A 144,179-nucleotide genomic window follows, 5' to 3' on the forward strand; every position below is an offset into this window, starting at 1 on the left:
TGATCGAATGGGTGAAAAATTTATTCCTGAGGTTATCATCTGGGATGAGATATGTACTGTTTCGTTAGATGTTTTACAAATGTTTCTTGATTGGTTGCTGCGCGCGAATACAGCGGTGATCATGTGTGGCGACCATGGCCAACCACCACCATTTGTCGGCGAGGGTCCACATGATTGGTTGAGCGGGTTCGTGGACTATTATGAAGAAACCGATACTGATTACCGGGCACTTGATGAACAACTGCGCGAGGTTAAAAAATTAATCAGATTACAGCCTGATAGAGTTCAATGTGAAATAATCCGCGAGGTGATTCCGGAAACGCCGTTAAATGAATTCTGGGAAACATGGAGACCAAATGATTTGATTGTAGCGAGTAGAAAGATAGTCAGGGACACACTTCAGCGGAAGTTGTTTACGTTGCATAAGGAAAAGTTTCCAACGCGTCCAGTGCCGTTATGCTATAGACCCGCGGATACACGGCGGCAGAACACTGAAGTTGAAATCCCGGCCCCGACAGCGTCAGGGACAAAAAAACAAATTCTCGTGCTGAATGATATCGTGCTCGTTGATATCAGCGTCGTCGAGGACGCGCTACGTGCTGATAAATCCCCGTGGACGCTAGGATACGCAACGACAATACATTCCTCGCAGGGACTAACCATCACCGACACAATTGTTTGGATGGTTGATAATCGCATCGAATGGTCAAATCTAGTCTATCTTGCGGTGTCCCGAGTACGGAGGATAAATCAGCTTCGAAGAATTGTTATTGACGGAGTCAGTGACGGAGTCACCAACGACAACGACATCATCGATGCAAGCGTCATTGATAGAAAACTCTCGGGTTACCGCCAACAGGATAAAAAAAAAACAGCGGCGTTTTGATATTGATGCCAAATTAATAATTGCGTTACGACAACAACAACAGAATAATCACTGCGCGAGTTGTAATTGTGCAATGCGCTGGCGTTATTCGGATAAAGACGCTCGCCAATTTACCGTGGACAGGATCGATAACAGTCTCGGTCATGTTAAAAACAATGTGAGGTTGACCTGTCTTGAGTGCAATAGACGCAACGGCGCTAGTTAAGACCACGCGGGGGCAATTGAGTATCGTCAGGTATCACTTGTAGTTGCTCGCGTGTAAACCCCCGCTGCGGGGCAGTTGAATCCAGTCTATAGATCGGTGGTCTATTAGTTGATCGTGTTATCGTTGATATGTTATGTGTGGTAACACTCCAGATAGGATCAGTAGCTCTTTTTTTACCGCCTTCAAGCTCTCCTGGTTCATACAGATATCTAACAGTGACATCGCCGAGAATCGGCTTGGAAACGCTATCTATTTTTGATCTTCCGGGTATATACTCGTATTTAATCGCGTCGCTGGGCTTCATGTTGATTGCTCGGGTAATCTGGTTATTTAACGCGGCAATTACGCCTGGCAACCTTTTGACCCATTCACGAGATCGTTTTTCTTGGATGAATTCCTTCGCGTATTGATACCCAAATAACCGTTCAGCAAGAGTCCGATTGAATCGTTCAACAATTGCCTGATCACGATGTAGCGCAGTATGACCTCGTCGTACCGCGACGCTATGATGTTTCAGCGTTGATAAAACAGCGCCGCGAAATTCACTACCAGGATCAACTTGTAATAGATTTGGCCAGCGCAGAGGACCTCTTCGATAAATTCGCCCAAACGCATCGGCTACTTCAGTTGCTGACTTTGTTTTTAACGGCTCAGCTTGTTTGTATCGACTCGCAACATCAACTACGGTTAGCGCGTATTTGTAACCGTTGTCATGCGGCAAAAATAGTATATCAGCCTGATGAACTTCATTAGGTACGCTGACATCAAAGCGCGAGAAGTTGATTTGTTTAGGCGGTGGTAGATAGATTTGCCATATAGCCTGTTTGGATAACCAATTAGCCGCAGTGGCCTTTGTTACCTTTGCAGCGCTTGCAAGCTTACCAATTGCGGCCTTCCTCTTCCAGTATCCTCTCGGAGAATAATAGATGGATTCCATATTGTTATTAATTACCAGCGCCCATCATTAATTTACCTTTCATAGCCGATTTTACCAACCATGAGGCCAATTTTTCTTTGACGGATTTATCAGGAATAGCATTTAACGCGTGAATTAATTTTACGTCCGCGATATGACGCTGTTGCAGATCGCTACTTTTGTAAGCAACATCATGAGCATGACACGCCTTATCGATAGCGTTTATTGGATACTCACCGGGTTTGGGCTGATTTTGATCATCGAGTCTGATATCTAATCGTGTTCCGGGGCCACAGTAGCTATATCCTGGGAGGTGCTTTTCTCCTGGATACTTTGCCCACGGTGTTCCGGAGAGTTTTGATAACCTGGCTGCAATATCACCTCCTCGCTTTTTTTTAAAACATCTCCGGGTCTAATAGAAATAAATCTAAATTTCTTTGTACCGCATTGTGCACACTTACCAGTAAGGGCCGATCTGTTATTTCTTGTTGTAGCGGTTGTCATATCATTTGTGCCAGTACGTACTCTACACTTCACACAATATAGATCCATAATTTATGTATAGAGATATGAATATAATTGATTTTTCGGCGACTAAAACAAGAGAACCAGTTAAGCATGTTGCAGCGTTACCAAACTCGATCCGGATGATTATCATCGGACCATCTGGATCCGGCAAGACGCAATTGTTACTCAGTTTAATAATGAGATGGATGAAGTGGGATAAGTTGTATTTGGTTGCTCCTAGCGTAGATGATCAACGATGCTACGAGGTGTTGAAAGATTTCAACGAGAATGCATCAGCGATCGCTAAAAAAAATGTTATTGAGTTTATTACAGATATCAATGATGCACCAGGTATTGATGATATTGATGGCGACGTTAACAATCTAGTCGTGTACGATGATGTTATGTTAGACAATCAAAAAAAACCAGCTAGGATATTTTCCAGAGGCAGGCATAAAAACACTGACGTGATATATGTCACTCAACGATACACTCAGATTCCAAAAGTAATCAGAGACAACTGCAATATTCTTGCTGTATTCAACGGCGTTGATACACACACGCTACGAAATATTTGGCAGACATGGTGCGGCGGTGACATGGACTTTAATGTTTTTCGAAACTTTTTTAGTCATGCTCAGTCGACCCCACATGGATTTATAACGATAAATTTACATGATCCTCGGACACGATATCGTATCGGACTTTACCAAATATTCGGTTAAATTGTAAGCAGCAGAGGGGGCGATGACATCGACGCGGTCGTCGATGTGTTTACCGGACGCTGACGACGCTGGGGATCGGCGCGCAGAAGGTATTAATTAAACCAAATGACGATTGGACGATCCCCCAACGACGACGTCGTTTTTTTTTTACCAGGCGCTGACGACACTAGATCGTTGAGTTGCAGAAAGTATTAATTAAGCCAAATGACGATTGGACAAAATGTCGGATTCGCCCCCTCTGCTGCTCATGAAACCAAAATTACTCCTGTATCCATCATCGTCTTCCCCTTTGGATTTTGTCCCCTGAGTAATATTTTGTTTGAATATACTGATAGACTTCATTCTTGGAGACTGAAGACACAGACAAATAAAAACTTGTGCTCAGCATCTGTTGACTGGTAAAGAAGATGTGTTGGAATGAAATAGAAAGGAACAAATTTATGGCAAAACCAGCAAAAATTACTTAAAAGTAATTATTTTTTTCATGGCTTGAGTTTTTGTAATTTGTCCTTTCTTAATAATTTGGTGTTCTAAAGCATTCTCACTTCTGACAATATCAAATCATCCTGAAAATGATATCTCACTGCCACGAGATCTCAAGGAGGGTTGATGGCTACAACACCATGGGAATTGTGTATCAAGTTTATACTTACTATCACTAATATCTGTTAATTTAGTTTCATTATTGTATGTAGTAGCTTGATTTAATATGAGTGCTACTGCTGCTGCAAGCCCAGACAGATTAATTAACTGGAACTGACATGCAAACAAGAATTCTGACTCTAAAATCTAAAATGTATCTTGCTCACATATTCCATACATGCAGATTTGCCAAGATTGTTCCTTCTGTTTATTGTTTTTTCTTAGCTGAGTATATTTTGTTGTGTGCTGTCCATCTGTTTGTCACCATTTTCAACATAGTAACTTTAGTAGTCCACCATTCACAAATTCCAATATTATGGATGAAATGCAACTGGGGTAAGGATACTTTCTGTATTGGTTTTTGGCTCAGAAAGCTAAAAGTTCAAGGTCAACAGTAATGAACCTAAGTCAATAGCTTCTGCATCATAACTATTGTTCTCCACCATCTAGTTACCAAACATTATGGTTGACTTGCACACAAGTTAAGAAAGAACCCTATATAATTTTGGCTCCAAAGGTGAATGGTCAAGGTCACTCAGACCGAAAGGAGAACATTTTTCCAGAAGATTCTCTATCATCTATGTCTACATAACTTAGTGGATGGCTTGCATTTGGTGCAAAGAAGAACCATATTGATTTTGAGTCAAAAAGTTGCAGTTCAAGGTAAATAAATTTATTATCTGAGAAGAATTCCTTGCAATTTCAGGATAAGACCATTTCTTCTTTTTCAAGATGGCTGCTTTTGTTGCCATACTGTATGTCTAAGCAGCACCATTTTAATTTAGGAACAACTGTAAAGTTTCATGACATTCCTCTAAGAACTTTCTTTGAGTAGAGATAACAAAGTTATGCAAATGGAATGATGGATGTCAGATAACAAATAGCAGACAACCGATAATGAACAACTGGCCAGCACATGATTTTTTCTGGCCAAAACAATCACATTAGTTCTAAATGATTCACCTCAACCAAACTTGTGGATGGCTTGCACATAGGGTAAGGAATAAAGCTATTGATATTGGGATCAAAAGGACTAATGTCAAGGTCATAGAATGAAAGAAGAAAAATGGTTTATGCACAATAACATTAGTTCTGTATCAAAGACCTAGCTGAAATTCTGTGGATAGCATGCTGTTGGATAAAGAATTGTATCAGTTTGGGGTCAACAGGTCAAAGGTCAAGGTCACTCAGAAAATAAAAATAATTTTCTGAACACAAATATTGTAGTTATCTACCTGGAGGACTATTAAACATGGGCCAGTGCACAATGTGCTGGTCATGATACTCTTGTTATTTCATAGCATTAGACAATTTTTAGGGCATAACCGACTTTTGATCCGGAAATCGGATTCCACCGGATAGTATGAACTTCCGATTAATCGGAGTCGGACAAGGCAGGAACGACCGATTCGGATAATAAAATTTCTATAGCACCGTGTCTAACACTGCGTGTCATTCGATAGTGCGTTAATAAAGTTAAATAAGAAGTCAGAAAAGTCCAATATGGTCAACACAACGGGGTGAAACGATAATACTTGAGTTAGACCGAAAGATTTAAATTTATTAAAATATATAATACAGTCCTACCCGTTTATGTCAACATCCTCAATAATGAAGGCATAATATTGAATACATTGACACATGCTAATGAGGTATTAAAAGAAAATGATTCCGCAAGAGGCCAACTTTATAGGACCAAACAAAAGCCTGTTTTATTTTTATTTGACCGCGACATTAAAGCATGGCGGCAAGATCAACTAATTGTTGAATAAAGTACAGGATGGAACTGGCCGCTTGCCGACATAAATGATTAAGGCGGGAAAATAAAAGCCTGGCGGCAAAATCAACTAATTGTTGAACAAAGAATGGGTCGGAACTGGCAAAAAAAATAAAAAATTTCATGGATTCTTTGTGGCTTTGAACTTCGTTGCATTTTGCTATAGTCCTGCCATATCCTTCCCCTTGTGACATCGGTGTGATATGCAAAACGTGTGTAACACGGTTTAAAAAGTTAATTTGAAAAACCTTTTAATTTAGCATTTCCGATTAATTGAATCGTATCCGGAATCGGAAAAATTTCATGCCCAAAATCCGGAATCGGAAATCAGTAGAAAAATGCTAATCGGTTATGCCCTAACAATTTTAAATGTAAAAATTATAAAATCTTTAAGAAACAATTTCATGTGAAAAGAATTTGCTAACTTGTTTGTTCTAAGAATCAAAGCTGACAAAATTTATTGCTATCATACATTTTTTAAGTACCCTGTGACCTACCCATTTAATATATCCTATTACAAAAAAATAACTTTCTCTAACTATGAGACTAAATAAAGGTAGATAACAAGTTATTATGAATATTTTTATTAAAAAAGGTGCAACTTTGCTTTAGTGGACCATGACATAACAAAAAAACCAGTAAGCCTGAGATCATAAAAATGTCTTCCAATGCTATTGATTGCATATGTTACAAAAACATTTTCTATTTTTAGGTTTCCCTAGGTTTATACCTTCATCAATATATGATAGCTCATCATGGGCATTTGCTGTATACTGAAAGGGTTCTGTGCTAAGAAACTGTCAGAACTGGTTATATTCAGTTAAGTGGTTATAAAGTTGTATAAATATGTGTCTATATTTAGTACATCGGCATAATTCTTCTAAGTTTTGAAATGCTTTCAAGTTGGGATACTGTCAAATTTGGTCCCATTATCATAAGTCACTTTTTAAATTGTTTTAAATACTTTTTATATTTTAGGATGTTACATATATCTTTATTTTTTGTTTTTGTTCATGACTGTAAATTGTAGTGATTATCTATATCTAGGAAGATATTACATAGCCAAATTTTATACACAAGTATAGATTCTATTTTAAGATATTAAGAGTGCTTGTAGATTGCAAAGGATATATAGACTTTGATTTTGTAACTTTGATAATTAAATTATTTGTTAATTTTTACAAAACATTTTATTTTTGCTTCAGTCTGTTACTTAGTTTGTGATCATACAGTCATAACAGAAATTGGGGGGGCTCATCCTGGAAACGAATTTCAGAAATATTTCAGAGAAATTAACATTGTTTTGAAATTTAAATTCATTTTGTTTCAGAATTTTTAGTCCTTAGGCATTTTGATTTCACATATGAAAACCATCAAGCTTTCATAATGTCATCTAAGGTGGAGAGGTTTGTTTCCAATTCAACACAGGAAGGGTTGGAATGTTTAAAGAAAGATGAGTTGATAGAGCTTGCCAGCTACTATTCTCCATTGGACATAAAATCATATTGGTTAAAACAGGAAATTAAAAATTCTTTGATTTTGATAAAGTATGTAGTAGAAAATTATAATGTTTTGATTCAAGTGCTTTGAATTTAATTAGTAAACCTGCATCTGGTTCTGAAATGAAACAAACAGAATTAAACGTAACCCCCTACCAATATAAATAGAATTAACAAAACTTCAACTTCAAAAAGAAATGATGGAAATCCAATATCAGAAACAGGTAAATGAGAGACAAATTCAAAAAGAGAAGAGAAAAAGAAATGCAAATGCGAATTCCGAAAGAGGAAAGAGAAAGAGAAATTCAAATTAATAAAGAAGAAAAGAAAGAGAAGAAATGAAAATGCAAATGCAGAAAGAAGAAACAAATAAAAATTATGAAAAAAGAAAGAGAAAGTGAAGAGCGAGAAATGCAGAAAGAAGACAGGTGCAAATGAAATTGCAAATATAAAAAGAAGAGAGATTGAAATACAGAGAGAAAGAGAAAGCAAGAAAGGGAAATGCAATTTTGATTAAGAGTTAGAACTGGCAAGCAGAAAGTACTCCCCTCACGATTTTTTTAGAAAGGATAAAGAGATGCAAATGAAATTACAAATACAAACAGAAATGAGATTCAAATGAAATTGCAAATAAAAGAAGAAGAGAGATAGAAATGTAATTAAAATTAAAGAATTAAAACTGGCAAGTAGAAAGTACTCCATTCATGAAAGTTCAGTTTTTGAAATTACAAAAAATATTAGATTAGTACCTCCTTTAAAATAAAAAGCAGATCAATATTGTCTGCCATTTTAAAAAAATCTGAAAATTGTATACAGCCAAGACTGCACTGGACTTTGTTACTACAGAGTGTACTTGTGGACAAAGCTCATGAAAGTTGCATTTCACTGTCAGTAGAAGCAAGTGCTGACTATAATGTGTTTACGGAAAGTATCTTGAAGGGTTATGAAGTGGTATATAAGGCATATCAACGGATGTTTAAGAATTGTGATAAAATGGCAAGTTAACTAGGAAAAAGAAAAAACATTTGTTAGGTTGTCTGCATCTAATAGAAAATAGGGCACATTATTTCTGATTGCCATTAAGTTAAAAATATGAAGCAGAGAAAAAGCAGAGCTATTCCAAATGCTCTTGTTTCTAAGTGGTCAAAGTCATTGTTATGCAGTGGAAAATACAATTGTTGGGTCAAACAAACCCCAGTCTGATTTTATTATGGAGAATTATGAGGCATTCTATATCACTTATTGGTGATTCTGCCATGCCTATCCATATTAAGATATTCAGGGACACTGAAACTTCTCAATGGTTTTTATTGTATTATCGGGTACTTTCCCTTTATCTAATAAGTTTTCTTCTAGTAGAAAGTGTTCTTATTCTGGGAGTAGAGTGCGGCTTTGTTAATTCTCCTCTTCATTACATCAATTTACCAGTAGATTTAGTTTCAGGACCTGCGAATGTAAGTGCACAATACTTGTTTGCCCATTGAGGATGTTCATTTATTGCTAGGCAATGACTAGACAAGCTAGAGATAAGGTTGTGGTTAATCCACTGGTAACTAACAAGCCTTGTTAGGATCAAAATGAAATCCCTAATTTATCCCTTGCTTGTTAACTGAGCTATAGCAAAAAAAAAAAAAAACTCTTGACAATGAAGTTAATCTTTTAGCTGACACATTTATTGGTCAGTCTTTTGATGGGGTCACCTTTGCTCCTAGTATTGAACAATACAAGGGTATTGATCTTTGTGATCCTCTTTTTACTACCCATTTTTTCAATTCTAATCAGGGTGATAAACAACAATCACCTGTCACTGAAACAAGAACAAGATCCTGAGATCTCCTTTATGTTTGGCTTTAGTCTGGGGTTTATAATGCTTTGAAGTGTATATGAATTCAGCTCCTTCTCCAATTATTGTCTTCAGTTATCACAAACCCCTCACTTTCATCAACAAAATGAAAAATAAATATCACAGACTGCTCAGGTGGAGTTTAATTTTGCAAGAATACAGCATCAACATTAAGCACATCTAACGAAAAGAAAATCAGATTGTAGATACACATTTATGTGTGCAGAGGTACTATTTTTGATTTTGTATATATTTTTGTGTCATTTTCATAAGACATATTCCTGTGTAATTTTATTATTGCTATCATATATGGGTTAGATTCATATGCAAAAGAAAGCTTTATTTCATAAATATTTCTTTTTCTTATGAGGGGAGGGGTGATGTATATCTATATGTTTTGTAAGTTTAATTCATTACTGTAAATTGCAATGCTTATCTACAATGATAATGCATAGCTAACTTTTCTACACAAGTATAGATTCTATTTTAAGATATTAAGAGTGTCTGTAGATTGCACAGGATCTAGAAATAGTTGTTTGTCAAATTTCTATTAATGAAACCTGTTTACAAGTTGGGGGTTATTTCCCACTGGATCGGTTGGTCATGTGGTTCTTCTATGATGTTGAGTATTTGCTAAATGTCATGTAGTGAGTACAATAAAACTGCTTTTTAGGACTCTATACCTGTATATAAGGTGGTAAAGCTAGATAATCATTTCATTCTTATTTCCTATGTTCTTGTGTTTAGATAATTTGAGAGGAGATATTTGTTAGGCTTATTCATTGGAATTACAAAGTGCCCATTGGACTAAAATCTTATTCTGGGGACTATTTTTCATTATTCAAAGAAGTTCTGGACAATGTCATTGTGATACATGAGGTCTGTTGGCAGACCAGTACATTCGATGATCTTAAATTCATTTGGAAGATTCAATTCTTTTTGATGTGTGTTATTGTGGGGGTGTAGTGGTTGTCTAGGGGTGGGGTTCTTCTTATAGACTTTAACGAATTATGAGAAGTTCCCCTGGTCCTTATTCAGAAGGTTAATTCTGGACACTATATTATTTATTGACTAAATATATTTATGGCTACGAGCCCCCAGTCAGCAATGCCGACAGTTAAATTAAAAGAAATACAAAGATGAAATTTAAACAATAACAATTTAATAAATGAAATTTAAAAGAATTTAAAGTAATCAATGTCTCTCTTTCACCCAATGATCCCTTTGATCATCATTTGAGTTCACAGTGTGAGGAGATTTTTCCCTTCTTGAGTGCTACTCATCTAAATCTCTTCGTTCCCTTGTCTTTCTCTCCTTTCGTGATCTCCACTTCCGCTTCCTCTTCTATAATCCTTGTTCCTTGCCGTTATCTCGACTTCCGGTTCCTCTTCTAGTATCCGGAACCCTTGACGATATCCCTTGAGGTCACCCGAAATTCACTCGGTATCTCTCACCGTCACCCGAAATTCTCTGAACTTCTCTCGTCCCCCGAAATTCTCTGAAATTCTTTCGTCCCCCGAAAGCTTCCTGATCGAAGCTATTTCATGAATTTCCTAAATTCCGCCAATTTTTACGAATGGCTAACGGAGTGTGTGTCACTGCGACTCTTAAACACCAACTGACGAATTTCAGGCTTGTACCAGTCTTACGCCAGTTTCTCGAATCAAGTCCCACCTACAACGCATCCCGATTGGATGGCGACGGACTCTGGTCATTTGATCGAACTGTCAATCATAAAAATGTCAGTCTGTGTGTCCCCATGTACTGTCCAGCCTACCATTGTCGGCTTCCGGCTCTTTGAAGTTGTCTACGTCACGTGTTCCCATGTACAAAGATTCCCGCCAGATTTCCACTCAAGAGCTCAAACAAAGACTGGGTTACGTAAGAGGATTAGCCAACTTAGGCACTTGGAAAAACAAAGCTTACCTGGCTCCACTTACAGACTTATAAATACATGTATAATACAAGGGGTTGGGGTAAAACATCACATCCCCCCACGCTTGAGAATAAAATCAGGATTTTATTCACTCAAACTAAAAAAGCAAAAGTGTTACACGATATAAGGAACAAAATCAGCAAAATGAACTAAATGCTAAACTGAGTATGAACACGAAAATATAACAAATGATCTATATCATTTCGGCGCTTCTACTCATGAAATCTGCGCCTACGTTTTCAGATCCTTTCACGTATCTGATCTGCATCTGGTACTGCTGTAAAAACAGCGACCATCGCATCAATCGACCATTGGACAACTTTGCCTGCGCCAGATAGGCGAGTGGTTGGTGGTCGGTCTCCAATATGAACTTACGTCCATATAGGTATCGCTCGAACCGTGATATGCCGAACACGATTCCGAGACATTCCCTCTCCGATACTGAGTAATTCTTCTCGGCAGCAGACAACTTCCGGCTGCCGTATGCGACAGGAAAAAGCGTCTTGTCATGCTCCTGGAGCAGTACTGCTCCCAGTCCCGTGTCGCATGCATCGGTGCGCAGAACGAATTCTTTATCCAAGTCCGGTAGACGAACAACTGCGTCGGATGTAAGTCTATCCTTTAGCGTTTGGAATGCGTGCTCACACGCATCTGTCCAAACGAACTTACTCGGGGTCCGTTTCTTGGTTAGGTCAGACAACGGGCCCGCAATCGCGCTGAAATTAGCGACATACCTCCGGTAATATCCGGCCAGTCCCAGGAATGATCTCACTTCCGTTTTCGTGGTGGGGCGTGCGGCGTTTCTCAACTGCTCCACCTTCGACTTCTCTGGAGACAGCGTGCCTTGGCTCAGGGTATGTCCTAAATAGTCTAATGTCCTGAAACCAAGGTGACATTTGGAAGGGCGGGCTGTCAAGCCCTCCTGACGTAGCCGCTCCAAAACGTCAGCTAACAGAGCGAGGTGTTCACCCCATGTCTCTGTAGCTAACAAGAGGTCATCCATGAAGTTGTGGACACCCCTATCGCGCAAGGGCTCCAACAACTTCCGCATCATTCTGGTAAAGACGCTGGGCGCGTTTTGTACCCCGAACGGCATCACCAACCATTGGTATGTCCCGTCGGGAGTAGCAAAAGCAAGCTTCGGTCGGTCTTCTTTCCTTACCGGAATTTGCCAATACCCCTTGGACAAATCCAGTTTGGAAAAATATTTCGCTTTCGAGACCGAAGCGAAGATATGTTCGGGGTCAGGTAGCATTTCAACTTGAAATTCTGTCACCTGATTCAGCTTCCGGTAGTCGACGCAGAACCGATGGGTGCCGTCCTTCTTCTGCACTAAGACTACTGGTGAGCTGTACGGAGAGTCGGCAGGTTCGATTACTCCCAGAGCAATCATCTGCTCGATTTCTTCCCTTACAACTTGTCGTTTCGCGTGGGGCAAGGGGTAGGGTTTACGCTGAACTGGTCGGTCGTCCACCATCTTTAACCCGAACTCGACAAGCGTCGTCCTCCCGGGTTTTTCTGTTAGCACGTCGGAATATCCGGCCAGCAAGGTCTCTATCTCGTTCCGCTGCCCTTCAGTTAACATGGGGTCACACTCCACGTCCGACGGAGTCTCGGCCCTCGTTAATGGACAGCTCGGTACAGTGTTAGCACCTTCCGTATCGCCTTCGATATCCTCGGTGACTATCGCTGCGACAACAAAATCGCTGGCGGTCTCCCTTTCCCGGTACCTCTTGAGCAAATTGGCATGGTACAATTTCTCTTTCGTCGGTAGCTGTATCCGGTAGGTTTGACCTCCGACCTTCTTGGTGACGACGTATGGACCCCTCCAGGAAACTTGCAACTTGTTGTGTTCCTGGGGCAACAACAACAACACTTTGTCCCCTACTTCAAACTGACGTGGTTTTGCGCGCTTATTGTAATTTTTCGCCTGTTGCGCCTTAGCTCGTTTGAGGTTTTCTTGCGCGAGAGAACAAACCTCTTCCAGTTTGTTGCGCAAGTCCGCGACGTATTGGTAGGTAGTGCGTACTTCCTCTACAGCGTGGTCGTCTGTCCACAGCTGTCTCAGTACGGCGATTGGGCCGCGTACGGTTCTCCCGTACAAGAGTTCAAAGGGAGAGAACCCCAAACTCGCTTGCGGTACTTCCCGGTATGCAAAAAGCATGGCCGGAATATACCGGTCCCAATCCTTGGGGCGGCCTTCGCACAATTTCTTGAGCGTGTTTTTCAAGGTCCCATTAAACCGTTCGACCAATCCGTTACATTGGGGGTGATACGGTGTAGTCGTGAGGTGTTTAATCGACATGAGGCGATTCACCTCCGCCATCACACGACTCATAAATTGTGTTCCTTGATCGGTCAAGATCTCGTCGGGCACTCCGACTCTTGACCAGATCGCAAACAGAGCTTCCGCGACGGTTTCCGTGTCAATGTTACGCAACGCAACGGCCTCCGGATAGCGTGTAGCATAATCGACAACCGTTAAAATATATCGATTTCCGTGCGCAGACGCGGGTTTTATCGGTCCGATTAAATCCATGGCAACACGTCTAAATGGTTCATCGATAAGGGGCGTACTCCCCAAAGGGATGGGTCGCTGATCCGTTTTCGGTGCCATTCTCTGGCATTTGTCACAGGAGAGACAGAACCGTTTTACGTCTCCCTGGACCCCTGGCCAGTAAAACTCTTTTACAAGACGGTCACGCGTCTTAGCAATTCCCATGTGTCCACCCATGAGACTCTCGTGTGCAAGTTTCAGTACTTCGCAACGCTTTTCCTTTGGCACGACGACTTGCTTGAAGTGTTCGTTGTGTTTCCTGGCGTGGCGATACAAGATTCCCTTCTTGTAGACAAACTTCACCGCGCCGTTCGGAGTTTCCCTTTCTGTTCCCGCTTCTGCGTGTTTGTGCAACTGCGCCAGAGTTGCGTCCTCCTGTTGCAGCTTCCTTAACTCCGCTGGAATAACATTACTAACCGGTGTCGATGTAACTTGGATTGGCTTTTGTTTCGGCTGTCGACTCATGGCCCTGGTTTCAACAGCACTCACTGGCATAGGTGTGCAGGTTTCGGGGTTCGGCTGGGGTAACACATAACGGCAACCCAATATGACGTCATGTGATAGCCCCTCCAAGCAAGCAGCTTCAATTTTCCCCTTCACGTATGGTGAATCGAGGTCAATGACAGCTACTGGTAATGAGTCACGCGCGCAGTTCGCGTACTGAACTTCTATTACCTCCCCTGTATAGTCCTCCGGCTTGACATATTTCTTGTCGGCAAGCGCGGGGACGCTGCACCCAGTGTCATACAAGATGGTGGCGCCTTCACCATTGACAGTTGCGGCCGCAAGGTTGGCTGGGTTGCGACTCGCTTCCGGCACACCTTCCTTCTTAGCTACGACATTCACCTGGGTCTGCCTGCCCTTGGGACAGTCCCTGGCAAAATGCCCCAGGCGCTTGCAATTAAAACATGTCGGCGGCCCTCGCCGACTTGCAAGTCCTGGTTTCGTGGGTGAGGCCTGTCCAGGTCGATAGGCGGCAGCCCTACCTGTAGGTGCCCCTCCGACCTTCCCGTCGCCCTGACGGTTACGGACAGCCGGCTCAACCTCCCCCATACGACGCGACTCAGAGGGTCGGGGTCGGTCAGCAACCCCGGAACCTCCACTCTTCGAGTGCGCCTGCTCGTATCGCTCCGCCATGTTAGCGATCTCTTCGAGCGTCCGGTGTTCTCTTTCTGCTAAGAAAACTGTCAACTCGCGACGGTAAGTACCCAGGACATGTTCCTTGAGTATTACCTCGCGTAGCCCTTCGTACGTGCGTTCGACTTCGGCCATTTTCATCCACTTCTCAAATAAACCTCGAACACGGTTGTGGAATTGAGAGTGGGTCTCTGTTACCTTTTTCACCGAGTCCCGGAAAAGTTTCCGGTAAGTCTCGGCGGTCAGCCGATAATGGCAGAGAAGCGCCTTCTTGAGGGCAGTGTAGTCATCAGCCTCTTCTGCAGTTAAGCCGTGGTAGACTTCCCGAGCTGCACCTTGCAAAAAGGCTGAGACATTAATGGCCCAGTGCTGTTCAGGGACCTGATGAGCGCGTGCGAGTTTCTCAAACTGGACGAGAAAATCGTCAATAGCCTCCTCCCTATCATTGAAGCGTGACATGTTGATCTGGACTATCCGGTGGTCGTTGGAAGGTCGGCCGGTTGTTCCAGAGCTTGTACTGGCGTCGTCCCGTCCGTTGGTCCTAGCTTCAACTCTGACCTTTTCCATCTCCAGAGTGTGAGCGAGTCTGGCTAGCTCCAGCTCTTTCTGGGCGTCTCGGTCCGCTGCTATCTTGGCTAACTCTTGGTCCGCTGCTATCTTGGCTAGTTCTCTCTGGGCTTCTCTTTCCGCTGCTTTTTCGGCCTTCCATTCCTTGATCCTTTCTTCTATAAAGGTTGCCAGGCGATCTCCCTCGTATCCAAGATCTTCCGACCCCATGGCGCGGTATTCCTTTATCATTTGTCGTTCGGTAGCCATTATACTAATGTAAAGTGATACCTTGTCTCAAAATTCAAACAATATACAGATATTTGTAATACCAGTTTAAATACTTACCTGTCGACAACAACTAGTTTCGTTCAGGTAAGATATTTGTTCGATATCTGCTTCACACGTACTGCTATGAATGGAAGATCTACAAAGCCTGCACATATGACAATAAAAATACAAGATGAGAAAATCACAAAATTTCAAATACAAAGAATGGAAAATATCTCACACTGTTCACTAATACTTCTACCAATAACTTTAAGTCCCAAAATAATATATATGTCTAATTCATATCCCGGACGAAGCGCCCACTGTGGGGGTGTAGTGGTTGTCTAGGGGTGGGGTTCTTCTTATAGACTTTAACGAATTATGAGAAGTTCCCCTGGTCCTTATTCAGAAGGTTAATTCTGGACACTATATTATTTATTGACTAAATATATTTATGGCTACGAGCCCCCAGTCAGCAATGCCGACAGTTAAATTAAAAGAAATACAAAGATGAAATTTAAACAATAACAATTTAATAAATGAAATTTAAAAGAATTTAAAGTAATCAATGTCTCTCTTTCACCCAATGATCCCTTTGATCATCATTTGAGTTCACAGTGTGAGGAGATTTTTCCCTTCTTGAGTGCTACTCATCTAAATCTCTTCGTTCCCTTGTCTTTCTCTCCTTTCGTGATCTCCACTTCCGCTTCCTCTTCTATAATCCTTGTTCCTTGCCGTTATCTCGACTTCCGGTTCCTCTTCTAGTATCCGGAACCCTTGACGATATCCCTTGAGGTCACCCGAAATTCACTCGGTATCTCTCACCGTCACCCGAAATTCTCTGAACTTCTCTCGTCCCCCGAAATTCTCTGAAATTCTTTCGTCCCCCGAAAGCTTCCTGATCGAAGCTATTTCATGAATTTCCTAAATTCCGCCAATTTTTACGAATGGCTAACGGAGTGTGTGTCACTGCGACTCTTAAACACCAACTGACGAATTTCAGGCTTGTACCAGTCTTACGCCAGTTTCTCGAATCAAGTCCCACCTACAACGCATCCCGATTGGATGGCGACGGACTCTGGTCATTTGATCGAACTGTCAATCATAAAAATGTCAGTCTGTGTGTCCCCATGTACTGTCCAGCCTACCATTGTCGGCTTCCGGCTCTTTGAAGTTGTCTACGTCACGTGTTCCCATGTACAAAGATTCCCGCCAGATTTCCACTCAAGAGCTCAAACAAAGACTGGGTTACGTAAGAGGATTAGCCAACTTAGGCACTTGGAAAAACAAAGCTTACCTGGCTCCACTTACAGACTTATAAATACATGTATAATACAAGGGGTTGGGGTAAAACATCACAGTTATTCAATTTTTAAATAGCAGCAGATATATTGATGGCTCATTGGTATATTTGGTACAAACTTAAAAGTCTTTTAATCTATAATGCTTTCCGTCACATTTGGTCAAATTCTGTTGAGTGGTTTTTGGAGGTCATTAAAAGAACTTCATATATGTAGTAACAATGGGTTTATTTAATGGAGATTTTGGCACAGCATATGTATTTGAAGGCGCTTAACATCATGCTTTCTGTCAAATGTGATCAAATTAGTTGATTCTGCTGAGTGATTTCTGAAAAGATTATTTTGTAGATTTCAAGCTAGATACAGATGTTTCATAAGTTCCCAATACATGGCAGCCAGTATATTTGGTGTAGAAAGACCCCTGCAAGACCCTAGGAGGAACAACTGACCCATGGGAAGCTCTGAAAAGTATCTTGCCCAGGTATTGGAATCCCACTCAGTCACCTGCCTAGTATATCAATATTGTAGCTGATATCACATTACAAATTGATTTTCCATAGGCCTTAAGGCTAGTGTTTGGTGAAGTAAATATACACATACTTGCTATCCCACTTCAGAATGCACATTATGTACTTTCATCTACAGCAATGCTATATTGTCCATTTGACAAGGTATTCCACTGCAGTTAAGAGAGAGAGATAACTCTGCTGGGACTAAACAGGGGTAGGAGTTATCTAGTCACAACAGATGCATTTTAAATAATGTGTATCACATTTTTAAAACGGCACAAAAATGCAAAATATGATCTAGATATGAATTAACATCATCTGACATGTTAGCAAGAGACTCAAATTTTCTTAAGCCTGACAGGAAACATCTCGAACATAATGCACCAATCACAACTGGTTTTGTTGTTTATTCCTGAATACAGTACAATGATACTTACACATTAAGCTTGGACTGCCCCCCAGGATGTTCAACCACACCAGTTAGAAAATTATAGGCTTCATTAACACTTCCTGTTTTTATCAACAGGCTCTCAAATGTAAACACGATGTCTTTCACAGCATCACATATAGTATAAGCTAAATCATCCCACTTTAGTTAGAGCAATTAGATTACAGCTTAAAGAAGAACTAACATACATATAGCAAATTAATGTAAAATAAGGTACTGGCCATTTAATTTTTCTTGGGTTGGGTGGCTGTGTAATAGTTTCTTTTCTTTTATCTCAAGATAATTAATATTTTTTCCCAAATAATAACATGGATATAATAAGGTGTTATTCTGCTATAAATTAGAGCAACATATTGTTTCTGCTGTTGACAGACAGTAATTAAAGTATCAGTTAAGCCCCTGATAAAGAATTTTGAATTGCTGGTCCTTGCATTTTGCAGTACATTCAGAAATATCATCGTAGACCACATTATCTCTTTGTGATACCCAGCTCTAGCCAGGATGTTTGCTGTCAAATTTGATGAAGCATTCTGTTAAATTTCTTTAAATTCTGTTGAGCAGTTTTTTTTATATAGAAATTATTCAAAGATTTTTATTGTTGTAATGGCTGCTATATCTGACAGTGGATTTGAATCATTTTAATAAATCTGAAAGATCTTCATGCCATAGAGTCATAACAGTATCTGTACAGGGTTTCAAAATATTCTCTTTTAAAGCGCAATTAATTTCATTCATGCAAATTATATGATCGGTTTTAAAATATAAGTACTATATGAGGATCTGCAACACTTGAGTCTCATTTTCACTGTTATAGTCTGACTATACATACCCGTTTGTTTGTACCTCCCATCGATTTCAATAATGGAAACATTTAATGTGATAAAAAGTGCAAGGAACTTAGTCAATTCATTCACTGATTTAGAATTTCTAACCTGACTGTGAGTAGAGTGTCCATAACACCATGATTGTCTGCATGTTTCACGCTTAATGGAAGTTTTCAATATAATAGACAGACATGCCTGAGATCCATTTCCAGCAAAGGGGTGTGTGCGCGATCACAGATGGACATTCTTATGTCGTCTGCTTCCAATATGGACAGTGTCAAATCAAGCAATGGAAAAGAATGACAACAACAAATTTGCCTTTCACGCGGATTTAACAAGCGGTTTAATTTCCATATTCATGTGTGCAAAGGCATATAATTTCAAACCCTTAACATTACGGTAATTTACAGAATTATCTGGCAGTTACCGAATAGGATGAACTATGTCATTATGTTGTCTGATGGAAATAAACTAGCCCATAGTGTACGCAATATGGCACCATATTAGTATGGAAAGTCAGTTAAGCATGAAAGGTGCAGGGGATGCCAATATTAGTGCCATTCTGGTCACAGTCAGGTTAGAAATTATAAATCAATGATTCAATTGACTTAGTTCTGTGCACTTTGTATCATATTAAATGTTTTCGTTATTGAAATCGGTAGGGGGGTACAAACAAACGAGGATGTATAGTCAGACTATACTAAATGATAAAACAATTTACTGAACTTCAACATGTCCCAGAATTCTTTAATATTCACAAACACCATTTGTAATTATTATTTAGTGGCATTTTGACAAAGACTAAATCACATAATTGCCAAATCAATGAACACCAATTTCCTTTCTGGATCTTGATACATTGATTGCATTGCAGTGAAATGACTTAGATGACCTTGTTCTGTGAGATAAATGTGGCCTCCTGATAAATGCTGCCTCACAGCTGCTCACTCTTTAATTGTCAGAAAACAATATAACAGCAATGAGATAAGTAATCGTTACAGAACTTTCGGACTGGTTTCCTGCTAAAGCCAAACAGTTGCTGAACAGGCCTCTAAAAGGTCAATCTCAGTAAACATTGTCAGTACATACAAAATTCCTTTAAATAGGCCACAAAACACTTGTTCTTATATGTGTGTGTTGTTGTTGTTGTAGGGTTTAACGCCATTTTTCAGCACACGATAGGCTATACATGGCAGCCAGTATTAATGGTGGAGGAAGAACCCGGGAAAACCCAGAAAGAACCACCAACCCACGAGAAGCTACTGGCAAGCTTTCTCACATACCCACATTAGCCGAATCTGAGACTCGAACCCACGCAGACAGAGGTGAGATGGCAGTGATCCGTTACGGAGAGTGCTTTAGACCACTCGGCCACTCGGGGCCCCGTGTGTGTGTGTGAGTGGGGGAGGTAGTTTAAATAGTGGCAATTAAAACACAAAAAGGTCATGTATAAACAACCACCATTTCACATATTACTTAACTGGCTGACAACAGCTAGTGTGACGTGTTACATAGTTTGAAAACTGCAGTGAGTGAGTGTGTGTATATTTTGATTTTTAACGTACAAGAATTTAAAAAATTTCCACTGGGTGAGCCCATTGTACTAATTTGCATAGGTAAAGTTCATGAAATGGAACAACCTTATCCATCTTAAGTTAGAGGTAAATCAAAGAGATGCTAGATGTTGAAGAACAAAATTTATTACATACCATAGTATGTGCAAAGAAATTATATCAAATGCCCCACCCCCTTTCCTTGCTGTTGTGCTTCACAAAGTAAAACTCTGTCAGCCAGGAATTCTGTAAAAAACAATTTGCTGGGCTTCACATGCTGTGCTGATAGCTTATTAATAAATTCCTTCCCTAATCACCTTCAAAAATGAAATCACTTGAACACTATTCAGACAACTGAAAAACTTCATGCTTTGCATTTTATAACTGGAGTAAAATCTAACTTTAAAGAAACATTGCTGCTGTTCACAAACTTACCAATAATCTTAAAATCAAATGGGTTAAACATCCTCATTTGAGGTAATTTGTTCATCAACATGCAATCTCTTTGATATGCATATAACTTAAAACAAATTGGGTTATTCAACTTAGTGAAATTAACATACATTGCTAGTTAGCTCAATGGGCTACCCGCCCCACAGCAGTCTTCAACGGACCTGAACATCACCCTAACTATTGTCAGCTAATAAAGTAAAGCATGAAATGGTGCTTGTCTATACCTGACTTCTTTGCCTTTTATTCCCTCTCTGATAGTTTGCTGCATAAAGAACCTCAAAAAATAGCTTTACATGAGGTCTAAACAGGTCTGTTTGCCATTTATACATTCTACCCAGTACATGTTACAGGCATATAATGAAGTGGTGGATGTTTTTTAATCTCTTTCTTTTTTCTCTCTAAGATAACTGCAAATTTTGCTTTTTTGAAATATGACCATGGAGATTGCTTCATTTCTGCAAATTTGAAAGCCCTTAGAACCAGGATGCTTTCTGTCAAATTTTGTCAGAGTGATGTTTGAAAAAACACTGCTTAAAGTTTTTCCACTTTTTACAATGACAATAATATCTAATAGTGCATTCATATCATTTTGTATAAATCTGTATGCACTTCATACCAAAATAATTTCTCTTAAATTAAATTTTGGCCAAATTCTAGTTGGCAATTTTTTTTAAAGTTATAAAGATATTGTTATTTTTATTTGACAGTTCTTGCTATCCTGTGAAGTTCTGGGTTATGATCTCTAGAGTGAAATTCTTACAACCACAACCTTCATGATGTAGCCTATCAAAATGCAGTGTTTGGAAATGGCTTTAAATAAAATGTATAATTTATGGAAGATAATTTATTCTTTATGTCTTACCTCAATTCTCCTGATAAGAAACTGAATGTAGAAATGGATATGTTGCACCTGCACATCACTCGGAAAGAGATCAAGAAGCAGAACACTGGGCGATCCAACCTCTAGCTTGCCATCATGTAGTGAACCATCTGGCCAGAAGTAACTATCATTCAAATAGCTCAGCAAAGAATCAGTTGGCGCTGCTTCTCGATGAAGTAGGCATTTATATACAAATCTTTTCTCTGCTTTCAGCACCACTTCTGCCCTCATGACACTTTTACCAAGGAATCCATCAATAAAGTTCAATGATGAACCCTGAAGATGAACTCTGTATTCATCTTCCAATGAATCAATAATTCCATCGGCATTAAGTTCTTCTAATAATTCATTGACATGAACAATATGACATAACTCAATTGCACTTTCTGGGGATGGAAGCACTTGTCTTGGAAATGGTCGTGTTAGAAGACTGTTCCATTTATCCAAAAACTGAACCAGTGACATCTCTGGCTTCCCACCTGTTCGTCTCAGCAATGATATGATAACACCAAGGTGAGCTAAGAAGTCAGCTATAAGCTTAGGATCCTTATCCTTCTTGCTCTTAATTCCTGCCTCAATATCAGATGTAAGCTCTTTTTGTGGAATTACTTCTTTCAGCTCTTCAATCATGAGGATGTATCTTTTATACAGTTCATCAGTAAAGATCATTTTCGGGAATGACTCTTTCAAAAGCAAATAGCATTTTCCTAACAGAAGTAAATTTGCCAATTCCATTTCTATGGTTCTAAAGTCATACTTTATTTCTCTACCTTGTCCGCACCTAATGTTGCACTGGGATGATTTAAGATAACGTTCAGACCACTCAAATATTACTATTTCATCCCTTTTTGCATCAGTGACTGGGACACATGGTACACATGCACAAACTGTGTTCTTCTGTAAGAACTGAAGGGCTGGGAAATACTTTTCTGATGACAAGGCTAGTGTTGCATCAAGGAAGTTGTTCTGCATGGAAATAAGGATTTCAATAACATTGTACATTGGCGATGTTTCGTCCAAAATCAGGCAGCTCTCCACTGTACTCATGTCATGTATTCTATCCATGACAGGCAATACTTTTAACAATGTTGCCTTTTCTCTTATTGCTTCCCAAGCTATTTTACATGACTCAAACTTTCTTTTCAAATACTCTCGTCGGTTCTGATCATCTTCCTCATGAATGAAACTAGATACAGTGTAATCATACTTTCTGAAGTCTGCCTTCGTCTTTCGATAACTGGCATGGATTACACATGCTTTATGCCAACTTATCAATGGCTTGATATGCTGAATCAGTTCAAGTTGTGGTAAAGTCTTTAGAACAAGAGCTAAGAATGGGAAGGAATCAGCATTGTTTCCTTCATACAGTTCAAGGGAAAGGTTTTCTAGTGATGGCTCCCTAGTTAGTCTGAAGAGACATGGACACCATCCAACTTCATCTATCTCTTCTACTTGTCGCTCGACAGCTCTTTCATCAAACCCAAGTAATACCAAAACCTGCTTTTTTCCTTCTTGCACTGCAATAAATCTTTCTTTTATAAGGCTGTTTATCACATTATTAATTGTTTTCTCCCAAGAATCTCTTTCTGATTCTTCACTGAAACTTGAAACATTTTCCCACATCAGATTTCTTGTTCTAACTAGGAGAACATGGAGAAAGTAGTCTAAATCAGTTTGCTTCAAACCCATCAAACTTTCAAGATATCTGAAAGTACTCTGAATATTCTGGTAAAGGTATTTTGCAACATCTTCCTCTTTCTCTGGCCTTTTCATAATTGTGCACAAATCATTTGACTTACTATACCCTAATGCTAGTGATGCTGTAAACAATCCATGTATAATCATTTGAAGTAGACGTTGTGAAATGGCTGTCAAATTTCTTCCATGAATAGTTCCATCACATTCAGGATTTGAATAATAAAGTGACAGTGGTCTGTTTATCTCAATAGTTTCGCCTGTGCATACTGGACACTGCAAACATTTCACTTTACAGTTTGAAACTGCAAATCTGTGGTGGTTGATGCATCTACCGACAAATGTCTCTTCAGTTGTGACAGCTGTCTGATCTGGTTCATATTTTGCATCTTTTACATCCAACCCAGGTAAGAAAACATTGCGAAGTTCTCCTGGTTGATTAACACATTTTACAAAAGCATTGTTACAGCCAGTACTATATGAAGATGCAAGTGAGGCTAATTCAACAATAAATGATGAAATCTGCATGTTTAATTCTGTGCTGCCCTCATGAAGGTTCAAGTTGAGCTCATCGATCATTTCATATTCTCTAATTCCCAAATGACACTGTATCAGCCTAAAATTAAACTCATCCAATTCACATTCACCACAGACAGCCTGAATATCTTTTGCTTTGGTTCTCTCACTGTCTGTGACTTCTGATACTGTTCTTTTCAAATAGAAATGTTGCATAAGAATGGAATGCAGTGACAGCATTTGGTCACATTTACCCACTGCCTTCTTGATAAAATGTTGGAGTTCACCTTTGCTAACATCAAAATCCATCAATGCATTTGTTGCAATTTGGTGAAGATCTATATTGTACAATGCTAGGGGTGCAGAATCGACTGATTTCCAGGGAGACCCACATTTCCACAGTGATGATATAAAGGTTAATTTGCTGGATAAAACTTGACATAACTTTTGAAATTTAGGAGATCTCAATCTTGATTTTAGGAGCTTCAGCAGAAATATCTGTGTAGACAGTTTTTTACTCTCATCATCTATCCTGCTACATTTCAAACAAGCATCAAGGTACTGAAGGAGGTCTGGCTGAATGCTAGATTCCTCCTTCTGGAGCACCAATGCTATGCTCTTTATACACTGACGATAGAATGCAATTCCCAGCAGATGTTTGACAGAAAAGTTATCTTCAAAGATCATCCGTTCAACTTTATCAAGTCGTTTGATTGCAAGGGCCAATTTTTTTGTTTCATCAATATCAAGCTGAGACTCAAATATTTTGTTTTCAAAGATATCAACCATAAGAGCAGCTAGAGGATGGTCTTGCCAACATGGTTCCCATGGAGTCCCAATGCTGCTGTCCAACTTGAAAAGAATTTCATTTTTGTTCTCTTGCAAAAGTTCAAAACAATCTTCATGACCTGCATCAATAATCTGGAAAAGTGTGCTTTGAGGTATATCTAATGTAGCATAATGTAGAGAACTTTTCAGGTGCGATAACTGGGAATCAGGGACTCTATTCTCTTTCACCATCTGGAATAACCAATCTAATATCTCACGGCTATCAGAGGACTGTAGACTTCGTAAGATAAACTGACTGAATATTTTCTGTTGATCATCTCTTGCAACACCAGTAGAGTGAAGAAACCTAAGCAGTGCTGTGACTTTCTCAAGGAATTCTTCTGAATGCATGGGAATGTCTCTCTGAAGCATGTTCCCAAACTGGACAAGCCAGAAGCTGTCCATCTTGTAAGGAATGAGAATATGTGCAGTCAGATCAGTACAAAATCGAAGTGCAAATACAACACTGCACTCCTTAGAAACACGCACTGCTAATGACAAGATGCTCTGCACCCTTTTATTCCACTGTTCAAGGTCTTCATTGGATTGAAGAATCTTTTCTCTTGGAAATATCTTTTTACACAATTTTTCAAGAAGAATACTTTGTAATGTTGGTGCATTATCCAGTTCTTCTTGTATCTCTATTTGATCATTATCTGCTATCACATCTTTTGCTTTTTCTTCACTTTCTATCTCTGATATTATTTCATCACAAACCTCCCCATCATCCAAAAGACCTTTGGGGTCATATGCAATACTTCTAACATCTGCAGTGACATTATTTTCTTCATTTGAAGATTCCTCCCCTGTTGTTTCTGTGTCAAGACCTTCTTGAATTTGGTCTTGCTTACATGGAGATCCTGTAAACTGCTTACTGGCTGATTGACTTTGTCTCAACTTTTCTTCCACTTCATTACGTCCTTCTTGATATTCATCTGAATCATCTACTGCACAGGTAGAAGAACTGTCTGTCATGTCAGTTTCCTGAGTGTTACTTTCTGTACAATATTCCAATTGATTACAGAGTTGGTAATTTCTCTCATGAGGATTTTCATACATAATTTCAGGCAATGCTTTAATATCTTCTGCCAAGGACAGATTGGTATCTTCTATACTCTTTTCAAATGTTATAATTTGCTCAACAACAAACATCTGATCCACATTAGCTGCTTCCTTTTCATATTTGTCTGGTTCATAATTTACTGAACTCTGTCTTGGTAAATCACTTCTGTTTTGCAATAAATTAAATGATACTTCAGTATCAATACCATCTTCTGCACATTCCAAATTGTTTGAGGCAAAATCAAAAGAAATTCCATCTTCTTTGTTCTTTGCAAGATTGATGTTTGGAGTGCAAATTTCTTGGAGAATATCTTCAATATCCACAAGTTCCCTGCAGGTTTCAATAAGCATGAATTCAGCCATTATCATATGAGGGCTTGTCCAGTAGGTTGCATGAACCATTGCACAGTCATCAACTATATTACCTCTTAACTCTGATCCCCGAGTCAGTAGCCAATACATGACATTTATCCTTTCACTGCTGATATTTTCTGGTGAATATTTTGCAATAACTAAAGTGCAGAAATCATGCATATAGTCCATCTGGCAATTCTTGTACTGAAAAAGCAGAACTTCACTAAATTTGGGGGATATGAGGTCAATGAAACTATCAAACAATCTTTGTAATATTCTGATGTCAAGATCTTCTATTTCATCTGCTTCATTCTGCTGGAGAACATTTCTCAGCAATTCATAGAAACAGTCTCTTTCAGCATCTACCCTTTCAAACAACAGTTTACTAAATGGCATGTGAAGCTTCAAAACTGGAGCTCTGAGTTCATAGCATTCAGGGCCTGTTGGAAGAGAGCAACCTATTGTAAACATTTTCTTGTCACTGAAAAATTCATTCCACATGAGCCGTCTTTCCTGCACTGAGGGATCAGAAACAAAGAAGCAATCAAGAAGATTCTGTTTTTCTAGTTCATAAATGAGCATTGCCAGTGGTTTATAGATAACAGATAATATGTGTCCCTCTAATGCCTCAATTAAGCTTGACGCTGTATACAAAGCATTTACATCACAGGACACTTGTACCTGCCACTTATCTACATCTGCTGAATGTGAATACTCTGCATTAATCCATTTTAAGATTGAAATTTCTAAGTATGACAGAAACTCTGGACAGGATCCTATCTTGGTTATTATTTCAGAGATACTTTCAATGCTTCTTCCAGATGTGCCATATCTGATGCAAGCAAATGCAGTAAAAAGTTGCTCTTTGATATATTCATCTAATGGTCTCTTCAGCTCAATTGTTTCCATCAGGTTCAACTTGCTGAGTTGTGGTAATCTTGTTCTCGGTCTGTCTAGACTGTCAAGCATTACCAGTTTCCACTTGGTTAGGAAGTCAATCTGAGGCACGGTCTTTGATTCATCTGCATTTCTACCTAAATGAACAATTAGACAAACATGCTTTTGAATCTTGAAGTCTTTTCTACTATATTCACTCTGAAGCTTCTCAATAATTGACTTTGACAGCAAAATGTGTGCTCCATCTGAATCGGCTTTACACTGCAAAAACAATAACTCTTTCTCAAAACTTTGCCAGAATTGCTCCATCTGCATCATTAACTGCTTCTCTGATTTGAATGCACCTAGTTTTTCAATCTGACTTTTTAAATTTGGCATTAATTTCTTCAGATCAGTATGTATGTTGCTGTTTGTAAATACAACCAGCAATTTCCCAATCGAAGGACTGCATCCTCTGATCTCAGACTCTATAAAGTGCTCTAATCCATCATGAAGTGGTAGAGAAAAATATGATTGCTTTAATTTCACCACATCCTCTTCTGAATGATTCTGTCCATACTCTGAAATTTCTAGACGAAGGATTACCTCTGGTTTCATTACCTCCAACAGTGTCATTTTGCATGCTTCAGCTTTGATTATAAGAGAAAGATCATGCACAGGTAACTTTGATGAGACTTGCAATACCAGAGAAGAGGCCATGTCTTTGCTATAAATTGGAAAAATGTCTTCATATGAAAAATGCTTTCTTGGGATTGAGCTGACAGAAGAGATCCAATCCTCTACCTCTGATACTACACTTTCATTTTCAGCACCCAAGATTTCAGAGTACTGAAGCCTTTGTTTCTCAAACCTATTTAGAAATGGAGGATCTGAGTAATCCAGTTTACTTTCCTCCACCAGTACAATGCACTTGAAGTCATCATGGACACTGCACATTGGGTTGCTATATGGACCAAGAGCAATCCGACAGTTCTTTCTGTTTCCAACCACAGTATAGTTCTGATTAAGCAGGTCATACAAACTACCATATATATTTTCCAGGTCTTTTAGTATCAAGACAATCCCTTGTTCCATACACAGGATTATTCGGCTCAAGATCTGATAACTGTAGTCATCTGTGAGATCCTCTTCAAACTTGCTTCCAAATATTGTCATGTGTTCTCTACCTAGATCTCTCAGCTGCTTTTCTATGATTCCAAGCGCTGAATCTCCTGATGTAACGAGTAAAAGATGTCTGGCAAATTTATCTTCAATGTTTTCCTTAATCAAATCCAAAACAGGGACATTTGATTGGATATTCAAGCCTTTCAGGACTTTTATATGTGTTCCGAAACATTTCCTAACTGATCCCATTTCTAAAGGTAGTCCACCAAAATTCCTCTGTATTCCCTTGAGTATTATTTTACCTTTTGTATCTGGCCTTATCTCATCATCTGTCAGATTATACAGTTCTTTGGCAAAGTACTTCACTAAAGAATAGTAGTCCCTGAGGCCAAAGAAATTCTTGAAGCGCTGCTTGTTCACAAAAGCCAAATATCCTCTAGCAATACCTTGCAATTCCTCATGTATGTCAAGCTCTCTTTCAGGTCCTGAAATTATTCTTGAATAATTGGCATCTGAAGACTCTGCTAATGAGTCACTTATAGATTTACCAGTTTCATAAAGCTCCTCTTCATCCATCTCTGGTCTGGATAAATGTATTGCCCGATTCATTTTAGAGGCATCCAATGCCCAGTTGGAAATTCCTACGACTGCTATATCTGGCCGTAGTTTTCCTATTGGCTCCAACAAACTATGAAGAACCTTAAGGGGGTTAAACCGTGATACTTCAGCTAAACCAATTTCATCAAGAATAACTACAGAAAGAACGTCTTCCTGGGCATTGGACTCCTGATACTTCTGTGCCTTTTTGAAAACTTCGATAATGCCATCAGAGGTTGACGACTCTGATCCTTGAAATGAAACACAGTACAGCTGTGGAAGAGACTGAAATAATTCATCCCTGGAATCTGGACCTCTAAGATTACTCCTGATAACTTGCATTGAGAGAGATTTGCTACAGCCAGGCTTTCCAACAACAAAAATTGGAATTCTGTTGAGAATGCATACTAGGATAACAAAGACATTTTCCTGAAGAGCTGTATTCTTTGCAATTCCAACAGGCAATTCCATCCTATCAAGTATGTCTTTTTGTTCTTCACGAATGACATGTATTATCTTCTTCTCTTTGTACTCATTTTCATGGTGGTCTTTGAATGCCTGATAAAGAGCCTCTCTGTATTCTTTTCTTTTCTCTGTGTCAATTAACCTGCAGTGGTAGCAATGTGCAAGTGCAAGTATGATGGCTCGTACTTCAACTTCACTGTTGCTGTAGAATAGCTGATGTGAAGGTTGTTTTAATTTCTTCTTCCTATTCAGGATTTCTTTAAACCATATTGTAAGGTCTGCACATCTGCGTACATCTCTAAGACTGACACAGCAACTGGTTCCTTCTACTGTCCTGATGAACTCCTGAGAAATTACAAGTGCATCTGCAAACAGTTGTTCCTTTCCACTTGACAAGCCCAATTTTCCACATACCATTTGAAAGATGTACATTTTTTCATCTGCCTTGCTGAGACTGCCAAAATCCCAGACATAATCAACCATGGTCTCTGGAAGTGGATGAACTCTGTATAAAAGTCTGGACATTTCATCTGTTCTTGTCCTCCCCTCCAATCCAGCTGTGTGAATGGCTGACTCAGATCTCAGTCTATATGGGTTGCATGCTGCCATCAAAACTAAATTTGGTGCAAGCTTCCTGCCAAGACAAGAATGGTGACATATGATGTCACTGATTAACCATAAGTAATCATTTGTATTAATTTCATCAAGAAAAAGCCAAATTTGTTGCTTTTTCTCAATCATGTCAAATGCTTCTTTGTTTATATCTTCTACTGTATTGATTATATCTTCCTCCTCTATTCCAGAATGAATGCTCTTCACTCTTAAATCAACATCACAAATTTTTGAAATGTAATGAATAAGAGATGTTTTACCACAGCCAGTTTCCCCCATTACAATGATTGGGATATGAGCTCTGACCCTCATTACAATCAGCACCATTTTCAGCAAGTTGTCTGGAGTCAAAGCATAGTATTTTGCCATTTCTTGTAACTCTTTCTGTTGCAAGGAATTTGAATTCAATCTTGTAATTTTTTGTAAAGTATTTTGTAATGCTTCTTGACTCATCCTCTTAAAGTCTGGAAGTTTCTTTTTCATTTGACTTTCAAACAGCATTTTAATATGATCTGGTATGATTTCAATGTCCCTATACAAAGCAGACAATGTTTGAACATCTTGGCTGTGGAATAAAAAGAGTAGATGGTTGCTATCTTCCCATCTAATCATTCCATCAACTCTCTCTGCCAGATATGTTGTCAGGTTTGCATTTTGTTCAGATGATGCTACTGATGACACCTGAGATTCTCTGCAACTCTTAATTGACCTGGAAGCAAAGTTTATGGATACATCAACCATTTCTGTGACCAAGGCTGTTTTTACAAAATATCTATCTTTTCTACCTAGCATTACTGAAAGATTGGATATCCTAAAATAAGTACTACAAGACAGTTTCTTTAACTGATCAGCAAGAACTCGAACAAAGGTATTGATTAGGTTGTAAGACAAGTCATTCTCATACACTTTTAAAGTCTTCTGAAGAAGCTCTCTGCATTTTTCTTGAGGAAGTGGTTTCAATGCTTTTGTCCCTTTGAAAACAATATCTTTCTTGTCCAGTGTTCCATTTTCTAAAGCATCTAAATAAAGACAAACAACTTGCACTGAGCTATGCAATTCACTGTTGATTTGCAAATTATCGAATCCTTCCCACTTCAGGTGTATTCTCTTGAATGAGGTAACTATGTGCAATGAATCACACAAAATATTGTTCATTGTATTGGCAATTTCTACATAAACTGTATCTGAAGTGAGGAAAACTGATCCAGTGTAAGCAGAAACATAGCGCAGAACTAATAGCTCAAATAAAAATGTATCCAATTCTTCTGGATTTGGGACATTTCCAATATCTATATGAAGAACATAATTTTTCTGGACTTTCAAGTTTGATAATCTTTCCACCAATGTTTGTTTGCTTTGGGGTCCGCTGATATGCAAGGTAACACATTTCTTCTTTATATGATGTGCATATCTTTTGATACTTTCTGTTTTTCCTAACCCTGGAACATCTGATGTAACAGTAAAGGTCTCAGAGCACTCTTTCTGAAGACACCTTTGAAAAGCAACTTCTGTCAAAGGATTAACATGAGTGACACAGTTTGAGAATTCATGCAGGAAAGGGTGATGTTCAGCTCCTCTGAAAACAATGGCTAAAAAGAACATGTCATCTTTTGGCAATTTTCGTAGTGCATCCACAAGCTGAAACTGCTTCTCACTGGGCAGCATCTCAACATTTGCGAGACAAAACAAACTATCATCTCTTCCAAATCTGTGTGCCCCCAAACATCTTTTAAGCAGTAAATCCACTTCATCCCATGATGTCTCATGATGACAAAATAATAGCTGATGTGCCTCTGGCATTGCTTTTGAATTGTTCTTATATAGACCAAGAACTGTCTTAATCACTAACTTACTGTCCTCATGCAGGAAAGCAATCAAAAGTTTCCCCTTCTGAACAGACTCCATTATTCGAACCCCTGAATCAGATGATTCCATCAGTCGCCTAATTGGTGTCAGATGTTTACATATATGCTCAAGAGCTATTCCCATGTTCATCAAAATTGACAAATTGAACTTGTCTGATTGTAAGCTCATGTAAAAGTTTTGAATTCCTACAATGCTAGCATTTGGATGGATGAATTTGAGAAAACTGTCAATAACCCGAGTATCTTTAATACTACCTGTTTCAAGGTAACTATACAATATTTGTATTTGAAATCCATGCAAGAAGTTCATATAGTAGTGCATCTCTCTGCAATGCATGATATCTGTTTGCCACTCTGTTAACTTCTTTTCTAATTGTAATCTGAAGTCATTTAGGCAAACTGGTTCAACCTGTTCGCTAAACTCCATGTACTTGAAATGTCCCGATACATGCAAGCTTGTGCATAGTTCAGTAATCTCCAGACCATTGTTGATGAATTGTACAAACTGCTTCAGATATTCATTTGTTTCTTCCAATTGATCCACTGAATCCTCCTTTCTGGCAGTATTCATAAGTAGAAGAGCTCTACTTCTCAAATTAACCAAGTTTGCAGTTGAATATGTTGATTCATTTTCATTCTGCAAATAAAAAACATTAAGTACACATACATGTTTTCTGAGACAAAAGTTAAATTTCCCATGCTGGACAATGTTTTGGATAATTTCTCTGATTCTCCCACTTCTATTGGCCAAACTGTTGTAAAGTGCTTTTAGATTATGCAGATTATCCATGCAATCAGTCGTCTTACCAACTGCATCCTTAAATACAGACTCCTTAAATTTCTTGGAAAATTCTGTGAAAAAAACTGTTCGGCTTTGTCTTAATTTGCTGTCTTTTGTAAGAAATGGATGAAGAAATCGTTTGACTTCAATCAACCCTGAAACTGTTGACTCCTTCACGTACTTCTCAGAAACTTCTTCATCAGCATCTATCAAATATCTTATATCTTCATCCATAATTTCATTGAGGAAACTGATCAAAGTCGATGACTTGCCAAAAGCATTTAACAAAGGAACTGCTTCATTATTAAGCATACTTGCAGCTTTTTCAACTGCTACCAAAGCATAATGAACTTCAAACAAAGTGATGCTATTTGCTTGACCATTGGTCAGATTTTCAAATGCTTGAGCAGCCCTCTTGAATTCATCATCATCTTCAATATTTATATTAAAAGCTGAAATTGATGTGACCATTGCATTCACAGTATTTTTATATTTGCTAAAGTTGAAGTAACTCATCAGTGCAGATTTACTCATCTCATTCATCTGAGTTCCAAAGAAATTCTCAACTAATTCAATCTCTTGTTCAACATCATTTACATACTTGAATACTTCCTGAATAGTTGACAAGGGTAAATCATTACCCCAGAAAAAATCATTCCATAAATTTCTATACATTTCACATCCTCTTCTTGATAATGATTCAAGGAAAGTTAAACCTTCATGTGATCCAGCTGCATTTTCCATGTCACAGACATCAATCATCATTTTAGCATCATCTTGTCCTTCCAATTCATCACCATGCATCATCTGTTCCTCATCTGAATAATCCATGGCCGATTGTTTAGTTTCATCTTTTGTCCCATTCCCTTCCACTTTCTTTCCTTCCTTCCATTTCTTCCAAAACACTTTGGACCTAACAGGAATCACCAGATCCCTGCATATATCAGGCAAAGTTTCACAGGGATGCCACAATGTTTTCAATTCCAAGACTGAAATCTTTCCTTTCATCAGTCGTTCCCCAATGGTATCTGAAATGTTCTGTATAGCCCAAACTCCTGAATCTTTTGCTTCCGGACAGTACTTAAGTACACTCTGTAATATACTTCTCACAATCTCTTTCTTTTGTTCCTCTTTTGAAAGTTCTGTTTTATATTCTTCCAATACAGACACAAACTTTTCTTTTGTAAATTCATCAGTAAGTATCAGTGCTTCAACCTTGTTCTCCATTTTGTTTAAGACAATATCTTTTAGGAATTCTAAGCTAACAGTTAGGTTCATAAACATGGTTCGGACAAAAGCAACTGATTTTTCTGCTAGTTGAAAGACACTCAGGGATCTCACCTTGTGTCTATACGTCCCTTGTATTTCCATTACGGCCTTCCAAAAGCCATGAACTGACATCATTGACATAAACATATCTTGCTCAGACTGTCCTTTGGGTTCATACTGTTCTAATAGGAACTGGACAATATCAACCTGCCACCTGCAACATATAAAAAATAATGACAGAAAAGAATGGTTGTCATGTTTACCCCGACCCAGAGTAGCCCAGTTTGAAACATGTATAATCAAGGTAATTCTGACAGGTCATTATTTGATGTCGAACATTGCCGAAGGCTAGCACTAATCCGTTACGTAAGATTGTTGTGGCTAGGATAGAAGAACCGGACATCGGAGTTGCGAAGTCACAGACAGCCAATTATCACCTAGGTGTCAAAATGTTTCCAAGATCAAAAGAAATTGCCTGAAGAAGTGGGAGTGTCCTAACTTCTTTCCCCTGCAAACAGACAGACAGGTTGAACTGGCCGCTAAGACGATTGGACAGGGGCACAGCGCCACCCAATCAGAATCGAGATGGGGGGGAGACCTTGATTTGGGTAGAATGATATCCCTGCATTTTCCGGCAAAAGTTAGTTTGCTGAGAGAAATTACCCAGAGAAGAGGTTAGCGTAACTCCGAATAGCCATTCGTTATTGGCAGGAAAATCTTAGAGCGGGAAGGTCTAAGTACAGAAAACTTCAAACGGAAGCTTTGAGGGACAGACCAGTTTCAGTTTGGTCCCGTAGTCTCAGATAGAGAGACGGAGGAAAAGAGAAGAAAGGAGAGAACTCAGGACAAGTTGAAGTCTAGGAGCGAATTGGAGGAGGAGATAGTAGAGACGGAGGAAAGGAGAAGAAAGGAGAGAAGTCAGGAGAAGGAAGTCTGGGAGCGAAGTTGGAGGAGGAGATAGTAGAGAGGGAAACAGAGACAAAGGAGGAGTTAGAGGAACGGAAAGAAGGAAGAATCAGCGGGAATAGATGAGTAGATGCAAGGACAGGGGGAAAATCGAACTCACACTGTAAATCACGGGATGAATTAGGCTGTCACTTGGTCGAGGGAAAGACGAGTGATTGGAAGTTATCGTTTTTAAATTATCACATTTATTAAATTGTTATTGATTGAATTTCATCTTCGTGTTCTCTATAATTTAACTGTCGGCATTGCTGACTGGGGGCTCAGAGCTGTAAATCTACATCATCACTAATTTAACTTTCTAACCTAACGAGCCAGGGTGGAACTTTCAATTTAATTTAATTAAATTATATTGGGAGAACCCCACCCCAATACGACAGAACGCCACAATGGTAAGACATTATACATACTTATGGTAATGAAAGAATTCTTAGACTGTGTACAGCTGAGAATCTTACAATCATTTACCGCAATAAAATATGATAATTAAAAGAACTGGACGCGAGAAGGTCACCTGTACGAATGTAAAATTCTCAGGGATATAGACCTGAATGAGAATTTTAAACATATTGTTTGTGGCATGAAGCACAGATCCTACAGAAGAAATGAATTACAAAATACTACAAGATTTTAGAGAATTTAGTGAGTAGACTGTTCTAGTAATATTTGCTAAACTTTTATTCCAAGTAACATCATGCTATTCAAATATCTATTAGATATAAAAAAAAGACCAATGAATACCTGGCCAAATGATTACGAAATCAAAGGAGTAAATATTATTAACCAATGTACAAACAATATCAAAATAAGAAGTGGAAGATGAACCAGTGTATTTTTATTAAAGTAAACACTGATTAATGTTTTGTCTATTATTTTGTTTGAACATCCCTCAATGTCAGAAAAGAACTTTAATTGTCCTTTAATAATCTCCTGTAATTAAATGACCACACCTAATTTTCTCTCTATCAACATGCCATCATATAATTTGCGTTTAAATATAGTATGAAACACAAAAAATTATACTTCTGCCCACTGATAGTTTGTTAAAATTTTATGTCACTAATATGAATTAAATTGAAATTCACTCAAACTTAATGAAATTACAAAATTACAATTAACAATGATACACCTAGAACATAAACAAATGCTACTATGGCTGCATATCATATCTATTGATGCAGAGAAGCCAAAATGAGCTTATCATAGGTAGCTCTCATGATTAATGACCACAGAATCTCAATGATCTTGACCTTGAGTTAATGTATGCAGACTTGAACTAAACTTGTTTTAGAAACTATTTTCTTCTTATCAGACTTACCTTTTGACCTCAAAATCAGCGTTTTCTTATTATTTTTAGTGCAAGCCATCCATAATGTTTGGTCAATGAACTTGCTCTTGAATAATAGTTTATTATATAAAACCCATTTTTCAATCACAATTTCCTTGACCTTTGACTTTTGACCCCCAAATCAATAGGCCCCTTTTATAAATTAAGTACAACCCACCACAAACATGGTCTAGGTATGTGGTCCATAACCAAAAGTTAATGTGCAAATAGCATTTATCATCTTTCAAGCAAAGTGACCTTGACCTATGATGTCCAAAAATCAGTAAGCTTCCTTCTTACCCAAAGTGTAAGTTATCCACAAAATTTAATAAGGGCACATGGTTGAGATTTTTGTGCAGAAACCATTTGTCAGTTTTTATGCAGAAACAATTTTTTCTGTCAGCCACAGTAACCTTGACTTTTGACCTTTTTATGCCAAACTTGAGTGACTTCTCCCATACCCTAGGCAAGAAGGCATCCTGAAAGTTTGGTACAGGTCTTTCCTCAGAACTAATGCTGTTATGCACAAATTCGTTTGCTTCATTCACAGTGACAATGACCTTTCTACCCAATATTTACTTCTTCCTTATCAGAAAAATTCAAACTATTTAAAAATTTTCATTTGCAGAAATAAAAAAGGATCTGATCATTGGATGTATGTCAAAATACGACACATTCTGCCTTGTGGCTGGTCTAAAAAAAACACCTTCACAATCTTGGGCCAATTTTCAGAGAATATAAGGTTTTAAACTGTATACAAAATCAGAAACTAGATATGGGTTCATAGAACATGAGTACCCTGTCACCACAACCCTTTCTGTATGACCATGCAGTTAAATGTGCATTACAAATTGACTTAAATAGAAAACTAAAGTAACATCTCTTCAGCATGAAATATAGGTCACATGAACCTAATTTTAGTATAATATTATTGTACTTCTCAAGACTGGTCCACACACAACATTGTGTGCCTCTGTGAAAAATACCTGAGAAAATAATGTTTATAGAAGGTTTGTTAAATTATTTTTATATGTTACAGTAACCTATATTTTGGTGAGATGGTACAGTACTCAACAAGACACTTCTATGAAGTTACATAACTCTGTGTCCAAGAATTCAGGAGAATCTGACCTTCTTTTGTTAAGATGATGTTGAACTTGCCAACTTGCATCTGCATTGAAAAGTTATATGACTCTGTGACTAAGAATGCCTGAGAAATGGGCCTAAACACAAAACTTAACAAGGTGTAATGGAATTTGTTTTGACGAGTATAATACTTTAAGCTTTGTTCACATTTCAAAACAAATAAGCAGAATGATACAAATAAACAAAAATTCAAAAACTGATCATGTATGATGACCTTAAAATTGTGTAAAGATGTTTTAGTCTTCAAATATGGTAAAGACTGAATGAATAAGGCCACTTTGGTGATATAGAATTACAAATCCAAATGATTTTCATTATATGTTAAACCAATCCTCAACCCCATCCCTAAGACAGTGAACTAGGGTTGTAATACAGAATCAGTTTGGCTCATCCTGCTAAGAATGCACATTCCATACTGACGAAAATTTCTAGCTTCTTATTTTTGTCTTGAATTTTGTAATGCTTGAAGTTTTATTCAATTTTACGTTAATTTTTTCCATTTGTTTCCAGATTTTACAAATTGCAACTTAGTATATGTTGATATAACAGGTATGCCACGACTGCAGAACAAAAAAAAAATCAAGGTCTTGAAAGTCTGAAAGTCTGTGAATTTAAACAAAGTCCTAATCAGGTTATCTCTATATATACATAAGGAAATGTTGTAAACTTAAATAGCCCAGGCTTGTTTGTTTTTTCTTAATCAGCCTCACAAGGTTTCATCAAATGAATTATATCTGAACAACTTCCTTTTTTGAAAAACAAAACAAAATTCATACCAGTTTGAAATGTATTGATGTCAACTTTATATTGATATATCAAAACCATTCAAGCAGTGAAAACTTGATGTCATTCACATATAAATATGCATACAAAATTTAACATGATTAAGTTATGTGCTATTTTTGGGACAATTATTCAAATAAAGATCATAATGGAAAAGTGCAAGTCCAACAAATAACAAGCAGGCCAGGTGGGCCTGATATTTCTCACCTGGGTTACACAACTTTAGTACTTGACCATTTTACTAAATAGATCTTACTGTAAGAACAAAACTGTAAGTAAACTGTCGCCTACCCTTTATATTATAAACATTTAACTGTCTTAGTTAAATATTCTCAGCCTCATACAAGATATCGATGATATAAACATATTTATCTAGTTTTATCAATGTTGGATGAGATATGTAATCTCTAGAGGGGAAATAAACTCAGCCAAACTGAGAAAGACCACCTCAATAACATGTGAAGATCCCATACATTATAGAATCTAAGTCCATAATGATATAAGTTTATTTATCAAGTATGAAGAAAAGTCAGACTTGAAGAGGTCAGAATCAATGCCAATAAAAAACTGGATCAGAGATATGACATCATGCTCAGGCAATCAGATGCAAGATTGCTTAATTTAATAGCATGGATCTTGCATATTATGAGGCTTGTCTGAGATCTTAGAGATACATTTCAAGTCTGATCAAAATTGAAATATGGCCTCAAGAATAGTAGGAATTCATTTTTGAAGGCAGACACATGCAGGGTGATACCATAAGCTCACTTATATGGTTTTGCAGACAGGTGAATCAAAATATATTTTGTATTAACAAAATCAAAAGTTAACAGATATAGTATACAAATCTAATCAAATCATTTTCATACAGACATAAAAGTCCAGAAAATACTTCATTTGCCATGGTAAAGTGATAACTGTACCATTGTGTCAGCATGGTCTACAATGAAAAATACAAGTCCAAAAGAGGAAAATAATTTTTTTTAAATAATCATTCAAATATCAAACAAATCTGGGCAGGTCACATACATACATAATTTTACTGCAGTCAATTCTGTTGAGCAGTTGCTGATGTCAAGTTTGTTTAAAGCATACCTGCCAACTTTCTGAGACTGGTGGAGGTTTTTTTCACATTCCTAGGGAAGTGGGGTTGTTTTCAAAGACAATGCCCAAAATGTAGTAAATAAAACATTTCCTACCATAATATTTTCATATTTTTTCTGTTATGTTCTTTTTCTGGGTCAGTTTTCCAAACTGCTTTTTACCAAAATCTCCAAGTTACTTTTCCTGCATTCATCTTTCCTAATTTTACCAAGAAGATGTCATTTCAGACTCTCAAGTCATTGCGCATCAATGAAACATGGAACAGATGGATGGCCATTATATGCTGTGCCTTTTAGCAGATGCATAAAAAGCAAACATAATACTTACGTGTCCCATACATGATGGTTCTGACACACATCATAAATAATGTCTTCTGGATTTTCTGATCCATGCTTTTCCTTTAGCAGGCTCTTCACATGATGGTTCAAAATTTCTGAAACAAGTCCTGGATTTCTTGATGCTTTTATAATTTGATCCCTTCTTTTCAACAGGTCTGATGGCTTAATCCTGAATTTAATTTTTTTTTTGAAAAGGCTATTTTTTAATTCCTCTTCTTCTTTTGGAGTTCTTGATGGAAGAAGCATTAGTGTGTCACATAAGTAGCAATATAATTGTACCAAATTATCTTCAGGTTTATTATGCCTTTTCTCACCAACATGCTTATCAACAGCAGTGTGAAACCAAAGCTGCATGAGATCAAAATTTAATGCTTTCTCAAATTTCTTCATATCTGCCAGTTTAATCAAATAGTTATGCATTTCTTTATGACCAGACCTGGAAATGGTCTGTAGCAGGGTTTTCTGATTTTCACCACTAGCAAACAATACTTCATCTTCACAGAGTGTACACCAGTCTTGATTTAGGGTCTTTTCAGAATAGCGGAACAGAACTGCTTTGTGAACCAGGTTAAGCACATACTTTTCAAATGTCAATCTGAATTCACTGTCAAACTTTACCTTTCTGATATTACTCCACATATCCTTAAGCTCGCAGATTTCATTCCTACTGAAAAATTGTGATGCCTTTTCATAAGTTCTTGATGACAAGGTCTCTTTCAGCTTCTTTTCAAATTCAGACAAATCTATACCATCAAAAACATGATGATATACCTTTAGACCAATGAACAGAGGCACTTGATTAAATATGGCAAGAAGGAGATCTTCACCTTTTTGTGATTTCTTTGTAAGAATCCTCTCCCTAATTTGATCACAAAGTCGGATTAAGAGATCTATTGATGCTTCATCATTATGACATATTGGAAGAGTTTTGAGTCTGGACAGAAAATAGTCTTCACAATTAAGAGGAAACATATGCTTCATCCACATTACAAGACAGAATTTCTCCCTGTAAAACCTTTTGATCACCCAGTATGACAACCATCTTAGACATTCAATGCTTGTTGATGGGACATCAGCCATTCCTGCAGTTGAGCATACAGCATTGAACAACTTTTCAAAAGTAGCTTCGTTCAATTTATATAGGAAGTTTTCAATGTTAGTGTCAGTTGAGAATTTGGCTATCATAACTGCAAATATTAGCAGCCTATGGGTGTCAGACAGTTCCTCTTGTATATCTTGAAAGATTTTTTCCTTGTCTTTGATATTTTTTTGTACAACATCTGCAAGTTCTTCCACCTGCATGAAACTATCTTTAACATCCTGGGAATAGGTTTGCAATATGTGCTTCATATGAGTTAAAAACCCATGATATGTTGTTTTCTCCCACATTAACCTCTGAACACTTGAACCAGAAATGATAAATTTTCTGTCCAAGTTTTCTTTTCCTGGTGAAGTTTTGGCTTTTCCTTTTGTTAGGAAACCAAACTGGCATGTAATTTTATTATCCAGGACACTTGGGTGAAATGAATAATTGAGTTCCCAAAGATGGTCAAATTTCAACACAGGATGAAGATGCATTCTGTGTAATTCTTTCAAGGTTTGGATGGTCAGGAATACTTCCTGTATATCTTTAGCGTCGTCTGGCAAGAACAGGTAGAATTTCTTATTAACACACTGAAATAAAAAAAAATGCAATCAGGCACATGAGGCTATTCAAATTTTTCTCTGAAACACTTTCACTAATCTGACTTGGACTGAACTCTTTATCTTCAACAAGAGGGCCAACTGCATTTTCTTTACAATTTTATTTTACTTTTGAACTGACTGTGCATTTTACTGTTAAGTTTCATTCTGATATTTTCAGTGCTGGCTTTTCAAATTTTCTTATTGAATGTAATAATAGAGTAGATTATCTCAGAAGGAGATTATCCATAATAACCTCATCTATTTTGTATTTTATGTTAACTTTATGAGTTGTAAAGCACATTTGTCATGTTCATGTACAAGCTACAATACGTCTGTATATATATCCCTAGAGAGATATTTGGTAGTTCAGGTGGTAGAGCATCAGACTTGAAATCCAAGAGTAGTGGGTTCAATACCCACCCAGGATAGCCACTGTTAGCTGCCTTGGTGTGTGCTTTCCTCTGCATGCAAGATGTTAAAATTACTATTAAAACAAAAACACTTTTTTTCCTACCATAACTCTCAAACAGTTCAGGCTAGGTATACATATTGGACTAGTGGAGTGTGCCATTATTACTCAATAATTTTCAGTTTAAATATAATTTATTTGCATCCATTATTTATTAATTGAACAATCCATAATCATCATTTCCAGGGTAAAACTCCAGTTTCAATACTACACCACTCCCTCGATAACTCGCGCCCGGATAACTCACGATCCCGCTTATAACGTGGTGTCTGGCATGGCTCCCGATTTTTTCCAAAGAAAATATATTTTAAATATCTTTAAAACATGCTGAATGTGAAAAAATTATGATAAGAATTGGTAAATTAAACCTTGATACATCGCTCATTTTATCATCGAAAATGGTGATTGATGCCCATAAAGACAGAATCCATATTGTGAAATTTGCAAGTTCTAAATAAGATATCATATATTATGTAAGTTTTTTTTATGATAAATAGTTGTTAATACACTGTAAATAAACAGTCTAGTGAAACAGCAATCAGTGAAAACTTCTGGTAAATGCTAACAGGTGGCAACAAAGAATGAAATAAACACCAATTAAAAATCTTGCTATGTGAAAGTCACGTTCTAATCCTTTAATTCCATTTCGGTGTAAACATTATAACCGCAACATATTCTGTTCAATGAAAACATGAAAAGAGTCAATTGACCATCACATCGAAACCTGTGAGTACTTCTGTGAGAACCTAATTACATGCCGTCTTTGTTTTGATCAACAACTTGGGGAAGTGTTTGTTGCATTAAAAAATCAATTAAAAGAGACCTGTGTTGTTTTATCACTTTGAATATGTCTTTTGTATCAAATCAAGCAAGGGAGGTACAAAGAAAAAATTCAAAGGCATGCAAATATGAGCGTAAGTTCTTGTGGTCACAGTATTGTGAGTGATGCAGACACAAATGTTGCACCACCTCCCCCTCTGCACAGGAAGCAATCAAGTCTTTTAATATTGCCATACGGTGGTTGGAGAGCCAAAATGTTGATTATGTAAAGATCATACAGTTGAGAAATTTGCAGGACTTTGCTCGGCGGCAGAGAAATCAGTGAGTAACAAAAGAAAAATTAACTGATTTTTTCAAAATGTGAAGTTATATTTGTCAAGCGTGTCGCAAACGGCAAACGATTAATAAATATTACATCTTTTCAACGCTGTGTGCAGAATAAGCCAACATATCCCAAGTCTTGAAAACACAGGGGTGGTATCCACCCTGTCCAAAATTAATATTATTTTGAACAGAATATTCTGGTGACAATTGCCTCTCTTCAAATGGGAAGCATTGCTGTATTTTATTTTCATCAATCGGTCAAATTTGGTATGCGTTTTGCTTCAATACTGGAGACGGGAACCTTAAGTGCGCAGAAATGCCCGACAGCATTGTATTTATTCATTGGACAATAGAAATGAAATGCATTACTTTGGACTGTTTCTGTCAGCATTTCAGTCAAGTAATTAGGTCAGGTTTATAACTAGCTTTACAAAAGTCAACGTAATAAGGCCAATAAATGGCAAGATATATTAAGCAACAAAAAAAAACAATCTTGTAAAATTGTTAGTAAAGTTCAACATTTTATAAAAAAATATTCTATTATGTGGAAGAGAAACAACAATGAATAGGATGTAATGTGTTTACAAAGTCTTGCTGATGGGGAAAAATTACTGAAGAATTTAGAAACAGACTATACGCCGGTGAATTTCTTGAGAATTTATATTCTAGCGGCAAGTTGACACATTGGGTAGCAGACGATTTTGTAAGTCTGGGAGAACTTCTTGCGAAAATGGAAATTTGGATTAAAATGCAGTATTGTTTTAAGGTATACATTTCCATCTTTTATATAATTTATTTATTTGTATGATTCTAAAAGATACACAGTAAATCGGATTTTCTGGGTTACCGGTTCAAGGTCATGGAGTGGGTTTTAATGTTGACATTTAGAATCACATTTTCATATGCATTTCGAATTGAAATGCCAGATATTTCTGTACACTTTATGAATATCACTTTTCTTAGTTAAATTGTGATCGTTCTTTTTTGATACAAAATGGATTTTTGACCCAAAATAACACATGATCTAATGTTTACAGAAATGATGCATCGTTGCACAGAATTGGCCTTACATGGTGGTATTATCGTGTTCAAATTTACATTGTTTTAAATTTGTAGACCCATTAAATTCATGTTGGTAATGATTAACACTTGTGATTTTCTTTCATTTTGCTTCTACCACAACTAAATCTATCAATCAAGCTATCTATCTATCGTTCATTCGATCGACAATGTTTCTTGAAAAGAGTGTTGATCTTTTGTATTTAAAAACCCCCATCTAATTTGGATCAAACAATAAATCAAGAATGTATCCAATCCAACAAATTAGCAATGTAGTACACAATGTGTTAAGTGGTACATGTGTTAAGTGAACAGAAATAATGTTTTTGATGATCTCCTCAATATACTGTAATTTATCCTGAAATTAATGTTGCTCTATGAGGAAAAAATAAACAAAGTACACCGTTATGAAGAGATATTTATTCAGTTAATCTCAGCACGATTATAAGCTAAGATCTTCAACACTATAACCTGCCAACCCACCCACCCCCCTTTGCATTTACGTTGATCCCTTTATTGGTAAAGGCTTTTTTTTATATGTCGCTCGATAACTCGTGCCTCACTTATAGTGCAGTCGATATTTTTGGACCCTGTTGCACGCGAGTTATCGAGGGATAGGTGTATTTAACATTTTCATTCAATTGTTTATTTATCCATTCATCAATCCTTCTTTTGCATTTTCATTTCTGGAGCATTAGTTAAAATATATTAATGACATCCCTATGAAATCTGGCACACATATTAGACTACTGATGTAGATGTGTATCTTGTGATTCACAATTCTTCAAGAAGTTTTAATCTTTTTAAATGTTTTCATTTGTTTGTTTCCCCACCTGTTAATAATTCACATTGTAGTTTCTAGAACAAAACTCCCAAACTATTTTAAGTTTAACATTTAATGACTGAGTGGCATAAATATGATCATGCTACTCTCAGTAATAAAAGTAAGAGTGCATGCTGGGCCCTGGGGTACTTTCAGTAGAGCTCCTAACACATGCTGGTCCCTGGGGTACTTTCAGGAGAGCTCCTAACACATGCTGGAGACCTAGGGGACAAGTCATGTCAATACCACCTGTTATATGTGAGCAAAAAGATTCATCAAAGTTGAATATCACCTTGTTTCTTTGGAAAGAGACCTTTCTAGATTTTTGTAGAAAAATATTTTAATCCAGTAAAAGTCAGGGTTAGAGTTAGATCTCCACTACTTAAAAAATGTACCGGGGGAGGGGGGGATAAAATTTATTTTAATGATGCAATACCAATTGCATATCTTTACCTTTCTGGGTTGTAATTACTCTTGTCCATAGGATGAGATTTCATGCCATAGGGTGACTTCCAGAGGAGATTCCAGAAGCCTGTCCTAAGACAAAGTACATTCATAACTGTTATTATCTTCTTTTAAGGGCAATCACCACTGTTAGCATCAGTAATATGGTTATCTATTAATTTTGAGTAGCTGAATTTGCCAGTTCAGTGGGAAGCTGATGTCACCCTTTAAACTGGAAATTATAACATGCTAATACCTATCCGTATGGTAGAAGTGTTGACTACTACATTCACTTGGCCACTTATTGAGCCACAACAAATGGACCCAAGGAAAAACAAAAGTTTTATTTTTGGTACACTAAGGAATGAAAATAAAAGGAGAAGGTAATGTGAGAAGGATAGAATGCAGCATTCATCACATTCTTCAATGACAAATGAGTTAGCCATGCACATGAGGTAGCAATGGCACAAACCTCATGGGCTTCAACTTTCATGAATGAAAGTTGATGCACGTGTTTGTGTGATCTAGATTTTTAACACAGCTTTAACAATTTTAGTCAAATGCTGTGACGTTTGCAGTGTGGCAGTTTATAATGATGTCTAGCAGAGGCATCATGCCATGGACATGTAGCATCATATCCCACCCAGCCACATTATCCTGACACCTAGCTGACCATGTCCTAATGTTAACCTCTTAATGCTGAGTGCCAAGTGGGGCAACTGCTAGTACCATTTTTGTAAGTCTTTGGTATGGCAGGGTTCAAACCTGCATCCTTCTGCATCTAAAGTGGATGTTCTAACCACTTAGTCCACCAGAGTGGTGAAAGTTGATGCAATCCACCCTGAAATAATGGAAGTTTAAATATCAGCTTAACCCATAATAGGGAGGAAAAGATACTAAACTACTGTTTCTTCTCTCTTTAGTGGCTGACAAAAAGAAGCATAAGCACTAATGGGGCATACAAACTGATCTTGATCTGGATACTGATAGAAGCTGTTTTCTTTGCTAAATAGCCTGGTTGGCAAAGAAGAGAATCAGACCTGTAGTTACCAAAAGCCTAATTCTATGGATAGGAAATGAAGCTTGCTCTTATGAGATAAGCTTGACACCACAATTTCAATTGACTCGTCGTCACCATACAGTTGGGATACAGAATTTGAGCGGCAACCATTAGCAGCATTTGAACCTGTCTCTATGGATTTTGTACGTACAATCCTGATGAAGAGTGCACCAAAGTCATGTGAACTTGATCCAATTCCAGCATCACTGCTGCTCGAGTGCTTAGACCCAGTATTGCCTTCACTAACTGATGTTATTAATACCTCTCTCTCATCTGAGGAATTCCCATCATTTTTCAAAACTGCCATTGTAAACCTCTGCTGAAGAAACCAACACCAGACCATAAAGATTTAAAGAAATACCACCCAGTTTCTAATCTCCCATTCATATAAAAATTCTTAGAAAAAGTTGTTCTATCCCAGCTTGTATCTCATCTAAATTCAAACAGTCTTTTTAGCATTGATGTACAATCTGCATATCGCCCTTACCACAGTACTGAAATTACTCTTCTAAAAGTAGTTAATGACCTTCTCTCTGCATTGGATAGCGGAAAGATTACAGTCCTCACCCTCCTTGATTTGTCTGCAGCATTTGACACAATAGACCATGATATATTACTTCACCGTCTCCAGCATGTATTTGGCTTTCATGATACAGCCTTACTGTGGTTCAAGTCCTACTTGGTCAACAGGATACAAATTGTATCTGCAAATGGAATACACTCCAGCCCAGTTGATCTATGTTGTGGTGTTCCACAGGGGTCTGTTCTTGGACCCGTTATCTTCATTCTGTACACTCAGCCACTCTCAAGTGTCATAGATCATCATCCAGTGTCTCACCAATTGTATGCTGATGACACCCAAATATACAAATCTAGCCACCCAACTGAAGTTGATGCTACCATCCAAGGTGTACAGAGTTGCATTTCTGATGTGAAATCATGGATGACATGTAACAAGCTGCAGATGAATGATGATAAAACTGAGGCCATTCTGATCACAACACAAAGACTTTCTCATTCACATCCTTTACCTCAAACAATAAATATCAGCAATGCCAACATTAAATTCACACAATCAGTACGAAACCTAGGTGTTATTCTGGACAGTACTCTCACATTGCACCAACATGTGATGAACATATGCAAGGCTGCATATCTTGAGCTGAGACACATCAGCTCAATTCGCAAATATCTTTCAGTTGATGCCACTAAGATACTTGTGTGTTCATTAGTACTTTCAAGACTGGACTATTGTAACTCAATTCTGTCTGGTTCATCTCAATATCTACTCCAGAAACTTCAAAAAGTTCAAAACACAGCTGCTCAGATCATACTTATAGTACCACGATCAGAGCACACCTCCATGCTGCTCTGTACCCTACACTGGCTATCCATTCGATCCAGAATCAAACACAAAATTTGTTCTCTGTGCTATGTTTCACTGTCGGACTCTAGTCCAACATACCTATCCGATCTCACCCATGTGTACACACCAGCAAGATACTTACGTTCCTCTTCTGACAATCGTATACTCATTATTCCCACTATGAAAACAAAGTCATATGAACAGCGTTCTTTTGCATACCAAGGCCCAGCAATGTGGAATGAATTGCCCACTGAACTTAGACACAAAAACGCAGTCATCACATTCAAGAGGGCTCTCAAAACTCAATTATTTTGACTGCAAGAACAAACTTAAAGATCTAATATCTTTCCTACCTGAAATATTCTCAGCATGTTTTTTTTTATTTTTTAATGTTTTTTTCTAATTTCATGGTGTTTGTTTTTGTAATAATATTATTATATGTTTTTTATCCTATAGGTGTTGTCTAATGTTGTAAAGTGCTTAGAGCTTCTAAAGATTAGGTACTATACAAAGTCCTCATTATTATTATTATTATTGTCTTGTAGATGCCAGGAGAGCAGGAAAATGGACTTGGGGTAAGGTTCTCACAAGAAATTTCACTCAAAGGTTGCAAGTGTGTTGTTTTGTGTTAAAAACCAATAGACTCACATCAGATTCCATCAAGGCATTAAAGAACATGACAGTGTTCTCTTGAAATACCTGTTCAGGATGGCAATATGTACATCTGAACTGATTGCCAGACCTTTACAAACTTTGAGTGTTTGAGAGGGCTGCCATGTAGCCATTAATTGTAGAAACCGGGCATTGTTTTTCTTCAAAAAGAGAAGAAAATCAGTCACAGCACTCACAGAGGAAGAGCTTGAAAATAATATATATCCTACTGCACCAATCGCAAATAATTCTCCCCTTAATTGGCATCAGAGACTTTGGATGTAGAATGTATCCTGGCTTGAATCCTTTCTGCCTTAATAGTATTTCAACATTTTCTAAATCAATAAAAATATATTCTGATCAAGATTAGTAGAAAGTATTTAATTTTCAAGTAATAGTTGTTGTTACTGAGGGTTTAATGCCATTTTTAGCACGTTATGCTATAAATAGCAGCTGGTATATCTGGTGAAGGAAGCAGCAAGGAAAACACAATGAAGAACCAGCAACCCACAAGAAGATACCAGCAAGATTTCACACATTCCCAAACTGGTCCTAGACTTGAACCCATGTAGACAGATGTGAGATGTGAGTGATTTTGTAAAGGTGAGCATCATTTTCAAGTACACTAAAGAGCACATTTAATTATATCTTGTGGTATGAATAAACAAAAGGATGAATAAAGAAAAAACCCAAAACACTGAAATAAAAGTAAAGTCAAAACACGTTGACTGGACAAAAGATATGGTATACTTAAGTATAAATAGAAAAAATGTTGTTGCTGTTAGCACCATTTTTCAGCACATGATATGCTATACATGGCAGTCAGTATAATTACTGGTGGAGGAAGAACCCAGGAAATTACTGGTAAGAACCACTGACCCATGGGAAGCTAATAATAACAAGCTTACTCACATAGGCCTTAAGCCTAAGACTCTATCCCACACATACAGGGGCAAGATGGCAGTGTTCTGTAAAAGCAAGTGTTTTAGATCACTGGGCCACTAAAAAGAATGAAATAATTCTCAGTTAAGTAAATGAATAATAAAACCAAGACTGGGTGTCAACAATACTCTGGGATGATAATAACTGGCACATGAGATGGTTAACAGAGAAAGGCCACATTTCCATTTAAACAGGAATTCAACTCTGGCAGCAACAGAGATCCAACCAATTACTAAAAATGTTAAGATTTCACACTGAGTGATTTTCACAATCAAAATGTGATGATGTGCGCATTCAGTTCACACTATGGTGCTGATATAACAACATGTTGCTCAATTCCTACTATCCCTCTAGAACCAAATTTTTTACAAATGTATATTTTCTTCACAAAAAATTATTTTTTTTAAAAAATGTTTTGTAAAGATTTTCTAATTTAAGTATTGGTTGCCATATCTGATAGTGGATTAGCATCATTTGTGCTAATTCAACAAGCCCTAAGTAAGTTTTCTTTAAAATTTTATCAAATTCAGTTGAACAGTTTTTCAGAAAAAATCAGTACAAGGTTTTTCTACTTTTAGCAATGGTAACCATATTTGAAGGTTAATCAGAATCATTTGGAACTGAAAGGCTTAGAATTGTTCTTAATTTAGTCATTTATTCTGTTCAGCCAATTTTTAGCAATGGTGGCATGTCTGATGACAAATTATAATTATTATTATTATACAAATTTTAATGACTTTCATGCCAAAAAGATGTTATGTGCCAAGTTTGATTAAAATGGGTCCAGTGGTTTATGAGGAGTTGACAATAATAATTGTTGATGGATGTATGAAGGATGCATGCAGGCTATAGGATCATACCATATGCATACTTAGCCGTATGGCCTGATCAGCTAAGAACTAGATTATGAACCCATTGCAAATATCAAGGTTTTTATCTTGGTTTTGTTTACATTACCACATTGTCCTCTCTCTCCACCTTGTGAACTGCATTTCAAGATTAAAAATCCATCTTTTCATACACTGATCCTCCTGTAACAGCATACCACATATGAACATCCTCTATAAATGAGCTCCAGTTACAAGGAAGAGTCCATATAACATGCAAATGACTGACCTTGAACCTCCACACCCTTCTCCTGAGAGCCTACATCCAGATCATGAGATGGAGTTTAGGTTAGGTTAACAATGACAGCATTGTGAAGGATGGATGGATAGATGCAGAAATGATGACTGATGAATGAACATAAACACTTGCAGATGCATAAACAAGATAAAATCAAAATAGCCTTCTCTGTAAATAAAGAGGGGATAACGAAATGTGAATATTAAAAATAAAATACTTACAGATTCACTGCCTAAAGAAACAAAACCAGTATTGTATGTAGGCTCATTTTGATTGGATTTCCTCTAAAAGATATACAATTACATGTCACTTTATTAATGTGTTTTAATCATATCTAAATAAATGCCAATATCAATGGAGATTGGTTTTCAAACATTCCAACAAGACATGTTTGTACATCCAATCAGAGAGTAATAAATTAATACATAGCTCATCTCTACTTTTACTAGTCTGCAGTAGCCATTGTAAAGAGTATGGTGCCAAAAATATATTCAGACTGAAGTGGTCTGCTTAGGTCTTGTGAGGTTTATTTCCATTTTACAGCATTGACATGATGAACAACATGGCAGATGATATTTGGTGGAGGAAAAATCCAGGAAGACCATGGAAGAACCAACAGCCCAAGGAGATGCTGCTGGCAGACTTTCTCACATATCCAGTTGGTTGAGCTGCGACTCAAACTCACATGGACAGAGGTATGATGTGTGAGTGATCTGTAAAGGCAAGTGCCTTAGACCACTCAGTCACCAGGGCTTCTCAGACCAAAGTCACCCTGACCCATTTTCTAATTAAAGATTTTATTTGCAGCTTTATCTTTATATAAGAACTTTTGATCATTTCTATTAAAATTTTAATCTAAAGGTTTTGAACTTTTAACTAATGACAGTAAGTGAAATGCCATATTTGTACAAACTTTGATGGCCTTCATGCTAGGATGCCTTCTGATAAATGTTTAAATTCTGTTTGGTACCTTTTGGAAAAAATTTAATGACTTCTATTTTTAGCAATGGTAGCCATATCTAGCAGTGGATCACCATAATTTGTATAAATTTTACAGTCTTTTGATGATTAAACATCTGTCCAATTTGGTCTAATTTTATTCTTTTACTTTTTAGAGAATGTTTTGTAAAGATTTTGTTATTTTAACTAATAGTTGCCATATTTGACAGTGCATTAGAATCATCTGTGTCATTCACCAGACCTTAATGCCAAAATGTTTTCTTTAAATTTTTTGTCAAATTCAGTTGAACAGCTTTTGAGAAAAAGTCGATTAAAGGTTTTTCTACTTTTAGCAATGGTAATCATGTTTGTAGTTTAATCAGAATGATTTGAAACTGAAAGGTCATAATATCTACTTTTTTAAATTTGGTCATGTATTCTGTTCAGCAGATTTTGAGAACTTCGTTATAATGTTTTGTATTTTGAGAAATGGTGGCATGTCTGATGACAAATCAGCACCATTTATACAACTCTCAATGACTTTCATACAAAAGAAATAGTCTCTGCCAAGGTTCATTAAACTTGGTCCACTGGTTTTTGAGGAGTTGACAAAAATAATTGTTGATGGATGTATGAATGATGCATGAGTGTGCGTGATTTGGATTTTTAATGTAGCTTTAAAAAAATTTCAGTCATATTGCTACTATGTCTGCTGTGTGGCAGTTTATAATGATGTCTAGCACTTGGTTCATCATGCTGTAGACATGTAGCATCATGTCCCACCCAGTCACAATATCTTGACACCAGGCCAACCTGTCCCAACACAAACCTCTTAATGCTGAGTGCCAAGTGAGGCAGATGCTAGTACCATTTTTATAATTCTTTGCTATGAAAAGGTTAGGTTTCAAACCTGAACCTCCTGCATCTGAGGCGACCGCTCTTACCACTACAACATCAGAGTGGTGAAGAATGATGCATGCAGGCTATAGGATCATACCATATGCATACTTAGCCGTATGGCCTGATCAGCTAAGAACTAGATAAAACCCATTGCAAATATCAAGGTTTTTATCTTGGTTTTGTTTACATTACCACATTGTCCTCTCTCTCCACCTTGTGAACTGCATTTCAAGATTAAAAATCCATCTTTTCATAAACTGATTCTCCTGGAACATTATGCTAAATATGAACATTCTCTGTAAATTGGCTCCAGTTACAAGGACTATATGACATGCAAATGACTGACCTTGAACCTCCACACCCTTTTCTTGAGGGTCTGCATCCAGATCATGAGATGGAGTTTAGGTTTAGGTTAACAATGATGGCATTGTGAAGGATGGATGGATAGATGCAGACATGATGACTGATGAATGAACATACAGACTTACAGATGCATAAATGTGACCAAATCAAAATACCCCCACTGTAAGTAATGATGGGATAATAAAATGCAAAAATGAAAAAAGATACTTACAGATTCACTGCCTGCAGAAATAGAACCAGTATTGTATGTAGGCTCATTTTGATTATATTTCCTCTGAAAGGTATAGAATTACAAATTACTTTATTAATTTGTTTTAATCATATCTAAATAAACACCGATATCAATGGAAATTGGTTTTCAAACATTCCAACAAGACGTGTTTGTATATCCAACCAGAGAGTAATAAATTAATACATAGCTCATCTCTACTTTTACTAGTCTGCAGTAGCCATTGTAAAGAGTATGGTGCCAAAAATATATTCAGACTGAAGCGGTCTGGTCTGGTCTTGTGAGGTTTATTTCCCTTTTATACCACTGTCATGATGGACAACAATGGCAGACTATATTTGCTGGAGGAAAAATCCAGGAAGACCATGGAAGAACCAACAGCCCAAGGAGATGCTGCTGGCAGACTTTCTCACATATCCAGTTGGTTGAGCTGAGACTCAAACTCACATGGACAGAGGTATGATGTGTGAGTGATCTGTAAAGGTGAGTGCCTTAGACCACTCAGTCACCAGGGCATCTCAGACCAAAGTCACCCTGACCCATTTTCTAATTAAAGATTTTGTTTGCAGCTTTATCTTTATAGAAGAACTTTTGATCATTTCTATTAAAATTTTAATCAAAAGGTTTTGAACTTTTAACTAATGACAGTAAGTGAAATGCCATATTTGTACAAACTTTGATGGCCTTCATGCTAGGATACCTTCTGATAAATGTTTAAATTCTGTTTGGTACCTTTTGGAAAAAATTTAATGATTTCTATTTTTAGCAATGGTAGCCATCTAGCAGTGGATCACCATAATTTGTATAAATTTTACAGTCTTTTGATGATTAAACATCTGTCCAATTTGGTCTAATTTTATTCTTTTACTTTTTAGAGAATGTTTTGTAAAGATTTTGTTATTTTAACTAATAGTTGCCATATTTGAGAGTGCATTAGAATCATTTGTGCCATTCACCAGACCTTAATGCCAAAATGTTTTCTTTAAATTTTTTGTCAAATTCAGTTGAACAGCTTTTGAGAAAAAGTCGATTAAAGGTTTTTCTACTTTTAGCAATGGTAATCATGTTTGTAGTTTAATCAGAATGATTTGAAACTGAAAGGTCATTATATCTACTTTTTTAAATTTGGTCATGTATTCTGTTCAGCAGATTTTGAGAACTTCATTATAATGTTTTGTATTTTGAGAAATGGTGGCATGTCTGATGACAAATCAGCACCATTTATACAACTCTCAATGACTTTCATACAAAAGAAATAGTCTCTGCCAAGGTTCATTAAACTTGGTCCACTGGTTTTTGAGGAGTTGACAAAAATAATTGTTGATGGATGTATGAATGATGAATGAGTGTGCGTGATTTGGATTTTTAATGTAGCTTTAAAAAAATTTCAGTCATATTGCTACTATGTCTGCTGTGTGGCAGTTTATAATGATGTCTAGCACTTGGTTCATCATGCTGTAGACATGTAGCATCATGTCCCACCCAGTCACAATATCTTGACACCAGGCCAACCTGTCCCAACACAAACCTCTTAATGCTGAGTGCCAAGTGAGGTAGATGCTAGTACCACTTTTATAATTCTTTGCTATGAAAAGGTTAGGTTTCAAACCTGAACCTCCTGCATCTGAGGCGACCGCTCTTACCACTACAACATCAGAGTGGTGAAGAATGATGCATGCAGGCCATAGGATCATACCATATGCATACTTAGCCGTATGGCCTGATCAGCTAAGAACTAGATAAAACCCATTGCAAATATCAAGGTTTTTATCTTGGTTTTGTTTACATTACTACATTGTCCTCTCTCTCCACCTTGTGAACTGCATTTCAAGATTAAAAATCCATCTTTTCATAAACTGATTCTCCTGGAACATTATGCTAAATATGAACATTCTCTGTAAATTGGCTCCAGTTACAAGGACTATATGACATGCAAATGACTGACCTTGAACCTCCACACCCTTTTCTTGAGGGTCTGCATCCAGATCATGAGATGGAGTTTAGGTTTAGGTTAACAATGACAGCATTGTGAAGGATGGATGGATAGATGCAGACATGATGACTGATGAATGAACATACATACAGATGCATAAATGTGACCAAATCAAAATACCCCCACTGTAAGTAATGATGGGATAATAAAATGCAAAAATGAAAAAAGATACTTACAGATTCACTGCCTGCAGAAATAGAACCAGTATTGTGTGTAGGCTCATTTTGATTATATTTCCTCTGAAAGGTATAGAATTACAAATTACTTTATTAATTTGTTTTAATCATATCTAAATAAACACCGATATCAATGGAAATTGGTTTTCAAACATTCCAACAAGACGTGTTTGTATATCCAACCAGAGAGTAATAAATTAATACATAGCTCATCTCTACTTTTACTAGTCTGCAGTAGCCAATGTAAAGAGTATGGTGCCAAAAATATACTCATACTGAAGCGGTCTGGTCTGGTCTTGTGAGGTTTATTTCCCTTTTATACCACTGTCATGATGGACAACAATGGCAGACTATATTTGCTGGAGGAAAAATCCAGGAAGACCATGGAAGAACCAACAGCCCAAGGAGATGCTGCTGGCAGACTTTCTCACATATCCAGTTGGTTGAGCTGAGACTCAAACTCACATGGACAGAGGTATGATGTGTGAGTGATCTGTAAAGGTGAGTGCCTTAGACCACTCAGTCACCAGGGCATCTCAGACCAAAGTCACCCTGACCCATTTTCTAATTAAAGATTTTGTTTGCAGCTTTATCTTTATAGAAGAACTTTTGATCATTTCTATTAAAATTTTAATCAAAAGGTTTTGAACTTTTAACTAATGACAGGAAGTGAAATGCCATATTTGTACAAACTTTGATGGCCTTCATGCTAGGATGCCTTCTGATAAATGTTTAAATTCTGTTTGGTACCTTTTGGAAAAAATTTAATGACTTCTATTTTTAGCAATGGTAGCCATATCTAGCAGTGGATCACCATAATTTGTATAAATTTTACAGTCTTTTGATGATTAAACATCTGTCCAATTTGGTCTAATTTTATTCTTTTACTTTTAAGAGAATGTTTTGTAAAGATTTTGTTATTTTAAGTAATAGTTGCCATATTTGATAGTGCATTAGAATCATTTGTGCCATTCACCAGACCTTAATGCCAAAATGTTTTCTTTAAATTTTTTGTCAAATTCAGTTGAACAGCTTTTGAGAAAAAGTCGATTAAAGGTTTTTCTACTTTTAGCAATGGTAATCATGTTTGTAGTTTAATTAGAATGATTTGAAACTGAAAGGTCATTATATCTACTTTTTTAAATTTGGTCATGTATTCTGTTCAGCAGATTTTGAGAAGAACTTCATTATAATGTTTTGTATTTTGAGAAATGGTGGCATGTCTGATGACAAATCAACACCATTTATACAACTCTCAATGACTTTCATACAAAAAAAATAGTCTCTGCCAAGGTTCATTAACCTTGGTCCACTGGTTTTTGAGGAGTTGACAAAAATAATTGTTGATGGATGTATGAATGATGCATGAGTGTGTGTGATTTGGATTTTTAATGTAGCTTTAAAAAAATTTCAGTCATATTGCTACTATGTCTGCTGTGTGGCAGTTTATAATGATGTCTAGCACTTGGTTCATCATGCTGTAGACATGTAGCATCATGTCCCACCCAGTCACAATATCTTGACACCAGGCCAACCTGTCCCAACACAAACCTCTTAATGCTGAGCGCCAAGTGAGGCAGATGCTAGTACCATTTTTATAATTCTTTGCTATGAAAAGGTTAGGTTTCAAACCTGAACCTCCTGCATCTGAGGCGACCGCTCTTACCACTACAACATCAGAGTGGTGAAGAATGATGCATGCAGGCTATAGGATCATACCATATGCATACTTAGCCGTATGGCCTGATCAGCTAAGAACTAGATAAAACCCGTTGCAAATATCAAGGTTTTTATCTTGGTTTTGTTTACATTACTACATTGTCCTCTCTCTCCACCTTGTGAACTGCATTTCAAGATTAAAAATCCATCTTTTCATAAACTGATTCTCCTGGAACATTATGCTAAATATGAACATTCTCTGTAAATTGGCTCCAGTTACAAGGACTATATGACATGCAAATGACTGACCTTGAACCTCCACACCCTTTTCTTGAGGGTCTGCATCCAGATCATGAGATGGAGTTTAGGTTTAGGTTAACAATGACAGCATTGTGAAGGATGGATGGATAGATGCAGACATGATGACTGATGAATGAACATACAGACTTACAGATGCATAAATGTGACCAAATCAAAATACCCCCACTGTAAGTAATGATGGGATAATAAAATGCAAAAATGAAAAAAGATACTTACAGATTCACTGCCTGCAGAAATAGAACCAGTATTGTATGTAGGCTCATTTTGATTATATTTCCTCTGAAAGGTATAGAATTACAAATTACTTTATTAATTTGTTTTAATCATATCTAAATAAACACCGATATCAATGGAAATTGGTTTACAAACATTCCAACAAGACGTGTTTGTATATCCAACCAGAGAGTAATAAATTAATACATAGCTCATCTCTACTTTTACTAGTCTGCAGTAGCCATTGTAAAGAGTATGGTGCCAAAAATATATTCAGACTGAAGTGGTCTGCTTAGGTCTTGTGAAGTTTATTTCCCTTTTATACCACTGTCATGATGAACAACAATGGCAGACTATATTTGCTGGAGGAAAAATCCAGGAAGACCATGGAAGAACCAACAGCCCAAGGAGATGCTGCTGGCAGACTTTCTCACATATCCAGTTGGTTGAGCTGAGACTCAAACTCACATGGACAGAGGTATGATGTGTGAGTGATCTGTAAAGGTGAGTGCCTTAGACCACTCAGTCACCAGGGCATCTCAGACCAAAGTCACCCTGACCCATTTTCTAATTAAAGATTTTGTTTGCAGCTTTATCTTTATAGAAGAACTTTTGATCATTTCTATTAAAATTTTAATCAAAAGGTTTTGAACTTTTAACTAATGACAGTAAGTGAAATGCCATATTTGTACAAACTTTGATGGCCTTCATGCTAGGATACCTTCTGATAAATGTTTAAATTCTGTTTGGTACCTTTTGGAAAAAATTTAATGATTTCTATTTTTAGCAATGGTAGCCATCTAGCAGTGGATCACCATAATTTGTATAAATTTTACAGTCTTTTGATGATTAAACATCTGTCCAATTTGGTCTAATTTTATTCTTTTACTTTTTAGAGAATGTTTTGTAAAGATTTTGTTATTTTAACTAATAGTTGCCATATTTGAGAGTGCATTAGAATCATTTGTGCCATTCACCAGACCTTAATGCCAAAATGTTTTCTTTAAATTTTTTGTCAAATTCAGTTGAACAGCTTTTGAGAAAAAGTCGATTAAAGGTTTTTCTACTTTTAGCAATGGTAATCATGTTTGTAGTTTAATCAGAATGATTTGAAACTGAAAGGTCATTATATCTACTTTTTTAAATTTGGTCATGTATTCTGTTCAGCAGATTTTGAGAACTTCATTATAATGTTTTGTATTTTGAGAAATGGTGGCATGTCTGATGACAAATCAGCACCATTTATACAACTCTCAATGACTTTCATACAAAAGAAATAGTCTCTGCCAAGGTTCATTAAACTTGGTCCACTGGTTTTTGAGGAGTTGACAAAAATAATTGTTGATGGATGTATGAATGATGCATGAGTGTGCGTGATTTGGATTTTTAATGTAGCTTTAAAAAAATTTCAGTCATATTGCTACTATGTCTGCTGTGTGGCAGTTTATAATGATGTCTAGCACTTGGTTCATCATGCTGTAGACATGTAGCATCATGTCCCACCCAGTCACAATATCTTGACACCAGGCCAACCTGTCCCAACACAAACCTCTTAATGCTGAGTGCCAAGTGAGGTAGATGCTAGTACCACTTTTATAATTCTTTGCTATGAAAAGGTTAGGTTTCAAACCTGAACCTCCTGCATCTGAGGCGACCGCTCTTACCACTACAACATCAGAGTGGTGAAGAATGATGCATGCAGGCCATAGGATCATACCATATGCATACTTAGCCGTATGGCCTGATCAGCTAAGAACTAGATAAAACCCATTGCAAATATCAAGGTTTTTATCTTGGTTTTGTTTACATTACTACATTGTCCTCTCTCTCCACCTTGTGAACTGCATTTCAAGATTAAAAATCCATCTTTTCATAAACTGATTCTCCTGGAACATTATGCTAAATATGAACATTCTCTGTAAATTGGCTCCAGTTACAAGGACTATATGACATGCAAATGACTGACCTTGAACCTCCACACCCTTTTCTTGAGGGTCTGCATCCAGATCATGAGATGGAGTTTAGGTTTAGGTTAACAATGACAGCATTGTGAAGGATGGATGGATAGATGCAGACATGATGACTGATGAATGAACATACAGACTTACAGATGCATAAATGTGACCAAATCAAAATACCCCCACTGTAAGTAATGATGGGATAATAAAATGCAAAAATGAAAAAAGATACTTACAGATTCACTGCCTGCAGAAATAGAACCAGTATTGTGTGTAGGCTCATTTTGATTATATTTCCTCTGAAAGGTATAGAATTACAAATTACTTTATTAATTTGTTTTAATCATATCTAAATAAACACCGATATCAATGGAAATTGGTTTTCAAACATTCCAACAAGACGTGTTTGTATATCCAACCAGAGAGTAATAAATTAATACATAGCTCATCTCTACTTTTACTAGTCTGCAGTAGCCAATGTAAAGAGTATGGTGCCAAAAATATACTCATACTGAAGCGGTCTGGTCTGGTCTTGTGAGGTTTATTTCCCTTTTATACCACTGTCATGATGGACAACAATGGCAGACTATATTTGCTGGAGGAAAAATCCAGGAAGACCATGGAAGAACCAACAGCCCAAGGAGATGCTGCTGGCAGACTTTCTCACATATCCAGTTGGTTGAGCTGAGACTCAAACTCACATGGACAGAGGTATGATGTGTGAGTGATCTGTAAAGGTGAGTGCCTTAGACCACTCAGTCACCAGGGCATCTCAGACCAAAGTCACCCTGACCCATTTTCTAATTAAAGATTTTGTTTGCAGCTTTATCTTTATAGAAGAACTTTTGATCATTTCTATTAAAATTTTAATCAAAAGGTTTTGAACTTTTAACTAATGACAGGAAGTGAAATGCCATATTTGTACAAACTTTGATGGCCTTCATGCTAGGATGCCTTCTGATAAATGTTTAAATTCTGTTTGGTACCTTTTGGAAAAAATTTAATGACTTCTATTTTTAGCAATGGTAGCCATATCTAGCAGTGGATCACCATAATTTGTATAAATTTTACAGTCTTTTGATGATTAAACATCTGTCCAATTTGGTCTAATTTTATTCTTTTACTTTTAAGAGAATGTTTTGTAAAGATTTTGTTATTTTAAGTAATAGTTGCCATATTTGATAGTGCATTAGAATCATTTGTGCCATTCACCAGACCTTAATGCCAAAATGTTTTCTTTAAATTTTTTGTCAAATTCAGTTGAACAGCTTTTGAGAAAAAGTCGATTAAAGGTTTTTCTACTTTTAGCAATGGTAATCATGTTTGTAGTTTAATTAGAATGATTTGAAACTGAAAGGTCATTATATCTACTTTTTTAAATTTGGTCATGTATTCTGTTCAGCAGATTTTGAGAAGAACTTCATTATAATGTTTTGTATTTTGAGAAATGGTGGCATGTCTGATGACAAATCAACACCATTTATACAACTCTCAATGACTTTCATACAAAAAAAATAGTCTCTGCCAAGGTTCATTAACCTTGGTCCACTGGTTTTTGAGGAGTTGACAAAAATAATTGTTGATGGATGTATGAATGATGCATGAGTGTGTGTGATTTGGATTTTTAATGTAGCTTTAAAAAAATTTCAGTCATATTGCTACTATGTCTGCTGTGTGGCAGTTTATAATGATGTCTAGCACTTGGTTCATCATGCTGTAGACATGTAGCATCATGTCCCACCCAGTCACAATATCTTGACACCAGGCCAACCTGTCCCAACACAAACCTCTTAATGCTGAGCGCCAAGTGAGGCAGATGCTAGTACCATTTTTATAATTCTTTGCTATGAAAAGGTTAGGTTTCAAACCTGAACCTCCTGCATCTGAGGCGACCGCTCTTACCACTACAACATCAGAGTGGTGAAGAATGATGCATGCAGGCTATAGGATCATACCATATGCATACTTAGCCGTATGGCCTGATCAGCTAAGAACTAGATAAAACCCGTTGCAAATATCAAGGTTTTTATCTTGGTTTTGTTTACATTACTACATTGTCCTCTCTCTCCACCTTGTGAACTGCATTTCAAGATTAAAAATCCATCTTTTCATAAACTGATTCTCCTGGAACATTATGCTAAATATGAACATTCTCTGTAAATTGGCTCCAGTTACAAGGACTATATGACATGCAAATGACTGACCTTGAACCTCCACACCCTTTTCTTGAGGGTCTGCATCCAGATCATGAGATGGAGTTTAGGTTTAGGTTAACAATGACAGCATTGTGAAGGATGGATGGATAGATGCAGACATGATGACTGATGAATGAACATACAGACTTACAGATGCATAAATGTGACCAAATCAAAATACCCCCACTGTAAGTAATGATGGGATAATAAAATGCAAAAATGAAAAAAGATACTTACAGATTCACTGCCTGCAGAAATAGAACCAGTATTGTATGTAGGCTCATTTTGATTATATTTCCTCTGAAAGGTATAGAATTACAAATTACTTTATTAATTTGTTTTAATCATATCTAAATAAACACCGATATCAATGGAAATTGGTTTACAAACATTCCAACAAGACGTGTTTGTATATCCAACCAGAGAGTAATAAATTAATACATAGCTCATCTCTACTTTTACTAGTCTGCAGTAGCCATTGTAAAGAGTATGGTGCCAAAAATATATTCAGACTGAAGTGGTCTGCTTAGGTCTTGTGAAGTTTATTTCCCTTTTATACCACTGTCATGATGAACAACAATGGCAGACTATATTTGCTGGAGGAAAAATCCAGGAAGACCATGGAAGAACCAACAGCCCAAGGAGATGCTGCTGGCAGACTTTCTCACATATCCAGTTGGTTGAGCTGAGACTCAAACTCACATGGACAGAGGTATGATGTGTGAGTGATCTGTAAAGGTGAGTGCCTTAGACCACTCAGTCACCAGGGCATCTCAGACCAAAGTCACCCTGACCCATTTTCTAATTAAAGATTTTGTTTGCAGCTTTATCTTTATAGAAGAACTTTTGATCATTTCTATTAAAATTTTAATCAAAAGGTTTTGAACTTTTAACTAATGACAGTAAGTGAAATGCCATATTTGTACAAACTTTGATGGCCTTCATGCTAGGATACCTTCTGATAAATGTTTAAATTCTGTTTGGTACCTTTTGGAAAAAATTTAATGATTTCTATTTTTAGCAATGGTAGCCATCTAGCAGTGGATCACCATAATTTGTATAAATTTTACAGTCTTTTGATGATTAAACATCTGTCCAATTTGGTCTAATTTTATTCTTTTACTTTTTAGAGAATGTTTTGTAAAGATTTTGTTATTTTAACTAATAGTTGCCATATTTGAGAGTGCATTAGAATCATTTGTGCCATTCACCAGACCTTAATGCCAAAATGTTTTCTTTAAATTTTTTGTCAAATTCAGTTGAACAGCTTTTGAGAAAAAGTCGATTAAAGGTTTTTCTACTTTTAGCAATGGTAATCATGTTTGTAGTTTAATCAGAATGATTTGAAACTGAAAGGTCATTATATCTACTTTTTTAAATTTGGTCATGTATTCTGTTCAGCAGATTTTGAGAACTTCATTATAATGTTTTGTATTTTGAGAAATGGTGGCATGTCTGATGACAAATCAGCACCATTTATACAACTCTCAATGACTTTCATACAAAAGAAATAGTCTCTGCCAAGGTTCATTAAACTTGGTCCACTGGTTTTTGAGGAGTTGACAAAAATAATTGTTGATGGATGTATGAATGATGCATGAGTGTGCGTGATTTGGATTTTTAATGTAGCTTTAAAAAAATTTCAGTCATATTGCTACTATGTCTGCTGTGTGGCAGTTTATAATGATGTCTAGCACTTGGTTCATCATGCTGTAGACATGTAGCATCATGTCCCACCCAGTCACAATATCTTGACACCAGGCCAACCTGTCCCAACACAAACCTCTTAATGCTGAGTGCCAAGTGAGGTAGATGCTAGTACCACTTTTATAATTCTTTGCTATGAAAAGGTTAGGTTTCAAACCTGAACCTCCTGCATCTGAGGCGACCGCTCTTACCACTACAACATCAGAGTGGTGAAGAATGATGCATGCAGGCCATAGGATCATACCATATGCATACTTAGCCGTATGGCCTGATCAGCTAAGAACTAGATAAAACCCATTGCAAATATCAAGGTTTTTATCTTGGTTTTGTTTACATTACTACATTGTCCTCTCTCTCCACCTTGTGAACTGCATTTCAAGATTAAAAATCCATCTTTTCATAAACTGATTCTCCTGGAACATTATGCTAAATATGAACATTCTCTGTAAATTGGCTCCAGTTACAAGGACTATATGACATGCAAATGACTGACCTTGAACCTCCACACCCTTTTCTTGAGGGTCTGCATCCAGATCATGAGATGGAGTTTAGGTTTAGGTTAACAATGACAGCATTGTGAAGGATGGATGGATAGATGCAGACATGATGACTGATGAATGAACATACAGACTTACAGATGCATAAATGTGACCAAATCAAAATACCCCCACTGTAAGTAATGATGGGATAATAAAATGCAAAAATGAAAAAAGATACTTACAGATTCACTGCCTGCAGAAATAGAACCAGTATTGTGTGTAGGCTCATTTTGATTATATTTCCTCTGAAAGGTATAGAATTACAAATTACTTTATTAATTTGTTTTAATCATATCTAAATAAACACCGATATCAATGGAAATTGGTTTTCAAACATTCCAACAAGACGTGTTTGTATATCCAACCAGAGAGTAATAAATTAATACATAGCTCATCTCTACTTTTACTAGTCTGCAGTAGCCAATGTAAAGAGTATGGTGCCAAAAATATACTCATACTGAAGCGGTCTGGTCTGGTCTTGTGAGGTTTATTTCCCTTTTATACCACTGTCATGATGGACAACAATGGCAGACTATATTTGCTGGAGGAAAAATCCAGGAAGACCATGGAAGAACCAACAGCCCAAGGAGATGCTGCTGGCAGACTTTCTCACATATCCAGTTGGTTGAGCTGAGACTCAAACTCACATGGACAGAGGTATGATGTGTGAGTGATCTGTAAAGGTGAGTGCCTTAGACCACTCAGTCACCAGGGCATCTCAGACCAAAGTCACCCTGACCCATTTTCTAATTAAAGATTTTGTTTGCAGCTTTATCTTTATAGAAGAACTTTTGATCATTTCTATTAAAATTTTAATCAAAAGGTTTTGAACTTTTAACTAATGACAGGAAGTGAAATGCCATATTTGTACAAACTTTGATGGCCTTCATGCTAGGATGCCTTCTGATAAATGTTTAAATTCTGTTTGGTACCTTTTGGAAAAAATTTAATGACTTCTATTTTTAGCAATGGTAGCCATATCTAGCAGTGGATCACCATAATTTGTATAAATTTTACAGTCTTTTGATGATTAAACATCTGTCCAATTTGGTCTAATTTTATTCTTTTACTTTTAAGAGAATGTTTTGTAAAGATTTTGTTATTTTAAGTAATAGTTGCCATATTTGATAGTGCATTAGAATCATTTGTGCCATTCACCAGACCTTAATGCCAAAATGTTTTCTTTAAATTTTTTGTCAAATTCAGTTGAACAGCTTTTGAGAAAAAGTCGATTAAAGGTTTTTCTACTTTTAGCAATGGTAATCATGTTTGTAGTTTAATTAGAATGATTTGAAACTGAAAGGTCATTATATCTACTTTTTTAAATTTGGTCATGTATTCTGTTCAGCAGATTTTGAGAAGAACTTCATTATAATGTTTTGTATTTTGAGAAATGGTGGCATGTCTGATGACAAATCAACACCATTTATACAACTCTCAATGACTTTCATACAAAAAAAATAGTCTCTGCCAAGGTTCATTAACCTTGGTCCACTGGTTTTTGAGGAGTTGACAAAAATAATTGTTGATGGATGTATGAATGATGCATGAGTGTGTGTGATTTGGATTTTTAATGTAGCTTTAAAAAAATTTCAGTCATATTGCTACTATGTCTGCTGTGTGGCAGTTTATAATGATGTCTAGCACTTGGTTCATCATGCTGTAGACATGTAGCATCATGTCCCACCCAGTCACAATATCTTGACACCAGGCCAACCTGTCCCAACACAAACCTCTTAATGCTGAGCGCCAAGTGAGGCAGATGCTAGTACCATTTTTATAATTCTTTGCTATGAAAAGGTTAGGTTTCAAACCTGAACCTCCTGCATCTGAGGCGACCGCTCTTACCACTACAACATCAGAGTGGTGAAGAATGATGCATGCAGGCTATAGGATCATACCATATGCATACTTAGCCGTATGGCCTGATCAGCTAAGAACTAGATAAAACCCGTTGCAAATATCAAGGTTTTTATCTTGGTTTTGTTTACATTACTACATTGTCCTCTCTCTCCACCTTGTGAACTGCATTTCAAGATTAAAAATCCATCTTTTCATAAACTGATTCTCCTGGAACATTATGCTAAATATGAACATTCTCTGTAAATTGGCTCCAGTTACAAGGACTATATGACATGCAAATGACTGACCTTGAACCTCCACACCCTTTTCTTGAGGGTCTGCATCCAGATCATGAGATGGAGTTTAGGTTTAGGTTAACAATGACAGCATTGTGAAGGATGGATGGATAGATGCAGACATGATGACTGATGAATGAACATACAGACTTACAGATGCATAAATGTGACCAAATCAAAATACCCCCACTGTAAGTAATGATGGGATAATAAAATGCAAAAATGAAAAAAGATACTTACAGATTCACTGCCTGCAGAAATAGAACCAGTATTGTATGTAGGCTCATTTTGATTATATTTCCTCTGAAAGGTATAGAATTACAAATTACTTTATTAATTTGTTTTAATCATATCTAAATAAACACCGATATCAATGGAAATTGGTTTTCAAACATTCCAACAAGACGTGTTTGTATATCCAACCAGAGAGTAATAAATTAATACATAGCTCATCTCTACTTTTACTAGTCTGCAGTAGCCATTGTAAAGAGTATGGTGCCAAAAATATATTCAGACTGAAGTGGTCTGCTTAGGTCTTGTGAAGTTTATTTCCCTTTTATACCACTGTCATGATGAACAACAATGGCAGACTATATTTGCTGGAGGAAAAATCCAGGAAGACCATGGAAGAACCAACAGCCCAAGGAGATGCTGCTGGCAGACTTTCTCACATATCCAGTTGGTTGAGCTGAGACTCAAACTCACATGGACAGAGGTATGATGTGTGAGTGATCTGTAAAGGTGAGTGCCTTAGACCACTCAGTCACCAGGGCATCTCAGACCAAAGTCACCCTGACCCATTTTCTAATTAAAGATTTTATTTGCAGCTTTATCTTTATATAAGAACTTTTGATCATTTCTATTAAAATTTTAATCAAAAGGTTTTGAACTTTTAACTAATGACAGTAAGTGAAATGCCATATTTGTACAAACTTTGATGGCCTTCATGCTAGGATACCTTCTGATAAATGTTTAAATTCTGTTTGGTACCTTTTGAAAAAAATTTAATGACTTCTATTTTTAGCAATGGTAGCCATATCTAGCAGTGGATCACCATAATCTGTATAAATTTTACAGTCTTTTGATGATTAAACATCTGTCCAATTTGGTCTAATTTTATTCTTTTACTTTTTAGAGAATGTTTTGTAAAGATTTTGTTATTTTAAGCAATAGTTGCCATATTTGATAGTGCATTAGAATCATTTGTGCCATTCACCAAGCCTTAATGCCAAAATGTTTTCTTTAAAATATTTGTCAAATTCAGTTGAACAGCTTTTGAGAAAAAGTCAATTAAAGGTTTTTCTACTTTTAGCAATGGTAATCATGTTTGTAGTTTTATAAGAATCATTTGAAACTGAAGACCATTATATCTTCTTTTCAAAATTTGGTCATGTATTCTGTTCAGCAGATTCTGAATAGAACTTCATTACAATGTTTTGTGTTTTGTGAAATGGTGGCATGTCTGATGACAAATCAACACCATTTATACAACTCTCAATGACTTTCATGCAAAAGAAATGTTCTGTGCCAAACTTCATTAAACTTGGTCCACTGGTTTTGAGGAGTTGACAAAAATAATTGTTGATGGATGTATGAAGGATGCATGAGTGTGTGTGATTTGGATTTTTTACATAGCTTTAACAATTTTTCAGTCATATTGCTACTATGTCTGCAGTGTGACAGTTTATAGTTATGTCTAGCACTTGGGCATCATGCCACAGACATGTAACATCATGTCCCACCCAGTCACATTATCCTGACACCAGGCCAACCAGTCCTAACACAAACCTCTTAATGCTGAGTGCCAAGTGAGGCAGATGCTAGTACCATTTTTATAATTCTTTGCTATGACAAGGCCAGGTTTCAAACCTGCAACATACTGCATCTGAGGCGACCACTCTTACCACTACGACATCAGAGTGGTGAAGAAGGATGCATGCAGGCTATAGGATCACACCATATGCATACTTAGCCGTATGGCCTGATCAGCTAAGAACTAGATAAAACCCGTTGCAAATATCAAGGTTTTTATCTTGGTTTTGTTTACATTACCACAATGTCCTCTCTCTCCACCTTGTGAACTGCATTTCAAGATTAAAAATCCATCTTTTCATACACTGATTCTCCTGGAACATTATGCTAAATATGAACATTCTCTGTAAATTGGCTCCAGTTACAAGGACTATATGACATGCAAATGACTGACCTTGAACCTCCACACCCTTTTCTTGAGGGTCTGCATCCAGATCATGAGATGGAGTTTAGTTAGGTTAACAATGACAGCACTGTGAAGGATGGATGGATAGATGCAGACATGATGACTGATGAATGAACATACAGACTTACAGATGCATAAACGTGACCAAATCAAAATACTCCCACTGTAAGTAATGATGGGATAACAAAATGCAAAAAATGAAAAAAGATACTTACAGATTCACTGCCTGCAGAAATAGAACCAGTATTGTATGTAGGCTCATTTTGATTGGATTTCCTCTGAAAGATAAACAATTACATATCACTTTATTATTTTTTTTAATCATATCTAAATAAACACCAATATGAATGGAAGTTGGTTTTAAAGCATTCCAACAAGACGTGTTTGTATATCCAGCCAGAGAATAATAAATTAATCCATAGCTCATCTCTACGTGTTTGTACAATCAGTTACAAAAGCCACTGAAACTGATATGTAAGCAATTATGCAACATTACACACATCACCAGTCCAACCAACAAGATAATCCAATAACAGCTGCAACATGATCTTCATCACATCAGTAAATGGTGTCAAGACAATGTAATGTAAATAAATACAAAAAAGACCAATGCAAAACTAGTAGCAAAACACCATTCATGTGTCTGTAAATGATAAATATGTAACTAATGTAGAATGCCATAAGCTCATAGGATCATATTTTGAAGACAGACTTACTTGGAACCACCATGTATACAATGACTCGAAACTCGCACACTGCAAAGTGTGAAGAAATATCTACAATTATGCATGCAATCACACCTATTGTGAATTACCATTGCACAGTATAGGGCTGATCAACACACTAATATTAGCCATATACCAGTAATCAAACTACAAAAGACTGCAGCAAAAACTAAAATAATGCTGATCAAATGATACCAATGGTTGGCATCTTTAAGTCTTCAAGCTACCTTCTGAAAAAGAATTTCATATCATACAAAGCCCTTCATAATTTAACACCTTTTTACCTAAGTATATATGTTTGTCCAAAACCAGCAATACTGCCTCTGTGTACTCTTAGGTCAGAATCAAACCCATATTCAAAACTACCAAAATCAAGAATACATTGAAACAGACATCAAAATATATGGGCTCTTTTGAATGGAATCATTAAAGCAGGCTGGTAATATTGCTCTGTTGAAATCATACAAGCAGCTTCTAATTTGTTTTTATAATCAGTAATAAACATATTTCACTGATGCATATGGACAAACACTGCCAGTCTTAAGTGAACTATTATAGTGACATTCACGTTTTAATCTGTTCATTGCTTCTTTTTATAAATATTATGTATAGACTGGTGGATGCCCTTGAGAACCTCACATGATATTAGCTAACAATTTGGTTAAATGAGTTGTAACCTCTGAAAATAAAGTATTATTATATGCTCATTTTTCCCCCCATTAACTTTACATTGTCAGAATCGTGCAGTATTACCTGATACTGAACCTGCGTGCCAATACACATATAGCATTCACGTGCATAAAGGAACTACTTTGTATTGTAAACAAACAATGGACGCAGACATCAGCACTTTTGATTTGTAAACAAATCATGTTCACTCGCGCAAGAGGAGCTTTACGTTGTGGTTATTTAAATTTGTTTCTGAATGAACTAAAACAGATGTTTCATGGACTGCCACATACCAGCTGCTTTGGCACATTCCGCATTGATAGAATGTTTCGGATTTAGGCTAGCTACAATATACAACAGAGGCAAGAAAAGGTCCTTACAAATAACATACAATAAAAAAATTAGTGACAAGTCATACACTGTCTTCTTTAGCTGGTGATAAGAATGGCAACAAAAAAAATAGACTTAAAGTGTTACATCCTGAATTTCCTCAAAATGTACTTTCTTAGTTCTGCAAATCCGAATTACATGAGCCATGTCATATGTTCTCAATCTTGATTACACATTTCAAAATTATACTGTAATTTTGATGACAAGTGCAATTACATCCTCCTTACTGCACTCAAAATGAAATAAGCATTAAATTCCATAGCGTCTTTTTGATAACTGTAATTGAAAGACTTCATATTTTTCCCACATTATGATTTCAAGCATTCAATGACAGAAACACATTTGCAGATGTCAACACGCTTCTCCCTAGCTTATTCAATCACATGTATTTTGCATGTGGAATTGTCACATACAAATCCAGTCCATAATTATGAAATTTCATAGAATCAAAAACAATCTCTTCATTCCAGATCAAATGGAAAAGTTGTTGCATTGCACATTCATTCACAATATGACTCCAAATTTCAATTTTAACTAGACACGCCATTATCTTTTGAAAGTTATGTCGAGTGCGCAACTAAGTTCAAATTTATCTGGGCAGAGTTATGTGCGCAGTAATAATGTTGTTGTTGTGTAATGATGAATGTGTGCTTGTGAATTTAGTTTGGAATGCAGCATACATTCATTTACATTGTTTCTTGTAGTGTACTTCGTTTATATAATTAAGCCTTTAAGGTAGAATAAAAAAATGAGCATATAATAAAAAGGTTACTGCATTTGTATGGGAAAATATATGAACTCGTTTTGTCGGATGGATATACTGCAATCCCAAGGTCATGCACTATTCCATCAAAATAACTCGTTCATATTTTCCCATATAAATGCAGTAACCTATAATTATGGTATTATTATTATAACTTCTGTTCAGATATTTTAATGGACTTCTGTCTGTCTTTATTGCTGTGACTAAGAACAATTGCTCCATGGTATGAATTTGTGTGAAAAGTTTTATGCCATTCCCAAACCAAAATGCATGCTTACCACAAGCTTGCAGCAAGTTCACGACAAGCTAGTTTAAGTTGCACAAGCTAGTAAGGGTGCTTGCACAAGCTTGCAAAAGGAATTTTTCCAAGTCTGAAAGCTTGCAAGCTGGCAAAATCTGAAGTTCAAGCTTGCACAAGCTTGCAAAAGAAATTTTTCCAAGTCTGCAAGCTTGGAAAATCTAAAATTCAAGCTTGCATGAGGAAATTTTCCAAGTCAGCAAGCTTAGAAAAACTAAACTTCAAGCTTGCAAAAGGAATTTTTCTCATTAAGTCTGCAAGATTGCAAAATCTAAAATTCTACATAAGCCTGCACGCAAGCTTGCAGTATAATTTAGTCATGAAAATTGAAAGTTGGCAGCTAGCTATAGCTCCTGCATGAGATCATGCAGTACCTGTTGAAATGTTGAATATTCGTTTTGACTACAGTGTATATCTCATGTGCAGTATGAAACAAGTCAAATTTAAATGTTATTTTGTTTTTATTTCATAGCATCTGATAATGCACTCTAGTTAAATATATGTATGTATATTTTCAATTCTTGCAGAAATGCTGACAGTTGTACTTACCTGCTACATACATAAAATGCAATATTCCAACATTTCTTTGCCTAACTTAAATAGGAATATATATTTCAAATTAAACTGATCTCTTGTCCTTGTTTAATATAAAATGTAATTTATTTCTACAAATATCTTTTTTCCAATTTAATGATATATCTTGTTTAAAATCTCAGCCAGGTTAGATAAACAACTGAGCTTTTTTTGCATATAAAAGAAGTTCTTTAAAGTGATTTTACACTGAATTGGCTATTTTGTCAGTAAGTGACATAGATTATAATCATAAAATAACTTTTAGTTGTCTTTAATCTGTTTATGTTCCTAAAAATACAAATATTTCAATCTAAAGGTAAAACAGTTTTAAACTATACAAAAACTTGTCCTTACAAATACACATAACCAGTATATTATCAAAGTCATCCCATACAATGTTTACTATAGAACTAATTCAATCACTTTCCACAGTAATAGGTCTTAGTATGATACAGCTCTTATCTTTTAAAAAATTAATAAATAAACCCAGACAACAATGTTTTCAAGAGGTATGGCTACAAAATGACCAGACAATTTCCCAGTATAAATGTGATTCAAACATGCATGAACCAATGTGGTTTCATCTACAAATGCACATTTTTCATCTTTTGTGAATTTATTTACAATTGCAAAGAATGAAGAAGCGCATCTGCAGTCATTCATCAAGCAGCAGCACAGTGGATAAACTTTAATGTAGAACATATATGGAAGATGGAATAAAGAATTCCATTTAGCAAAATCTTGTAAAATAGATAGTAATTGCTGACTGCAAAGTTATTTACAGACTAACTTAATACAGCAAGATATTTTATGTCAAGTATTTGTAAATGCTATTTACTGAATGCACCATCAAATATAGTCTCTGCAACTCTGGCAATATTAACTTCTGGCATTGAGTTTTTGAAAGAATGGTCATATATTTGTTTCAGTGACAATCTGATGCCAGGAGAAGAAAAAAATTCAGTTATTTACTTACTAAATTTAAAAATAAATACAATATTTGTTTTTCTTTAAGAGAGAGAGAGATGCATCCCATTCTGCCAACATTTTATAAAGAATTGAGCTTTGTGAATTTTGCTTGTTTAAAAAGAAATCAAATCAAACCATGGAAGATGAAATGCGGTTTTCTGCGACAGAGACTTAATTCGGTATCGAGTCATTAAAGGTGGTTACTTCCCCTGTTTATGGTCAGCAGACTGGTTTACAAACTCTAAATATACACACAACATATTTGAGTCGCAAGAACACAAAACAACCATTGTAGCGTTGCGTTAGAAAATTAGGCGCAATTTTCAAAGTTGAACCATCACAATTTAGCATGTTAATTCTGTAAATTTCATTGCCTGCTGAAGCAATATTTGTGCAGTAACCGATCCTATAACCCAAGAGATAATTTGAAGTCACGGAGTTATCATGTTGGTGAGTAAACTCCAGAGTGTGTTGTATTTTGCCAGTTTTCAGGACTGTAGATTGACAGTAGCATTCTGTTTCACTTTTACGAAGTAAATATGTCAAAAAATGACTTTGTAATGTTGCTTCATCCAATGATTGAGATGACAACTCTGAAGATCATTATTATTTATTGCTGCACTTGCCAAACTGCAGTAATCAATGCAGTGGTGTCAGTTATGGACAATTGGTTTATGAGATTATAAAATTAAACGCACGCTTGTGAATCTCATTTCTGTTATTCTTAGGGTCTTTCTTTCCTCTCGCATTTCAGATTCAACAACTGTTCAGAGGTTGTAACATTTAATTCTTTTCATTCTCAAAGAAGGATGGCAGTTCTTTTTATTTCAAAATTTCATAAGGTACCTAATCAGTTTCATCTGATTTTTGTTTGGTTTAAATTCTGAACTGCCATTTGTTTGACATGTGCCTTTCAAAATGGATGTTACAACTAAAATTTAGGAGCTCATTAAAGGATGATCTTGAAATAACATTTACTGATAGTTTTTGGACTTGATAAGTGATTTTGGAACTAAAAATGAAATGCTTTTGCCAAAGAGGTAAATACTCAGGTTTTTTTTCCTGGTTATATAGTACATGTTGCTGTAATCCATTTCAGTGGATGATACCTGAATCACACCATAAGCAGAAGAGGATGCAGAATTTTATTAAGGATTTTGTTAGAAAAGGTTGTTCAGAATAATTCAAATGGCAAGCATTCTTGTTTTCACCTAATAGTTTATCATTTTGACAGATGAGAGAGGGAACCTAACCATTTGACACCAGCCTCCCCCAAATGGAATTCTTCATGGAAGTAAATTAGTAGAAGATTTCTAAAGCCATACAGAACAAAAGTATAATGAGTTTCCTCACACATATTCATATGCTCTTATATTTTTATCTGTTTAATTTTAAATGATTTGATGACTTCATTCATTTCTTTCATTGTGACAGTAAAATCTCATGTAATTAATGTTCACCATATATTAACATTTTCATTTTAATATTTAATATTACATACTTTTTTGCACATCAAGGGCTACAAAAATGGAGGTATGTGACCATAAATAGAATAATTTAATCAATGCCATATCAGTTCTTCTGATGCAGCTAGCTAGGTCAGCTTTGTTTGCAAGCTTGTAATTAGTAAGCTTGCTGCAAACTTACTTGACAAGCTCACACAAGCTTGCCAATAGCAAGCCTATTACTAGCTTGCTGCAAACTTACTTGACAAGCTCACGCAAGCTTGCCAATAGCAAGCCTATTACTAGCTTGTGCAAGCTTACCGCAAGCTTACATGACAAGCTTACCTATTGCAAGCTTCCCTATTACTAGCTTGTGCAAGCTTACCACAAACTTACATGAGAAGCTTACCTATTGCAAGCTTCCCTATTACTAGCTTGTGCAAGCTTGCAATTAGGCAAGCTTGCTGCGGTTTCAAATCTAAGCTTGCAGCAAGCTTACATAACAAGCTTGCAGCAACCTTAAAAAAAAGCTTGCGATTTTGGTTTGGGTTATTCTCCTAGGTAGTTAGTGACATAATAAACAAAAGTTTTTGCGTACATGTGTTGGTTGTTGAAACCAGTTGGAATAATGTTAATGATCATTCAGATGCTGGACATTTTGAAAGTAAATGTACAGTAGATTCTGGTTAAATGGGCCACCTTTTAATCAGGACAGCCATTTATTTGGGACAAATCTTAGAGGACTATATACATGTATACCTTTTAATTCTTTTACATAATTGGAGCAGCCATTTAACTGGGCCAAATTATTTGAGTCCCGATGTGTCCCAATTAACAGGAATCCACTGTAATTATACTGAATATCAAACAACTTCATCAGAAAAAGCGCTTCATTGACAAATTTTATTGACGCAATTATAATCATTAAACAGCCCAGTTCCCACCCTAACCCGAACCCCTGCAGTTTTCTGGATGTCTAGCATATTTTTGGGGGCAGTCCCTTGGTAACTAGTGCCCTCACTCATAATGCGGTCTATGCTTTTGGACCCCACTGTGTGCGAGTTATCGAGCGAGAGGTGGATAGTGTATACTTTTCCATCAAATATTATTATTCTGAATGTCCACAAGGAGAGTAAAAAATTTCGACATATCACATATCCTCAGTTCATTACTTTTAGGTCTATGCTGTACAATTAAAATTTTACTTTCAAACATGTCTCTGTATTTTATTATTCTACAATATTTAGCTGATGTAATATTTATGTAGTTACTATTCACAAATTTTCTCCATATAAAATATAATTCTATTTACTTACCAATCATACTGAAAATGGTAAATAATTATAAATTTACTTTGGTTGCCATAGCAACCAAAAAGTAATGTTAGTGTTTGAAATGTTTAAAACACTTTTTAAAATAATATTATTGGCAGAATATTTTATCAAACTAAATACAACATTCATTTTTCAAAGAACTCAATGTTGTCAAGCTGTTTTAATTATGAAGGTAAAATACTAATTATCATGATGTAGAATAATTATATTCGTCATGTTTTCAAGTGAAGAGAATACTGTTAATGCAATGACGTCAAACTAATGAAAAACTAGCTTTCTCTTTTGAAAATTGTTGAAAGGCAGAAGTCTTACAGATTTTTATGTACACATCTCTATAAGCAATTACTGTTGGTTGCAAGAATAAATCTGAAGAATATAAGTATCTCTATACATGTGACAAATGTAATCAAATGTAATAACTGACATACAATCCATCTGCAGGTGTGTCATTGACCACATTGGACTTAAAATGAAACAAATATAAATTTATCCTTCAAAATAAAAAATACTGATAAAAAAGTTAGGATTTCATTAATAAATTAATGACTTTTAGGGTCATTTCTAGACTCATACTATATAAAATTTTATTTTTGCCAGCCTTACTACTAGATCTTATGTATGTCTTAACTTTCCCATACATTCTATTAACAAGCAAAGTGAGTGCATATCAATAGTATGAGATACACTATGTCTTTTATTTCTTTAATAGATTTTATCATTAATACATGACAGCACATAGTTTAGAATAAATTTCTTTACAACTAGGGTTGTTTTAAGATCTTATTTTTATTACATCTAATGTTTAGCTAGTTTGAGTACATCTGTCAATGGCCTACCAAACAGACGTATTTAATTCTGCAACTTTCTAGTGTCAACATCTTAATTATTTAAATGTAATATCATCAGGTAGAACAATATTATCACAGCCATTTGTTTGGGTCTTCTCTCGACACAATATATATAGCTGCATCTCAAGCTGCATGGTGTTTTTAGTTTTCTTTCAAAAACAATGTGGTCAAAACAAGACAAATGTGCTGTGCTCAAAGAGTAATTGTGAAGGAGCTTTCACTTCATTTACAAGTCTACAATTAACAACTGCTTCTTTGATGATGATTGCCATTTTTACATGGGTATGATCACATCACACAAAGTAACAGCAGCTAAAAATCGAAACCAGATTCAGTTTAAATCACATTTAGTGCCACCTAAAATTATTTACAAAATTTTAGTAGTTTAATTATCCTGACCATCAAAATTCACCATAGTAGATGAAAGTAAGTAAACTAAATTGTCAATTAAATCGAATAAGGACCTTACAATATATATCAAAAAGACAGTTTGACCTGCACTGTTAATATGGATTCCAAACAACAGCAAGCATCACATACAGTTTGCTTTCCACAAGCTTTGATAATATTTATGTCTTTATGTCAAAAGAGAATGAACTTATTTAATTTACAACTTCAAAAAATCTCAACATTAAATTGTCTCAATCAATCATTATTTATTGTATGATTATGGATCAATTACAACTCTAATGGATGTTTGGAGAACATGGCTAAATATGGAGTTTACTGCTTTATTTATCAAATAATGCATTTCAGACATCTCAGATGACTCAAACACTGGCTTCATGGCTCCCAATGACATTCCGAATTGTAATATACTTGCCGGTTTTCTGAACCATCTCCAGATACGCCAGTCTGGCCAAAATGACTTTCTAGATGATTCATCCTGCCAGAGTGAAGCCTGCAAATAACACAGTAAATAATCTAGTTTTCATGAATCTATCAAATTACATGCTTTAGTATTTTCATATTTCAAAGTTTAATGTTTTGATTTAAGTTTAATGATGTTTAAGGAGTAATGTTTTGCAGAAAAAATCTATTAGGTCTGGGAAAATGTGGACAGATTTGTGATCCAACTTGGAACAAGTTCTTTTGTCAAAGATTCAACAGGACAAACTGTTGTGAGCATAGTTCTATGATGTACCCATTGATCATAATGCTACAATCTTTATGTCCACCAAGATAGTGGTATTAACATATACAGTACAGCTCACACAATGTTTTGTTTCACAACACTTCATGGTGGCAGTTGTGTGTGAGTGGAAAAGATTAAGAAAAAATCCCTCCACCATCTCAATGGAGTTACCAAGGCTCCTCATGTAGAATAGCCCTACACACCATGCCTTTGCACAGAGCCACATTCAATAATCACTATGGAGCAGACATGGTCCCAATAAAATGGGCATGGTTCACTGTTTTTGTCCCCTGTAGGCATGTTCTAAAGAGGTTGAGAAAGAGAGTGACAGAGAAGAACCAATTTATCTACATCATTATCTCTCTTGAGAGCAATTCACTTTTTGATAAAGAAAAGATGAAGATAATCAATGATACATAATGTCAAATCAAATTTTAAATACTACATACATCATGACATTGCCTTGCAAACTGTATTAAGTACATTTTGAACAATTATTTATTTTCAATAATGAAATCTGCAGATGAATATATGTTGTTATTTCTGTTGCAATTCATGCAATATACTTTTTAAAGATCATATGAACATCAGTGATAATATACTCCATGCAGTGAGAACAAGTTATAAGTCCTGAACAAATTAATAACAAAATTCATTCATACCTGACTGAAGTGAAACAAAGTTGGACAAGTACTGATGGTTACCCCCTGCATGGGTTCTCATTAAGATATTATGTACGATTTCTTCTGATGGTCAATCACAGGGTTATTGAAGGTAATAAAAACTTGAGAAGGCATAGTTCTGCTGGTTGCTGCATGAACATACTAAAAATAAAATGATTGCTAACAACTAACTAACCATGTACTGTTCCATAAATATAAAGATGATGATAAAATCAATTTCATTGTCATAGTACCAAGTATCTATACATTTTGAAGAAAAGAAGATGCATTCAAGCGTTTGATAAAAGCTCTGTGTGCATTGGCAATGACAATACATACATGTATGTTATAGATATCCGTGTCAGAGAGTGAGAAAGAGCATTATTAAGATTTTGTATCTTACTCTAATTTAAACTGTACTATTTCATATTAATTATCAAAGCAATAGTTATAGCATAACATTTTTGCATGTATCTGTTTATTGTCTTCCATTCCTTGCTTCATTCAGATCACCCATGTGAACATTATTTGTTAATTAATGAGGAGAGTTAGCTTGAAATAAGATTAGTTGTTGAAATGGACAATGATCTTCGTCCAAACTTTTGTTATTAAAAATGAGACCTAAAACACTCAAGTCATTTGGCACCCCTTCTGTAGATGTACACCTTGTATCAAAATTAATTCCTGCCTATTACCATTTAAATGTACTGAAACAGCTTACCAAAAGAAATTACATGTGACCCATACAAAATTTTAAATTGCTCATATGATTGGGTAGGCCAAGCCAGCATACTCCTCTGGGAACCAAATGTACTAATTTAAATAACATCTTATTCTTCAATCATGTTTCCAACCATAGGTACTGTACATCGGAACATATCAAAACAACTGATCCCTTTCTATTACAATGTCAACAATATACACCTCTAAAACATCATGTTCCTTTCACTTTGCCATTGACTTGCAATTAAGGCATTCTGTTGTTGTGGAGTTTAACATAATTTTTCATCACACAATAGGCAATTTATACATGGCAGCCAGTATAACTGGTTGAGCAAGAACCCATACTGACTCAGTTTTTAGCACAAGTATGGGGTGATCTTAACAAACCTGGTTTGTGGACATATTTGAAGAACACATTAAAATATGCCAATTTCATAAACTGTGTCCCCCACACCAGAAAATAATAATTATTGTTGTTGTTATTGGCTTAATGCCATTTTTAGCATATGATAGGCTATAAAGGGTGACCATTACAACTAGTGGGGGGAAACCCAGGAAGACCCCAGAAAGAATCATTTGCAAGTTTTCTCACATACCCACAATGGCCGAGCCAGAGACTCGAACCCACGCTGTAATAGTGAGCACTTTAAACCACTTGGCCATATAGAGCTCACCAATTAAGACATTATTATTTGGAAATTCAGTGTACTCTAGTATGCATATATTTATGACACTGCAAACCTAGCTAAAATGATGAAATTGTTTATTAAATTAAAACTAAACCATAAAACTTTATAAGTGAAAATTGAAACTGATTTAAAATCCTCTTCTCTGCCAAGCAGAGAGATGAAAAACAATTCTGTTCCTTGTTTCTTTTTAAGATTTTTTTTCAATCTCCTGAAATAAATGCAAGAAACAATTTTAATGTAGAGAATTATTGTAATGTACAATGTTATTACAATTTAAAACATGTTCTGCACAGCTGACAAATTAGGGCATGGACCAACTGTTTGTCAACTTTGTTTTCTTGCCTATTTTTATAACCTAACTTCTGCTCGGTTGTTTGAAAGTAGTAAAACAATTGGCACTCTATCATAAATAATTAAAAACAGCTGTAGGAGATTTGTCTGAATTCTTCTTGATTAATTACATACAATTATCAATCATCCACCGTTAATGGTGGGACCATGATTGGAGCTGTTAAGTACAGGTGTAAGATAGAATCCCCTCAGTGCAAAATACCCAAAAGCAAAATGAAAGACAGGACATAATCCCATGTCCAGTGTAAGTTTAGCCCTTTTTAAACCATCATAAATATACATCCTTTTAAGTTTGTGATGGCCTCCTTTAGTATGTAAAAGACATACTGTGTGCAGGTTAGATGTTAGATCAGTGGTTCCCAAACTGTTTAGGGCTACTGCCCCCTTGGTTATCCTCAGTGACCCCCTACCTTGTCCCAATGCAATCTTGTCCTAAGGGAATTTTGTCTTCATCCACAGTATATATGCAGTCAGAACTGAACTAGATCACAGATGTATATATTAAGACTCATGATTGCCATTAGTACTTATGAACGGGCCCTGGGTAGCCGAATGGTCTAAAGTGCTCACCAATCATTGCCATCTCACCTTGATCAATGTGGGTTAAAATCTTGGGTTTGGCCAATGTTGGTATGTGAGAAAATTGCCAGTAGTTTCCTGTGGGTCAATGGTTCTTACCACGGTTTTCCTGGGTTCTTCCTCCACCAGTTATACTGGCTGCCATATATATCATATCTTGTGCTGAGAAATGGCATTAAAACCCCAAACAACAACTGCTTATGGACTAAGCATAAGGATTATTTGTTTTTCTTTGCAATAACAGAATAAATTTATGCTGTTCAACAGAAGTTCAAGATGGTGTGCCTCTCATCAAGTCAGTGCATACGTTTGTTCATATTTCTATCAATAAAGTAAAAACATAAAATTATTGTAAATGAGGTCAATGAACCTTTTTGAAATGTAGACATACTTAATATACAAGACCTTTGAAAAAAAATTATTGTCCAAATATATGATTAAATAATAAAGATGCCAGATTCTTCAAATGATATCCAGTTGTAAATTGCTCAGTGTCTTGGTTTTGCCATGGGTGGATTTCATTCATTGGCTATTCAACTGTCAATCAGTAATGTTGACTGGCCCCTCCAAGGTGGAGTTGCCATCAGTGTGCCTGCTGAGGCATGGTGGTGATTTGTACATATTTATCCTACCACTGCAGAGCATTATTCCAGCAAACGTGGAGGGGTTCTGATTAAGTCCCCTACTGCAAAGTGTAAGGAATCAAAAAATCATGTGAGCTGTTAAGTTTGATATTTAGTTTTTTAGGCACTGTGTTGGGCATTCTTGCTCCATGAAAATAATTTTAGTTACTCATATCCTAGTGTGTACTCACCAAAAGATTAATGCATGAGTTTGTATATGGAAAACAACTTGAAGCTAAAGATGCTCTCTGGACTTCCTTGAGGAAGCTGTAATGTTAGATTGTACCAAAAAAGTCTTCTTTCAATGACCCAACCTCTGACCTTTTAACCAAAAAAATGTGTGGGATTCTTCTTTAATACAAGTACAAGCCATCAACATAGACTGTAAACAGTAGATGACAAAAAATGTTTTATATGTAAAAGTAGACTGATTGACAGCCATTTATATTATAATATGCTAAAACCAAAAGGCAGTACCAAGAAGAAAAACATTTATCATTTTGTTTTAATATGCCATGAATCAAAGAGTATATGGATTATGTTAAGTATGTGTAGATAATATGTGTAGATAATATTAATATTTAGCTTGTAAAAATTAAGAAGCAGTGAAGTGTACCTACACAAGATGATATGCATACATCAGAAAAACTTGAAATCCTTAATGGATTCTCTATTTTGTGTGAAATTGATTGAACACCATCCTTTGCAGATATTTTGAGACAACTTATAGTTGCAGTAGGATTGAATTTATAGGACATTTGTGTTCAATGGCTGAAATTTTAATGGTTGTTTTGTCTTTACTGAGAGAGAGAGAGAGAGACAGAGATTCAGTGGATCAAGCAAGACCAAGATTTGAGGGAACAGTTACTAACGAACAGGGCAAAGTTTTGCAATTTTAGGGAAACGTGATTGACCTAAATCAAATACAGTGATACAATATTATAGTAAGTGACATGCAGGTCATGTTATGATGTGCATTTACTCATGCTAAATTAAATATAAATTGTTGTTTAAAAATTTAATACATATTTTGTTTAACCAAAGTCTATTAAGTCCTGATTATTGAATGTTCTGCACCTTAGTGTCTTGAAGAAAATTCCATATTAAAATTATTGATTGCTATGGACTTTTACAATGGTGGCCAGTTACTCAAATGGCACATTGAGCCTAATCATCTCAATATAAGGTAGTACAATTTTTGTGTGCTCAAGATGACAACACAGTGCATTGCATTCAACCTGGATTGTACTGGGTTACTCCTTTAGGTTGGTATCATCCAAAAATGTCCATGTACTTTAACACTGAGTTTGCCTTATATACTTACAGGGGAATGTATGGATGTATGAGGATCCAAATAAAGTGAATAACTGCCATCTAAAGGTATGTAAAATCAAATTCTAAAACAAAGACATCCATTACTGAAATAATTGGTGCTGAACACATACATGACTAGTCTGATAATATCAACCCCCCAAATCTGTGATCATACTGATGGACAATTTGTGGTTCTGATGTCACCTGTTTATTAAAATGTGCAACTTTGCTGCATGCAAATCATTCTGGAACACACCTGCAAACAGTTTCAAAACTTGCTGAAATTTGGTATTTAATAGCCATATCAAGTGTGAAATTCAAAATAGCCACAGGCAAGAGGGTTTACAAGTTGCCAATCATACAATTTGACCTGGAAAATATAATGAACATATTGCCAAAAGAACCCTTCAGCAGACAGTAACTAAACACTTAACAGCTGCAAGAAATATTGTGGAATTTTACAGGTTTTAATAAAGTAGTGATATCAGCCCCTAAACCACCAGTCAATATCATCACAGGTGTCAGGCTGATTTATCAGCCTAATACATAACCAGTGCGACTTTTACTTTAGTAACAAGTCATTGAACTGTTACAATAGACCAGTATACTGCTGTTTTGATAACTCACACACAATGTGGTCCAAAAACATCAGCCACACTATAAGTAAGGGAGCAAGTTAACAAAGGACCTTAAAAAAAAGAACTAATAAAGGGATGAAAATTGATAGAGGGAGGTGAAAGTAGGCAGGTCGCAGGTTACATTGATGAATACTTATTTTACAATCATGTTGAAATTAACTGTCAATAAATATCTCTTATAATGGTGTAGTTTGTTTTTCTTCATAAACTACCTTTAACTTCAAGATAACTATATTGAGGAGACTGTTAAAAAGATTATTCCATATGGTTTCTGTACACTTATTATGTGTGCTGCTAAATAAATTGCATATTACATCACTGCGTTTTGCGTTGAATTGGATAAATTCTAGTTTTATTTTTCATTCAAAATTAAACAAGATTGTTTTTGTTTAAAAATCAAGTCATTTCAAGAAACTGCAATGTCAAAACCCAAGTAATTGTCTTCATTTTTTTAATTTTTCTTTGACAAGATAAATAGATTTAGTGACAGAAGAATGAAAAAAAAATTATTTCTCAAAGGCTAATCATCACCAAACATGAATATAATAGTTCTAAAACATAAAATAAAATTCAAATGAGAACATGATAATACTGTATTTGCAGTTTGTTATGCATTTGACAAGTATCACTTTACATTTCATGGCCTACTTTGCCAAGCATATCACTCTGGAAACGAATTTTGTTTTATTACATGATGGTGCTTGAAACTCCTAAGCCATTCATGGCTTGCTGTGAAATCAGAGTCATTATCCATACTTTTGACATTATCTCCGCCTGGTCCTTTAGAATTGTTCCAGAGATGGGAACACCATCATCTAATTATGTACTGTATTGTTTGCAGTCTGTCCCTGATGTAATCTGAACCCTTCATCATGAAGCAACATCAGGCAAGTAATCTTAAAACTGATGCTCGTCCTTGAGTGAATCTATGAATGTCAACATGGCATTTTTGGAGTTCACTACAAAACTTTGATCTCACTTCACCATTATAAACCCTACCTATGATACAAAAGCTTTTCATTCACTGAGTATGTCCTTGATACCATTATTCTCCATGATCACAGTTCAAATGATTAAGACACATTACTGATTAACATAATATATTTTAATGATGTCAAGTACATAATATATGAAACCATCATCAATAGGTCAGATAAAATGGATTGATTCTGAGACACTTTAGTGACCACAATAAAGCTTATGCATGTAGAATTTACATGCCTTTAAACTATTTTATTATCCATTCCTTACTTGATTTGATATGAAAAGACATACCTATGTGATAAAGTAACACAGGTCTCAATTAACTGATTTTTATATTGCAACAAACACTTTCCCCAAGTTGTAGATCTAACAGAAGGGATTGTCAGTATCTACATGATGGTCAATTTATTCTTTAATATTTTAACAGAAGAAAACTTGCCACAATTTACACTGAAACAGAATTAAGATTCAAACATTAATTTGACCTGACAAGACACATTCAATTGATGTTTATTTCTTTCAATGTTGCCACCTGTTAGCATTTACCAAAATTTTTAATTGATGACTATTTGCCATGTATTTTACAGTATTTACAGTGTATTGAGAACGAGCTTAATTGCCTGTCCTATGATGGGAGACATAAGTGAAAGTTTTAGCATAAAAATGTAAAAAAAGTATTTAAATTTTTTTAAAAACTGGGATGTATGAGTTTAGAAAAAATTTGAATATAACAATTAAACAAAGTAAAAAACCTTTCAAAATTTGGATGCCACAAGTTTCGAACTTGCAACTTCTTTTTTGGCAGCTGGGACACACAGTAAGACAAATGTGATGTTGATAATAAGTTTTCATGCATTACCACCATTTTCAATTATAAAAGGTGCAATATATCAAGGTTTCATTTACCAATTCTGTTCACAATTTTCTTTACATTCAACAGATAAGGGCCAATTTTTTTTCTTCATATTTCCTTTTTTTTAAAAACTGGGATCCATGCCTAACACCACCATATAAGTGGTTTCATGAGTTATCAGGGTGTGAGTTATCGAGCTAGAGGTGTACTAGGTTGACAAAGATAGCAAGCAAGTTTCAACTTCTGGTTTGCTGTTGACACAATGGTGGTGATTAGCTGTACAACAAAATTTTAATATAAGACAGTTATAATGACTTTGGTTTCAAAATGATGACACAGACAGTGGAGAAGTGTACAGACAAGCTAAATGTATCAGACTACTAGATAATTATTGATGTGATTTAACTGCATAATACTATTTTACCGAAGGATGGCTAGTCAAAAAATGTTTTGGGCACCATATTGCCAGGTCTTGATCAGGTGATTCATGGGTGAAATTGGGTTTAAATTTCACAAGTAAAATTAAACTTTCGTGATGTTAGGCAAAGGTAATGCAAAAATTGTCAGTCTTGCAAGACACTTTACAATAGTTAGTAGAAGTGGGCATAACAATGTACATCCTACCATGACAAAACTTAATGATTTGAAAGTATCATTGAATGGAAAGAGAGATATGATAGGGAACTACCGCTGGATGGTATCCATGGGTCACATTTTGAGCTACAACAATCAGACTCAAGGAAAATATACCTTTGCTTTGGTGAGCTAACAAACAAAAGTAAAAGGAGAAAGTAGTGTACATGACATTGTCAAAACACATCTTTCATCACATTCACCAGAAACAAAATGAGCTAACAATAGCATGAACCAAGGACGCTTAAACTGTCATGACTGAAAGGTCACTCTCGGTAAGGGACTGATAAGCTCTCTTGATAGTTATTCCAACCCCCATGAAATGGTAGAATCTAAAATATCAGCTGAACCCTTAATGGGGAGGACAAAAATCTTCCTACCATTTCTTCTCTCTTTAGCAGCTGCCAGACAAAAATGTAAAGCCCTACATGGACATAAAGTCAACCCTGATCATCTCCAGCACAAATAAGACTGAGACTGGGGATTTCAAATGCAACTGATGGAAGCTGTTCTTTTCAGCAAAAAAAAAAACTGGTTTGGCAAAGGAGAGAAACCAATTCATAATTTCCATTGAACCTTGCACTCCTTGCTCTATGGATGGAGCATGAAGCTCACTTCTTTGTCTTCTGAACTCTAAGGAGAACAATAGAACAGTATTGAGGGTAAGGAGTAATATTGGAATGGGACTTTGAGGTCACAGTAGTTACTAACATAAAGTCCTCTACATCCAATGACTTTACTCTAGACATGTGAATGCATAATTTATATAAGTGCACACAAACCTGTGGTGAGCTTCTCCCCTGTGGACACCCAAAAGTGAAGTTCACTGATGAAGCTTACTAATATCTGAGTCACGACAATTGACCAGTGATTAAAATTAATAGGCCTCGCCCTCATCCCAAATGCAAGTTATTTTCAAAGTCTGATAACAGTAGATGGTGGAGAGCTAAAACTATTGTGCAGAAATAAAGCTTGGAAAAGACTGAATGGATCATTATAATAACATATTTAAACATACTCCATCTTATGACAGATGTATAAAAAGAACAATCTTTCGATTCCAAAATTATCAAAACTTGTAGTATACCTGAAACAATGAATCACTGGAACTGCTTGTCTGGTGCATACCAACACCTGAGCCACTGAATGCATCACTTCCATGCCATACAGGTGCAGTATGTGCTTTCAAACCATGATGCTGTCCCATGGGAACTGATGCATCCCTGCTTGCTGAAGGTAGAGACCGATTTGGCTGCAATAAATTAATAAATAAAATAACATAATAGAACTGTAAAGTTCCAAAAAGGCAATATTTTCTGTCCATGTTGAGTGAATAATCTAGAATAGTAGGTTTATATATCAGCACTTATGGCATTTAAGATATAGTACCCATAATTAACCTACCTATGATTCACTGATAGCTATGAAAGGAATTAATGTGCATTGATAATGGTAGAGTACTGAAATCGCCTACCATTACAAGACTGATAAGCTTTAATAATAAGTCTGTGTCAGGGTCAAAGTTTTCACATATAAAGCTACTTACCAGATGTACTCGTGCCCAACGAAAAAGATGGAGGAAAGCACTGTATCAAAATGGGAGATATAATAACTGTCTAATAACTTGTTGCTGTCATTGTTTTTGTTACAGAGTTTAATGCCATTTTTCAGCACAAGCTAGGCTATACATGGTGGCCAGTGTCTTACCAATTGTACGTTGATGACTAAGGTTAAAAGGTTGAATTCCATGCTGAAACAGCCATGTAAAGTTTAGCAAACATAACCGTTTTTAAATTTTTTTTGTTTTTCTTGCCTATGTTTTGTATTTGCCTTTGAAAGCACTCAGGCTAGCTAGATACTTAGTTTTGCACTGTTTGTTGTCAGTTTATTGCATTTATATATATATATATATATATATATATATATATATATATATATATCCATTTTTCTATAGAGACAAGCATATCTCATGGTCAGACTTCCTCAGATAAAGTTCTGATAATGCTAACATTGTGGTCATCAAGAACAAATCAGTTCTGACCAGAATTCTCTCTGAGAATCCAGCAGGAAAGTTTGGACAGTTGTCTCTAGTCAGTACAAACATGAATGACACTTGCATGATTCACCTTCAAACCCCCTACTGAACTTGACTGAAAGCAGCCAAAGACTACATCAAATTAAGAATATATTTTGCCATCCAAAAGACAGAAACTTGATTTATGTTTAATTTAATGTCAGTCTGGTTCACTGATTATGTGGGTGTTTTCACATGTGCATAGTGATGATAGTCGACACAATGCTAAGTCTACCAACTATTTCTTTCTTTGAGGAAGTATTAAATGCTTTGAAAAAAACAGACCATTAATTTTTATGTATTCAGATTATAATTTCCAATCATTTTCTATAGCCCATGAATGGTTAGCTTATTCTCAAATGGGCATCACATTTTGGAGTTGCGTATACCTCTCCTTGGGACCTCAAAACACATTTTTTTGAGTCTCAAGAAAACACCAACACTGTCTGAGAATATTGCAGGTATGAGACAGTAAAATTTGTAAACCAGAGCTCTCCTTCTCCTGTGCATAAATCATCTAGACTGCCACTCCAGAGAATAGCTTCTGAGCAAGAAAAGCATGTAACAGACTGTCGACAGAATCATTACTGTGTGACCTTGAAAGGTCGCATTTTAAGGATGGAATTACTGATTACATGGAGTTTAAATTGTCACATGAGCAACTCTATCACCACAATTGTTCTGAGCAATATTTGGTATTTTGTATGGCCCTGATGCTTAATGTTTGGATTTATGTTGCTAGTTGATGAACACACTTGACTGTATTGACTGTATTCTGCAATTGGTCAAATGGTCATACTGGGTTACACCTCACTTGTGACCTGAAATAGTCCTTAGTAAGATTCAAATTGCTGAAGTTGAATATTTTCCCTACCATTACTATCACTAACTTTCCATTCACCTTAAGGGATGCAACACAAATGTTGTCTCAGTGCTTGAACATAGTTCCAAATGGGTGTAGGATTATTTATTCTTTCCTGTCCGTCTAAATTGCTTATGACACTGGTGAAGTAAGGATCTACATGCATTATTGCTCTCTGAACAATTTCATTTTTAAAAGGCTTGCTTCTAGGTTTCAGCAAATATTAACTGGAAATTTCGTATCATTCATTTATGTCCATTTTTGTGGAAAATGGTTGATCAGAGGTTTAAAACACTTAAGGACAGGAATCTTTGCTGTTATCAATATAACTGTTCTACCACAAGGAAGGTTCATATGTATTCATGCATACTGCCTACTCATTCATATATATATATATATATATATATATATATATATATATATATATATAGATAGATGAAATAGTAAACCTGTTAATAGTGTCACTGGTCACAAAGGATCTTCAGGGTAAGATGCTGGATAATACAGCATTCAAATATTTAATGAACCAAACACCATATAGGTAGAGAAGCATGCAGTATATATGACGCTTAATCACTAGTACTATGGAATGACAAAATTGTCCATGCTAAATAGTTGACCTGCACTCATGGTGGAATTACCGGTATTAATGAATGACAGAATTGTCAAGGCTGAATAGCCAATGTGCACTATTTATGAGGTGGAATCCTGATAAAAGCTAGAGTGAAGGGTATTAAATCCCTTGAAGACTGTTGACGTGGGAGAGCCCATTAGGAAAATTTGCATAGGTAAAATGGAACAACCCAATTAGTTTGATCAAGTTACTGGTAAATCAAAGAGATGCCTGTTGAAGAACAAAAGTTGTTACACAACCTTGCTTTGAATGACAATGTTTATACTTATTAGCGGCAATGTGGCAATGTGTCTTTGATCTTGGATTTCACTCCATATATAAAAAAACCAAAACAAAATTATTTTGTTAATAGGAACAGTGTATTAGTGATTCTGTTTCGATGGTAAAATGTAGAAATGCATTTGTGATTCAATAAAGTTTGAGCCATCTGCAAACAATGTCCAGCAAAACTAAATTTAATATTTTGCACACACTACAAACACCATTCTGACATCAAGTCATTCAAGAGTGAAACACATCCCGTCATAAGATGCAAAATGATTGTTTTCTATGCTGCAAACAAATTCAACAATAATTTGGAAGTGTTAACAAAAGTTATACATCTAGTCTATGATAATCCACCCACCCTGTCCCAAGTCCCAACTAATGAGAAAAGTTATTAGTTACCTTGGCATTTTACAAATTCTGTGGAAATTGTATGTAAAACGTTGAATGCGCATAAAAGGTCTCTCCCATAGCAGGTGTACCTGACTTTAGTGGCTTTGATCAAATTATATTATGTTCTGTGGCTTTAAAATAATCCATATTTTTTTCAATAGTCTTCAACACAAATTCAGGTCTCATATCAGGAATCTCAAACCTTTAACCATTTCAGATTTTTTCAGAACAAAATATGTGTTCCCCATATTCAGATGTTCTTGACGGTTTTCAGCAATCTGGACAAAAAAGGTCATGAAAAATATTTCAGATATCAACAGATCAGCAGTACAAATGTCCTCATGCTTGAAGAAGAAAATTTCAGTCCAAACAGCTTCAAGGTTTTCTGTTTTCATCCAGCTTCTTCTGTAGTGTAATTGTTTGGTTTGATTTGTTATTTTTTTAACTACATTTCTTCAAATTTTACTTACATCATGATAAAAAATTTAATCTTTAAGCTGGTTTCTTTGCTTCAACACATCTAAAATTTCTAGGATGATCCAACCTGGCTGGTGTTTCTCCTTTATCCTGAAGGTTTTTAAAGGAGTGTATTTGTGTACTGTTTCATTGACAAGATCCATCCATGTACCCACAACATCATCAACATATTCAACGACTTGGACTATGTTTCATGGAATCTGTTTCAGATCTTTCAAGAACTGAGTAAATACCAAATTGAAAGTCTTGAAATGATCTATAAGTAATAAAATTATGAACATTGTTACCAACTTTCTGTGTAAGAAAAATAGCAATATGGTTATATAATTTTAAACAATCTCAGAAATCATTACTTGCAGAATATTTTCTTTGTATTAATAGGTTTCAATATAGTCTATATGTGTTTGAGAGGTAGATATTTCTCTAGAAGGTTCATTTACACCAAAAGAAGCCATAAAATCCATCCAATTTTATTTGTTTGATGATTTAAAATGAAAAATTCCTTTCTTGACTGAATAATTGTATTTATTTGAAGTTCAAAGTATTCACACCAACCAATATTTAATGATGGCAGTCTTTACACAAAACCAACTATGTATGGTTTAGCTTGTCCATGAGTAATATGTGGTGGATATGTTTGAATTTTATTACTGTTGACTCACAAGAAAACAATGTTACTTTTTCAAAAACATGGGAAATCTTATTATGCAAAACAAAAACCATCAGTCAAAACTCGGGAATTTTAAATTGTTCCAATACATGTAGAAGAATAAAACACTGAGGCAGTGATTTTATTGAAAATAAAAGTGAAATTGTTTGCTCATCCTTGAGGAAATATCTGGGTGCTAATTTGAGAATTTTAAGTTCACTGCAACATCTAGAACCTGATTCATTATTAATGAACCATATATGTGAAACAAAGCTTTTTTATGTACAGAGTACTTATTTTACTTACTTCCCTTGCCATCCTTGATCACATTTGTGAATGAGTTGAACAAATCATTGTTTGATGTTAGATACTTTAATTATGTTAAGTAGATAATAATATTTATAACAGGGTTTGATTGGCCAATTTAAATGAGTTGACCTTACACATGACCATGACCATTAGATGTTACACGGGTAGGATTTGTATGCCTTTAACTTTTTTTAATTCCACTATCTTGATTTGATACAAAAGACATAATTAGCATGATAATACATTTCATGTCGACTTGTAATCGATTATAACAATACGACACTTCTCCTAGTCAGAGATCAAATCATAGTCAGTAATTAATTAGATTCTTGCAGAAATGCTTGAAGATATAGCTGTAATGGTAGATTGACACTTATCACACCTGAATACACAAGGAATATAACATTTATGATTATATATACTGAAACCAAATTAAAAGACAGAACTAAAACAGAAATTTCACTTGACAAAACTTATTTAACTGGTATTTATTTGATAAAGTGTTGCTCCCAGATCCACACGGGTTCTTGAGATACCCAGGCATGAGTTACTGAGGGAGAAATGTATCAATTCTTTGAATATATCAAGAGCTTTGTGTCAGAAGCCAATAACACTGAGGGCATCGACCTGTCAGCCTGTGCCTGAATTCCTGTGCTGAATGTTTGGTCTCACAACAGAAACTACATCCCTGTTCGCATCGATTGGGTTGACCACAATGACTGTAGCTAGTGTGTCCTGCTTCGAGCTGAGAGTGATTGCTGAAGTTTGCAATGTGGAAATAAGGCCACCTGATTGACTGCATTCATATTTTTTGTCAGCTTTTCTACTCTTTTGGGAGAAAGAAGGATATTGTCTCTTTTCACAAATAAATGCCACATCAATTCACCCTCTCTATTCAGGTGGTTATAAACAATATTACACTCCCATTTGCCTGGCAAAATGTTTTGAGAATATGGGGCCTGTGACCATCATTCTTGTCATCAAGTAAATACCTAAGAAATATTCTTTTATCATCTGAGGTACTGTTGGTTTTTGTTTTAGTACCATTTACTAGTGACATCAATACACTACTGCTATGACAAAAAACAGCTTACATTTTTTTCTTTAGTGCCTTCATTATCAGAATCACTTGCCCTGAAAAAGAAGTTGATGTAGTTTTATTTCTTTCAATAAATTTGACATGTATCTATCCTTCAAACAATAATATGGGCTTTATTACTCATTAATCGTTATTATTAATTAGTCACCCTCATTCATTGTTATATAAGATTCTGTCTTACCATACAAATATAAATTAAAAAAATAGGAAGATAATCTGACGTTTATCAGAACATACAAAATTTCCTTTCAATCTGCCCCTGACCTTTGACTTAGAATCTATGGTATAGGGCAGTAGGTACATGTAGTGTATTTCTGGGCAATATCTCAAAGTACCTTTAATAGTTCCATAATTACTGCCCAAAGAAAGAAATAGTTGGGTTTTTTTTAAAATACATTTTTTCTTGTGTGATGTTGAACTTTAAGCTGGCATCTTAATTACAAAATGCAATACATAATCACACAGACACGTGTTTGCATGAAGTTTTATAAAAACATAGAGTAGAACAAAACCTACAGCCTTGGAACATGACACTGACCTTTTGAGATAGTGCCCTGACAATGGTACATGACACACCACCTCACCAGGACAAAAATATATTTTGAGCTTCATCCATTGTATTTTGTGATGTTTTTTTAAAAATATAACTTGATCGCTGAACTATCTTTTTTTACAAATGGCAGTCACAACTGTTGTACCCATAACCTGTAATTGTACAAGCTTGATGCCTTGATGGTCTCGAGCGAGCTGCTGCCAATTAAAAATCATGCTCACTAAAATTGATCAAAACTTGATCTGGAGAAATCAAATAAATTTTTCCTCCTCATTGTTGTGGAGGCCATGTTGGATAAAAATACTTGTTCATTCTGGATAAAAGTTGCAAATACAGTAGGTAATCTGCCTGTTTGCTAATGAACCATATTTGGACAAAATTTTGATAATGTACACGGAAAACTCTAAATTTAACAAAAATTGGCTCTGGAGAAGTATACAATAGATATACCATGACACAATTATGGTAAAGTACATCTTAAAGGAATATTTTGGTAGAAATTGCTGTAAGAAACATATCCTACACTGTTTCACCAAGACTGGGTTAGGAGGTTTTGAGAAAAAGTATAAAAATACAATAGCAAAACTGATAATCAAGAACAGAAAAAAGACTGAGTATATCAGCTTTATTTGACCTAGGTCTTTCGCACTTAAGCCTCATATTGAACTTGCTTACCCCCATAACCTTTAAAATTTAATAAGCAGAAACAAAAATTCTGATGCAAGAATAAAGTTCTAAATAAGACAATGTCAATAACATCATCAAGTGTCTGAAAAAAGAAAACTGACTTGGGCTATTAAAGTGATACTGAACAGAATCAAAAGTTATGATAGACGGAAAAAGTTTCTACATTAAACTGAGACCGTAATTGTCAAAATTGATAATTTAACTTTACAATTTTGGTCTTCAAAGTATATGCCTTGGGTCAAATTTACGTTTATTTCATCAAGTCTTTCAAATGTTCCTGAGTGAAATCAGTGATATACATTACATACATTATGAAAGTATATCTTTATAGGCCCCTCTACTAAATATAGCACAGAGAGAGAGAGAGAGAATAAACTTACTCATCAGTAAAATGAAGCAAACCCTTAAGATACTGTGTTTCCTTAATTGTACATCTGAAGCACAAGCCTTTTGAAGATAGAAACCCAAGCTCCCTGTGTAGTCCTTTCTTATAAGAATACTCTGAAAGAGTCTTTGCAAGAGTGCCATCTAAAGTTGATCTCTTCAGCTTCTCCAAATCTTCTTTATTCTTTACCCAAAATTGAAATCCCAAATTCCTCTTTTCTTTTATCACATGATGTACAAGTTGAGCATGTAGCTGTGCATGATCTCTGAAGTGCTGACGTAAATCAGCTAACTCCCTCTGAAAACACTTCTGTAATTGCTCTATAGTATTCTCATTTGAACCATCAACTAAAAGGTCCACCTTTACAGTGAGTTCTGAAAAATAAACAATATCTTATTGCTTTTTCAAATGAAAAATTTGCAGCAAATGACTGTCAATAATGTGGCCAATGTCATCTCCCACCACTAGGAATAATCCTGAATGTACCAAAGGGGTAAATAATGCTTCCTGTCAGTTGTAGGAAACAGGTTGCATCATAAGCCATTTTATGGACAAATACTAACACCTAGCAAAGATAACAAGCTGTCAAAAATTGACAGATTAGTTGTGCAAGAAATATACAATATTTAATTTTTGTTCCAAGTTGATAATGGAGACATAATTGGAAAATTAAACAATACTTTCCAAAATAAAGTTTGAAGATAATTTCGTTGAACCTGTAGTACCATTAGGGATCACATGAGATGACACATAGATCAAGTGACTGGTCGGTTTTTAGAGGTCACTGGATATAAGATGAAAGACACTCCCGGGAGGGTAGGTTGGTATGTGATTCCTAAGGGTACTACAGTTTCAAAGAAATTATCATCACACTTCAATTTGATAAGTATTGTTTAGTTTTCCAATTTCATTGAACCTTCTGTAATGGATCCAATGAAATGTTTAGATTAACTTATCCTGTGACAGAAGCGAAGTAGGGTAAAAAGTAAAATCATTGTGCATCGTAAATTATGCGAATTTTCTATGCAGCTGAACATGATAAATGCATGTAATAAATTTACTAGCAATGGGTTGGTGCTGATTTAAACAGTTTTTCACAGAATGTCAAGTCAGATGTGATAGGTTTCAAATAATATTTTAGGAATGCACAGTCTCTACTCCAATCAGCTATTTTTACAGTAACAGTTATAACTACAGATACCTTGTCTGAAAAGTAGTACTAGTAAATGCCATTCTTAAACTATGTAGTATAAATATCAGTACTGATGCCAGCAGCTTGCATTGCAGATTTTAGCCATTGTGAAAATTGTGTCCCTGTACACTGATCATAAAATGACCTGGAAGCCAACAAAAAGTTTGGTTTCATTATTCCTAATAGTTTGTCCTATTTAAATATACACAAGAGTAGTGATTGTACAAGATCATCTATCTGGTGCACAAGCTGCTATGCAAATTTCACCCAAATGATTTCCTGCATGTAATAGCTTACACTGATCACCAATTATAAAGGCTACTTGGTTATTATTTAAATTAAAATTTCGAGTTCTTATTTACATCCAAATTTTGAGTTCTTATTTATTAATAATAATAATAATAATAATACACCGCTCCCTCGATAACTCGCGATCCCGCTTATAACGCGGTGTCCGTCTTGGCTCCCAATTTTTTCTAGAGAAAATGTATTTAAAATATCTTTAAAATATGCTGAACATGAAAAAATTACGATAAGAATTGATAAATTAAACCTTGATACATTGCTCGTTTTATCATCGAAAATGGTGATTAATGCCTGTAAAAATATAATCCATATTTTGAAATTTGCAAGTTCTAAAGAAGAATTAATTTCAGAGATCTCGAAAATGCTTAATTACGCATATTTGGACGCCAATTTTTGATCTGGGATGCAGAAAATCACTGAGGTGGGAGTCCTCCATACGCATGTAATAGGTGCGCGGGAAAATTCAAAGATTTGCCGGTCCTGTTTCAGCCACCTGCTTTGTGGGAAAATGTGTTGATCAGTTAACTGCTGATATTTACAATGACAGAATTCAGTGACTGAAAGACTCTTTGATGTACTGTTGCCATTTTATAAGAGTACATTAAAAAAAAAAAAAGAACATGATGCAACAGCTAGGCAGCTAGTTCAAAGGCTTTGACTGGCGGCCGAGTGAGAAAATGTACTGATATTTAGTGATTGAATTCAGAGGCAGAAAGACCCAGTTTTAAAATCCTAGCGAGACCTCTGTTTAAAGATATCATATATTATGTAAGTTTTTATGATAAATAGTTGTCAGTATACTGTAAATAAAGAGTCTGGTGAAATAGCAATCAATGAAAACTTCTGGTAAATGCTAACAGGTGGCAACAGAGAATGAAATAAACACCAATTAAACGTCTTCCTGTGTGAAAGTCACGTTCTAATCCTTTAATTCCGTTTCAGTGTAAACATTATAATCACAACATATTCTGTTCATTGAAAACATGAAAAGAGTCAATCGACCGTCACATCAAAACCCGTGAGTACTTCTGTGAGAACCTAATTACATGTACATGCCGGCTTTGTTTTGATCAACAAGTTGGGGAAGTGTTTGTTGCATTTTTAAAAAATCGATTACAAGAGAACTCGGGTGCTAATGATTAAGGGTCTTGGAGCTGCCTTTGACGTAAAGCAAAACAGTAACAGAGACAACGACGATGATAGTGACTTTGAATGTTTCAGTGAAACTGATGTCATTAATGCCGAGGCTGTTTGGGAGAAATTCGTACAGACTCATGGTCCTGAGATGGGCGTTCCTCTTGATGATCTGGAGGAGTGGATTTGTGCTGACAATGATTGCCCCACAGCCGAATACATGTCAGATGAAACTATAATTATTTCTATAGCGAACAAATTTGCAGCAGAAGACGATTCTAACTGGAGTAACACAAGTGTTGAAAGTGATGCAGACACAGATCTTGCACCCCCACCCCTCTGCACAGGAAGCAATCAAATATTTTGATATTGCCATAAGGTGGCTGGAGACCCAAAATGTTGACTACGTAAAGCTCATGCAGTTGAGAAATCTGAGGGATTTTGCTCAGTGACAGAGAAACCAAGGAGTAACACACACACACAAAAAAAACCTTATTTTTTCAAAAAGTGAATTGATATTTGTCAAGCGTGGCACAAACGGGAAGTATTAACTTGTTCTAATTTACGTTGTTTTAAATTTGTAGACCAATTAAATATGTTAGTACTAATTAACCCTTGTTTTTTTTGTTTTCCATTTTACTTCTATCGTATTCAAATCTATCTATCGTTTGATCGACACTGTTTCTCAAAAAGAGTCGATCTTTTGTATATAAAGAAACGTCTAATTTGGATCAAACAATAAAACTAGAATGTATCCAATTCAACATAAAAATTAGTGATGTAGTACACAATGTGTGAAATGGTACAAATGTTAAGCGAACGGAAACCACGTGGAATAATGTTTTTGATGATCGCCTCAATATACTGTAATTTATCCTGAAATTAATGTTGTCCTATGAGGAAATAATAAAGTACACCATTATGAAGAGATATTTATTAACAGTTAATCTCAGAACAATTATAAAGTGAGTATTCAACAGTATAATCTGCCTACCCCCCCCCCCATTTCTCCATTATGTCGTCAATCACTTTATTGGTTTTGGGCTTATTTTATAGGTCCCTCGATAACTCGCGCCTCACTTACAGTGCGGTCGATGTTTCTGGACCCCGATGTGCGCGAGTTATCGAGGGAGTGGTGTAATAATAATAATTATTAGTCATTAATATAAATTCTTATTTACATCAAAATTTCTAAGATCTAAGAAATTAAGGGTTTTCCTTCTTTGCTCAGAAAGCAGTACCAGAAGTATAACCATTGTGTATCAGAGAAGTTTCAACGGAAGCAATTATTACCCCATGAACGTGATTGTAAGTATCTTTGCACAATGTCAACATCCCATTTTGTTACCTTCTTGGATAAATTAGCTCTCTCGGTAAACACTCCTCTTCTAAAACATTTGAATATTGGGTGTTTAGAATAACCGGAACCAACTGGCAAAACTCAAACTAACTTAATAGCAGAGTTGGCTGTATTGATAGCACTATATCCAAATCTATTATGAAAAAAACATAGTTAATAATTTCAAAACAAAATGTACTCATCAGCAAAATGAACTGATCTGGTTTTGTCAGAAAATAACATCCATCACTGGAGATTCTGATATTGTAACTGTGTTGGTAAGTCTATTTTCCATAGCCTCCCTGACAACCAAAACACTTCCAAGCTGAGCTTTTTCAGTGTTAAGGTAGGATCCAATGGAAGTCAAACAGAATCTAAAATGCAAGTAAATAAAACTGATCTGACACAAATAGACATAGTGTGGGAACCATGGTTTAATACTAAAGATTGGTGCTATACCATAACCACCTCTCCTCCAGTTTCTGTTGAACTCAAATTAAACTGAAGCACAGTGAAATTTCTCCAAGATTCAGGATCTAGTTCATATGAAATATATCTTGGCAGCTAACAAAAAAGTGATCTTTGGGCAAAACGCTCAGTATCACATTTACCAAATTATGTTCAATTTTCCTGGAAAATTTCAGGCCTTAACATAATTCAGAATCATGGTTTAATCAGCACTATTAAAAATCAGTCTCCATGACCGATATGACCAGATGACTAGCACTGAGCTAAACTATATACTGCTCCACATCATTTCCATATTTCAAAAACCCAAATCGTTGAATTCCTCAGCTCTACCCCTATTTTATTAATGTATGAAAGGACAACAGCATTGTCCATATGCAGTCTTACTTGTTGACCAAGATACTTTGCATTATTCTAATTCTGCACACACACACACACACACACACACTGTCAATAAGTGGTCTAAATAAAAAGGAAAACATTATAACTCATAAAAAGAAGAGGCCCAAGTAGGCCTGAGATTGTTCTTCTAGCTCAAACATCTGCCTAATAGCCAAACACAAGAGTAGTTGACCAAGTAATATATAATTCAGTAGTATACTGTTGAAATTTCTTCTGTTGATTTTGTTACTGCATATGTTGTGAAAATAATTGTTTCAAGGTTTCTCCAGTGTTTGTATGTTCAGCTATATATAATGGCACATCACCACAACTGTTCAATACTTAAAGGCCCCTATTAAGTTTTGTCTCAAAGTTAGTCAATTGTGTTTAGCATTTTTTAAATAAAGTTCTGTAAATGTTTTTCTGCTTTTAGTAATAGCAGTCATATTTGATGTTGAAACAGCATCATTTGTACACATCTGAGAACTGTTTAAGCTTGGACACTTTCATAAAATCTATCAAAGCTAAGGTTTATAGATTAACTTATTATATATTTTCACTATTTTTAGTAACAGAAGACATATTTGATGGCAGATTGGCATCATTTGTATAACTTAAAAGCAGCTCATGTCATTTCATTTTCTGTCAACTTTGTGAGATTCTTTTGAGTGGTTCTTCATAAGTCCTTTAAAGGATTTTAAAGGACTGGTGGTCATATCATTATCTTTTGAACAAATTTATTACCAGAATGCAGTCACATTTTGGCCAATTTCAATTTATGCTGAGTAATTTCTGGGAAGTCATCTGTTAAAGTCTTATTTCTATGTTTAGTAAGTAATGTTAGTCAAATTTGATGATGGATTGGTACAATTTGTAATTCCTCTGAGTAGATCTACTTTCTGTAAAGTTTAGTCAAATTCTGTTCAGCTGGATTCAGAAGTTGTTTAAATATTGTGGGGCTTTTTAATTTTAGCAGCCATGGCACTATTTGTGTATTGGTATCATTTGTACAAAGCTGAAAGCCGTCTATGCCCAAATGTTTCTTGTCAAATTTAGTCAAATTTATTTTTGCAGTTTTTGTGAAGACATTAAATGGCTTTTTTCTAGTTTTAGTAACAGTGACCATATCTGACTGCAGATCAGCTTCAGTTGTGCAAATCTGTACAAAGCTGCTTTATAAAAAGACTGTTCAATTTCTTTTGAAAGGCAGATGTGAAGGTGATGTGAAGGTGTTTTGAGTTTTTTTTGTTACTAATTGCAACCAATTTGAAGATGGATTGGCGCCATTCTGCACCGATGTGAAATGTCTTCATAACATTATGCTGCCTGTCTAGTTTGGTCAATTCTATCTAACTGTTTAGAGAAGTGGTTTCAAGGTTGTTCTGTTTTTAGTAATGTATTCCATATTTGATGGTGGATTAGCATAATTTGTACAATTTGAAGGTCTTCATTCTGTTAAATGATTATATTCTGTTCAGCAGGTTTTTTTTAAAAAGAGATCATTTAACTTTTCCATTTTCTGGGACATATCTGATGGAATCAGCTGCAGAAAAATTTGGTTAAATTCTGTTCAACAGCTTTTGGGAAGTTTTTATTTGAACACTTTTTTTTTACTCCTAGAAAGAAAATTCATATTTCATGGTTGACTGACATCATTTGGGCTAAGTCTTCATGCCAGGATTCATTATTTCAAGCTTGGTAAGTTCCATTCAACAGTTCTGGAAAAGAACTAATTATAAAGTTTTTCTATTTTTAGTAATGGTGGCCACATTTCATGACGAATCAACATCCTTTGGATAAACCTGTATCAGAGATACTGTTAGTTCTAAATAAAGCAATTCTCACTCTCACTCATACAGGTATGTATACCACAAATCTTATATCAAAATATGGTTGGACTCCTTTGGGATACATAAGGTAATTCAGTTGGTGGACCATATGCACAGGTTGCTCTATTTTTGCACTTTTGCATAAAAGCACTTGGTGTGAGTGAGTAGCATGTCCCTTATAAAAGCCCCTGCTTTTATAACAAAAGGCATAAATTTTTAACATGATTTCTGCAGTAGTTTTTAGAATACACATGACAGGTGAGTGTGATGTTTTATTTTATATGTATCCATATGTATTTTGTGAAAGAAAATTTTTCAGTAAATTATGTTTCTCCAAGAATAATTACCCCATGACATTAAGTTAGGAATATTAGCCTGCTACCCTGTGAATCCAGCACTTCTAAAAGATGAAAATCGTATTGTCCTATCTCATATAGACAAAAGGGAATAACTTTTGCCCATTACTTCCCCTTGCCACTGCCAGGTGTCTCTAGTTTATGTAGCAGAGCAATGTAGTAATGTGGATGCTCACATATTAAGGTGACTGGAAGGGTTTTAAGTAATGTGATTGGGTAAGTATTCTCAGAGAAAATTGAGTGACAAATTTGCTTTCTCCTTAGAATACGTTCCCCAATCACATTATATTAGGAGAACAGGGAAAAAGAAGAGGGAATGCTGAACATCTGACCTCTACCTCACCGTTCCGGTGGCCTAGTGGTTAGAGCATCCACCTTGGATGCAGGAGATCGTGGGTTCAATCCCCGGCCGAGTCATACCAAAGACTGATAAAAGTGGTACTAACAGCTGCCTCACTTGGCACTCAGCATTAAGAGGTTAGTGTTAGGACTTGTTTTCCTGGTGTCAGGATAATGTGACTGGGTGGGACATCATGCTAGATGTCTGCGGCATGATGCCCCGGTGCTAGACATCACTATAAACTGTCACTGAAGACATCGCAACGATATAACTGAAAAATTGTTAAAGCTATGTTAAAATTCCCAATCACACACACACACACGGCCTCTACCTCAGGTATTTTTCAAGGAATTATGGCTGGATTCCGCATGCAAATGACAAGCCATTCTCCTATGTATATATGCAACAGACTAGGGTCAATTGACCTGTGACCCTTACATACAGTTATTAAGATAAATAGTGAAATCTTCTTACCTACGAAATTTCAATGGCGAATCAAATGAAGCTGATAGGCTGTGTAGATTGCTTTAATTGGGTCTGGTGGCCATATGTGCTGCTGCCACCAGAAATTCCAGATTCGATGTTTGCTTCTGTGAAGATAAACTTTTGAGATAAAAACTCAAGAAGGTTGACTCTGCATGCCAGACAACAGCTTTCATTAAATCTCAGATCAAAATGTTGTATTTGAACATGAGACTCACAGGGATGGCTCGAATCTCATGAGAAGTAATCTTTATGATGCAACTCTGAACTTGTGAGACCTTAGAATACACTGAGCATATACCCATTTCAGCCACGAAGCAAGGGCTTGAGGTGTGATATCCTGTTTCCCCATTTCTACTCTAAGGTAGAGGTGTTTGCGCATGCCATGACATATCTCTGTATGTTTCAAGTAGTGTTTGAGTGCACCAACTTAATCCTGCATGACCGCTGCTATCGTCCTGTCTATGGAAGAGAGCAGGTGAATGGTGATTCATTGATTACTGATAGACAGTAACCTACTTTTGGCTGCAAAGCCTGGCTGTGTCAAGAGGACCATCGAACCATCTGATGTGAGCTGAAGATAGTTCAGGTCAACAGAAAGAGCATGCTGCTCACTGACCTGCATGCAGAAGCTAAAGCTATTAGGAAACACATCTTGCATACTATCAACTTTAGCAAAGTGTGAGTTAGAGTCTTGAACTTGTTTGATTTCAGCCATGTTAAAACCCATACCAGATTCCATACTGGAAACAGTGTGAGGGATTTTGGTCAATTGAGATCAAAACTGGCTGAAAGATCTGACAGCTCTTTATCATGCCCAATATCACATCTACCATGATGCCAGATTGTATCCAACATCATGGAGCGGTAGCCTTTGATAGTAATTAGGGCCAACCATTTCTCCTCAAAGAGCAAGAGAAAAAAATCAGCCAGAGGAGGGAATGGGGCACTCAGAGGGACAATGTTATTGGTATGGCACCTGTCCCTGAAAACATGCCACTTTCCCTCATAAGCCTTCAGAGTGAAGGGCCTTCGTGCTCTTGACAATCTCTCCACAGTCAAAGGTTTAAATAGTTTGTCTCATAAGGCTGCCCTGATAAGAGCCAAGCATGCAGAAGAAGCGAGTCTGGACAGGGAAGGAACACCTGTGACCATAGTTTCTTGAGAAGATTCAAGTTGGCCACAATCTTCCTGGGCAGATCTACTGCTAGATTGAACAGATTGGTGACCCAGGACTTGTCCAATCTCAGAGGGGCTATCGGAATCATCTTGCATTTCTATCCCTGTAGCTTCTGGATTATTTTCAGTTTCAGGACCATGGGAGGGTAAGCAAATACCCATGACCGCACCCAACTGACTCACAGTTCATTTACAGCCCAAGCTTCTGGGTCCAAGACTGGTGAGACAAAGGTGGGTTGCTTTAAATTTCACCTTGTTGCAAAAAGGTTGATCATCGGTTGACCAAAGTGCGTAGATCCAAGTGAAGACTGAATGATGGAGAGACTATTTCATGTGAAGGACTCGGTCTTTCCTTAATAGAGTGTCACCCAAGACATCGAGTCTGACAGGATTGTGCCTCATTTGTACATTGATATGGAGATTGTTGCATCAGTGTAGAAACTGCCAAATCAGAAAACACAGGTCGGGTGATTTGGTGCACCCTTGTTTGAGGAGATGGGTCACCACCACCGAGTTGTCGGACATAATAAGGACTGCTTTGCCTGAGAGTCAATCCTTCCAGAAGTGAAAGGCATTGATGAGCTGTGTCATGAATAGGGACATGGAAATATGCTTCAGTCAGATTGAGACAGAAGGAATATTTGTCCCTTTAGAGAGAGAGTTGGACTAATCTCACCATCTCCATCTTGAATTTTGGTGGTGCAATGAACTGGTTGAGGTGACTGAAGTCGATGATCTGCCTCAACTTGCTGTTTTCTTTCCAAATAAGAAACAGCTTTGAATAAAACCCAAGTGAGTGCCTATGCACAATCCCTACCTCCTGCTTTTCAATGAGTGACCATGTTCACAGTTAGGTGGCTTGAAGGCAGAGAAATTTGGTTTCTTGCCACCTCTGTACAATTGTGTCCTAGGAAGGTTAAACTATTGTCTCCTGGCACTAGGTTGGGATCCTTATTGGTGCATGTCTGACTGAAAAAATCCCTTGTCCCGAGGCCACTTAATATCCCTTCACACTTATGCGGGGCTGAGTGTTTCCAAACACCTGTGTGGGTTGAGCAGTGAGTTGTAGGAGCATTTCCTGAGCTGCCTGCCTCTGAACTTCTTCAATTCTTCCTCCAAGAAGCAATGGTGACCCAAATGGGGTCATCCAAAAGGCATGGGTATGATGAGGCTTTAGCGATGTGGACCACAAACATGCATCATGCTCTATATAGCCTAAGTTGGTCAAAGCCATCAAGACACTGGCCATGATATGGTGAGCTGTCTGGTTAATAATCCTAGCTATCTTGGCTGTTGCCTCCCAAGAGTGGCTATTGTCAAATTTCTCTGCCAGTCAAAAGATTGCTAATGAGGACAAATCTTACATTGAGTATGTAGAGGTTTATGCCAGTGAGATGAGAATGTCGCTGGGACTTGGCTTTCTGAGAAGGAAATCCTGGAATTTCCCAGGTCAACATTTCTACCTGAAAGCCAGTCACTGAACTCCTTAATTTTAGTTGACTGGGGAAGGAGTCAGAAGGACAATGTCTCTTCCTCTCGTCGAAATGTACAGATGCTTAAACATACAGCTTTGAGTAGTGCTAGGGGATGAAAGGCATTCTGAAGCAGCCAACACCCTATAAATTTCCTCGACTGTGGCCTTAAAGCTGAATTCACTCCATTCCATGGTCAGATCTGAGTATGGTTGTCTAGAGGGAGCTTTGTCATACTCACTGAGTCAAGTCCCGATTTGCAGCCCTGGATAAGTCATACCAGGTGACATCACTGACTCTAGTCTACCCTCTCTGAAAACTGGCTCTCGCTTGTGGATAAGTAGTTAACATTTGCAAGACCAGCAATGCCAGAACTGCTAGTTGAGTTGCCTGGAGTATGGTGGGCCTGCATGCTTGTGGTACAGAAGATCGCATAATAAAGGTATGTCACCGATGATCCAGCTAGAAAGATAGATCCATCACTAAGATCCACGTAAATACAAGCTGGCTGGATCATTTCAACAAAAAGGTCCCCATGCTGGGATAGCTATATGGCCGGTGACAGCTGGACAGCCTGTTAATGTTCCTGTTTTATACTGAGTTGGATCCAATGGATCCAAAACAAAACACCTTTCATCCTGACTTACAGACCCAAAGGCCATGCTCATCATGTGGGGGGGACTCGCTTGCACTGTGCTGCCTAAAATGTGGGGGGGGATACTCAGTCAGTTGGAATTGCAAGCAACAAACTAGCTGCCTGGACCGTTTTCTCTAAAGGTTCCGCCTGCTGGATGGCCTGCAGTGGTTAGATAGCCTGTGATGGCTGGACAGTCAGTAGCAGTGCAGTGGTATAATGAGATGGATCCAATACAATCCCCATGCATACTGACTTACAGGTCCAAAAGCCATGCTCGGACATGCAGGAGGACATGCCTACTGGGGTGTATAAAATTGTTGTACACTCCCCTAACGAGTCAAATTCGCCTGAACAACAAACTTTAGGTTGTCTTCCTGGACCTATTCCATCTTTCCTTCCCTTTGATGCTTTGAACTTGCATTTCATGTATTTAGTAGACATTTCTCTTGAAACAACATTAGAAGAGAAAAATAGGCATAAATTAGCAATTCAGCACATTACTAACTAGCTAATGCTGTAGCCCTGACTTTCTCTGACCTCTTACTATACATGCTTCACTTAGTATAAATAAAACAAGAGTCATGGTAGACTCCAATGACATGCTCTGAAGTTGCACTTATTGCATTTCTAATGAAATGACACAAAAAGGAAAAACAAAATATAAATTAGCAGTGCAGAATGTTAATAACTTGCTAAAACCAACTCCATTACTAACAGTAAACAAAAATAGTCAATGTCATGCTAACTTATAAATGACAACATGAGGTCAACAACAGCATGGTGTAGGATGATTTTAAGTACATAAAGGTAATAAAGTCACTCAAATTTGGTGTAAAAAAATGTTTACAACCAGCATGAGAATGATTGGCCCATAACAATAATATCCAAAATGAAATTTGGATGGTCCAATTTGAACATTACATTAAAATGGCTTGGATTGTCGGAGGTAAAATGTACAATGTTATAAGTACAGCAGCAAAGCTAAAAACGTAACCGACACCTGGCAGGTGCATGGGGAGGTAATGGGCAAGAGTTATTAAAAATAAAAACCTGCTTGCTGATGGTAAAAATAAACTTCAAAAATGTAGAAGTTCAAATCTTATAGTCTTCTGAAGTAGACTTTCTAAATACATGTCATGTGTGGTGCCAAATTTGTTCTTGGCTGTGTCGATTCAGTTGGAAAGAAGGATCTAATTCATCTGTAATGCTTCAGTTTGTTTTCATTGAATAGTTATGGTAATATTTTAGAGGGAACAATGAAATTAAAATGAACACTATGGTGTGATGACAACTGTGTATGTGCTCTGATGTACATGTTATAGGGGTGGTTTCAAACTCAAGTTAAAACATCTCAAATGCCTTTATAACATGAAGTTTTAGAAAGAAAAAAAAAGTGGCAGTTGATTAAGCATTTTTACCAGTTTGCAATTACAATACTGTAATCTTAGTTACTCCTGTCAGTTGAAATTAATTTACAATATATAGTTTCGACTGTGCCTTTAAAGTCATATTTAGGGCCAAAATACACTGCAGAAATCTCTTCATCCATACAAATTAATTTACACTTTCTGTTTTGAATACACTGCATATGAATACACAGATACATTTATACACTTGAAAAGTTTGTTTATGATGTACATACAACACAGAGAATTTTCTACGTATAGATAAAGTATTGCTTAAACCAATGTTAAATGCAAATCCGATATTGGGAAACAGAGAACCAATAGCACACATACATTATACATATACATGGCTCTGTGCCCATATTCCCTATTCTGTCCAAACAGAGAAGTCACTTCTTCCTAAAGTCTAGCTTGACCCTTGCAGACCACTGGCTTCTTCCAGAAATGAATTCAAAGGCAGCTGCATGAATCAAGATAAATGTATCTTAGGACTATGCAGTAACATTTAGAGATAGCCTGGTGAAACAGTCTGCAGTTTCCTGACCTAAACTATTTAATGAGATATCCTGACTTCATCTGTGTACTGAATACATTGGGAATGAAACATAAGAAGTAAACCTATTGTGTACACTTTTCCTTCTGTAGCCCAGATTTTAAGCAAATAGTTTGGAATTCCCTTGAACAAACAAATTTAAGTAGAAACATTTGACCTGCTAAGATAACCCTGGACATTATAGCAAGAAAAAAATCTGGAAGAACTTTGAATAGCCAAGGCCTTGTTTGTCCAAGGCCATAACAATGACATTACCAAGCAAACCTTTGAATAGCCATGAACCCTGAATATCTAAGGTTTCCAATTTCAGCATTTAGCAGAGGTAATATATTATATTTTGGCCCTTGCATATGTGCTCCAATTCTCCAAAATCCAGTCCATGCGAAAAAATATTAAACTATTTCCAAAGTTTCTCCATGGGAGTCCTGGATTTGTACAGCCAAAAAGCAATTAAAAAGTCAACACACAAACTGAAGAGGAAACAAAAATAATTTTGGAAATCAAAATAATGTAAATTATGAAATTTTAAATACCATTAAACTTAATACATTTACATAGTTTGCACATATGCTCTTAACCAGCCACCATCCCTGAACAGTCACAACTGTGCCAGATAACTTATAATTGTTAAATTTGATAAAACAGGGTTCAAACTGAAATTGTTATTTCCTGGTTCATTATCCTTCTTAAAATCAAGGCACCACTGTGGCCCAATAGTTAAGCCATTCGATTCTTGACCAAATGTGTACAAGTTCAATTTCTACCATGTCCTTGGGTAAAATAACTTCACTCTGCTTGCCTCAACATGACAACCTTTCATGTGTTTATACGTGCCAGAAAATACCGCAAAAAATGTGCACATTATATGCAGCACATATAGTCACATTAAAAGCATCAAAGTTTTGCAGACTGAGAAGTCTGATCATCTATCACTGGGTTTGAAAAGCTGTTAAATCAAAACTTGGGGCAATATTGCTTACATACTCACAAAAACAACCTGATTGAAGAACCAGCAAATTCCATGAAATGATGTTCTCTGCTTTAAATAGGCCTGATTAATAACAAAGAGATCATAAAATCAGCTCAAAATCCAACACTAGTTAAGAAGGTTATTTAAGGGTCAAATGATTAAGTGATATATTGACATGTTGATACATTTTCCATGTCAATACCCATACTGATACAAGAGCTTAAGAATCCACAGAAAACGATACTTACCCTAAACATGTCACTTAAATCTTCAGCAGCCAAGATTAATTATTAGTTATTTGTCTTTTTATTCTTTCAATTGAGGGTACATGCATATGCACTCATTTCTGTCAGTAAAAAATAAAACTAATAGACAACACCAATTTGCCTATATATATAAAAATAAGGTGACTAACTTATGATTCAAAATCTGCCTCCTCTCCCATTCAGCAAGTTCCAAGCTAAATAATTTTATCCCTTCAATGATAATTCCAGCTTTGTTCTCCATATAAGATGTTAGAGCTTTACTGATATTTAATAACCAGACTTTTATGCAAAGTTTATCTGTTGCCTTTTACTTTCTGTACTTGGATCGAATTTGAAGGCTACACTTCCTGTGTGCCATGCAGTGAAATGTTGCATTCAGTTTTGCTTGGTGGTAATTGTTCAAGTCCAGGGAACAAACAATAACCACAAATCAGAACTGTAACTTGTTCACTGAATGATATGCCAGATACAATGGATCCAACCAGATACAAAAAGCAACAGAGAAACTTCAAGCAAACGTTACACTGACATAGCGACTGAACATACCAAGTGGATTAAAATGAATAAATTAGCACAGAATCAGCATAGGGACAGATTCCAAACCCAACAAGGTACCACCAAAAGAGGTGTGTATTGTCATTAATTTCCTATTCACTGGCATAAATGAGTTCTGGTGTCTGCGGAGTTCCGGAAGTATGACCTAAAGGATTTGGTTGTTAGTTATCTTTGCTCCCACGTATGGACTTGTTCTAAACTAGGTTTTCCTTGCATGAGTATACTCCACTATTTCTTCTGTTTTGAAGATAACATTGTAACGCCTTCCAACTTTAAGTGAAGAAATTAAATTGGTAACAAGATGTTTTTAATGCATTTATGCTGTGCAAAAACAAATGACATAAGTGACCAAGATGATTCCTGAATCTGATCAAATGTAGAGCCTGAAATGCCCTAACAAAAAGTAGAATTAAAATCACTGACACCTAACAGGTAGTCTGGTTGGAAATATTTCTTTTAGATCTTGTCAAAGATGAGAATGGCACATGAACAGATGACAAGTCTGTCTGTCTGTAATTCACATACTGGAAATACAACCAAGAAGTCAACACATATTAAACAGGCTGAGCAGCACCCTAACAATTCAGACCCTCTAAATATGAAAAGACTATTAGTTGATATATGTATCAATAATGTATTGTACTGTACAATGTGTCTCATGAATTGTATTGATATGCAGGAGAGGTGTATTATTTCACCCCAAGAGTTATGTGCAGAAAGGTAATTGAGTCTGACAATCAAAAGCTCTAATTTAGCTGGACAAAGCAGAATACTAGCGATCAAGCTCTACATGATTATAATCAAACATGGGTAACAAGTATCAATTCCTGGAATTTGCATGCATAGTTTTAAATTCCTAAGTACAGAAATGATTTCATATACTTGTGAGAAATTCCAACATACAAAATTTGATAACAAAAATAATTTTCTTGTATGTTAGATTTAACTCAGCAAGATAAATGCAGTACAAAATTCTTAGCTTGTGACCTTGAATTTGATATCAATGAACTGAAATATCGTTTACTGTACACTCAAATGCCACGTTTGGTTGAATCTAAAATTAATATTTATAAAAAAAGACACAGAATCATTCAAGATAATTCATAAAATACATTCATAAAATAAATTTAATAAAATTCAATTATGACATTTTGTTTAATCATGCTCACAAGCCACCACAGATAATAATAAAAAACTGGAGTCAAGACCTCTGATCTCTTGAAATCCATGTCAGTGTTTGTTTGCTGAAAATAAAACAAACTACAAGGTCTGGTTAAAATACATCTGTATCTGGTGCAAGTCATTTTGGTCATAAGCTCAGTGTAGTACAAAAATGCAAGCACTAGCCAAAATAACGTGACCCTATTTTCAAGTATGCATGGTTTTCATATTTGTTCACAACAATAGCAGACATGCTGGTAGTCAGATCTGCACCATTTCCATTCAGGACTAACCAACATTTTGTAAGAGGTGCTTTAGTGAAAAAACCCGAGTCAATGCTGCAATTCTTTCCAGAGAAGTTATAATAACATGATTTTTGACATAGTCACTATAACTATCATGTTGGGACTGCTACCTACTGTTATAACATTTTAGCGAAAAGCCCATGTCAATACAGCTAACCATGCGTAGTCACATGAAAATTTTCAACACAGCCATTTTAGAGGTTATATCAGCATCATTTTACTAACTTCACATAGCATGAAGTGCTTAGTGAAAACTAAGTGTCATTATGCTAATCTTCACAGAAGGGAGTAGTCATAAAGATATTCAATCATAAACAATTTGGTGACTATATTTGGATGTCTCCTCTGCACAATTTTCATTCTATACCAATTAAATACTGACCTCATGAAGTCTTGTAATGACAATTGCATATCAATATGATCATCAGCTAAGGAAAGTTCCTATTTGCTGGTTTTAAAGATGACCATTCTTGCACACTTTTCCTATCAGACTATCTAGATCTCATAAAAAAGTCTTGTAGTGAAAACCTAATATCAATAAGATCATCAGTTCAGGAGGAGTAGCATTAATGAGATTTTTAAGATGGCTGTCAATTTGGATGTAGGATCAGTACCAATTTTATTTGGAAACATCTAGAAGACAAAGAAAGCATTTCAGTAAGACCCCATGTTAATATGACCTTCTGCTCTGCAGGAGTAGCAGCAAGATTTTCCAGCTAACAATTTCTGCAGCCTTGTTGGATGCTAAATCAGCATCCTTTACATCCAGGATTATCTACATGTCAGGAGTAGAACAAAAAACCAACTTACCAACGACCTGTATAGAAGTAGGAGTAATAACAAGATTTTAAAAACAGCCATCATGGCAGCCATGCTGGATGTCAGACTGGTACCATTTTCATTTAGGAACATCTTTAAGTTGTAAAAATTTTCCATCGAAAACCCAATGTTGTATTGACCAGGAGAAGTAATGAAATCATTTGAAAGATGTGACCATATTGGAAATTTAAGTGACACCATTTTCGTTAAATAACAGGACGAAAAAATGTCAAGTTTCATGACTTTCCACCAGGTAATTTTGGGGTACAGTAGCAGTAACAGTTGCTAACAGACACCACATGTCAAATGACAGATGACCAACCACATAAGTTCTTCTAGTCCTCAAGCAACAGAGTTAAAAAATCAAAAACTTGAACTAACTGCAGAGAAAATACATCTTAGCTAAAAACCAAACTTACTAAAGAAATTTTCTCCTGTCCCTCCTTTTTCAGCCATTGTAGAATCTGCAAGGAAAAGAAAATATTCATATTCTTTGTGGAACATCATCTGTTTTCATATCTACTTAGGAACATTTCATTACATCTGCATCCAGTTTAACCCTATTACTGATAATAAACACTATTGTAACTGGGAGTTACTGTACACTGACTTTAGTTTGAATCTTGTTCAAATTAATTTTCTAATTTTCAAAGCAGAATATCCATTTTATCATTTTAATATTGTTTTCTTGTAGAAAATTATTGTACTTGTGCTTTGTTTTGTAATGCAATATAAGAGCTGTAATGGTGCTTGAGTGTGTTGTTTTCATCTACAATCATATATTCATTTATTTGTTTAACTCGTTAATCCCTGGAGATTCTTTTCATTTTTGCCTGAAATAGGGATAGGAAATGCATATTTGGGGTTACTTCTGAATGCATCCAAATACATCAGCTTCTCTGAGATTTTCATTTAACTAGATGCTTAGGTGTATACAAGATGTTTATGATTGGCTATTTTGCTCACACATATGCAGAAGCATGCAAACTGGACTTTTTTCCAAATGTATCTTGTAACACAAGTAAAAAATCTACATTATTTGCGATCATTGCAGAACTACATTTGTCTACTTTTCTAATAATACCACCCTCTTTGGCATATCGTAAACGATATTGACTGCAAAGTGATCAAGAATAGACTACAACTGCATGACACATAAATGTGGCATGCAGAGTTAATGAGTTAATGATTCATTCATTCATCTAGTGTTTCAGAGCACATACCTGTACAATCTATATTAAGTTCCAGAAATGCAAAACAGGTATTATCCTCGCTCAAATTGCACGTGCAAGCTTTATCTGCATCTCAGTTTGATGTCAAGAAAAACAGACTGTTCATGGTTTCTCTCCCACTGTGTGCCATGAAAATGACAAATTTTCATATTTCTACAGGTATGTTGCCTTGTTTATGTTTTGTTACTATTAATTCTGGATGAACTGTGGACAATCAAAGCAGAACCTCTATGTTACACACTTCAAATGACATGTAAATCTTTTCAATAATTTCTGCATTTAGTATCTCATGCACAATTCAAATACATCTTAAACTGTAATGAAACATAATTTTGTAAGGCAATTTGCCATCAACAAGAAAGAAAAGTTCATCATATCTCTTAATTATGACATGAAAATGACAAATTTTCATATTTCTACTGGTCAGTAAAGTTAAATAGCTATACATGTTTTCCATCTCTTTTGAACCCCCATTACACAATAGTAGGTGTGACTGCAACATGTAAATGTGACCATCTACAGCAAGATTCATCCAATAAGTGGTACATGTAAAAGCAGCCTAATTAATTCATACCTTTAATGATCACCAAGGTCCATTTCTATAAGTGATCATCCTGCTTTTTAGGTGACCTGAAAGGAAAATACAAGCATCTTCAGCTGCTTTTGCCTCTATCATTTCTGTACAAATACGTGCAAATTAATACAGCAGTCATTTTGGCAATCAAATTGGACTAGATATCAGCAATGAATAATAGAAAGGAAAGTCATTGTAAAATGTGCATAGTACAGATCCCACACCAATATGGGGAGTGAAAGAATTTTAATTTTCTGGTAAGTGCCAATTACAATAAAAGATGTCTTACACAAGAGTCTCTTGAAGGGATGGGTACTCGTGCACAGTTGAATCTGTCATTTTGTTGGGAGGTCTGATGAACTAAAAAAAACTGGCTAATAAAAACAAATACAAGGAATACTCACCCTCACAGAAGAACATGAGACCACTGTGGAATGGAAGTACATGAGCCACTTTTTGAGCAATGACAATTGCACGAGGCGAGAAAATGGATTCACTTTGATGGGCTAATGAGCATTAGGAAAAGGAGGCAAAAATAGTGTCAGAGCGCCAGAATGCAGACTTAATCACATACTCCAAAGATGAACGAGTTAGATAGTCCCTTGAAGCAGCAATGGCATGAATTTCATCTGCTTTAATAGTCATAAAGGACAGGTTCCTATCAGCAAGGGTCTGTAAAGCTCTCTCAATTGGTAATGCAATACACCTAGAAATGGTGGAAGCTGAAATAACAACTGAACCTTTATTGGGTAGGAAAAGGCATTTCCTATTCTTCCTTCTCCCTGTAGAGGTTGTCAGGTAAAACCATAGAGCCTTGAAATGGACACAAAAGTCAGTCATGCTCATCCCCAGCACATATATGGCTCAGACAGGGAATCTCAATCAGGAGTGCAGCAGCCAAGGAAAACTTTTTTTTTCTTTAAAAAAATAAACTGGTTGGTGCAGGGGATCCTGAGAAACTGACTCGTAATTCCTGCTGAACCTGATACCGACCTGCTCTATGGATAGAGCAAGATGCTCGTTCCTTCATCTCACAGACTCTAAGGTGAACAAAAAAACCTTCTTGAAGATTAGGTTCTTTGACTGGCAGAACCATGTGCAATGTTTACTTATGCATTTTGTTACCATACATAGGTCTGTCAAGTAAATCATGGATGGATATACCGTAAATTAACAAATATAACGTGTGTCCAAGTATAACACGCACTCATTTATTACCCAGAGTTTTTCTAATGTGACTCTGTAAGAAATATATTAGACTACTAATTGACATATAAAACCCACTGGTTTTCATCAAGAATAACCAAAATCTTTGTTGGCTTCTTTTCATTGCAGCAGAGCCATTTCAACCAAGCTGGGTCAATTCATAATTAGTTTTCTCACCTTAAGCTATCTCAAACATTCCATGATGATGCCACATGCTATCTTTGTTAAATGTAGGACTAAAGCCACACCTATCCATTACCAATAATTAAAAATCAGCAAAATAGTCATCTACCCATAAATAATCACCAGATGGCATGAACTTAAATGTTCCAATTTTTAAAAAAAATGCTGGCTAGAATTCGCAATGGATTCCAGAAATGTGAAATTCTTCTTGAAGTCGGCTCATCTTGTAACTGTAGTTCTGAATCTGACTACGACAATGCCAGCGAATCAGACACATATGACAGTTTAAGATTTTAGTAATCACAATAACATTGCTGCTCTTCATAAATTTGTAAGTTATTAAACTGAAGACGCTGATTTTATTGTGATAATCCTGACTTTTTATCATCAGTCTTTAAACTTCAAAAAAATTTAGCTGAAATGTTAAACATAACTATATAATCAACATTAACTCATTTACTATTTTGAAAAAATTGGTGCATTATAGGAAATAGGAAATGAGTCTTTTAAAATGTTACTACAATGTGGTAATATGACTAAAATCAAAATGAATAATATGTGGACATATTCAACAGGGGAGATGCATGACAGGGAAAAACTTGGATAACCCACATGTTATGTTCACAAATTTACAGTAGGGCTCGTACTCATGATATGGAAAAACATGTCTGGCAATTGGTGAATACAAAATAAAGTATTATACAGGTTTAGCTGGCCAGAATTAGTTGATAATGAATGTAATACTGTAGTGAATAAATATTTTGAGAGCTTATCCAAGTTACTGAAATAAATAGAGAAAATGTTTGATGGAATTTCAGCCCTTTGACAGACTTGGTTTGGAAAACTCATTACTGAAATTAGCACCCAACTCTTTGGTGCAGAACTGAAAACACATGAAGAGCCATGAGCCAAAAAATGCAGTGTTTCATATAGTTTTCTCTATACAGTACGATCACTGAAGATACATACATACTGATAAATATAGGTCTTATGATTAAAGTTATTCAATTTTTTAATATTGTGGTGTTAAATTTTCTGCAAAGGTTTACAATGGACCTGAATTCGTACTGTCAGTCCCATAAATATCTGTCTGATATTATCTGAATGCTTTAGTTTATGCAATAAATGAGCAAGCAAGTGTCCAGTCAATTTCAGCAATAACAGTAAGACTGGCTTACCATACTTGTTTATAAAATCATACTGTTTAGTTCATTTCATCAGTAACATAAACATAAATGCAACCAGACTATAATAAATTAGACCAAAAATTTATATCATGCTACATGAATAAACATTATAAAAATCTGCTTCATATTAAGAATAATCCAAATTCTGTACAAAACAAAAACTAAATTATATACCTGCCAGTAGTTTGATTTACACACAAACCTTTACATTATTATTTTTTTGTCAATCTGCTGCAAAGGGACATAACTTTCAACAAAACAGGAAGTTGGAAACTATAAGACAGAGTCTTCACAAATCCCCCAAATTACTGGTTTTATGACAAAAATTCCCATTTCTAGAGACTTGGTCCCCAAGGTTTATTATTGAGACCATTCCTCTGGTACATGTATAAAGCAAGATCTGACAGCAAAATTTAAAGCAAAGGCAAGATGGGGGAGGTAAAGGTTATTGTTGATGACAATGCTTCCAAGACCAAACCACCAAGTAAAAAGCTAAGATCTGCCAAGTAATAAGCAAAGATTTATCACAACACATTTTTGTTAACTATGCATATCAAAAGAAGAAGAAAAGATTGTATAATTTTCTCTCTCACTCACCATGATCACACATTACTGCCATGTTGAGACTTTGTGATGCTGGTCTGGTCTTCACAACTTCTACATAAAAAAAGATACAGGTATGACCTCATGGACTATTAACAAGTCTTCTTGACAAATTCAATCATTTGAGGAAATGAATTAACTATACAACTTATACATATAGTAATTAACTGACTGGTGCACGTCCAAATATTCTGGTAGAAACTCAGTAAATTTGACTCCTGATCTGTTCAGTTACAACTCAATCACATATTAATTTTTTGGATTAAATTTTATTCAATATTTTTTTCTCCAGACATTTTCCTCAATTTTCTGGTAGCATGGATGCCATGAACACTATGCATGCAGTGTGCAAACAAACTTTCTGGTCCTGAGCTAAACACTAAAACTTAACCTAAGTCAGTAAAATGTAAAAAGTGAGTGACCTTCTCTTGTAATTAGAGCTTGCCACTAAGACCCAGAAAATATATGTGTTTCCTGTTGCAACGATTTTACAATTAAAGTACTAGGCAGGTAGGTAGGTTTTCTTCTCAGTCTGTTAAGAACAACAAATTCCACCCCCCAGCAGCCTAAAATAAAAGTTATGGACTCACCAAGACGTTCCCAACATACAGTTAAACCACCCGACCGTTTTGGTGAGTACGTTGCTCCTGTCCTTGCAAACCCAAGTCCAGAGGAGGAATGGAGGGTTGTTTATGTATAGAATACACTTGTGTTCAGATATCCTGACCATTCCTTTCCTTAATGTTAAGTGTTAGCTAAATATATTTAGTTGGGACTCCATACAGCCTGCTTCCTCATAGAAACAAAGATTTCTCTGTAAGGAGTACTAAAAATAATAATGTTGATATTCAGTTATGCTAGATCTTCTCATATATATATATATATATATATATATATATATATATATATATATATTATTTCTAATTGTAGGAAAAGGTAACATAAAGAGGATTAAATTTACTTATAATCACTGAAAATTTCAGACGATTAAGTAATATTGAACAGTTCCATCAGAATCGACATCACCATTGGATGGAAAATCAATATTTTACACTAGAAACTAACTTAATTGTATATATTTAATATTGTATCTTATTCAGTTATCTCACAAGTATTATATGAAAGTTGTACATGTATGGAAAATATTCCTATAATATTTAAAACTCAAGTTTGAAATTTCAGCATTAATCCTTATGTGTGGGTCAGTTACTATAGAATGGTGAATAAATGCGATGGTGGTGATTTTGCAGGGAAAACTGGGGGGGGGGGGTCAAATCCCACTGGGGCTGACCAACTATAATAATAATAATAATAATGACCTTATTTAAAGAGGGTAACACAATTAGCTAAGAACTTATCTACCTTGAGGCCCTCATACAAAGGAATTTATTTATTTTAGCTGCATCTCTGAAGCCACTGTATATATTGGGTTTGGAAGAAGGAAATAGAGTGTGCATTTCTAATCTCAACTGGAATACTATTCCAGAGCAGAGTTCCAGAGTATTGGAAACTTTTTTAAATAACTGACCTTATCTGGTTTGGGTATTTTATACTGTTTGGTAGACATGGATCGCAGGTGGGGAGTATTACCAGGTAGCCTATACTGGAATAGTGATTGTGAATATTCAGGAGCACTAATATGGGATATCATGTACATTAATTTGGCTTTTCTCAAACAGATTCAGTCTTTAACAGGTAATATTTTTAACTTACCAACTAAATTTTCCTTGTTTTCTTTCTGGACTGATATTAGCCCACATGCTCTTTTTTGAAGATGTGCCAGCTTTGCCATGTTTTTATCATTTGAATTACCCCATACTGTATTACAGTAGTCTAAATAGGGTTGTATGTAACTGTTATAAAATAGTTTTATGTGCCTTTCAGGGAGAAAATGTCTTATCCTACTGAGAAGCCATAAACTTGAATTAACTTTTTTACTGATTTGTTTGATATGTTCAGTCCATGATATGTTATTATCTACCAGAACACCATGTAGTCTATCATGACAGACCATTTGCAAATTTGTATCCTTCCATGTCAGACATAGTTAATCACTATCAAGATTTGTCCTTCTTTGCCATGTTGAGATAAGTAATATTTTAATTTTACCAGTATTTACCACCATGCCATTGCATGTACACCAGTTTTCCAGTTTGTTTAGGGCATTCTGTAAACAAATTTCAAGTTCATGCTTTATGTTTTGGATGTCTGACAATGTTGTGTCATCTGCATAGAGATCTAGCTGTAGATGATATTGAGTCTCTTAGTAAAAGTGGAATGTCATTAATAAATAAAATGAATAGTAATGGACCCAGAATTGAGCCTTGTGGTACTCCATATCTAATTGTTCCAGGTTCAGACAGAACATTATTTATGTAAACATGTTGTGTTCTCTCATTTATGTAAAAAGTAAACCATCTAATTGTTTTTTCATCTCATTGGTAGATTTTCAGTTTCTTCAAAGGATTTCATGATCCACCATGTCAAAAGCTTTCCTGAAATCTACAAATACAGATCCTTTTATTCTACCCTGGTCAAGTGCTTGAAGCCATTTATCAGTTAGGGAGATCAAGGCAATCTCACAGGAATGTTTCTGTCTAAAGCCCGATTAATTAGGGTGTAACAGCCAGTGTTTGGTTAAATATGACATGAATGAGTCATGGACATGTTTTTCAATCAATTTTGACAAGTCTGGTAGTATTGAGATTGGTCGGTAGTTATCAGCATCATCCTTAGGACCAGAATTGTGAATAGGAGTTACTTTTGCAGTTTAAAATATGTCCATTTGCTTGTGTGAGAATTTGAGTATATTAGAATAAAGACATCAGAGTAAGTAAAGTCTGACTAAAACATTATGACTTTAACTTGCAGAAAATGGGTTACCAAGTGTGTGAGATATACCTGAAAAAGATCAGTCATGGTAGTATCACTACAATAAATAAGAAAGGTATATAGTATAGTACTTAGGAAGGTGTTCTTGTCTCTTGTACGATGTTCGATATTTTTTAGAATTTCAATAAAAGATGTTTAAATCTCTGGAGGTATTTTCTTCCTAACAGGGGAAGGATGTAATGACTGTTATATTGAGCATAAATGTTATATCTGTTGTATGTGTAGTCTTGCCATTATATGTTCACAGTGTACTGTAGCCTGCTAGTATGTACATTACTTGTGTAGTAGAATAGGTTTGTAGAGGTCGTCTCATATAGCATGTATATGTTATGTAAATAGGTAGATCAGTGGAGTGAGTGAAAGAATATAAGTGTTCACCATAACATCATCTGCACTGCATGTCGGTACGCATTACTACCCCACCCTATTATCCTTTCTCTCAACACAGTCTAACAGAAGTCTTCATTGAGTGCAGCTGTGAAACATGTGAACCTCTCTTTGGCATGTAGCAATACTTGTAGAACATATATATATATATATATATATATATATATATATATATATATATATATATATATATATATATATAATGTATGTATGTATATATTTTACAAGAAATATTACTTAGTTCCAAAACAGAAGCCTTAATTCTGGATTAATTTCTACCTACCCTATGTCAGCTAATAAATCTATAGTGAATGACAAGTGAGTGAATCATCGTTATTCAATCATGCTGTCTACACATATATTATAATGATTAGTATATACATGGTTCCCACGCATTTATAAAGATAAATTTCCAGAAGTCATTTCAAGGGTTTTTCCAGGATGAAATTAGTTTTTCAAGGTTCACATATGACCGTTACTGAATGGAATTAAAGAATACATGTATTTTGATTATAAAACATGCATTTTCTAAATCTAAAGATGTTTCTCTTTCAAGACTATCCAAAACATCTAAGTCAGAAAAGATGATGATGTACAAAACCATAAAATGTATCACATGAAAAAGTTCGATTATATTCCTATAAATTGGCATGTAAAGTCATTTCAATGTACAGAATAAAAATTCTAACTTTATTTTGCTGACCTGCATTATGTTGTTAATTAGTTTTGTTTCCTTTCAAACCTTTAATTCTAAAGAATTCTATAGCAATATATATATATATATATATATATATATATATATATATATATATATATATATACTATTACAGTAAAAAAAAAAAAATAGACGCAAATAATTAAAATTTTGTCTTGTAAGGAAAAGAGTAAGTTTAACCCTGAATTTATCTGTGCCAATAAAATCCCAAACAAGATTTTTCAAACAACCTAACCTGCTAACAGATTAAAGACAATGATTATAATAATCACAATTTCTGAGAAAATACGTAATTTTCATATTGATTTCATGCATGTATCATAATGGATCTAACAACGTTTAAAGTTTGCTAGGCCATCTAGTAAGCGCTACCCTTTGCCACCACCATGTTGGCCTCTTGTGATGCTAGACTGGTTTTCATGCCTTCCATGTAAGGAAAGATATGGATATCGAGCTGACTTTTGAAAATAAAAGTCTACTAGATGAATCTAATCAAATGAGCGTTTGGATTTGCTCAGCATATATGTTTATTGCAGCACCCAAATGATCCATACTGCACCCTCTGAATATTCTGGTTAGAACTCGATAAATTTAACTCCCAATCAGTTTAGTTATGACTCAATTATGTAATATCAAATGCTGGCAGAAAATTCCCAGATTTTTTTCAAATTTCATCAATATTTGCGAAGTTCAATGACTTTTCATGGTCAGGAAAAACATTGTCATTTCTCCCCACTTTTTCCCAATAAGGAACCCTGTATATAATGTACTTAGCACTTCAAGTATTAGGTATAAAGTATTAGATATAACTTGCTAAATTAGATCCACAAATCAATTTTGGGAATTTGTATTTTTAATTTTTATTTTAACTGCTTTTATTTTTTTAAACATTATACTATACTATAATGATATAAGTGGGCAACTTAAAAAATGGATGGACGGACGACTGGAAATACCTTTTTTTTTGGCCTAATAGAGATACATACAATAATTTGTCTGATGATTGGGTAGTGCCTGAGAAACAAACTTAATGCAAATGGTTAGTAGTCAGTGAAACATGAAATATGGGTAAAAATGACCAACCTTTGTGGTATGCATCCAGATGCATCTTCTTGCCAAGTTATATGAATCTAGGTAAAACACTATAATATAAAGGGCACAAAAAAATCCCATGTCCATCAGTATGTATGCATGTTGGGGGGAGGGGGGTTAACCCAAATGCATATTGATTATGTACATATGCATAGGAAATGGGGTGGAGTGAAAGCTCGATACTAATTTGTCTAACATGTAACCTGTTTGACTGGGTTCAGTCAGTGTTTGAATTTTAGCAGATACAAGGCATACTTTTTAAGTTACACAGCTTATTTCTTTGATGCAACCTCGGTGAACTATTTGATTAAACACATTAATATTATTAATCCTTGATCATTTCTACATGGATTAAATATAATCCGTTCTATATAATTGGGGGGGGGAGGCAGGTACATCAAGCGGACTTATGCAGGTTGTTGTTGTTGTTGTTGTTATGGGGTTTAACGCCATTTTTCAGCACAAGATAGGTTATACATGGCGACCAATATTAATGGTGGAGGAAGAACTGGGGAAAACCCATGAAAGAACCACCGACCCACAAGAAACTACCGGCAAGCATTCTCCCATAAACACATTGGCCGAGCCCTAGACTCGAGCCCATGCAGACTGAGATGAGATGGCAGTGATCCATGACGGATAGCGCTTTAAACCACTCGGCCACTCGGGGCCCCCTTATACAGGTAGGGGGTGTAAAAAAGTATGCATGTGTACAGAGGGGGGAGGGATCAAGCTTTGTCAATATTTGCATATGTACTAAATGGATGGCCCCTTATGAGTGAAATACAAAAACTTCACCTAAGCCAGTAATATTTAAAAGTTAGGTCACAATAAGCTTTAAATATACAAGTGGTACTAATACAGATTCATAAAATTATCTAGATTCCATGTTAAAAAAGAGTTACAATTACTTATTTTTGAAGTTACTCCAACGCTGTATAACAGCGGATGCAGTATTATCACGGCAAACAGGATTTCCCAAATAATGTTGAACACGCTCCATCTATTGGTTGCTTACATATATAAAGCTGTAGCCAAGAAGGACACAAATCTGACAGAGCATAATTTATTTTTATACCTCCAATATGTCAAGATTGTTTGGCAATTCTACACTGAAAACAAATATTTTTTTGAACACCACTTTTTTGTAAAAAGCATGTAATTCCATTGATACAAACAATTGTCAAACTCATTATATCCGCATCGGTCTTGATTACGAAACATACTCAGTGTATTGTCTCATGTTTAATTATTATAGGTCATATATCGATGCCTATGTGCATGTCCTTTCAAGGTTAAGCTTATAATTGTATTCCATATAGTAGCCAATGTGGACCAAAATGGACAAAATGTTGCTTATGATCCTATTTATCCTTCACAAATAGAAAGCAATAATAGTTTAACTTGTTTAAAATCAGTATGATTTCAGTAATATATATATATATATATATATATATATATATATATATATATATATATATCACTTAAAATTCAGTCAAATGTTATTATAATACGTGCGTGCTTCCACACTTAGGTTAGGCAAATTTTCCCCGATGGTACAGTAATCTGGGTCAGCCACCATATGCGGTTTTATTTACATTTACGCGACTGGATTGAGAATGGATTTTTAAAAATAGGAATAAATAGAGGAAAAGCCAGAGAAACTTCACAATTTGTGATAATGCAGCAATAACGGAAAGATTTTAATATGTACCGATTACATCATTCAGTACCGCGTTAATGCAGTGTTCCAGGCTATACGTTAGTATTAATCCTAGTCCTACATGAAAGATTTGACGCTGATATTGTAGGACTAGTATTAATCCATATTAAGAAATAAATTAAGCACTGTCTTTACCCTTCCAATAAAAAAGTAATGATCTCATCTGAAATTTTAAACGTCTCTAAATTAAAATAATTGGAACTTAATTGTACATACTAAGATTATGACGCTGTCAATTTTTGTCAATTCTGCCTGGCAAATTTAGCATTATAAGTACCCCATTCTTTAATGTTGAACAGTGACGAACAGATGAAAACATGCGCTACCCCGAGACTTGTCACGTGACACTCCAACCTCAACCACGGCTCTTTAACACAAGATTAAAATTCAAGAACGTTTCAGTGCTTAAACGAAATATTTCCTAAATATACAACGCACAAAACTCTTAGAAACATAAATGAAACAGCAATATGCAATATCCCATTTACGTTCATACAACTTACCCTCATTGTTACCGGTAGTTTGGCCAAGCAAATTTGTAAATTTGATACGTGGTATCTTTTTTTCCCCTCTAGAAGGAATTGTTCAATTTTTTTTCCTTCAGGTTATTACATTTTTTTCCTTCATAGGGTAGTTAATATCAAGATGTAATTGCAATAGTCATTTTTCGGCTTCGATCTTTTTTGTGGCATTTGATGAACCAAATTTAATAAAATAAACATTTGGTTCCAAAAGTGATAAACGTTTCTTTCGACAAGTTAGCTTGGAAATTCGCTTGCTTTATAAATCAATAGGTACCCCCCCCCCCACCAGAATATAGAAGATTCCATTACGTCACATTGGACTAAATGTTTCCTGTTTCCAGAAAACTTATTAACCTACTTTCAGTTTCTCAAGTCTCCCAATACTAGCACCTGTGCACAAATACATTGATATACTGAAGTTCTCTGGTATTGCATGTTTTAATGGTAGCGATCGGCGAAAAAAATAATTAATCGACACTGACCATAGGATATTATATGTTTCTTTCGTGCTATTTGCTCTATATTAAAATGCATTTTTGATTGTGGGAACGATCGATAAATACCATCTTCGCTAGCCAAGGTTCCGATATGTCGTGTTTGCACAACCCACGGGCCTGATGCGGCCTGCGAACATGCTCTGTCCGGCCCTCAGGGCAAATTAAAACAACACAGAAATCTGGCCCGTGAACAGTAATTATATTAAAGAAATTAGTATTTGCGGCCCTCGAGTGATCTTAGAAAATGCAATCTGCCATTGGCCGAAAAAGGTTGGGCACCCCTGCGATATGTAAACCCTAGATAACATATCGGAAATATGGCTAGCGAAGACGGATCAACACATGCCATGTAGATTCCAGGTAATGCAAGGGTCGTCTCTCAGATATCGCGGTAATACGGAAACATACTTTTATAATGCACATGCTTATCCTTATGCTAGGATCTTGATATATATGTTACACAAACTGTAAATTAATTTGAAAACTGGATGCAACTTCATTGGCTCTGACCACGGGCCTCACAGCAAAATGTTTGTAACGGCTCACCTGCCCCTTACTGTCACTTTAATTCTTTTATTATTTTTATTCTGCTTGGACCGGGCCCCCAACACGACCGGGCCCCACAGAGGGCTTAACATGCTACTACGGTATTTACGTCACTGGCTCTAATCTTGTCGCCTGTACCCTACAACAATAGAAACTTATCTGAGGGAATTAAAACAATCCATATGTAACGACTTTTGACAGAGGTGGCGCTAAGTTTGTCGGTGAGAATGGGCACACCAACATGAGCATGCGAGTACACGTCGACCACAGACTGTTTAAACAAAACCAGGTGTTACAACGAAAAGTAATCAGTCGTGTGCAACGAAGTTTTTAAGTCAACACATCTCAATTGCGAAAGCCACCAGAAACAACAACATGAACATCATTTGTATTTTGACTCTTATTTGCTATCATTGATTCGATCTCTTGCTTCTTGATACATATGGTAATCCTGTGATCTGACTCTTGCATAAAATCATTGGACATTGTCAGACAACTGGCTAACTGAATCGTTACAGTGATATCAGTTGTAAGAAGATATAGATCAACAAGTAGATCTCCGCTACCCAGTGGCGTCACTAGGGTTCGAGTCACCCAGTGCGATAACTGATTGTGTCACCCCTATGGACCTCCTTCCTGCACAAAAATTCAAAAATGTTATAGACAGTCATTTTGGTGTCACCCCCTTTGATGGTGTCACCCGGTGCGGTCCGCACACCCTACGGACGCCACTGCCGCTACCAGAAATAACAGAAAACAAGCGGATATCTACTTGTCGACCTAAAGAAGATATATTTTAGATGAGAACATAGGGTACGACCATGTTTTGAAAAGTGAAATTCATGGGTGCATTTTTAAAATAGTATACTCGCCAGCAGTTTCGAGATTTCCAAAGAAATAAAACTGGTGATCCAGTGTAACTAAGCACACTAGAGATGGAGCTACCAGAAAGTTAACGAAAACATCGAATACCGCGATACCGAAGAACCTGCGATATCGTAGAAGCTACAATAGGTGCTATTTGAAGTAGGAAGTTCATTACACAACAAGAAATATTAGTTCGTGCGAGCTATTTTACCGACTGCAAATAATATAACAATTGAATTCAATATCAGACATATAGTACTGACAATCATATTTTCGGGGCTTTCTTTTCTAAGGTGTAAAATTACGATTCTAAATTAAAACTGCATACCCCTCTCTCATTTATAAATTATATTTTAATAATCAACACAGGACAATATTTTACATGAAAAGATACGATCTCTTCATTGACATGCAGTTTTAAACGGTAACAGTGAAATAATTTTCCATGAACCTGAATGTCATCGCATGATGAAATAAATATACTGTCGATCCTACTTTATCACTTGTATCACACACTATCAATGAGAGCAAATTTAGATTGTCAGTTTTACAACGACAGAACCATATACTCCGTTACACTTAAGAGAGATAACTATACTGGAACTAAACAGAGGTAAGAGTTACCAAGTCACAACAGATTAATTTTTTTGAAAATCGCTCAATCTTACATGCCATTGTTTTGATAGAAATTATCGTAATCTCACATGTTGCTAAGAGACTCAACTTTTTGTTTAAGCCTGACAGAAACTATACCAATCACACACTACACGTTTGCCTTTTGAAGAAAAAAAAAACCGGAAGCTTTGAAAGGTATATCAGCTCCTGATACATGGACTAATCACAATTATTTTTTCCAATATAGTCTCCAAATGTGCTTCTTTAGCATTGAACTTTCTGCTGTGTCCAAATCCTAAAAAAATAAACTATTAATCAAAGTGTCATCAAAGATGAACTCATGGCGAAGTCCTTGTTATAGAATTTCCGGCAGTATCTTCATTGGCTGGACTGTAAACAGAGCAACTTGCAAATGGTCACAGTTTTCACTTTCAGACCAGCATCAGTGCCTCCTTACTGTGCACTGGTGCCAAATTACACAAATGCAACCTCGCCATCATGATCGCGTTCAAAAGAATAAACAATTACCTTGAAATCAAATGCCTAAATCTGACTCTTGTATCATCACCAGAAATGAGAAGAAAAAAAAATATTCTAAAAATACACCTGGGCTATATTCGCCCTGAACCGGAAATAATAATTGTGATCTGAGCCTATATCACGTCGTACTGACCAAATTTTTATATTTTTATATTTTTAAATTAGAACATGCCACCGCGCCTAAAACAGATATCTTGGTACATCGTACACGTTGGACCCAAACGTTTTAAAAGCATCCTGTTACGGGGTACAAACATTGCAAACAATAACATTCAACACAAGGTAGATTCCCAGCCAATTTTTAATTGTCAGTTTTCTCGCAATCTCTCCAAGACTGCTCGTAGATCCTGAAGGTGGTCATCCCAGGTCTCACTATAAATAATGATGTCATCAAAGTAAGATCCAACATCGTGTAAGTTGGACAGCAACAAGAGTAGTGAAGGGGGGCACCCTACGTACAATGGGAATTAGCATTACAGGGACCCCTGGGTCACTCTACGTACAATGGAAATTTAACATGGCGAAAAATCGTGGGTCACTCTACGTACAAGGGGAATTGAACATGGCGAAAAATCGTGGGTCACTCTACGTACAAGGGGAATTTAACATGGGATTTTTTTTTAAATTTAAAAATTTTTTTTTAAAAAAGGGGTAGGCAATGGAAAGGCTATCTCTTTTCGAGAAATATGGCTGGCCCTGAAAAGGGCCTTTGGGTTTTTCTTCTTCTTCTTTTAACTTCTTAACTTCTTCCACCATCCTCTTATTTTGTCCATCATTCCTTTCTTCTTTTTCTTTTCTGTTTCCGGCAACCAGTCCTGGTGGCCCATGGCCCGGAACTTCTCTTGGATTTTCATCCAGTTTGTGTTCAGTTTTTCGAATTCATCCCTTTTTTTCTATTTCCTTCTTCTTTTCTTTCCTTTGACCACTTTTCTTTGATCTTCTTGACCTCTTCGGTCAGCACATTCCTCATTAGTTCTTCAGCTTTCTTAAGTTTTTCTAACCCCCACTTCGCGAAACACCAATCTGTCCATTCTACAATGTCTTCTAGAAAGCACCTTGCACTTGTCACATGATCTATCGCTTCTTTTAACTTACCCACTTTGACATACGGTGGGTTAATTAAACCTCTGATTCTCTTCTCCTCATCCTCTATCATTTCTTTTACAATATTTACGGATAAGTGGAGGCTGGTTACTTGTCTTGAGACGAAGTCTTTTGTCACTGCATACCTCCATTCCTGTTCAACCCTTTCTACTACACTCAATCCATCTACCATCCAATACCAACTTCCCATAAGATCGTTGTATAAAGCTGAAGCTGCTGGCATCTTCTTGTTTGCTTATTCCGTAGAATGGGTTCCAATGGCCAACACTGTTAGTTTTATACTGAAAGCGCGTACGTGAAGGAAAACATCCCCTAAAAACATAAAATTGATCTTACCTAGATCATGACCAACAACGCGCGGACGTGAAGGAAAACATCCCCCTACTTTTTCATTTCATATAATATAACCCCAACTATACTCTCCACATACGCTAAGAAACAATTAATAAACCCATAATCTACTATTCACACAAACATACCTGAGCTCTTATAAACACTAACACACCAACACATACCCTCACACATTTAAAAAGAGTTAGTGTTTATATTCACACTACTCTACCTACACACATTGGCAAATCGATCGTTATTTCTTTTCTAGAGTATTGGGTAGCCCTGAAAAGGGCTGTTTTGTTTGGAACTTCATGGACACCTGGTTAATGGTGGCACCTTCCAGGCCTGGCGCCACATACACATCTTATCCCCCAGTTACTTTTTACCTTTTGGGGGGAGAGAGCAGAGGCAGGATATGTCGCTTCAGAATCCCAATTTTCGCTCTCTGGGATTCTGAAATTTTTTCTTCTCTCCTTTTCCTCCTCCTCTTCTTTGTATCTTCTCTCCTCCTCTTTGTATCTTCTTTCCTCTTCTTCTTTATATCTTCTCTCCTCCTCTTCTTTGTTTCTTCTTTCCTCCTCTCTTATTCTTCCCTCCTCGACAATGGCTTCCGCGGCCAGTTCATTTAATATGCGCCTGGCATATTCCAGATGCACATGAAGTTCCAACAGTTTCTCCAGTCTCGTGTTCATTTTTGGTGTTGATCAATCAACAAGGGTAGCTAGACTGCCCAGCGAGTTTCAATTTATAGTGAAAGCGCGGACGTGATGGAAAACATCCCCTAATAACATAAAATTGATCTTACCTAGATCATGACCAAAATCAACGCGCGGACCTAAAAGAAACACTCACTCACTTTTTTACGTTACCCATCACTTCAATAGACTATTCACATACACAAGGCAATCCAATCTAACCCCAAATATACACCTCAAACAGCCCAAAAAACAAACATCATTTTAATCTACTATCCACACCAACCTACTTTATCACTTACAAACACAATCACACAAACACACAAACACATACCCTCACATTTTTTGAAAAAGAGTTAGTGTTTATTTTCACACTACTCTATCTACACACATTGGCAAATTGATGGTTATTTCTTTTCTAGAGTATTGGGTAGCCCTGAAAAGGGCTGTTTTTTGTTTTGCTATGGCATTCTTTTTTAGTTTCTAAGAATGCGATGTCCTCTGAGGATAGACTTTCTGGCGATAGGTCTGCTTCTTCGGAAAGAGAAGAAGAATTCTTTGGTGTCGATACGACAATCGACAAAGCCTCTGTCAGCTTCAGGTTGCTGCTGCTGTTGTTGCTGCTGTTGTTGCTGCTGCTGTTGCTGCTGTCTCTGAAGTCTGTACTTCTCTGTCCATTCTTCTTTTTCCCTGTTCATTTCTTCTCTGAAGAGCTCTTCTATCAGGTCTTCAGTGATTTTTAACATTCTCACATTCTCTATTTCTTCTGGTTTCGGTATCAGACTGTGTCTGACCCTATGCAGATTCACGTAGGCTTCGTTGAGCTTAGCTAGTTTGGAGCACATCTTCTTAGGAGGATGAGTCGACAATGGATGGCTAGACTGGGAACAACCCGGTTCTTAAAGTTAAAGCGCGGACGTGAAGGAAAACATCCCCCACACGGTTTTCGAGCCGCAACGTTCATGAGAGGGATAGTAAGAAATGAAAGAGCATCAATCCAACATTCTTATAGCTAAACAAAAGACAAAGGCATTTTTTTCTAAACACAACATTTTTTATTCAAAAATCACTTAACACTAAACAACATTTTTAACAATAATCCAACACTATAACATCAAACAATTTTTTTCAAATCACAAACATTTTTTCTTCAAATACAATCTACTTTAAACAAGGCTGACAACGTTGTGAATGAAATTGTGATTTCCACTGTTGGAAATCATTAGGTCATTGATGGACACTACGTTTCCTAGCTTGAGACAAAAGATAAGCATAATGGTCACAAAACCATCGATCTACTTTCACATCGTTTCTAGCAGAAGAACGAGGATCAAAATGAGTCACTAAATGTTCTAAGGAATAGCCCAGGCTGCGATGATGCAGAAAATACACACAGTACTGTCCACACACCAAGGAATCTGTGCCTTGTAATTTCACGTTATTGAATCGGGTGGTTTGAGCATTTCTTCTCATAAAGTCGATGATATCGTCTTCCAAAGGGGGCAATCCGTACGAATCGAAATATTCCACACATCCTTCTTGAGGAAAGTAGACGGCTACCCAGTGGGTTCCTGGGAGATGACTTTCGTCCGTGTTGATTACGTAAGCTTGATGGTCTTTAGGTTTGCGATGAGGGAGTTCATCTTTAGCACAGACGACGGGATTCCAAGAAGCCGTATACGAACTGTGGTTTAAAAGGTAATAAAGTTCCCAGGTATCCATTGTTTTGTGTTTGTTTTCTTCTTCACAGGTAATAATAAGTGGTCAATTCGATCCTGACTTTTTGCTTGAAAATGTCTGACGAATAAACGGTTATTCGTTCTGTTTCCTCACTCTGATTCAGGAGAGCTTCGATACGATGGATCTCTTGAGTGGTTAATGGTGGACAAGAATGTTCACGCAAGTCTTTATACCACTGGTGCAACACGTCTTTGTTCGAGATGAGACTCCAAGCTTCGTCCAGATACTCGTCTAATTTTTCTTCTTGACTCAACATCAGGCATTTATCGTGTTGAATTTGACTGGGATGATCGTTTTGACATCCATAGCAATTTTTCTTGATCAATTCCGTCATTTTGTCGACCAAGTGTTTGGCAAAACAGCAGACTAAATGGGCTTCTTGTTCTGGCCATCTCGACTTCATCATGATATCTTCTTCGTCTTTGTCTTGAGATTCTTCTCCTTCCACGGTCTCCTTACATTCCATCTCCAAAGTTTCTCCACTAGGTAAAGAGGGATAACAGTCTTCCATGGCTTTCTATTAATCTAGAATGACTTCTCTCAAACTGTTGATTTCTATGGTATTATCGAATTCTGCATACAGGATGACGTTCACTGTCTGTTTCAGTTCTGCTGCAAACTGAAGTTCCACACGAATCTGGCCAGATTTTATAGGGTGGAAATGTCCCTCGTCGCTGCCTTGGTCTGGAGTGAAATCGAAAGCCCACAAAGCATAGCCTCCGTCATATTCGTCGTACTCAATGCCGTGACTGGTGTTAGTTCCTAACTGGCCCGTGGCTTCGTACAGGGACAAGTACGATCTCAAGTAATTTTTGTTGGTAAAGTCAGGTTCGAAAGGTCGGGTACACAAGGTCTTGCCATCGCGACTGACTTCGATTTTCTTCACGTTGAAGTGTTGAAAGTTAAAAGGATTTTTAGCGATAGCTCCGTTGAAGGCTGAATTCTCGACCATACCAAGGATTAAACGCTTGGGTAGCTGTCCTTGAAACAGATGATCTTCGATCATGGAATGCTGTCCAGCGGGAATGGTGAACGTTTTCACTTCCACACGTCTTATGGGATACTTGGCGGTTGTTCTGCTCAACGTTTGACTGATGTCGTTACCTACTTTGGGTAACACTTCCACGCGTCGTACGTAGAGTTTGGCCTCTAAAATTGTGCTTTTAGGAGCCTTAGTAAGATCAGCAGCCTGCAAATGGAAAGTGGTACTGCTGCGATTCAGTCTCAAGCGGACATTGACTCCGTTCAGCAAATATTTCTCTTGCAACCACATGTCCAAATGCAAACGATCCATCAGTTCTAAACTTTTCTTGTCTAAGATTTTGCTTTCTCTTGCCTCAAAGCCGGAATTGCTTGGATCTATTTCGTCGAACTTGTCCGGTGTGTCATCTACCCACAGCACACAGGCATTGAGATGACTTGTCTTGGCATCTGTTCCGTACGTCAAGAGATTTTCCAGGTAGGCACGGTAAGGGTATGTATCCATGCTGCTGCTGACCAGTTTGTTATTCAAGTACAAATCCACTGAGCTGAACAAGGAATGCATGAAATTGTTGACGGGAGCTATATTATCATCGTCTTCTACTCCTTTATCATCTTTTTTTAGAACTTGGACTTTCAAGTACAAGTAACTGCTATTCAGATCGATGTAATCTTCGGGCTGTCCTTTGATTTCAAACTCGATGGGAGCGGAATCGGTCAATGAGGAGACGGGATGAAATTCCACCCATTGGGATTCTTGCATGGTCATCATGGTGGGGGGCATGGCAAACAGATCCAGTTCCGTCTTGGAACAGGCGCAAGACTCTCGGTGCATCATTTTGTTTTGTGTTTCAATAATCGAAAACGTCTAAGTCTCGAACGGTTCTTCTTTTCTTGGCCTTTTTCGCTTGAAGTCTGGTGAAAGGGTGTTTTCTTCGTCGTCTCTTTCTGCCTTGTCCTTGCTGAATGCTTGACTCGGTAGCGTGCAGGGCATTTATAGGTGTGTCTCGTCGGCCTAAAATGTCTTTGCCCGTTTGCAGCAAGACATTTTTGCCAGCCCTCATGAAGGCTTCTTTAGGGTTTTGTTTGTCGATGATGACATTTTGGAGAAATTCTTTGCCTTGTGTCAGTGCCGCATCTTTCAAGGCGTGCAATCCTCGTGTCACCATCGGTTTCAACACCGGGGCCACCGAACGAAAGGCCGATTTTAACATGTCTCCTAAACCGTGTCCTCGCTGTCGAGCCACCCCTCGGTACACTGGATACATGACTTACGAGTCGTGAGAGAACCGTTTTCGAAAATGGAGTTTCACCGTGACTTTTCCTTTGGTGAATGGAATATTTTGTCCCAAATCTCCTTTTATAGTAATGTTGACCGTGTCCAAATACGACTTGCTGACCGGCAAATAGTGAGGATGGACAAATTCGCGGTGGACGTGATAAGTGTTTCCACCTTCCTCGTCAGCGTTTGTGGCAGAATCCACTTTGAAAGGAATGACACGCAGTAACGGCACGGAGGTGTGTCCCACCACGTTGTATTCCACCACATCGGAGTACACGAAGATCAAATTCAGTCCCCGGTTCAGTTCTACCGGGAAACGAAAATACCTCGCAAAAGAGTCGTTGTCATGAATGACTGGTAATTCGGGGCTTTTTTTTTTTCTCCTATCTTCCTCAGCTCCGTGTCACCGCCCAATATGTCAAACAATTCAGGACAAAATAAGAAAGACATGAATTTTTTGGACCCCTCAGAAAATTTCATCAGAAAGCGACGAGCTATTTTGTGGTATTCCAGGGTGACACTTTTTTGGACATTCCCCAAAGCTTTATGGAACACGCCATTAAACTTGGAGGCTATGGCGCTGACCAAATGATGACCACTGAAATAATAGCCTGGGAGAATGGACAAGTTGTAGGTCCAAGTTTTAGTTTTGTCATCATAGGTTTTATTGGTATATGTGCCAATCTTATCCAACTCATCTTGCAATTGTTTGTCATGAACTTCCACCTTAAAATAATTTTGATTGGGAATGACATTGTGGACTTGGGTCGGGTGAATCATTTCCACTAAAGCCACTTCCCAATGGGCTTCGTGATCTAAGGGGATGGCTTGAGGTAATTTGGCCGTGTAACAGCACAACGTGTTGTTGGGAAACACCTCCATGGAACTGTCACTGGGTAAGGTTAAGTAAAATTGGTTTTGGCGACTCATAATTCTAGAGTTCTGTGGCTGTCCGAGGGGATATTACTGGACGTCAGAGGCGTGTCTCCGCCCAAAATGGGGTTCTGGTTGTGGATGTTGGAGTGGTGACTGGCACTGGCACTGGACACAACGTTCCCGTTCGAGGAGAATTTCAGGGAGGGATTGGGAAGCAGGTAACCGATGCAACTGCTCAATAAAATGGTCCACAATTGTTTGTCTCCTTGTTGCAAACTCAAATTGGCGATGGCTGCCCCGATGACACAATACACCACGAAGATTTGGCAGAAAAAGACGATTTGCGTTTTAGGCACACGTTCTCCACACCACACCCACAAGGGTTGTTTTTGTAAATCTTGCACAGAAGAACTAGGGGAAGAAGGAGTGGTCGACGTAGCTGCGTCTGCTGCTGTGTGAAAGGGCATGATGGTCACTTCTTCTTTTTATAGTCGATGACTTGCGAAGCGTCGATCCAAGAATCGAAACTGGGTGGATATCCTTTCCAACGTACTTTGACTTCTTTGACACGTCGTTTGCCCACTTTACGGGTTCTGCGTTCGAGAATGCTTTCGATGTCGTACACGTCGTCTTCTTTTTTGGTGACACGTTGTAACTCGGGCAAATAAAACGTTCCTTTGAGTACTTCTCCGTTCATGTCTTCCAATTTATAGACGGCAGGATGACGGCCATGTACTCGTCCAGTGACGCGAAACAGTTCGTTCGTCCAGTTAGGTAAGTAACCTTTGTCGAAAGTGCGTTTGGTTTTGCCAATGCGCACCCAATCTCCTACGGTCAACTCTCCACTTTTCTTGGGGACAGCCCTCATCGGGGACGTACCGAACAGACGCTCAAACACCAGCACTTCGTTGTCGGGAGTCACGTCTTGCGGGGCACGTCCGATGCTTCGATGGTAAGATTGGTTGTACGCTTGCACCAGGTGCGGTAAGATGTCGATGTACTTCAGAGTGTGGTGATGCGTAAAATATTTCCACATGCGTTCTTTCAAAGTGCGTTGAAAACGTTCCACGATGCTGGCTTTGGTTTCGGGATTCTCGGTGGTAAAAAAATGAATGTCACGTTTCTTTAATTCTTTTTGGAAAGCTTGGTTCAGAAATTCGGTGCCTTTGTCCGTTTGCCATCGAAGAGGGCGACGACCGCTTTGTTTCAACACCCGTTGCAGGGCTCGCACTAACTCGCTGCTCGATTTGGAAGTCAAGGGCACGACCCAGGCAAATTTGGAAAAGACGTCGATGACACAAAACAAATATTTGTAACCACGATTGTAGCTGGCCAAATGAGAGACATCGGCTAAATCGGCTTGCCATTGATGATCGATGCCTTCCACTCGGGTGCGACTTCTGGCAAACTTGCGTCGAATGGGTTTTTGCAAAGTGTAGGTAGCTTGTTCTTGTAACCATCGTTGCACTTGAGGTAAACGGAGACTTTTCAGTCGCGTTTTGGCAGCACGATACAATTTTTGAACTCCTGCGTAACCTGCAGGATGCGAGGGATCGTAGTAAATGCTAGCTAAGACTTTTTCCATTTTTTGTGTTTGTGTGTTAATAAGGCACCCACTCTTGGAAGAGGCTACTCTTTTTCTCTTGGGGTATTTTCTTGGATTGCAATGCTTTGCGTGTGCGGCCAGCAATAGGTGTCGAAGAGGAGGAGGATGTCTGAGCAGGGGATATCGGTTCTTGTTTCACTTCTGTCTTCACTTCTGTCTTCACTTTCTTTTTCTCTTGTGAGGAAGAAGGGGTGGCCATCATCTTTTTAATCCATCCAATTCTGGAGGTAGGTGGTGTTGTTAACTTGCGTACTTTTTCTGGTGGAGTTTGAAACCCTTCTTCTTCTTCTTTTCCTTTTTCTGTCTTGGTCACGGGTACTGGTGATGGTGCTGGACTTTTCATCAAGGTCTTAAAATCTTTCAAAGTGGGTAGAGCTGTTTCGTCTAAAGCTTTCTGGTGAAAGAGTTGTAGTCGTTGCAAGAGTTGACCGTACTTTTGCGATTTTTCTGTTTCGGACAAATCTTGGCGATCCATCAAAGACTGCAATTCGTGTTGTAACTGGGACATCTCGCTCAAATTGGGATTGGGAGGTAAATGCGGGGTGCGTTGTTCTTGCCACCGATGGTATTCCATCCATCGTTTGTAAGGCACTAAAGCTAGTTTTCGTCCTTCCATGGGGTTGTCAGCGGTCGATTCTGAGATCTTGGGACTTCCGAAGGCCTTTTTATCTTGCTCCCATCAGTCCTCCCAACATGGTTCCCAAGACTCCTTTCAGTATGGGGCCTAACAAGAGAGGTAAAATGCCTCCACGTTGGACCAACATCTTCTTTTTTTGACGAATGGGAATTTTCTTTTGAACCATTTTCCGAAGAACGTGACGATGTTTGCCTAAGCATTGTTTCTGGTGTTTGGACAAAGGGATCGTGCCTTTCAAAACGTTCAAACAACATTCGCACACGGTATCGATGACCTCTTTGGAGGCCGTTTGAATGAGTTTTTTTCGTAGGGGTGGAGAAGCTTTGGACAGGACAGATAACAGGTCCCCATGTTTGGCTAAACGTGGTGGTAGTCCTTTCCTTTTCTTTCCTTGGGGTTTTCTGGAGGGTGACATCTTTGAGTCTTTAGGAGCACCTAAAAACACTGATACCCTACTCGGTCACAGGCCTTTTTTATACTGGAACGCGTCGCCACTGATTGTCTTTACGTTTTATCAGTTTGAGGACAGGCATGACACGTCGTGCAGGGGTACGTAACGGACTAAATCGAGCCAGTTCTTGCTTGGACAAATCCAGTAAACTTTGTAACATGCCCGATCTTTCATGGACTTTGATTTTGGGAGAAGGTACTTTGTGAGCAGCAGCCACTGCCGCTAAATTGGAAGGTCCTGCCACTGGGGAAGTTCTTTTGGGGGTCATCAACGGAGAAGTTCTTGGTGTGATCAACGTCTCCAAGTACTCTTCAGTTCCTGGTGACATCAACGGAGAAGTGGACAAACGTGAGGCTGCCGGAGACGCTGTGGCAGGTCGTGGTTTGCGAGTGTAAGGTTGCGTCCTGGCCGAAGTGCCTCTCTTGCGACTAGTTTTCTTCTTCTGTGGACTTTTCTTTTTCTGAGGACTTTTTCTCTGTTTCTTTTTCTAGGGGCTTCTTTTCTTTTTCCGGGGTGGTGTCTGGTAAGAGGAGGGTCCTGCCACTGGAGAAGTTATTCTTCTTGGGGACTTGGTCTTTTTCTTTTTCTTCTTGGGGCTTCGTTGAACTTTTGTCTTGGGGATAACTTTGGGGGCATTAGGATCCCATCTTAAGAGTGAGCGAATGATGACCCCTCCTAGAGTACCGCTCCCTCCAGGTTTCAAAATGATTTGTTTTTTGGTTTGAGTGTCGATGCGGGGATCGGCCAGTTGGACCAAAGCGACTTTGTTTCGATCGAAAAAGCGTTGGGTTTGATGAGGAATCTGAATGATTCCTTGGAGTAATTGACGTGCCGTCACCGTGAACCATCGTAAGACTTCTTTGAGACTAGCTTCTAAGACACGGGCTCGTGTTTGTGGATCTTTTTCTCGACTGATGCCTTACAAGGCACGAATCAATTTGACGGGAAGATGCGACTGAAGGGACGTCATGTTGACGTTGTGTGAGACAGACGAAAAGGGTCTGAGGTTTTTATAGATTTTTTTCATGGGGAGTGAAATGAAGTCGAGGACGGAGACGTGTACAGGACAGGCCCTCCGTCTTGGCACCAGTGGTGAAACAAGTGGGTACGAAATCGCAAATCCTCGGGAGTCGTAGGTTTCAAATCGACGAGTAAATAGGCGTGTGGAGTTTGAGTGGCATCGTCGTACGCCTGAGTCAGCCAAGGCGTTCCTAACTGTTTGGCTAAGACTTGCACTTGCGATTTATCTCGAGGGCTTTTAAACAAGACCACGTAATGCGCATTGAGACTGATGGTGCGATGGGCTTTACTTTGTTGAAACAAATTTTGGGTGATGTAAACGACACTGGCATTACGGTGATGCCCTTTGCGCGTAAACCACAATTTAATTTCTTCTTCGTCTTCTCCTAACATGTCGTCGAAAATGACCAAATGGGTTAGACGGGAGTCAGAGACGATGCCATCGTCTTCTTTAGGAATGCCTTCCACAAACACGATGGAATCGCCTTGACTTTCTCGCAAGAGGCTGTACGCCGATTGCCACTCTTTGTAACACCACACGATCCGTTGAGGGGATCGATCGATCAAATGATGTTTATGTTCGATCAAACGTTTGACGAATTCGGTTTTGCCTGAACCGCTAGGTCCAGCAATGAGCATGTTAAAGGGATGGCGAAGATACAAAGCCTCCCAACTGGCACGATCTAAGTGTTCGTCGATGACTTTGACAGTAGAGGAAGAGGGAGCAGAGACAGCAGAGGTAGCCATGGTGTGAGAAATGTCACTTGTGACACGAAAAACAAACAAGACAAGAGTTTATATACTTTTTCAGAAGACGTTTATTGAATGTTTTTTTTCAAACATGAATACGAAAGACAAAAATACATAAAAGCCAAAGGCTTAAGTACAAGGATAAAAGGCACATGATAACGATGAATGTGGAATAAACACAAGTGTCTGTACAACAACCACATGTTTTGGGTAATGTTCTAACCAGTTCTATAGTAGGGGGTAAGGTCACACAAGTGTCCTCCCGAAAGGGTCTTTCAGGTCTGTCCACGACAGTCCTGTCCTGGGTGACGGGTTCTTCTGGCACCGTCACTAACACGGGTTGAAAAGTAACTTTTTTCCTTGAACAACTCTCGTGCATACTGGGCCACTTCTTGGGTCCAAGCCTCAAAATCCCATTCTTTCCAGGCACGGACATCTGTCCAATGGGGATGTAAGTCACAAGTTACACACACATCGTCATACACGTCTTGGGTAGCTAAAAGTTGACGAATCTTTTTTTCCCGTAGAGGTCGAGAAGTATCCAGATGAAAACGCAAGGCTTTGAGCAAAAGAAGTTTTTCGTGACCATTTAAGGCCATGGAGGTGGTAAGTACTGATCGTAAAGAGTCCACAAAGAATCGGCTGGTAAACGAAATCCCAGAAAACAAGTCACTAAGACACACACCACTTGTCGTCCCAAATTGAATGGATACAGTTCTTGTAATAATCGATGGTAATGATCCACGGTTTGAATATGGTCATTGAGTTCCTTCCACGGAATCTGTTGGATGACATACGACATAAGTCGTGGCATAACAGCCTGTTTTATAGTCTCTTTGTTTCGAAAAGAATACACGTACTTTCTAGCCAGTGATGTTCGTTTTCCAGTTGGGAATGTAAATCTTGCATACTGTAACCGAAACGTCAGAGTTCGTTTAGGTGTTTCATCTTCCGCTAAGTAGATTCCACGTAACAAATGTTGGTAATCCTTTACCTTGTCTTCCTCAATGGGTTGCTCTAGGTGAATCTCGAAGTAACCAAAATGATCAACACGTGAATCATCGGGGGCCTGGAAGTATTGAACAAGGTCTGACCACTGAAACAATTTCTGACGAATCAGTTCTCTTATACCATTCAGGTACCAGTGGTTAAAGATCTGGTGACGTAACGGATGCAGTTGTTCTTTACGTTTCACTTGTATTTTCACCAGCTCTTGGTAAATGCGTTCTCTCAACTCCACAGGCAAAGCACGAATGTTCTCTAGCAAAGTATCCATGAATAGGTCATACTAAATCCTCTTTGGTCTGACACAAGAAATGTACTCTTTGCACAAACATGGTTTCACTTCAGTGTCGAATTTAAATCGTTGAGTCACTAATCTACACAGTACAATTCGTTCAGAAGTTTCCTCTTTCACCAAGTTGACATTGTGTTCAAGATGTTGGTAATTCGTTAACTCTTCCTCTGGAATTCGATGCAGTACGTTTACAATGATGTAACTACAATCGTCCATACCAAACCAATCCTTTTTATAACCAGGAGGTCGTTGATCAATGTCTGTCCAATGGAACACTTTCAATTGAATCAATCCTTGTATAGCCTTCAGGTACCAGTGGTTCAAACACCGGTGACGTAACGGATGCAATTGTTCTTTACGTTTCACTTGTATTTTGACCAGCTCTCGGTAAATGCGTTCTCTCAACTCCACAGGCAAAGCACGAATGTTCTCTTGTAAAGTATCCATGAACAGATTATTATGGTAAGAAGTTACTTCAATGTCTCGGTCCCACTAAAGGTAAGTAATGACAATTCGGTGACCATCGAGCATGTTCAACGTAGGCCGAATCTTGCGGTTCCCAGTGGTGAAGTGACACACCGCAACTGAAGCACTTGACTTTATCTCCTTCACCCAAGTAGAAAAATCCGGCTCTGGCTAATTCTTCAGGGGTCGGTCCTCCCAGATACTTTGGCCATTTTCCTTTGAACGATTGAAGACGATTTTCAAAGTCGCAGTATTCCGACAAACGCACAGGGAACGAATATTCGTCTTTCACAGGTTCGTTTCGATGAGGGTTGGGTGACAGGAACAGGAGTTTGCTCAGGGCTGGATGACATCCGTAGGGAGGTAAACGTAAAGGTCGACATTCCCCTTTAAACCCGGTAAAATGTCTAAGAGGACGAGCGGCATCGCTTTCGCATCCCTCAGGTTTGACACGCACAGCATCACTTTCCATGACAGGGGTAGTGAGAACAAAGTTCCCATGATGCTTTACGGCATCGCTCAGGTCACAAGGTACAGCATCGTATCCATCGCAAGGCTCACAATCGCACTCGTCTGCAAACTCCGTTACACAATTACAATGGTAACCACATGGACAATCGCAGTTTCCTTCCGGACATTTTCCGTCGCAATGCCTGGGTCTTATCCATCCAATATTAGTCACACTAGAGGAAGTGTCTTTTTCAAAGTATTCATCTTGTTCGCTCGGTCTTGGTAGTCACAATGAACTATCGATCTTGACCATAGCCCTCCTTTTTATACTAGTCGCAATGCAGTCTCCAGCTTGTACATCTTTCCTTTTTTACGTTTTTTATGTCTTGTTCTGGAAGGTACCGTCTCTAAGGTACCGTCAACATTGTACCGTAGTGTGATGGGTGGAAAGGCCATAGAAAGGTAAGGGCAGTGCGGAGACCATCGAGTATGTTCCAGAATAGCTGAATCTTTATAGATACATAGATCCATTCGTAACTTCAGTCCGCAAGCGAAACACTGTACCTCGTATCCCAATCCTGACTCAGGTCCCAAGTAGACAAATCCTGTTCTAGCTAAAACATGCGAAGAAGGTAATCCTTCCCTATCCGTAGGCCATTTCTGAAACGTGTCCAATCGACGGGCACAATCACAATAGTCAGGTAAGAAGACTGGAAAATGGTAGGGTTTGAACTTGGAGTTCTCATCGGGTTTCTCACTCGATTCTTGCTGTGGCGAAGTCATCTTTCTGGTGGGTGGCTATCCTCTTACAACCAATGTTTTATACCAACGTGTCCATACGGTAAGGTGAAATGATTGGGAAGTCGAACTCGCTTCTGGTACACGATTTGATAAACTTTTTCCAAAGGTCGACTGACGATGTGGTGAGTGGGTAAACGTACAATCTTGTTCGGTTGGTAAGTGGTCACTTTAAAGTTTCCATCCTCTCCCGATTGCAAGGCTTCTTTCAATACCCCAAAGTTGACCACTCGACTGGTACGATAATTCAGAGTCAGTCCTTTCACTTTGCACGTCGTGTGCACTTCTCCTTGTTTGTCCCGGTATTCGTAGCCGTAATTTTTGGGACCGCCACTGACGAAACTTAGAATCTTGTCGTCGGGATGCTCGTCTGTCCAGGCTCCTAAACGGTCTCCTTCGATGTTAGGGTGATGTTGAATCGGGTGATGGATGTAAATGCAACTGTCCGTGTCAAAGTACAGGACGCGTTCTTCTAACAGTTCTAAAGCTTCGTACAATTTTAAGCGAGCATGAGCTGTCACGTAAGCCGCAATGATGACATTTCCAAAAGGGTCGTCTTGTACAAAGTCCAGATCTTCTTCGTAATTGACCAAGATCAAATTCTCTCGAACGACGTCCACGTGTTTCATGTATTTGGTTTTGTCGTGAATCATCTGGAAGTAGCGGGAAGGTTCTGTCAAATATTCCGTCTTGGGTAAACACGGTCGTTGTGCCATTTTACCCCACAAGCAATTTAACATCACTTTGGCAAACGATCGCCTGCCTTCGTTTTTCTCGATGTGGTCTAAAGTGATGCCTTCTTGTTCGTAGTATTTCTCTTTGAATTGTATTTGGTCTTCGGGAGTGTGACACCAGGAAGGATAGCCGCTGGCTTCTTGCTTCAGTTTCAAAAAGGCATCCACGTAGTCGGCGAAAATGCCTTTCTGACTGGGATCACCCTTGTGGTACTGTTGTGTCTTGGGAAAGTGGCAAATTTCGTACACTTCTAACAGTTGGTATCCCATGTCCAGAGCTTTGAACAATTCCACGCTGACCCAGGTTCCCGTCAAGGCCCGTTCTTCCTGGGTGTGCTGACAAGGTTGGTCTTGGTTGCACGTTTCGGCACAAGTACGGCACAAGGGAAACATCAGTTTGCCTTGACAATGGTGAGGTAAGACGGGATGGTATAGGTTCGTGGGAGGCAAAACTTTACACTTGATCAAGCCTTCGTATTGTCGAATGTTTTTCAGGTCGATGTGTTCCGTCAGCAATTGCGGGTGCCCTACAGGAAAGCGACAATATTTGCACACGTAGGGATACAGCGAACACACATCCAAGTATTTGATTTCTTCTCCTTTCTCTTCGTCGGCTTGGTACAGCAAACAGGTGGCATTGGTCCTTCCTCCGTACAAACTATCCCTCGGGTTCAGCGGATCCATGAACTGGTAACTTTCCACGAGGCGTTTAAACTCGGGATCGGTTTTCATACGGTGATCGTACTCGTGTTCCCACATTTCCACCACTTGGTATCCTTCCTGTTCCAACTTTAGGCGCCGCTGACAAGTGTCCTGGTACAAGTCTTCCATGGTTCGTTGTAAAAACTGATTTTTAGTGCCACGGTCAGGGTAACAGACGGGACATCCGTGAAATAAGCAACCGTTAAACTCGTACACGATCTTGGGGTTTTCTAAGTCCTAGCCATCGACCGAATACGTTCCGATGGTCTTTTCGCCCCCTCCGTTGCGGGCATGCTGAATCCACTTGTCTTCCTTGTCGCACAAGTAATGTAACCAACGTAGGGCTTTGACCGAGTATTGACGCTTGACATAGTGGGTCGTTTGAGGACTGATGACAGCCACGGTGTTTTCAGGCATGAATCGTTGTCGATACACTAAGGAACACGCTTTGGCAATGGTGCAAGCTTCTTTCAAAGGATCGACCCCTCCGTGTTCCATGAACAGTTCTCGAAATTTTCCACAGCAACGTCGTAAAATGTCCACGTCGGAACGACAATACTTTAGCATTTCTTCCTGAAAGTCGAAAGGGTCCGAGGCGTGAATCTGGTACCAAGCGTAGAAATCTTCTCGTTGTTCGGTACGCATGTTGTCGGGGTCGTAATAGTGAGCCTCAGGCAAATGGGGTAGAACGGCATGTTGATTGGCTTCCGTATTGAAAAAGTGTGGAAAGTACCCTTTAGCCATTTCTGTCATTCCAAACGTTTTAGGCATTCGACTCAAAGGCATGGCCAAATAGCTCATCGAATCTTTAAACTGTACTTGTCCCACTTGCATGAAAATGATTTTGGCTCCGTTCAAAGTCACTTTAGGACGCTCGGTGCCTTGTTCCGTATAGTATCTGAGAAGAAACTGTCCATCGTATCCGGAGAAATTGTGAGCCATCACCGTGGCATGACGATGACAATCTCCGTAACGTTCGATGTCCTCTTGACTCCACGTCTTGTCGACGGGGTCTAAGACCCATTGGGCAAAATCGCCTAACGTGTTAGGTCCCCGAAAGATTTTTTCACGCCCTCCAGGAATCTTGCTGCAGTGAGGGCAATAACTGAAGATAGGTTCTTGAATACACTTCTCGCACGCTCGATGAGCCACGCAGAAATTAGGAATGTGAATGCCAGTCTCTTGCATGCATTCGAAATCGAAAAAGATGAAATTGCCTTTCTTCTTGTGACCGTCCTCTTTCTCTGGTGGGGGTTGGTACTTTTGCACGTAACATTGGTGTTCCAAGTCCACAATGTGGTGACAAATGTGACATTTTTTCTTTCCTGAACATACGTGTGCCTTGGTATTATTGGTACGTATGACTTGTTCACACGTAGGGCACAATCTCAGCAGTTGACAAGCGCATTTCTTCTGTGAACCTTGCGTCTTCAAATGTTGTTGGTAACAGGTAGGGCTGACAAACGTGCGCAGACAAGTTGAACAAGGCACTGGTTCTTCGCTCAGACAGGGTGAAGAGGCCAAACATCCTAGGCATTTCGATCCACAATGCTTGTGTTGCTCTCGATTGTTATAACCATGGTCACATTTCTCACAATAATAAACATATCTCAGGAATCCAGTGATACTGGTAATGGTATCGAAATGTTCATCGTGATGATAAAGGTGAATGTATTTTCCATCCTTAAAATCTTGGCCTCGAAACAACAGAGGTCCGCGCACTTCTTGAGGGTGCACTTTCAAGGTGTAGCGTGGAGCTAGGACATCTTGCAATTTTTGCATCTCAGGAATGCCACAGGGTGTGTCTTTGGACAGGTCAGCTTGTTGCAACAGGAGTTCTGCTTCGTTTCGTTGTTTGGCTCGGTCGGATCGTTGAATAGTGTTCCAGGTTCTTTTCCATTCTACCGTGTCGTTCTTGTTGGCATAGGTTCGCCCCACCACGATGGCACGGGCTAAACACATCTGGTCATGAGGGTTGTTAATTCGGACGAGACTCGTTTTGGTGTTGCGAAGGTCGTCCACCAATAACATCTTTTTGCGCCCTGTCCCTTGAGGAGGAGAGACGTGGGTCATGTCCAGTGTGGCTTTACCATCGGTGATGTCAAACTGATCATTAGATTGTTGTACGTGTTGAATCTTGTCCATGACTTTGGAAGCAGTCAATTCTGCAGGGGTGCTAAACTCGATCCAAACAGGGGATTTCAAACCGTCGTGTTGTATGGAAAGTCTCAAGCGATCGTCTTCTTTGGGTTGACATTGTCGCTTGAGTGCAGTGAGCAAAGAATCCCACACCTCGGTGATGAACACTTCTGCTTTCTCTAACGGCACTTCAGCCTTGAAATCTTTAAACTTCACCGTGTATTTGTAAGCCGTGGTTCTAAATTTTCTAGAGGAGCGCTTTTCCGTCTCTCGAATGGAATAGTAATTTTCAGGGTTAACTAAGGGTGGTGAACTTGGTTTAGAGGGTTCGGATTCTGGTTCACTCATGTCCTCTTCAAAATCACTGGCATGAATTTGTGCCAAGATTTCAGCCCTGGTACGAGGCGATAGATCACGTTTCTGCCTCTTACTTTCTTCTTCTTTCTTCTCGAATGAATGGGATCGTTTCATCTTGAAAGCAAAAAGTCAAATGACTCAAGTTCAAACACCATAAACTACTTTATAGTCATAGCAGACCAGCGTATATAAAAGGGTGTGTGTCTTGTCCTTTCACTATTCATTTCACTCTCAAGCCGAGCACAAC

The sequence above is a fragment of the Sinohyriopsis cumingii genome, chromosome 11 (genome assembly GCF_028554795.1).
Source record: "Sinohyriopsis cumingii isolate HCF-2022 chromosome 11, ASM2855479v2, whole genome shotgun sequence".
In the NCBI taxonomy this organism is placed as follows: domain Eukaryota; kingdom Metazoa; phylum Mollusca; class Bivalvia; order Unionida; family Unionidae; genus Sinohyriopsis; species Sinohyriopsis cumingii.